The sequence below is a fragment of the Eulemur rufifrons genome, chromosome 23 (assembly GCF_041146395.1).
Source record: "Eulemur rufifrons isolate Redbay chromosome 23, OSU_ERuf_1, whole genome shotgun sequence".
In the NCBI taxonomy this organism is placed as follows: domain Eukaryota; kingdom Metazoa; phylum Chordata; class Mammalia; order Primates; family Lemuridae; genus Eulemur; species Eulemur rufifrons.
In genome coordinates this window covers 26,669,973-26,814,151 of record NC_091005.1, presented here as the reverse complement: position 1 = coordinate 26,814,151, position 144,179 = coordinate 26,669,973, and the positions used below count along the sequence as shown (strand labels likewise).

Sequence of the window (144,179 nt, the reverse complement as noted above, 5' to 3'; positions counted from 1 at the left end):
GAGTAACTTTGTGTGGTCTGGATGATGTCATTTTAAATGGCACTGGGATGCTATTTTAAATAATATTGAATCTCTTAGGAGAAAGTTAATCCTTCTCTCCCCTTCTCAGTATTCAAGAAGACTCAGTTTGGTCCTAATAGACTCTCTAACATCTCTCCAATACTTGCTAATCTCCCTTTTAAAATAAAGACAGAGCAGGACTCAGGCTCAGAACCTCTAGTATTCAACAGTATCAAGACAGAATATGATTAATATTACTTTAAATATTATGTGGGTTGTTTATAGTTTATTTTTTATTTATGTTAGATGACACCAGTTTTCATTATATGACAGTGATATAAATTTTTCTTTTTAATTAACTTTTTCTCAAAGAACAGTGAACCATTTTAAAAACAAATATTTAGCAAATCATTCAAATAATAGAGTGCAGATGGCTCTCAAGAACTCACAAGACAGGGAGGGAAGGCAATTGCCAGGGCAGCACTCGGTCAGCACACATTAAGCCTAATTTCCAACATTGGCTGGGCCTCTGTCTCCGGGCCTTGACCTTCAGAAAGATGACCTGAAGCCTGAGACATTTGCCATCAGTAAAGAAAAATTCCATTATGGTGACTACACAATTTACTAAGATAGGAAAGTGACTCATACATTTCAGAACAATTTCTTATCACAACATTTGAAATCAAAAGGCTTCTGAGTTACCCAGATAATTAAAATGTCAAAAATAGCCCGTTCCTCAAAATTCAGGGTAATTGAATTTGGGTCGGTCTTGGAAAGAAAACTTGGATCTTCTAATTTTTATAAAAGCAATGAGATCATCCAATAAAATATTTGAAAAAAGAAAAATATCACATCATCCATAGTTGCATCCCTTAAAAGGATTGTTGGACTATTAAGATTTTGGTCAATTTCCTTCTAGTCTTTTTTTTCTTCATGTAATTGTGTACAGATACATGTATGGCACAGAATTATATATGTAATTACACAATATATAATATACACAATTCTGTGCCTTACTTTTAGCATGAAAATACAACTTTTTCTTTTATATTTTAATTAGGATTTTATTGTCCAGATGATAGAAGAAGAATAAGTCACTTTATAATAAGGATTTCTATGTTAACCTTTTTAGTATAAAACATGTGCCTCTTAGGTTGTTTTTGGTGGCAAATAACAACAACAAAAAAAGAAACTCAAATTGCTTAAAACAATAAAGATATTCATCTTCTCACGTAACAGAAATCCCAAAGCAGAGTAGACCACAGTACATTGACCAGCTTGACAGTGACAACAAGGACCTAAGGTCTTATATCTTCCTCGTGTGAGCTCCATCTTGAGACTGGCAGTAACAGTATTCAACCGTTCTAGGTATTAAGACCAGCTTCCCATGGAAGAAGAAAAATAGTCTCTATACTTAGACCTCTTAAAAGAAAAGCTTTCTGCAGAAATTCCTCCAACAGACTTCCCTTTACCTCTTAAGAGATGGAGTTGGGTCACGTGACCCGGTCACGGGTCAGGGAAAGAACTTACCCTGATTGGCTCACACTAGTCTCGATGGAAGGAACGTGTGTTGGTGAATCAACTACCTCCCTCTCCAAAAATGGAAAACAGATAGGGAGGTCTCTTTAGTATATTGACATAGCAAATAATGTGGTGCAATGTTTAAAGAAGCTATTTAACATCTCTCAATGGCTAATTGCTTTTACATAGTGCATAAAATCTAACTAGCTTCTAGTTTGACTTCTAGTCCCTCTGTGTCTTGATCCACTCTGCTTCTCTAGCTTTATTTACTCACCATTTCCAAGATAATTTTACATTCTAATTAGTCTCTATTCTGCCGTCTTCCATGAATGCAGCATTTCCCTCCCCGGGGATGTCCTTCTAATCAGGTTTTACCCAACTCCCACTTCATGTCCAACCCCTGATACTTTCTTCTACTTACAGAGCATCTCTTGGGCAAATGGCATTTCCCCTGTACATTTGTTGTTTTACTTCCTACAGTGAACATGTCTTGCATTTGTCCATCCAACATCTACTCTCTCGTATGTCTTGCTAGTGGTACCCCAAATTTCCATGGAGAAACACCCCCCCCTTACTTTCAATCTTCATGACTCTAATCTCTGCTTAACAGAGAATTGCAATGAGACAGCCACAGTGACTACTTAGGGTTGGGCAAGTGAACCCATAAAGTCCATTAGGTTGAATTCCAGGAGTTTTAGAAATGTTGGGAAGAGCAAACTTGATTTTTGTTGGGGTTGCTGATGAGATTTAAATCTGGAAATCCTGGCAGCCATCTTGCCACCAAAGAGACAGCCTGCCTGGGAATGAAGCCAACGTAAGGCAGAGCAGATGTAAACCAAGAGGTAGAGAAGATGAGACCAAACTCTAGGAACACCCCTGAAGACCATAGAGCCAATCATGCCTTAAACAGATCTACTTCTGGATTTTTCAGATGTGAACCAAGGTGTTCCCTTTTTCCCTTAAGCCAGTTTGAATTTGATTCCATCACTTGCATAGAGAACCGTAGCTGATGTGGCTCCTCCTTCATCATTCTAACTCTATTTATCTTTAAAGGTTCAGCTCAAGTGACATCTCCTTCAAGAAGTCTTCCTCATCCACCCATCTTCACTTCTCTCTCTCTCTTTCCTCTGAACAATTTCATCTGTCTATGGCCTGTTTGATTTTTTTTAAATGAGTTTCAACCCCTAAGTACAGTATTGCAGGCAGAGGCCATGTTTCAAGGTTCTTTTGTATTCATCTCAAAACATGGAACAAAGCTTAACACATAGTAGCTACGCCCTAATTCATTGTATGACATTTCTTGAAAAATGAACTAGAGATGCTCATTATGTGTAGGGTACTTGGGAAAGGGCCAAGATGCCATTGAGCTTTTTAAATGTAATATTGTGAGTTTCTGTCACTGGTCTGCTATGACCCAAGAGGACACACCTATTTGAGTCTCTGAGGAAGGACTCCCAAAATAAAGCCCCTCAACTCCAACTGGCTTCTACATACAATGAAGAAATAAAGAAAAAAGATGACAGCCAAGATATCACTCATTGAATAAACAGAGAACAGGGTGGGAGATGAACCATCTGGAAAGATGGTCACATGGGCTTACCAATACTGAATCTCCAAATCTTAAGACTTAAACTACCTAGTCTTGGCAGTGACTAGGAAAGCTTCCCCTTCTCCCTTTTTCTAGGATAGAAAGAGAAGTAGAGAAATTATGCTCCCTATGGATAGCTTACTTCCAAGCTGAATGAGTCAGAAATGAGCCAACTATACCCAGTTATTTCCTTCATATTTACAGTCAAATGTCATTCTACCTCTCCAAGCAAAGGATGGAGAGGGTAAGACCCTAAATGTCACACCTGAAAAGTTTCCTCTTTCTTAAAGGAAACATCAAGGGTAGGGAAGAAACATTTCCACCTCTCAAGACGTACTCCTAGGCACTTACTTCAGTCGTACTTTAGGAGCACGTGACTGATGGTTGCTAATGGTCTCCTACATTCCTAGCAATAGAAAAGAATGCTGAGAGAGATTTTGTGGAAATGATCTAAGAGACAGGGCAATACCATTGAGGAGAAGTAAAATACTGGGTTACTTCATAAGAAAATTTTCTTTTCCCTTCCATTATTTCAGTCCTGGCTTTTTCCCCTGCAAAGTTTTCTTTCTAAATCTTTCTTTTCCATGTTTTTGGAACTGTACTAAAGTGGAATTTTATGCTTCAAGAAGAGAGTTGATGATTCATGGAAAGTGTAATTGACAAAGAATTGGCATGTTTTTCACTCTTCTTTTTTCTGCATCAACTGAATAAGATTAGTGTCTTACATGGATTATTTTTTCAATAATAGGGAAGGCTATGTTGGCAACAAAAATTGCAAAACAGCAACATCATAAGCTTGCCTAACCATCCAGTGGAAGAGAATTTTCAACTTGAAAAACACTTTTGGTCCAGCAAACCAAGGACCTGAGTAACAATTACAACTGAAATCATTAAACATCCACATTTTCTCCTATGGAGAAATTGGATCCTCTAGGGTTCTTAGAGGGGAAAGCAGACACATTAGGGGAAGACCTTACATAATAACCTTTCTGTAAAGCTTGGATGGCACAAATGATTTTGTAAGACATTCAAGTCACATGTCATTAATCAGAAATGACAGTCTTTATTCACATATATTTGACTGAGCTGTATAATTTTAGACTCCAATAGGTCTAGATAAATGACCCTAAGTATTGTACTTTTTCAAATTGACAATGATTGATGATGGAGGAAAAAAACGAATGCTGAAAAGGGACCCTGAAGTAAACACTGAAAATCAGTTGCACTACTTTGAGGAAAAGAAGTTCAAGGGTTTTCTTCTTTAAGACTTTTCCCCTTTCTTAACATCTCTATCTCCTTAATTCTCAATTTGATCAATTGGACAATGCCAAACTCTCCATATTACAGCTGAGATCTCAGTGAAAAACTGAGACTCATTTAGTTGTGCTTCTTCAAATAAGCAAGAAAGGAAGATAATAATGATTAATTAAAATTTTATTCCCTTAGCAAATATTCCCTGAAACTATCATGTTCTGGGCACTAGGGCTTCAGCAGAAACAAAGCTGTATATAGTTTTTGCTCTTTGGGAGCTCACATATTAGTAGAGAGAGGCACCATCCAAGTGAACAAATGAATAAATGAGGTTATTTCAGAGAGTTCCAGATTACATAAAGAAAATAAAATAGAGTGATTTAATAGAAAGTGATGGGAGCTGGGGATTTCATTTGAGAGGATAAGGAAGGCCTTGCTAAGTAGATGGCATTTTAGCTGAATAGGAGCCAGCTTTCAAAGAGCACATTATGCAGAGGGAGCAGTAAATGCAAAGGCCCTGAGGCAGGGACAAGCTTAGCACATGGAAAGAATAGAGAGGAGGCCAACATGGCCCCTTAGGTGAGGAAGAAGGGAGTGGTAGTAAGTCAAGGCTTGATTATATAAGGCCTTTGAGGTCATTATAAAGAATTTGGGCGTTAGGCTATATGAAGTTTTGATAAAGCAGAAGGAAACCTCAATCTCATCAAAATAATACCTCATCAAAATAAAACCCATTGAATTTTTATGAGGAAGGCATTGTGCCCAATGCACTCCATTTCCATTATTATACAACCTCCTTGCAAAGAAAGTTATTGTGTTTTAAAGACAGGAAAACAACAAGCTCTGAGCAAGATTGCAGAGCTGGGAAGTAATGAAGCCAAGGTTCAGATCCAAACTTCAGTCCATCTAGTTCCAAAGTCAAAAAGCAGCCTGCTACGCCTGAGTTCCGTCATCATATTTTCTTACTTTCTCAAAATAGGAAAGGAACAAATACACAATTTACCATATTGTTGGCCTCCATAAAGACATGAGAATGTTTACCAGTGCACAGTGGGGTAATTCCTAAGGTCCGTGTCAAATGTTTATGTGCATTTTTAATGCTTTTTAAAAATTTGCTTAATAATTGTGTGATGCTATTTCTTACTGTCTCTCCCTGGGGAATAGCTTTCCTAGGTGGCCTGAGCGGAAGCCTCTGATGGACGGGTGTTATCAAACAGCTATTCATTCATTTATTCATTCATTCAAAGACTTATTGAGTGACCACTAGATACTAGGGACACAACGGTGATTAAAATAGCAAAAATCGTTCTCCTCATGAGGCTTACATTCTAATGGAGGAAATTACCTATGTGTCGTAGTAAAACCAAAATTACTTCTCCACCAAAGACTTCTGCAGGGCTTGTGGTCCTCCTTTGTAGCATATCTGTGAAAAAAGACATACCTGCTAAACATCCTAGGCCAAAAAAACAAAACAAAAACCACAGCAGTAATACCAAAGATCCTTACCTGATAGAGGCAGAATATTCATAATATATAACAAGACTGACTTATCAAATATCTAATATCGGTGATAAATTAACATTTTAAAGCACATATTATGGTCAAAAGTGCTACAAAAGAAGCTATAAAAATGAATAATACATAATGCCTGCCCTCTCTGAGTTTACAAATCCACCAAAGATTGGAAAGAAAGAACAAAAGCTGAAAAGATCAAGGATAAGGGGAATATGGGAGTTTCCAGTGCCAAGATTTCAAATCAGAACACCAGCATGAGTCCATAGAGGAGCTACGGTTAAATCTCATTTGGATGGCACAATCAATACAGAGCATTACCTCGATCATGTGGCATAAAAGGAAATGAGCTCATAAAAGGGAATAGAAGTCAGGCAAGATAGAGACACGTGGTCTTAAATTATCTCCTACAAGCATCATTGATAGGGATTCTCTTAGCTTTTGTTTAGTCTAAAAATATCTTTATTTACCCTTCATTTTTGAAGGATTTTTTTTTCTTGATATGGAATCCTAGGTTGACAGGGTTTTTTGTTTGTTTGTTTGTTTCCCAGTATTTCAAAGATGTTATTTTTTTGTCTTCTGGCTAGCATTGTTTCTGATGAGAAGTCACCATTCATTCTTAGCTTGGTTCCCCTATTTATAATGTGTACTTTTTCCTCTGGCTACTTTCAAGATTTTCTCTTCACCACTAGTTTTTAGCAATTTGATTTTTAGTGCCTTGGTGTAGTTTTCTTTGTATTTCTCCTACGTACAGTTTGGTGAATTTTTAGAATCTATAAATTTCAAATTTTGATCAAACTTGAAATTTTTTTCAGTATTATTTTTTAAAAATATTTTCTACTGTTCCCTTTCCTTTTCTGGGACTCCAATAACACATATTATCTGTTTTATTAATATTTTATTCCACAGGTCAATAAAGCACTTTTCATTTTAATTTTCAGTCTTTTTTCTCTGTTTCAATTTGATTTGTTTCTATTGCTATGTCTTCAAGTTCTTTGATCTTTTTTCTTCAATGTCTAAGTAATTAAGCCAATGCCTTGAACTTTTTATTTTAAATATTGTATTTTTTCACCTCAAGAAGTTTTATTCTTTTTTGTGTCTTCCATTTCTTTCCACATATTTTCCTCTAAATTTGTAAGCATATGTATTATAGCAGTTTTAAAGTCTCGTCTGCTGTTTTCATCATCACTGTCATATCCAAGTTCATTTCTATTGACTGATTTCTCCTAGTTATGGCTCACATTTTCCTCTTATCATGCCCATTATTTTTTAAATTGTATTCTAGACATTGTAAATGTTACAATGTTGAGTTTCTAGATTTTGGTGGTCTTTAAAGAAGGTTGAATTTTGTCTTAGTAGGCAGCTAAATTTATTACAGATTAGCTTATTCCTTTTGACATTTGTTTTTCATTTTTGTCATGGATGGTATAGAGTAGACTTTATTCTAGGGCTGCTTCCTACTACTAAGATACGACACTTCTGGAGTTTCTACTGAGTGTTTGGATGTTCGATGAATTCTCTCCATCTGGCATGTGAGAAGTTGAATATCTCCCAGTCCTGTGTGAGGTCTAGGAATTGTTCAGCTTACAGATCTTCAGTAGTTTTTCTGTAAGCTCATAAAGTTTCATCCTATGCACATACACCTTAGTATTTAGCCGGTAGAGTTAAGAACTCCTGTGTAATTTTGAGTACTCCCTCCTCTCCTGTACTCTGCTCCACAAATTCCAGCTGCCTAGGCCTCCCCCATCTTTAATCTCTTTCTCCTGAACTCAGTGAGACGGCTTTGTTTTCACTGGGTTTTCCCACACTGTGCTGTAATCAATAAAAGATCTCAAGAAGAAAGTTTTGGTGATCATTGGTCTCACCTCATTTGTCTTCTTTCTTTCAGAGATCACAATCCTGTGCTATTTTTTGCCCAGTGTCTGAAACCGCAGGGAGGAAGCTAGATAGCAATGACTCTTTCATGGTCAAAAGTGCAAATCCAGAACCACTGATATAAGAGAACAGTTTGAAACACAGGACAAATAACACTGACAGAGAAAAAGGTAGGTAAGAGGATCTCCATGGGAAGTAGTATAGAATTCTGGTTAAAAAAACAATCTTTGATACCTGACAGATCTTGGTTCAAATGCTAGATCTGCATTATGATGACCTTAGGGAAATTATCTATTATTGATCTTAACTCCTTAGTGGAGTAAAGTGAGGATTAAATGAGATAATGCATAAGCCCATAGTATAATAGAAGCATAGAGAAAGAACCCAATCAAAATTCGTGAAATATAATAATGAAAATAATAACTGGGTAATATCTGGAGGATGTAGTCTTGTGGAATGCTTCAAATAGTGAGAAAATAAAGAATTTAATGCACACAAAAGAAGAAATTTGTATAGCATATAAATGAGAGATGACATTAAAAAAGTTTTAAACTGGGTCAGTGTTCCCATGCATTGCCTCTAATCTTATTACTCACACTAGTGAAATATTACAAACATCATGTTTCAATGACAAAGGAAGTAGGAAAACAAGCAAAGAAAATAGTTTGGTAAAGAATAAGCAACTGAAGATTGAGAGTCATCTCTGAATCACTTGGCACAGTGTTTTATTTAGAGCAGGAATCCCATAAATAGCATAAAATGTAAGAAGCACACACTAAAAATTGTCATTCCATGAATGCATTCATTCAATGAGTGTTTAATGAGCATCTACTCTAGTTTACACTACAGTTTGCATATCAACAGGAACATCTGATCCCATTTCACCTCTGTCCAGCCCCATGACAGAAGCTACACATACCTGACCCCTAATGTTCCAGGTTTCCTGGCAGCTGGGTGTGCTCATGTGATCCAAAACTGATACAAGAGAAATTAATTTTTTCCTCCTTCCTTTCTTTGGATATTCTCATGGGAGGACTTGATATTTACATTTTGCAAATCTGAGGTGAAAAGCTCCGTATAAAAGCACAAGAAGCTGTAGATTACAGGACGAATGAACAGAAAGAGCTAGGCTGCTACATGCTTTGTTAAACAACTGAGCTAACCGTCACTAAGGTGTTTATTACGTGAAAGAAGTAAATGTCTTGTGTTTTTAGTCCAGTGAGTGGGGTTTTCTCTAAGTTTCAGCTTAAATCATCCAGACATCATTAAAACTACCAAGATGTCAGGTAAGGCAGGCATTTCCATGAAGACCCTGTAACAGGAAGCTGAGGAATGTAGACAAATAGCAATAGAATTTAAATACAGATTTAATAAATGAATCTTAGGTAAGAAATAAAATGTCTAGCCAGGTCAGTCTTAGAAATCTCAGTGCAATAAATAGCATTTCAGCTGAAATTCTTGTTGAACCTCTAACATAATTATTGCAAACTAGAAATAATAAGTGCTATACAGAAGTACAGATAATTCAGTGTAAAGCTGGAAAAGTGAAAACTTGGCACTCTTCAGGGCACTGTGAGACACAGAAAAGGAAAATAAGACATGTTCACTGCCCTCAGGCAACTTAAATTTTTACTGGCAGTTCACCAATGCCAGTACTCTGAAGCAAGAAAGATTAAAACGTGCCCGTTTTGGCTGGGTGCGGTGGTTCACGCCTGTAATCCTAGCACTCTGGGAGGCCAAGGTGGGAGGATCACTCGAGATGAGGAGTTCGAGACCAGCCTGAGCAAGAGCGAGACCCGGTCTCTACTAAAAATAGAAAGAAATTAGCTGGACAACTAAAAATATATGTAGAAAAAATTAGCCGGGCATGGTGGCGTATGCCTGTAGTCCCAGCGACTCAGGAGGCTGAGGCAGGAGGATTGCCTGAGCCCAGGAGTTTTGAGGTTGCTGTGAGCTAGGCCAACGCCACGGCACTCTAGCCCGGGCAACAGAGTGAGACTCTGTCTCAAAAAAAAAAAAAAAAAAAAAAAAAATGCCCGTTTTCAGAGTAAGATTACAAAAGGATTTTTTTCCGTTGGATGTGAGATCTGAGAAGCAAATCAACAGTTCAAAATGGGCAGTTTCCAGGAAAGATTTATTGGCATTTCAGCCAGTGATTTCCTCCCTGCAGGCGTGGCCTGTGGCATCTCTGTGCACCTCTCTGCCATCCACATCTTCTGCAATGGAGTGTGACTCTCATCTTGGGGGAGCCCTCTCCTAAATTTACTTCTTCCTGTATTCTTTCTAGATCTCTTTATGCCTTGTTAACCAGTCCCTGAAACAAGTTAATAGCCATTTTATATTAAACCTTCCCAGTTCAAATTACCGCATGGCTTCTGTCTCTTGACTGGACCCTGCCTGACAGTCATGCCGTTTTATATCCACGTCCCCCGTGTTCTGCCTGGAGTGTCACGTTGTTTCCTAATGTGATAAAGGCTCTAAGAAGCACCAATTTAATTATGTTTAACTAAGAGTTTCCTAGGTTTATTTGACCACAGACCTTTTTGTCGCTTAGCGCCAGTTATTCAAGTACCTTCAAGTGCCCCAGTATTTCATGGATCAGTTTGGAAAATGCAGCTTAGGGGACTCATCACTAATCTAATTATTTTCTAAGAAGGTGAAAAGGGCTGACAGCCTCCAAAGGCACTAATTTCAATTCAATAAGTTATTGACTATCTACAGTGTTCGGGACACAGCACCACCAGAAAGCTTACGATAAATGGAAAGGTGAATGTGAAAAAAGTGCCATAGGGAATTGTAGGATGCCGTGGAAAAAGAGAGGGGTAAGCAATTCGTTTTAAGTATGGAAGTGTCAGAAAAACATTTTTGGAAGCGGAGCCATGTGAACTCAATCTTAGAAGATGAGCAGATTTTGACTGAGATGCGTACCGTGGAGTGGGACAGGGAAAGGAGAGAAGGTGTGTGGGATAGGGTGCAAAGAGGTATGGGTGTCAGTCGGGAGTTCTGTGCAACCGTGACAAAAATCCCACTCAATGGCTTGAGTAGGAAAAGAAACTTATTGGTCTGATTAACTTAGAAGTCTAACTGATGCTGCAGGCCTGACTGGGTCCAGGGACCTAAATCGTGGCGCCAGACTCAAGTTTACTCTTCCATCTGTTGGTTTCGCTTTCCTCTGTTGGACGCCATTTGCATTCATGGAGTGTCTCCCCTAAATGTTGTTATGCTCAGTCTTGAGCAACCTTAGTAGAAAGGAGGGATTGTCCCTTTCCCAAGAAATCTAGGAAAAAACAAACAACCCAGCATCCAGGTCCATAAACTGAGTCATGTGTCCATGTCTAAGCCTATTCCTGCGGCCGGTGCTCTCAGTGGCCAGGCCGGGCTCGTAAGTCTCCTCTGGGGCCAAGAATGGAGTCAGCAACATCTGTACCACATATAGGAGGGAGCACCGGGATTCGGTTACCAACATAAGCATGGCTGCCAGACGAACAAAGAGTAAAACAAAAACTACAGATTACACTTCAGAATGAGTACTGAAAGAGCAGAAGAGGGCATTTTATGAAGCTAAGCTTGATGCTGAGGCTGATGACCCCAAGATTCAGGTTGTTCTTGTTCACAAGTGAAGTCATTGTTTAATACATGAAAAATAGGAAAGTCTTGCTTAACTCTAAGGCACACGTTAACCTTCTCCTATTAGCAACAAAACCGGAAAGAAATCCATAAGCAAAGGTCAAAAGGCAGTTTCCCTACAGCACAGGAGACATCAGGAAAGTCTGAAATTTCCAGAATTCACGGATAACTTCACGCTGGTGTTTTGTATGCCACTTTAATGCTCACAAGGAGGGTAAGCACCAAAAACAGGACAAGAGACAGCATTGCTTCCTGGCAGTGGGTGCATACACTTGGTATTAATTAGATACTAATGTGCAATGCAAAAATAAAGACCCAAACATTACCCCACTTGAATGTTTTTTTTCTCAATTTCTCATTACCTAAGAGACTTGATATTAGATTAACAAACTAAAGCTGCCACGGCGCTGATGGGCTCTGGTGAGGAACTGCTAACAAGATGTGAACACGCTTAATAAAATGACCAACTCTTGCTGATTTATAGCCAACTAATTACCTGGCAAATATCCAGGCTGTGTTCTCCCTGCTGGAATTGATAGTAGGCTGTCAATGTGAGAAGGGACAAAAAGGCAGTTCAGGGTTGAGGAACAAGAAGAAATGTTTGAAATATTATAGTGGACACTGTTACTCTATATCAAATTATCTCTGGCCGCCTCGGGCCACACTGTCAGCCAAGTCCAAAGTGATATTTTTAGGGAAATCTGGAGTAATTTAGAATCTCTTCCACCTACCAAAAATACGGGGAAGGGATGTTGAAAGCAATTTGTAAGGTTTGGCTCTCAGAAACAGAGAAAAGAGAAAACAAACTAGAGCTGTAGAACTTGATCCAAGAAAAAAGAAAATGTCTTTTTGCAGATATTCCTTACTCTGGGACCCTAAATATGTATTCTTCTTACAAAGAATGTCCATTTTGGAAACCTCTGCTTGTGGCATTGTCATTAATTTGGAGAGATCTGTGTTGCAAATCTTCTAATGCTTAGGACTGAAGTTATGCTAGAGATTTCTAGTTAAATAAAAGACTAGACAAGTAACATGACCAGTAGAGTTGGGCTCTTTGGCAAGAATAACCATGTGCATTTAGCAGACTCACCTCACTTAAGTAGGCAGAAGCTACCCACCAGTGTCTGGGAACTAAGAGACTTTGAGTAAAAGCAGAACGCTCACTGACTGTGCTCAAGGAAAAACCATTTGACCTGCTGGCCTTCCTTGACCCAGCTGTCACACAGGGGATGGTGGTGCTTTTCCAATTTAGCCACATGTTTATCTCGTATATCAATGTTACATCCAAAGATGAACACTCATCCTTGCACAAAGGGGATATTGACCAAGAAAGCCTGGGGCATCAGCTACTTTCTGAAAATAAAATGGTAGAAAAAAAATACTGCATCAGACATGGAATAGGTCACACAGATCTGCAAAAACAATAGCTACAGTTTGTTAATTTTCCTAAGGGGGTCAGCATCCCTCATTTATTATGTCATTCTCCTTCTCAGGGCAAATGAATGTAGAACATACGATACTATAAAGCCACGCCAACCAGTCAGTGGCTTTATTTAATTAGGGCATCTATTTCTTGCATATTTCCTATGGCTTGTTTCCTCTTTTGATTTCAACATGTAATACCCCTTAGCTGGTCCCTCAAGAAAATATATATTCTCAAATTAGTATTATTTTGTTTTAAGCAATAGAAACTAACTCTAGTAAATATAAAGTCAAGAGAAAATGTAATAGGCTTGCTCGTAGAATGAAGTGTTGAACCCTCACAAGGGCGTAGAAAGGAAAGACCACGTCTGCTATGCGATCACGTGGTGGAAATCCGTAGACCTTCTCTAACAAGCGTTTTCCAAAACAACCTGATGATAGGAATCACCTAGGAGTGCTTGTCAAAACACTGATCCCTGTGTCTAACCCAGACCTGCTGAACCAGAATGTGGGGAGGAGTAGCTTGGAATTTGTATACTTAATGGAAAAGACCAGGAAGCACTACAGACAGTGCTAACATTAACTCCACTGCTTTGGCCCTCAGGCTCTGCTCCAATTGGCAAATTCCAGGAAGGGATAATCTGATTGGTTCACCCAGGGACAGGTGTCTGCCCAGGAGTCCATCAGCTATGGCCAGAGGGTCATGTTGGGGAGCCCTGTTTAATGTATCAGGAGCCAGTGCCAGAGGAGAAGAAATTACCAAGAGTAGGGAGGAAATCTACCACAGTGTCTGTTGCCGACAAAATAAGCCAAAGCCATGCAGCTTTCATTATCTAGTCTTTGAAACTCATTTAGTGTTCTGAAATCTTATATCAACCATTTTTTAAAATTATGAAACATGACTGTGTTAGAAAATTGGAGGAAGTGTCCCAATGGTAAATCCAACCTAGATCAGGAGTTTGCATGGAGCAAGTGGAAAGAAGCCAAGGCACAGAGCCCTACAGTGAAAAATGCTATGTCTGGAATATCTGGGACACCCCTTACTTTATGGAGGGCCACCCCCTCTTCCCAACCCCCACACCCTCACTCTAAAATGTTCTCAAATTGGAGTGCATCCCACCTATTCTCCACGGAAAACATCCAATCAGTATACAAGCTTGGGAAAGCTCCAGCACCCCACTCTTGGCTGGCTTTGGGGGAGTTACCTTCCATGTCTTCTATTCTTCCCCCCAGGAGGCCCCATGGCTACTGATTTTGCCAAATGATGGCAGCTTAACAGACAGACAGTCTTCTTTGTCCGCAAGGTCTTAGTCACAGTGAAAATTCAATAGATGGTTTTGCTGCAGGCATATTTTCAAATGCCAGGAAAGCATCTGACAGTGTTGGATGTTTGGAGGGCTATTGTTGGGAAGATTAAGTGCTGTCCTACGTTCAATCATTTATTCAACAGCCACACAGGGAGGCCAACGAGAGGAGGCAAGTGCGGTGTGGGTGTGTGGTGGGTTTTGCAGAGGAGAGTTTCTCTCCTTATTTTATGCATAAAATCAAGGACAGGGGATTTGAACAACAAGCAGGTCCTGTGGCCTCACTTTGTAAGGATGGACTACTGGAGCTGACTCTGCCTTTTATGTCCTTACATACAAAGCAGGCCGAGAGTAAAAGAGAACACTTTCCCAAAGCCATAAAACTAATTATTTTGGCACACACCGAAAGCAAGTTTCTCCTTTTCCCAGATTCCTGATTATTGCTTTGTATCAGTTAACTCTCTGAGAAGACTTTTCTTTGCAGAAAGTATGTCACATGCACTGTTAATGCCACCCAGCATCCACTCACTCTTCTTTTGCCAACAGGACTCTGGTTTCCTGTAGGAGAACCACTTCTCCCTGTTCTTAGTTCATTTATTTCTAGTAGAGCTGAACCCATTCTCAGTTCCAGGGTTAAGCAAGGGACTTGCGCCCAACCAATCAGATCAGCACACGTACACGAGCTTATAGTAATCGGTTTATGCCTGGGCACAAGACCCAGTTAGAACCAACTGAATGTAGAGAGATTTTACTGAGATGGTGAAAGAAGAGACCATTCTCTTTCCTGCTGGGAATGCTAGCGATAAGGATATTGTGAGCTGGTCTTCTGGAAATTGTTGAGTAGAACCTGAGAGTGAAGATAATCCAGTAGACGTCAGAGCAAAGACATGGAGAGAAAATGAGTCCCGGTGACTTGTTTGTGCTCTTAGCACCAGCTGTGTCTGAAGCCAGTTCTGTCCCTGGACTTTTCAGTTATACAAGTAAATAAATTCCCTTATTTTCCCTAATCCAATTTGATTTGGGTTTTTATCTCTTGCAATTGAGAGTCCTAATTAAAACAGGAATGAACAGAACAATGCATTTTGTTAATTCTGTTTCTTTAAAAACTATTGACCACCTGCTGTGGGCTTCTAAAGAAGTAGAAGGCATCATCCTTCCAAGTTGCTGAAGGAAGACACAACGTTCATACAAGTACAGGGTATGGAATCACTTCTACTAACAGCAATAAAAAAGGGTTTTGTATATTAAATGAGGTAATGCAGAGAGAAAGGTCAACATGGGAGACAGAGGTAGGGTTTTCCTGGAGGGGAGACAAGCTGAATCAATGTCAAGTTCAGTAATTTTTTCCCTCTTAGCCAGATGGGCCTGGGCCAAAGGGTTTAAACTTGAGACAGCATTAAGAGTCTTGGCCAACATTGGGATCCTCTTGGGTGCCACTGGGAAATCGAACCAATTCAGCTTCCCTTCCTCGTTTGCTTTTTGGTAAGTTGGATTTGGGAAAATATGCGGATTCTCCAGAAGCTAGGTCATATCAGCTATAGTTATCTCGCTATCCCCTACAATAACTGTTGGAAAATGCACTATTCTTGAACTATGTGTCCTTAATTTCACATAAAAATTATCTAGAAATCAGTCAACCAACATCTGTAAGCTTCAATTGTGGACCTACTTGGGTGATGAGGGAAATATAAATGTTCATGCATGAGACGTGGACCCTGTATTCCATGAACTTTAAAATCAGTACTGACCTACATACCAAATTAGATCATCATCAAGTGCCTATTTGTGAATTCATTGAAGTGCAATGGTTGGTGCAAGAAGATGGGGGATCAGAACGTAAGCTCCCTAGAGGCAAAGTTTGCATCTTAAGCAATGTGTTCCCCACTAAGTCCAATACAGAAACTTACAGAAGGCTCACTCAATATATTGCTGTAAATTATACAAGATTTATTGAAGAAGGTGCCTGAGAGCAATATTTAGAATATACAGCCCAGAATGATACGGAATGCTCTGCTTTCAAACTTGTAAGTTTTCTTCATATGGAAAAAATGCCAGAACTGTCATTGGAGACTGTGGTTTGATTGGTTTGGCTGGACTTCTGAAGCCTTCTGTGCATTCAAAAGTGAATTAAATGGCCAGACACGGTGGCTCATGCCTATAATTCTAACACTTTGGGAGACTGAGGTGGGAGGATCACTTGAGGTCGAGAGCTCGAGACCAGCCTGAGCACGTGCAAGAACCCTTCTTGGCAAAAAATAGAAAAATTAGCTGGGCGCAGTGGTGCACGCCGGTAGTCCCAGCTACTCGGGAGGTTGAGGCGGGAGGATTGCTTAAGCCCAGGAGTTTGAGGTTGCTGTGAGCTAGGCTGATGCCACTGCACTCTAGCCCGGGCAACAGAGTGAGACTCTGTCTCCCAAAAAAGAAAGAGAGAGAGAGAGAAAGAAGAAAGATGAAAGAAAGAAAAGAGAGAGAAAGAAAGAAGAGAGAAAGAAAGAAAAGAAAAGAAGGGAAGGAAGCAAGCAAGCGAGTGAAAGATGTCAAGTTTCTCTATGTTGGATTCTGAAAACATTTCTTGTTTCTAACTTTCCTAGTCTTTTTCTGCTCAATAAGAATCAGAAATTAGGGCAAAGATTGGACAAGTAACTGCAATGCTAATTGCTTCAGGTAAAGAAAATAAAAATCAAAAGTGTTAGAGACGCTGGGCGCGGTGGCTCACGCCTGTAATCCTAGCACTCTGGGAGGCCGAGGCAGGTGGATCGCTCGAGGTCAGGAGTTTGAGACCAGCCTGAGCAAGAGCGAGACCCCGTCTCTACTAAAAATAGAAAGAAATTATCTGGCCAACTAAAATACATGTAGAAAAAATTAGCCGGGCATGGTGGCGCATGCCTGTAGTGCCAGCTACCCGGGAGGCTGAGGCAGTAGGATTGCTTAAGCCCAGGAGTTTGAGGTTGCTGTGAGCTAGACTGATGCCACGGCACTCACTCTAGCCCGGGCAACAAAGCGAGACTCTGTCTCAAAAAAAAAAGTCTTAGAGAGCGAGTGACCTCCCCTGCTATGGGAGGTTCCCTGAGTCATCTCACTCTCATATACTATATTCTAGACAAGGCCTGAAATACCATTACCCTTTCATAGTACATCACCCTAGCGTATTTTGGAATGTCCCTCTTTGCCCAGCAGTGGTTGGGGGGAATGACAATATGTGTGTTCAGACTACCTTTCTATGTGCCCGACATTCTCTCTATCACAGCCCTCACCAAACTGTGTTGTAATTACTCTTGTCCATATTTCGCTGGATCTCCCAGCCTCTGCTCTTGCTCACATAGATTATTCTCAACCCAGCAGCCAGAATGATCTGTCTCAAACAAAAGGGAGACTGTGTCAGTCTGTGCTCAGAATTCTCTAGTGACTCCATTTCTCCTTCCAGAGTAAAATCCTAAGTCCTAAGAATGACCTAGAAGACCCTATAGCAGTGCTTATCACATTAACAGGAAATTAAGAAAACCTATAGAGGCTTAAAACAAACAAACAATGTCTATGCTGCACCTAAAACCAATGACATCGATTCCTGGAACTTTTTTTAAAGGTTCCTCAGGGTGATTCTTTCTAATATTAATATTATTATGGAGAATTTTGAGCATACACAAAAGTACACAAAATAGTGCATTGATCTCCAGGTACCCATAACCCAGCCCCCCATACCTCTCAACTCATGGCCAATCCTGTCCCATCCACTTCCCCCATCTTGTATTATTATGGAGCAAATCCTAGACATCATCTCACGATCTAGTTTATCAATATCTATAAATATTTCAGAATTTGGCTCAAAAATTAAGGACTCTTTTATATTTTAATATAACCACGATGTCATTATCACACCTGAGGAATAAAATGAACAGCTCTTTGATCCTTGATCCACTGCAAGGACTGAGAACTACCATCCTACACGACCTGCCCCTGCTTCCCACTGGAACCTCCCCTGCTGCTTTTTCCTTCCTTCCTGCCCCTGGAGCCACACTGGCCGCCTTGCAGCATCTCAAACACACTGAATACCCCGGGAGCCTTTGTACTCACATTCTCCTGCTTGGGATGACCTTCTCCTACCCATTGTCACTTTCTCAGCGAGCCTGTCCTTGACTACCCTATTTAAACTTCTAGTTTATCCCCCTGTGTGGCCCCATGCTCTTCTTATCCCCCTTCCCTGCTTATTTTCATTCGTAGCATTTTATTGGGTACCCAAATACTTATTGAATTAATAAAACTGCATCCCCATCAGAATATAAGTCCATGAGAGAAGGCACCATGTAAATATTTGCTGAATGAATGCATAAGTGAATGGCTCACCTGGGTAATATTATGCCTATGTGTAAGCCAATAAGATGATGGGATAAAGGGTGAGAAGTCAAATAAATAGATTCTCTAGTTCATAAAGCTTGGAGAAAATCTGTAACATTTGTAAACGTGAAAAGGTGAGAACAATTAATAGGTAATCCATTCACAGTGAGCTATGAACGGAAGTTAGAGTGTCTGAAATAAAATCCTAAGCACTGAGGTTGACCTCAGAAAGAATAACTGTTCTCTTTTATTAACAGTCCCTTGGGCTGCTTGTACCATAGAATTAAGCCAGGTTGGTAAAAAGGGGTAGTGTACAGTCATAAAGAAACAGTTGCAATATATAGGTCAAATTTAGCAGTACACAAATACATTTGCATATGTTTCTGTGTCCTACCTAGAAAAAAAAATTAGAGTGAACAGGTTCAGGCCCAGGTAGGCAAAACCCCAAGCATCCTTGGGGTTTCTCAGGAACCCTGACCCTGGACTTCCTTGTATGTGTTGTTGCTTTTACTGAGTCACGAGGCTTCTTGGCCGTCTTCCAGGTATAGGAAACAGCAAGACAGTTGAGAATCTCTGAAAGGTTGAAGCTGCACAGTCAGGGGTAAAGGCACTGCAGCCGTACCTCACTGACTCCCTCCTCCGGGGCCAAGGAGGCCATTTGGAAGCATTCTCTTTGCAAACCATACCTAAGACAGGTTGTTTCAATCCAGGCTTGGAACATTAAGGATTGGCCTCCAATATAATGAGGGAGCTTACTCTCATTCTCCCGGGCTGCTAAGGCACAAGATGTCCTGTTTGCCATTACCTGGCAGATAAATATTCAAGGGCACCATCGTTATGACAACAGGAGATGAGCTTGCATGAATAATGATCTCCAGCCTGGCACGTGCTCCGCTGCAAAGAAATCATGGAAATTGGGCCAGGCACGGTGGCTCACGCCTGTAATCTTAGCACTCTGGGAGGCCGAGGTGGGCGGATCGTTTGAGCTCAGGAGTTCGAGACCAGCCTGAGCAAGAGCGAGACCCCCCCCCCCCCCCCCCCCGCCGTCTCTACTAAAAATAGAAAGAAATTATATGGACAGCTAAAAATATATATATAGAAAAAATTAGCCGGGCATGGTGGCGCATGCCTGTAGTCCCAGCTACTCGGGAGGCTGAGACAGGAGGATCGCTTGAGCCCAGGAGTTTGAGGTTGCTGTGAGCTAGGCTGACGGCACGGCACTCACTCTAGCCCGGGCAACAGAGTGAGACTCTGTCTCAAAAAAAAAAAAAGAAATCATGGAAATTGGATGGGTGTCCAGGCAATAAAGATGCTTCTCACTTCTTGCGGACACAGCACACGTTGGCAATCCCTTGCTGCTACTGTGACAAAGACTCCAGTCATCAAAGTTTAGCAATTACCCTGAAAAGCCACAGGCAGAAGTTCAGCAGTGGATACGCCACCCATGAGTAGCAGCGAAGGAGCTGCATGGATTTCCGTGTCCACCACAGGTGTATTAGAAAACAAGACTACGGCCAAAGTCAATTGTTGAACATAGACCTGTTTTGTAAATGCAATTAAAAGGAAATGAAGTTTCACCTGAAACTCTAATGAATTTTCTTTTTGGTTGTTTTGTAGCTTGGGGGTGTCAGGGATATGGACTCATCTTTTCTTCCAAGACATAGGAGATTATGTATATAATGATTGGATACTATAGATTCACTAATTCCCTCCAGAAATATTAAAATTAGCATTGTGCTAATGTGCCCATTGCCAACAACTTGGCCCCATAGAACTCTCCTTTGCCGGCTTGTAGAAAGCTGGAGAACTGGGTATTTTCCACAAAACAGGCCCTTTCTTCTTTTCTCTTTTGTAACTGCTAAAATGTTGTTATCCACATCCATCCGTTCATTTGGGTGGCCCAGTGCAGTTGGATTCTGAAGTCCTATAGGTGACCAGACAAGGAGCTTACTGCTGAAGGTGAGTGAGGGCAGCTGGTTCCCCCAAGGATTCGAGAAAGAGAACCCGGTCTTTTATAGTTGCAACTTCCCCAAACCTTGTGTAAGTTTGTAAACACCATAAAATATGTTACGATGTTTACAGCATATGTCTCTTATTGTTAAGAACTATTGTGGAAGTATGAGCGGAGTCTACTTCTTAAAATATTTTTTATATAATAGTTATGGCATTCAATTATACAATAGTAATTGTGAATAATTATACCAAACCCCAGTCTGTTTTATGACTACTTCTCACGCTGAGCTCGCATACTCTATATAAACACCATCTGTATCAAACATAAAACTCTTAGTTGTTGTAAGAACACAGGCGTACAAAATGTAGCTTATTAGTTCTGGGGCCAAGCAGTTTCATGGCTATTGCCTGGGTCCCCACAAACCACACGCATCTGATGATCTTCCCAGGCTGTGCTCTGCTTCTTTGACTTCAAGCCTAGTTCCCTATGTAGCTCAATTAAAGAGAAGAGCAACTTTAAAAAGATCTCGGAACACTTTTGGGTTCAAGAATTTAAACCGCCATTGACAACTACCTAAGCTACTCAAAAGAGTCTGACCTTGAGTGAAAAATTGAACAAAGCATACATTTTGTCCTCTACAGATAAATAAGTTGCTTTTCAGCAATAAACAAACTTCAGATATAAACTATGAATAAACAGAAATTTCTTTGCAGGAATTAAATCCAATCTAAGAAATATAATTCGTCCATTCTGAAAAGTCATTCTGCTTTGACTTGTGTCTAGCAATGGATTGAGCCAAATCAGCACATTTCCAGGCTTTTGATGATCTAGGACTAAATATCCTTATCACCTTTCTAGTATATTTAAATCTTGAAATTTTTCAAATTTTCCCTAAAAGAAATCCTGATCTCCTTATTAATCAAGATTTTAGCATTTAACCTGTAAGAAAACTACTACTTCTTCGTCTTGTTTTATTTTCTGGTAAGAAATTTCTACCTCCAAATAGCATAAGCCATGATTTTATTTGTTGCATGCAAAAGGTTACTCCATTTCCCCCATGGCATTAGATTCTGATTTGGAAAGAACTGTGGCTATATCAAAATTCTTTGGCCAAAATATTCTGAACATCATTAAAAAGTTCCAAGCTAGGTATGCCAGCATTTGGACACAATTTATAAAAATGTTATTATGAACAAAATGGTGCCAGTCCTTCCAGGTAGCTGTCCAAACATCCAAGGATGGATGTCTTAATTTGGCATCCAAAAAAACACACAAGAGGTCAGACTGTACGTAGGTAATTTCCTCAGATGCTATTACTTGTCCCCTGGGATTCCACATACTCAATAGCAATTACGGAGGAGAGGATTAAGAATGGACAGGAAGGGTGAGGGCTGGAACAGAAGGCCTGAATGGTTTGGACTAAGATCTTGTATCACATTTGCAAATTACCAATTAGGGCAGGGTTAGAATGTGGCATCATTTTCGCTCATTGTGATAAACTGAAAATTAGGGCTCTCTCTGCATGTCAGGGGAATGACAGTAATGACACATAACAAGGAATGTTATCAAAGCATCTTTCTTGGTAACAATATATCCTCGGATACAAAGCAAACTGACCGGAAAGAAAAAGTAGGCCAGAAATCTGAAAATAAACATAAAACCTGGATCTTAAAATAACCACTACTCTGTTGACTCTGGATAAGTCGCCCAAACAGCTTAGGAATGCAAGCCCCAAATACCAGAATGCTCATGCTTGGTGTTCTGGTTGAAATTGTTTGGAATTGTCATTCACTTCCACTTGATCTTAGCAAGTGACCATTTGCAAGGTAGCTTTTGTGCTCTGTTCATTTAAAATAAAGGCAATGATAAAATCTTGCGGACACAGGATGTATCTCCTTTGACAAATGGCTGCTTATGGTAGAATGCACCCCACTTAACAAGGGGCATGTGGTCTCAGAAATGGAGTGGTAACTCACAAAGCAGTATGCAAGGTCATTTGTGCATAATCCCTAGGGAGAGACCGTCTTTGGTTTCCCATACTCAATATTGGAGTGATCCAGTGGGTGCCTTAAATAATGCATAACAATGCACACCCACCTGATCTTCCCCATCTCAAGCTTCCTTAAAAGTTGTTCTTTTGTAAACGTGGAATGATACGCTGCTTTGACACTTTTATGGCACCTTCAGCCCCTAACACTTGAACACCACAAGTCAAAGCATTTGCCTGAATACAATGTAGTAACAGAAAGAGAGACCTTGTAGGGAAAACAATCAGATTGGAAAGTATTCACACCCACACAGGCGCCACGTGGCATTATGCCCCATTGAGAACATGGGCTGCTAGTGGCACTTGCTCTGGTTTGCTGCCTGCCTAGCCCTGAGAAAACCATGGAGTAATTATTCTGTTTAACATTGTGATGGATTTCTGTCACCTAGCTAGCTACACACACACACATATATATTTGCATAACCTATATACAAATATATGATAGCCATAAATATATGTCAAATATATATCTCATACATATACAAATATTTGAAAGCAAATAGAAAACCAGGAGCCCTAGAGTAAGGACATTTCCATTCCATTCCTGATTGTGCCTCTTTTAAGCAAAGAGATACCGGAACAAGCCACAGCTCTCTCTGTGCCTCAGTTTACTCATTTGTTACATGAGGTTAATTCCTGCTCTATCTAGACAGGGAACCGAATGAAGTAATACACAGAAAATTGCTTTGAAAAGTACAGAGTACTATACAAATGCTGGGAATAATGAGATGTTTTACAAAAGAGCATTTTTCCTTTGCTAAGAGGGGTATATCCACATTCACGTTTTCTATCTGTGAAGCTTCTTCTTTGAAATTAAATTGAGCCCATAACCAACATCCCTCCCAGTGCTGCCTGAGGTTTTACTCAGCAACAAAGCAAGGGCTTCTTTTCATCATTCATCACGTTCGAGTTCAAGCACCAAGAGGTACTTTTTACCAGTGGTGAAAATAGCTTTCTTTTCACAGCAGAAACACAGAAAATGATCTCCCTCTTGATGCTAATGGAAGGATAAGGCTTATTCGACAGTTGCCATCAAGAAAAAAAAAAAAAAAAAAGCAAAGCCATGATTTGGCTCTGTGGATGGTGTGTTCTTGCACCAGGAAGATGGGAGTGGTGTGAGAGAGAGCATGAAGCTACAGCTTTATTGCATGTGAATTGCATGCTTTTATGCATGTGAATAATTAAATATGGAGATATATTTCCAAATGGAGATCTTGTTCCATTTTTCTTTCAGCTTTTAGTGTCAACTGGATACTCCCTTCTAAAAAACTAGATAAAATCCTTTATGCAGTAAGTCAACTCTGATCATACCTTTCTTACTCAGATAACTTCAGTGCTTTTTGAGTTAATTATAAGTCTCTCACAGACCGTCTGCAAATCTGAACCCAAAATCCCTTTCCAGTACTTTTCCTGCTCACCTGCACAAAAGCACTGTGTGTCCAATTTTGCTAGATTCTCTACTGCTGTTTGGAGGTGCCTGTGCTTTCAACCTGAATGGCTTTTCCCGGCTGTCCCCTTGGCTGGAGTTGTTTCCTATTTCTACCATCTTGGCCTTGTGAAATCTTACACAACCTTCAAGGCACATCTTAAATGCCAACAATTTCATACAGCTTTCCCTAATACCCCTAACCAATTGCAATCTTTCCCGTGTCTAAATGAATTTTAATTTCTCAGATTAAAAATACACACATTTTTCATGTCTCTTGTTGGTACATAAATCTTTCTGTTTGGTGAATTTCCTCACCTTAATTAAAAAAAATAAATAAAAGCTCCTAAAGTTAACAATAGCCTTGTTATTTTATTATTTTGTTTTTTAAACTTTTGTTACAGAAAATTTCAAACATATACAAAGTAAACAAAAGGCCCTATTTATTTTTGCATCTCCTTTGGGACCTATCACAGCGTTTTGCATGCAGCAGAAGTAAATTTAAGTAATTGGGGCCTTAGGCAAATGCTGCTGCCTGTCCGCATATCTGACTCCACCGCTCCTGGATGGTTGAGCTTTTCCTCGGTAACACACCCTGACACGAAATCCACACACCTGTAGGATCACAATCTGCGAGGGCTAAACCCGTTCACCAGCTTTAAAATTCAGAGAAAATGTTTATCCTTGAGGTCAGTTCAGATCATCAGCAAAGCTAACGATATCTGAGGGACTGCGGAAGAAAAAAGTTTACATGGTTAAGAATATTTTCTAAGAGAATCAAAGTTTGGCTGTGTATCCATTTGCTTTTCTTAGTAAGGCACATTTCTTCAAAATGCACAATATTGGATAAACAACCTACAAATATGAGGGCTTTCTACTCACATCAGAATTACAGGGTTTTTTGATCTCACACTATTAACATTTTTAAATGTCTTCCCCTTCCCAAAACCTCAGCCTCAGACTCCTTAAGTCTACTATTTTAGACAGAGTTTTTAAAAAACTTGTGCCTACTTAGCCCATTAAGTTTTGCTACTACGGAGCGTGTGTGTGTGTGTGTGTGTGTGTGTGTGTATTTTGGGGAGCAGTGAGATCCTTCAAGTGAACCAGAATTCTCGAGTGATAGATGACATGTCCATGCTGTGTCATTTCCAATTAACTCAAATTGACTGTACGCTGCATTATTCTGTTAGTGCATGGAAGATCAATAAATATGAGGAAAATCCTGCCCAGCTCTCCACTTTCCCATCCGACTCTAGTAGGTCTGAGACGGATCATGCTACTGTGGTGTGTACGCCACAGCTAAGGCAGGCAGGTGGTGCATAGACACCATTCAAACTTGGCCTATTCAATCCCAACTCCTCTAACTCTCCATTCATGCATAGCAAAACACCATCTGGTCCTATTTTGCCTCCAGCAATCACAGCTGACCAAAAAACGATAATAACAGCTGTTGCAAAACAAAAGCCAAACAAAGGGGGTTGGGGAGGGGGGAAGGAAAGGTTAGATTGAAGTCCAGTGCTGAAAAATGCTCCATGAAGTGAGAAATGGGGAGAAACCATTCAGATGTCTAAAGCCCGCTGAATGGACACAGTGGAGGACTCCTACTTAAACTTGAGATATTAATCCATCTGTCTAGAAAGCCTCCAGACCTCCGTCAGGTGGTAATATATTGCAGAAATTATGCTGCACAAAGGCATTTAAGCTTTTGTTCTTTGAGTCGGGAACTAATGACCCTGTGTCAGCTAAAAATGAAAACTGCTTATGTTCTTTCGTCATATGGCAGCACAGGTTAATGCCAAAAAAAGGACATGTTTAGCCAGAGTAATAAAATAATGTCCACACGGCAGGGGGAGAGTCAAGGTGTGTGTGTTGACGGAGGTGGGGGTCGATGGAGGGAGATTCCTTAATGTCTGCAGACCACTTAAGAGGGAAGGCATTTAGGCCATTTAGGCGTGACACTAATCAGATAGCACAGTTCTCGTGCCTGTTTTTCATTACCGGATTTATTTCTGCCCTGTAACAGAAAAAATGTACCATGTACTTACTTAAGTCTCAGGAATAGAAACCAAGTCACAGGTACAAACTGAATATAAGTTGATCCATAATATGCTTTCGTGAATCCTGAGAAAAATAATTTGGTAACAAGGTTGGGGAATTCTTTTCATGATTCAAGCTTTTGGACATTTTAAATATATAGTTTTGCCTGGTGATTACGTTTTTAAACTGCAGTAATTAAACTTTATTTTGCCCCCTGAAATTGACCATCAGTGGCTTAGCAGCATTTAATCAAATGTGATAAAACCTAAGATTTATAAAATCATTTAATAGATGTTACAACACCTGCTTCTAACTGCAAACAGTTGAAAACAGACTTCACTTGCAATTAAGTCTTATCACTAGTGACATTTTTTTTTCCCAAGCAATACTTCATGGGTTTTCAAAATGACAATTACAGAACTAATACACAATTACTGTCACATGTAGTTTACCAATTAATTTTGAAGACATTTGTCTAAAGGTTTCACAACAGAATATGAAATAGTTCTTATTGTTACGTAATGTTAGTTTCAATTCACAGAAAATCTTTTACCATCAGTTCTGCTTCTGATGAGTTTGATGCGCACAGATCATTTCTTTGTAGAATAGTCGCCCCCTGGTAGATGTGATTCGGCATCATCCTAAGACTGTTTGAACACTGATACCTGTCAACTAATACATCTTATGAAAAGCTTCAATTTAGACATAAATTTTTCTACAGCAAGAAATCTATAAATTTATAATTAGAATCTCTTGCTGTTCAATATTTGTACATAATACAGAGCACGAGAGGATTATGAAATATTGAAAGCTGGATTCATTATTCATAACCCACAACATACAGTAAATATTCTCTGAAATACAACAACAACTTTGAGGAATCCATATTCCATTATTTTTGAATGTCTTGCTCACGGTAGCTGTGGACAGCACCACGTACAATCTCATTCTTTCCAGATTAGGATTCTGGTCAGGGTTGACACTTGCTGTTTTTAATTTTCATTTTATCATAAGCAGTTTAAGACTGTTGCCAGTGGTAATTTGCAATTTTTATCAAGACCTCTTCATTATAGCTTCTGACAGGACAGATGCTGTAATTAATCATGCAAGACAACTGGGGACAGTGGTCGCACTGCTCTCAAAGAGGAGCCACCACAGAGCAAGAGAAGGGGGGAAGAAATGGGCACTAAAATCATTATTTCGGCTTAAGAATTAGTATTCACCATCCATTTTAATAGCAATAACAACACAATGCCCAGCTAGTTCTAGCCCCAAATAGAAAATGATTGGTTTTTTTCTCTATACTTACCTTGCACTTGCATCTTAACAAAAACACAATTACAAAAATATTTCCAAGGTTTTTTTTTTTTTTTTTTTTAACGGGCCCTGGTTTTGGGCTGTGCAATCCACATTCTCAGCCATGAATATCATATTTCTAACTGAAAATGGAAGATGAATCTTGGGCTCAGATAAAACTTGGTATGTGGCGTATTTCCCCATTCGATACGTATTCAAGGAACCAAAAGTGAAATTTGACATAACATTTTATTTGAAAAGTGAACAGTTTCCTTGTTGTTGCATCAAAATACAGTCCACAGTTTTTACTGAAATGTGTTTATTCTATAGCAAGATAAAAGCATTTTTGTTTTAGTTAAGCAAAATACAAACAACTTAATTGCTGCTATCATAACTCATAAAAAAGTATAAAACAGCATAAAAACACAATAAGCAATGTAGCAATGAATGGTTTATGTCACCAGTGTTTACGTTAAAGCCTCATTTAGGAAAACTTTACAACACATGATATGAAAACTTACAACTTTGAAAGAAAATATTTACATTGATTATTCAGATGTGATGTGCCTTTTAAATATTCTACTGGTATTACATCATAATAAAAACTCTTGCTTTTTCTTTTTAAATCTTAACTTTTGTAATAACTGTTTTCATTTAAGTGCATTTCCCTTTTAAAAATACAGTGTTTATTTTTCGAAACTTGTCACTCAAAACACGGAATATAATATTCACATTTCTTTTCTTCTAATTGGAATGAATATAATGGGCGTTATAACAGTGGTCATAGATATTGTTACAACATATACTGTGATTTGATTTGGAGAAGTCATGGATAAAAAGTGGAAATGAGTCAATAATTGGATCTAATCACTTGCATTTTTTTTTTTTCTGGAGAGATTTAGGAAAAAAAATAAGAGCTTTGGCAAAAGTCTGTGATTTACATTATTTTTTTTTTCATGACAAAAAAATGCCATCAATTATTCACATCATACAAATGTTTGTATGAAACTGGATCTTCATATTTCAGGTAGTTACAACTGTGCTTTTTCTTTTTAGGGCTTCGGAAGTTCAAATAGCCTGGAAGTGTGGTTTACTCACTTCTGGAGAAATAAGGCCATTTTCTATGACTCAGAGAGGCCAGTTTATAGTCATCAGTATGTCCCAGGATTCATTAAACAGTCTGATTCACATATTGTAGGTATAGCCTGAATAAATAAAAAAGGCATCACATAAAAGAGCACAGGTTTTCTTGTTTAAAAACAAAGTGATTTATAGTCAGCTAAAAGATGTTGCCCAGCTACACTGTGGTTCTTATTGCCTATCTAATAGACACTTGAGAGGACCGTTTGATCTGTCACACATTTCTGCATAACCAACACCAACGTACAAGTTTCCGCCATATATTCTTGACCCTCCTCTGCCACTCGCCTCGGTGTAAGGACATCCATCTGCCACGTGCGTCTTCAGAAAATACTGACCTGCGACAATACTTGAGTCTGTGTCTGAGACTGTATTTGCGACTGGTGCTGCTGGGAGGCTGGCTGGGGGCTCCCGATGGCCGGGATGGGGGACGTTATCTGAGAGGTGACCGGGGAGTGCTGCCGAGGAGAAGGCTGAGACTGGTGCTGCATGTGCTGCAGCTGCTGCAGCTGGAGATGCTGCTGCAGCTGCTGCTGCAGCTGCTGTTGGTTGATTTGCTGCTGGAGGTGCTGCTGCTGCTGCTGCTGCAGGTGCTGCTGCATGTGGTGCTGAAAATGCTGCTGCTGCATCTGCTGCTGGATTTGCTGATGCATTTGGTGCTGCTGCAGTTGCTGCTGCTGCATCTGCTGCATCTGCTGTTGCTGCTGCTGCTGCTGCAACTGCATCTGATGCTGCTGGGTCTGCACCGAAGGGCTCACTTGGGTGGAGGATGCCGAGCCAACCATGGTCGCTCCCATGGAGCTTATCAGTGGAGCCCCAATGTTCGAGGGCATGTTGGCTGCGATGGTGACGGAAGTGACAATCTGGTTCATGGGGAGTCTCATGGTTAAGGGTTTGGGAGCGATCGACCTAGGGAGCGATTGCTGGAGAGTCTGAGGTGAGGCTGACACTGTTCCGTGTTGAGACAGTGGAGTGTTGAGAAGGAGGGAGGACGTGAGATTGGTGGACGCCAGGGTCTGCTGAACAGAACGAATGGTCTGGGCTTCTGCTGACTCAGCGGCAGCCTGCATTTTGGGGGAGAAAATTCCAGCATGTTATGATAATACACAAGTATTTGAAATATGTAAGCATTTTTAGGTGTCACACATGGATTTTTTTTTTGAATAGCCACCACTATTCATGCTGCCCTGTATCCATGCCCTTTGTCATGTGACTTTTTAGCTCCTCCCAGAGGTGGAGTCAAATTCCCTACCCCCTTGAGCCTGGGCTAGTCCTGTGCCTTCGCTTTGGCCAAGGGAATGTGATGACAGTGACACTGTCCCGGTTCCAAGCTGAGGCCTCAAGAGACCCTGCACCCTTCCACTCTCTCTCGGAACCTGCCAGCGCCATGTGCATGATGACAGACGTGTGGCCCACTTACCTCACCCAGGACATAGTTCATTGCCAGCCAATCACCTGTGATGTGTGTGAGTGAGTCCAGTCCCCTCCAACCTGCAGGCTGTCCCCAGACAGAAGAGCAGGACTAGCTGACCCTGCAGAGTCCGGCCTAGATCTGAGCTAACTGGTGCTCCCTGAGATAAATGCTTATCTTTTTAAATCACTGAGCTTTGGGGATGGTTGTTACACAGCATTACTCTGGCAAAAGAGAACTGATACACACATTTAAGAGCAACAATTCTTCCACATTTAAGTCTGTACTGACCTCACCACTGAGCACCACGTTGAAACACAAGAGAGTACAGACTGTTCTAGTTCAAATCCAGTTCTACGACCTAACAACTCTATGACTTTGGGTGAGTTAATTCACCCATCTATCTGGTCCTCAGTTTCCTTATCTATAACATGGGGTTACACGGTATGTACCTCGTGCAGAAGATCTGAGAATTAAATAAACTGTTAAGCATTTACAACAGTGCCTGGCCCACAAGGAAACATTTAGTAAAGGTTAGCTATTTTTATTAACAACTACTATTACCAAAAAAACTACTGCCAGTAGAACACTTCAAAACCCTGTGTTTGCACAATCATTTATAAAAGGGCTCACTCGAATACAAGAAAAATACTATTTGGTTCCTCAGAGATACTAAACTGAAGTACTTCACAGCTTTAGAAATGTTTTAGTTTGCCAACTATTTTGAAGATTTCCAGAATTTATCAAAGGAGCCACAGGTAAGGGGAGAATGTTTAACACTCGTGAGACTGAATAACCTATTTTACGATAAACAGCAGATCTAGGGTTAAACATGAAGAGAAACTCCCTATTACATTTTGTGCTAAAAACACATCATTACCGCCACAAAAATAAATTCTTTTGCTAATGCAACAGTGATTGGAATGACTCTTAAAGACTATTTTTTCCTCTCATTTTTCCCCAAATTAGGGTTTTTTGGGGGGGTGGTGAGGGCATCTTGGAGGCATGAAGCAGCCACCCACCATCTTTATTGATTTGAAATGTTTATATCTAAGTTTTTATGACCCAGATTTCTAAACCCCTACTATTGGAAGGAACCTGAGAAATGACCTCATGTGGAGAGTCACTCAACATAGGAAAAGCCATCTCTGATGGCTTCTGTTCGAACACATGTAACCACTGTAAAGTGTCACCCTCAGTAGACAGCTCTCTGCATTACAAAAGCCCAGTGGGGCTGCATGTTTACAGGAGGGTCACTTCCTAAAGTCTTTAGGGAGAGAAGAGCCTGTAGATAACTCAAAATTATCTTCAAAAAACCATTAAATCACCCATAAAGTAGAACACACACCGTTTTGTACATATAAACATGTACATAATTCTCATATACTCTAGTACTTAAAAATCACCAAGCTAGTCTTAAGAAACCACAAGGAAAGTCTACATGTAGACACCTGGGCAGTTGCACTGTTGTGCCTCTCAGGTGTCACCTTAATGGTAAATGGTGACAGGAAAATGACTGTAAAGACTTCCTCCCGGCCTGCCTCCTCATGCCCTTATAATTTAATAGTAAGCTTCTATTAACTGCTTTGGTTGTTGAGAAGATTAAAAGTGACAGTAAAGTCACCTCTTAAGGGAGGAGGTCCAAGGCTCTGCATGTAGAGGTATGAGTTAAACGTGCGTATGATGAAACTGTATTGTTATTTCTGACATTGCGACTAAAATCTTGCTTCCCACAACCTCACCTGTTGGATAAGTTCTTCTACTAGGTCAGAGAGATCAACTTGGCTTCTCTTATATGACGGCCCTTATATTTGTGGACTAATATCATAATATACCCCCACATCTTCACCTCCCTGATTCTTTCAATTGTCCTAGTAGGATTTGATTTTCAGTCCTCAACATTATGGAGGCAACACTCTGCAGGGCCTTCATTTGGCTGCCATCTGTGTTTAAACTGTGGGGTCCAAAACAGAACCAATTCTTCAGATGTGGTCTAATCATCACCCTATACAGTTAGATGCTGCTTCCTCCGAGATCACTATATTAGCAGCTATTTTACACTTTTGGTTCAAGTTGAAATTATTCTAAACTTGTATCTCAAGGACTATTTTATTAATAGTTACCTCCCAGGTCTCTGAATATAAATTTAGAATCCTCTCAAACTGCATCTACTGAATTAAAAAACAAAAATGAAAAAAAAATGTATTTTGTTCTTCTTACATACTGTGCTATTGGCTTTTTAGTGTCGTTGAATTCCATTTGGAAATATTTCTGAATCCTGACTCTAGTATACAATGTACATACAACTTGTATGTTATCCCTTCTAAGTCAGTCACAGACTTGATGATTAATGATTAATATTTTCTGAATGCCTTTTGAGATACTGGTTCTTGGCTTAAATCCATGTATGGTCAATTATTCATGCTCTAATTCACAAAGACCACCTCTACCTGCTTCTGGATAAATGAATGAATAAATGATCCACTTAAGAAGTACATGCACGCTGTTACTCTATTCACATCACTCCATCTAATTAACTACCACCCATACTTTGATTCGTAACATCTGTCGCCCACACAATCAGTTGTTCTCTGCAATGCGCAAATCTGAGTACAGAATCAGTATATCTTCCAGTGTGTGTCTTCCAGAGTCTCAGAAAAAGGTTTTGCTGTTGACCTGATAAAGGTTTTTTCTTTCTAATGAAGTGGGAAGTGTCCTAAGAGCTGTCAACAAAGACAGAAGGACCTCTGTTGATCTGATTCTGAGCAGCTGCCAATGGTAGATCTTAATAAAGATAACAGAAAGAAGAAACAACTCAGGTGAAGAAGAGAAAAAAGGGAATGAACCCTTTGGCTTTGAGGCTCTGTGTTGTACTTGAGACAACAGTGACAATGAAATGGTATCTCTCTTTGTCAGAAGAAATTTATCAAGAGCAAAAATACATTAGATCAAATTATCCTCCCCCAAAGCTCTCTAACCTAGAGGAAGTCAATAGATATTGTTAATTAAATGTTAAAAAAAGATAATGGAGCAGTGCATACTCTTTTTGGATCAAGGCAATTATAATCCAGAGTGACATTTGTTTGGGATATTGGGGCACTTTATCAGGGCCTCTGGTATATTCTATGTATAATACATATACTTTTTCTTTTAGTACTTGGAGCATAATTTTATTTTAAATAATCATGAAGTTTATTTATTTATATGATATGGAATAGTCTGGTTGAAAACACAACATCCCCTATTATAATAATGTAACCACTGGAAAATTTATGATATGATGTCCAAAAATGCCTGACAAACGAATCTCACAGTTTAAATAGATGACATTAACACAGATCCTATCCCTGACAAAAAGCAGAAGAGGCTATTTAAAATTTATCTATAGAGCTACATACACATATATAGAGATCAGTGAATCTTTTGGAAACAATTTAGATTTAGCCACTTAAATTAACTCATATTTTTCATGTCATCATTCGGGTAACCTCTAATGGAACCCAGTAAGTTTATGAGTTGTTCAAAACGCTTTCTTATCAAGTCTTAGGGGAGATGCGTTTACGGTTTCAACGCTTGAGGCGGCCGCTCCTGCGCAGGTTTACCTTGGAAACGAGGCTGGCCCTGTACGCGGCCAGGGCCTTCAGGTATTCTTTTTTGGCAGCTTCTGTTTTCCTTTTATAAACCTATTAAAAGAGCAAAATTAGCACCACCGTTAGTGTATAAATCCTCGGCTATAACATAACTGCTGCACAAATTAGGGCACATAAACATAACTCACATAAAAATAAGTTAGTCTCCTTGGCTTTGATTTTTAAATGTTAACACACACACACTCACACACAGATGTTAAAACCAAACCAAACCCAACCCCACTACCCTAACTGGGGCACAGCTTTAATATCTACTGTCGCGAAGGAGAAAACGATTTCTGGTTGTAACAGAGATTCCTTGAGAGCAACCGCTGCAAGCCTCGTGCTCAGGCAGGTAACAGGAAGAACAAGGTAACGGGAAGAATAACCTTTGCAACACACGGCTTACGTTATAGACAGTAATGAATTTCTCCATCAATGTCTTCTTTCCCTCACATATATTTACCAAAGCAGAGGATGAAAACAACAACAGCTAGAGTGGGTGAGGACAAAAGAGAAGACATGGAGGACTTTCAACCTTGGTTTTCTTTTGGAGGAAAAGGAAAAAAAATAGGTCAGAAATCATAAAACATGGGAGATTTCCATCTGTGAGACCATTGAGCTACATAACTGAATCCCAATATATTAAATTTAGGTTTCCTTTGCTTAGCTGGCCTGACGCGCTGGGTGTTGGACCAAAGTGCAATGATCTTTCTCTCCGGAGCTTAAAAGTTAGGTGCAGCATTTTGCCAGTCCCTTAGAATTACATTTCTGGGACAGAAAAAATCAGTCTGCTATATTTAACGATAAACTCTCTGCAAACAAACTGGAAAATTCTACAGTTACAGGAGAATGAGTTCATGAAATGAGTTCATGATTTGTAAATAAAAACCAACGGTAAATAATTGTTCTATTTTATCACTCATAGGGGTCTATCTCTTCTTCTGTGCTATGGAAAAGTTAACTCCTATTAATGGTAATTGGAGTTTCATGCAAGGAGCAAAGGGAAGGCCGACCCCCAAGGGACACATTCTTCTCTTCATTTGTGCGGAGGAGTCGCATGGGGAAGGAGAGGAGACTAAGCCCCTAAGGAAGTATCTCCCACCAGCATGGCTAATCTCTGAATGCCTCTCAGACTGCCTAGCTTTAAAATGAACTTGGAATAAAATTTCAAATGCCTAGTGACAATAATGAGACACGCAGAGGCAGCTTCAAAGTTTGGAAACCCACCAGGACAGCACGAGGGTTCAGAAAGATGATCAATGGAAAGGCAAGCAGGATGGACCTAATCCCTTTGTAGTGCCCTTTTTGAACAAAGGGGAAAAATTCTACATTATTTAAAATGAAAAGATTATCATCAAAAGTTTATGCTTGCAGGATACTGCCTGGATTTCTTCCAGCCCTCCTCTGAACGGGTTCTGCACAGGCACCCTTCAGCTGACAGAGAAATCAACACAACTGGACACTTGTTTAGATTTATGCATTCGTGTTTTTTAATTCCATAGCTTCCAAGGGCTTTCATGGGAAGCGGTCATAGTAAGCGAAGGCGTGCACCTGGAAAAAGTATAGGAATACTCTGCTAACTCTGGCACATAAGGCCACGACGCATCTCTGCCTCACCTGCTTTTGTTCTTCTCCAAGGCTGTCCCACATGGACGCTACGATTTTTGAGACCTCTCCAAAGGTTGCATTGGGGTTTTGACCTTTAATTGCAGCCTGTGTGTCTCTGAAAAACAGGGCATATGCCGACACTGGCTTCTGTGGCTCATTCGGATCTTTCTTTTTCTTTTTCTTTGGAGTCTTGGGCTTCTTGCCAGAATCTGGAGCAGCTCTTTTCTCTCCGATGGCCTGCAAAGCAGGGAGAAAATTCACCGCCTGGAATGTACTCGCGGAGAAAGCAGCGAGACTGACTCAGATCCGTAATTGTTCTTTTAAGGTTTTGTTAAGCATCATCAACAGATGAATCACCACCAAAAGCGGGGGAGGGGTAAACGTGCTCAGAGTTAACTGGACAGCAGAGATTAGCATTTAGAACATTGATTAATGAGACCCAGAAGTATCTTCAATACATTCATAACATATGCTCTAAATAGCAATTATGACTAATGAAAACCAGAACACTCTGTACCAGGAGATGCTATTTATATGCTGTGCTACACATGTACACATAAACAAAATATTTTACATTTTTCAGAGGTCTTAGAAGTTAAACCCAAATAATATTCAGGACGTTGATCATATTCAAATATTTTAAATGAGGTCCCTTGCCTAGTCACCTGCCATATGTGTGATCTGTCTGAATTGATTTTTTGAGCTGACTTTTTTTTTTTATTTTATCAGAATGTGACTTTGCTAATGGGTCTCTGGAAACTCAAATGGAAATTAGCTACAATCTCTATACTTGTACAATAAGAAAAAGGTCATCTTTATTTTCTAAAATAACTTTCTAAAGAATAGGGTAACAAGAAATATAAAAATGTCAAAACTACTTAAGAGATAGAAAGGAAATTGATACTCTCCATAAAATTAAAAACCTGTAAAAACAGGGTAAGATACTTAAAATCACTCAGGAGTCTAAAAAGAAGGTATTTATTACATATGGTAAGTAACCCTGCCCACAAGAATACTGCCATAAACACTCACACGTATCCACAACGTGAATTCTGTGAGATCAGAACCAACCATGAAAATGACATGGGTACAGCTCCCCAATTCACACACTGCTAAGTTCCATATGCACCTGCGACCATCACCTAATTTCACTGATCATTTAATATACTTATCCGAGAAGCAGGGGAAATGATTTTTCAGCCTTGTTTTCCTCCCCTAGATTACAGTAGGACTATAATGAAGATGACTTTGTAGTTAACTTCACCAGGAATCCTGAAGTGTTTAACAAAATCTGTTTTAAAAGCCAGCCTTGGGCAAGATCAACAGAGATAGATTCAAGTCACTAACAGATTGGCTTTTAATGGTCTTGAATCCTAATTTAAATTTTCCTAGAGTATTGTTACTTTCCGAAGGAGAGTCATTTGGAACTTAATCCAATTGCTAAAATTATCAGGGAGAAAACTGGTTAAATAACTGTTCTTTGAGAGCTCTGAACCAAGAAACCACTGGCCTACTTTTAGGTAGGCCTATTGTTTGCACTGTTTGAATGATAACGACACCCACACTTTATACAAGTAGTTTATATGCTTCAGACGGTGTTAAAAGTCATATCTCACCTCGCCTCCAAAATGCCATCTTTCATATTAATAACTCACACAATTAATTCAATAACTCTCTAGAGCCCATGGTCTTTTTTCGAAATTTTCAGAATAAGTGAGACTTGTTTAATTCTACTTAATGAATCTGAACTTGCAAAAGAGTCAGATGCCTTTCAGTTAGAGTTTCAGGTGGAGCCAAGTTTTCCTTCAATGAGAAACATTACTTCAGCTACAAGAAAAAAAATATATATATGTATACACGCACACACACACACACACACACACTCTTTTCTAATTGAGTCACACAACTATATTCTTTTCCTGGAAGGAAATTTGACACTGGTCAGCCAACAGTACCCTGACTAAGGGCAAGATGGAAGTAATTTCCACAGCAGCTTTTTCTGGAAATGAGCAGTCCAACTTCTCATCTCAATCTTCTGTAAAACAATATTCAAATGTCGACAACCATTCACACCTTTCTTGGGTAACCATGACTTGCCCTAATTATCACTACTCTTTAAGAATAAACCAGAAAGGAAAAGTCCCACAGTTTAAATAAAAGCTCAGAATTACTTCTCATAAAGAAACTTTTGTGCCGTTGGCTTAAAAGGGTTGGGACAGAAAGCTGGAGAAATAGCTTTACCCAAAAGCGACATAATCAACGATCATTTTAATCTTTCTTTCTCAGCGAAGGTGCCTAAAAGATAACAAACAGAATTCCTTGTCTTTATACAACACTGAGACCCTTGCTCAACAATGGAGCAAGCTGGGAGTCATGCAAAAGGTTCTCTTTAGAGGTGACAATTTTGGTTTGGTACAGAGGTGAATACGAAGAGAAGTGGGCACGTGTGTGGGGGGAAAGGACCCCATGGAGTTGTCCTGGCCAGCTGAAACCCAGCCCCCTCTTATTCACGTCCTTCAAGTTTCCTTAACCGTATTTCTCACTTTTCTGCACTGAAGTCCTGTGAGTGGGAGAGAACGTGTTAGTGCATTTACTGTCTCTGTGCCCAGTGGGTGCTACAGACCAAACCTCCGCCCTGAAATCCCTTTGACTTCGGCAACATTACTCCGACCTCCCTCCTCCTCTTCTCATCACTCTCAATCTTCTCTTGCTCCTCTTCATCCATTTGCTACTTAAAAATAAATGATGCTCAGAGTTCTGTCCTTGACTTGCTCCTTACACTCTCTGAGAAATACCAATCACTTCCATGTCTACACGTCTACACGTGCCGACGGTCCCCCAATCTGCAGTTCCAGCACCAATGAACTCACTTCTAGGCTCAGTGAACTGCCTTCCAGACCACAGATTCAACCAATAACATGCCAAACTCTCATCTTCCCTGTGGGGGGACAAAAAACCACTTCTCTCTTTCTGGTTTGATCCTTTCATTTACTGGTATCCATCTGGCTCTAAAACTAAAACCCAATTTATCTCTTACTTCTTCAAATCCCAGTGGATCACCAGATCTTTGTGATTCGCCCTCCTGAATGTCTCACTAATCTGGTGCCTCCTGCCCATCCCTTCCTCTGATGAAAGGAAACATAATAGAAGGGTCTTCCAATTAACTTCCTTTTCTTTGGTCCCTCTCTTTGTAAGGCATTCTATGTGTAGCCAAAGTTATCTTTCTGAAGCATAAATTACTTATGCCAATGCGCTGTACAAATAATTAATCAGCTCTCAACTACCAACAAGAGAAAGGCCACCACATTTAAGTCATTTCTTTCTTCAACTTCTGTTTATGTCCTCCCCCATATCAAACTTCATGATGCCCCAAAACTGATATTTCTCCTCACCATTACTCCTACCAAAATGCCGGCCTCTCTCTTCTGCCTCACGAACTGTTAGGTATCCTCTCAGACCTAATTCAAATATCCCCTTCTCAATAAAGTCTTCCTCAAATCACTCTCCCAAGCAGCATCGATTATGATCTCAGCACACCAGAGACCTCAGTTATTTCACTAATCACATCTGAAGCTAGTTCCAAACATCGCTATTCGTCCCCAGTGGGGAGTCCCAGGAGTAGAAATTCTCTCATCAATCTTTATACCACGAGAACCAAGTCAAACGCCAAGCACAGAGTAGGTGTACAACACACAGTTAATGAATGCATGATGAGTAACTGTGTAGCTATTATAGGGTTCTTTTCCATTATTTATTCTAAGTGTTCAGAAAAGTTATACCTGGAACTTGGCTTTTATTTCAAACTATGTATATTTTCAAATTATATATTTTTCCATGACAAAACAATGAGAATTTACTCCATGACAAACATGATTGAAGATGCAAAGCTGTGGAACATGGCACCAGGTCGGCCAAAACACTGGATGACGCTTACTCATGTGGACATTAACTTAGAACCAAAACAGTTTAGAATTTCTGGAAAATCTGGAATTTCTGGAAATTTCTAGAAAGGGAGTGCAAGCCCTCCTTTTGTAGATTAGAAAAATTAGGAAATACAAGATAAATGACTGATCCCATGCCTTAGGACCAGTAGGAAAAGCCAGATCTCCCAATTTCCGGTTCAATACACTTTCTACAGAAAATAAATAAATAAATAAAAGAGAGGAGGGAAAAAAAATTAAACCATCATAAATTTAAATGCTATTCCAAATCCATGAAGAAAAAGAAGGCAACACCATGAATGCAATTCAAAGACATGAGCAGGGGTGAGCCCATATTCTCCAGTGGGTAACATACTGAGGCAGTTCTGACTTACTCTGTTGGCTTCATCAGCATCCTCTTCGTTGATGGAGCTGGAAGGCGAGGGGGTGGCCGATTTGCTTGCTGGAGGCGAAGGCGAGGTGTGAGGCATACTGGCACCTCCCAAGTTCAACCCCAGCTGGGCACTGAGCTGAGACTGGTTGATGGTGGTGAGCTGGGCAGGCGGCATGATCCCAGAGCGAGCGGCATCGGTCATGTGAACGATAGACCTCATGATCAGGGAGGGGTCCTGCCGGTACTGTGACACTTGTGTGTGGCTCTGATCCTAAAAAGGCAGAAGTGAAGGGGAGAGGGTTTCAATTTTCCCAACTATAAATAAATTCATGATGTTAATTAATAGCTCCTTAGTTAAGCTTGACCTGTTGCAATTCTGATAGGTTTGACCTAGTGCAGGATGATGGTCTCTATTACATTTATTAAACATAAGGATTCATGCCAAAAAGCTGAATGGTCAGAAACACAAAACCCAAATATACAGCCCATAATATTTCACTATAGAACTGTCATTAATGACAGGATGAAAGGAGGAAGGAAGAAGGACGGAAGGACGCACGCACTAATAGCAAAAGGAAAGACACACTTCCAACTCTTGCTTGTTATTGAGAAAACCGCGGCAGGGAGAAGGTGGAGGCAGAGACCCGACCCTTCCAGCTCACCCACTGGTTTGCCATCCTCCTCACACACAGAGCTCTGGTTCCATTACCCTTTATCCAGCTCCATGAAAGAAGGAAAATCAGTTCTTTCTTTTATCCTTCCAGGAATGCACAGGACACGCAGAGAGGATGGGCCAGAGAAACACAGAGCTTTGGTTTCACAGAACAAACATCTGTTTGCCGTAGGGCACCCTTTCCATCAAATCCCCTGTGGTTAACCAGAGGGTCGTGCCGATTCCGAATTACATTGTCAATGGCATCTGGAAGTCATTCAAAGTCTTTTAGATTGGATATCACTTTTTTCATTTAAACCTACTTTTGTTTTCTTTTGTTCAGTCCACCATGATTTAAGGTACTAATGGATTTTTAGAAATTATGTCTATAAAGAGAAGGTAGACATCATCAGAAATAGCTTTCTCTGACAGTTATCACAGTTACTTCAAAGCAGCCCTCTCTGGTTTTGGTTGTCATACAAGAGAGCTTTGGAGTTGTTAGTGCTGCTTCTTTCTTCCTTTTTTTAATTCCAAAGAACCAAAAAATGAAGACATGCTTTTCAAATGACTTACTTTAAGACGTGTCATTTCGAGTGAGTCTGTGATTTTACTGAAACCAAATTCTCTTGACTCACAGTGACCCAGAATCTAATTTTATACACAAGCCTATGAATTCTTAACTGTCCCTCTTTAGAGTCCTTCTGATAAGGCTTATGTTTGCTCTTTAAAGACACAGAATGAATGGTAAATAACTAAACTGGAGCATTTGGGTTCTTAATATTAAATATATAAATGCCACTAAATAAGAAGCTATTATCAAAGAAAACCAGTTGAATAAATTATGGTCTACCCATACTACAAAGTGTTACGAAGCTTTTAAAAATAATGAATTAGATTTATGTGCATTGACCTAGAACAGGGTTTCTCAATCTCAGCTCTATAGACATTTTGCACCAGATAATTTCTGGGGGGCAGGGCCTTGTCCTGGGCATTGCAGGTGCCTAGCAGCAACCCCAGTTTCTACCCACTAGATGCTGATAGTAACTATTCTTTTTCTATCAGTCACGACAATGAAAAATGTCTCCAGACTTTGCCAAAATTACTCTCAGTTGAGAACCACTGACCAAGAGTGACATCCAATATGCAGTAAATGACAAACAAAATCACAAAATAATTATAGAGTACAGGTTTCTTTGTTTTAAATTAAAAAAAAAAAGTATATCCAAAGTGTTAATGATGGTTACATTATAAGGTGTAGCACTACAGGGTGAGGAGGGGAGAGCCTTAACTTTTTCCATTTACCTGTGTATGCTGTTTTGACAAACTGACAAAAATACAAACCAAAATAAACAAATAAAAACTAAAACACTTCAGTCAGGAAAAACAAACAAAGAAGATAACACAAGTAGTTAAAACAGTCTGTAGCTAATCGCTAGAGTTTAATATTAAATATATAAATGTCTCATTTCTTAAAAATTTCTGAATTATTAAATTACTGTGGAATCCTAGAGAAAAGTGTTACACTTCCTCGTGTCACTGGTAAGGTTCTCTTCTGTTGTTCCTAAAATAGTACAATGTACTGGCAGAGGTCCTTCTGCAGACTTGTGTGACAAAAGTGAATTTTATGTATCAGTTTGTCCTAATTTTTTAATTGGCATTCTACCACATTTCTCTTAGAAAATTAGAGCTGCCTGTCCACTCTTCCATGATCTCTTTAAGTTCAACCAAGGTTCAGATCACTTCTGCCTTCCAACTCCTGGCAATGAAGCTATCCCATCTTATTCTTAACTTTCCTCTCCATACATGTCTTCCATAATGCTTTTTAAAAGTCTTTTCAATCTTACGTAAATCTAGATGTTTTAAAATATCTACAAGCAACTTTCAGGGTAACTGTATAATAATAAATTAGTTAACGGGCATGGCCATGAAATGTGATAATCTGATTTGTACAGCTTTCTCATTAACAGAGAAGTTACTTTGCTCTCTTTGCTCCAATGCCTGTGAAAATCAGCACACATAGATGCTTGACTGACTCACCTCCCAACTATAGCATTTCGGATGGCTCTCAGAGTCAAGTAGAAGGCCAAGAAGTATGTCTTCCTTCTTGGCTTCATCAGCTCTTCCTAAATTCCACCTGCAATTTATACCTTTATTATGGATCTGGTTGCTTGAGAGCATCTGTTGATGGACAGCCGAGGTCCACTGTACTATTAATAAAAAGGAACCTTCACTATGTGTTTACTACATGCCAGAATTTGTGCTAAACTTAATGCACATTTTCTAATTTAATTCCCTAAATTGCTTTCTGAATTGGATACTATTACTATACCCATCCTTAGACAGATAAGAATGATTCTCGAGGCCGCCAAGCTAGCTAGTGATCGCTCCATGGAAAACGTGTGCTGCCTCGGTGCTGGAGGTGGGTGCTGGCAGAGACAAAGATGCATCAGGCGCTGGGTCTTCACCACCATCATCTTCCTTTAATGAAATCAACTCCATTTCCATTTGTTTTATAACTTGAGAACTCCTCATAACATTTCACTATAAAAATAAGGTTCTTCTGCATTGGGGACAATATGAAAACCATTTCTGAAGAATACTGGTGGTGGGCCAAGGCCTTGCCAAAACATAAGTCATCCATACCATCTGTAGATCCAAAAAGATGCTGGCCCCATCTTTCTTATCTCCCACAGGACAAGACACCAAACAAGACACCAAAGACCTTTACAATATTTTTAAGTAACCTCTGACTCATATAATCGATGCATCAAATTGTGCTAGCATTTACCATGGTCCACAGTTATTTGATAATAACTTCCTATGAGTGAATATTATAATATAAGAAGATTAATGGTTAATGTGTTTCTTTAGAAATTCAAACTCTTTTAAGGGCCACCAATTAGGAACAACTGCCTTGGGGAACAGTTCCAATCATTTTCAATAAGAAGGTAACCTTTAAAAGATGTTTCATTTGGTCTTAGGATTCCCACTTAGAAAGGGAAAGATGTCAGCCCAGTTTACAAGTACTAATTGAGCACCTACTATGGTTCAGGCCAGATTAGCCAATGCTCATATCTTTGAAGACTAGAAAATTACCTACCATGTGATTCTTTTAAACATCATTCTAAACAAAACTTAGAATGGACTAACAAATTTACTATAATAAAGTAAGGCCAGAATAATTTAGATACACATCTCCAAAATACCTCACAATTTTTCCCAGTAGTAATGATGCAATAAGTAAATGCATAACCATGAACATAGCTCAAAGAAATTTAATGTGTGTTTGTAAATATTATCGCTCATTTGTTACAATTAAGTCTTGAAAGATTTACCAATGATCACTTAAATGCAAAGCAAGTAGTTGGTTATAAGAGATTGCCACTATCATATACAGCAATAAGAGTTGAATGCTGGTAGCTTTTTTAACTCCTTTCACAATTATACTTTATATGTAGTGTTCACTTGGATCATATTTCCTAAATTGTTCAGCATTTGGGAAAAACTCATCATTCGCCTTGTCTCACTCTGTCCTCTAATTGATAATATTAGACAAGAGTTTCTCAACTTCGGCAGTACTGACATTTGGAGCTGGATAATTCTTTGTTGGGGGAGGGGCATCCTGTGCATTAGAGACTATTTAGCAGCATCTCCAGCCTCTACCCACTAGGTGCCAGTAGCTGCCCCTCCCCCACCAGGTTGTGACAACCAAAATGTCCCCAGACATTGGCAAATGTCAAAATCTCCCTCATTTGAGACTGCTGTATTAGAAAAATAGCATGAAAATCATCTTCTTCGGGGGCAGTGGTGAATGTCCAAGGCTCATGTTCTGTCCATAAAAATAGGAAGCATGGCATAAACCATATCATGAAGAAAATGAATGCATTATAAAGAAGAAAGTTACTAGAGGGAGGATGACCACATGTGACTGGGGCAGGAGGAAGGGCCTCTCAGAGAAGATGACGTTCGAGCCAACATTGAAGGAAGAGGAGGGGAAAGCATGTTCCAGGCAGAGGGGAACAGCATGTGCAAAGTCTGAGTGGGAGAGAGCTTGGCATGGAAAGGAGGCCAGGAAAGCTGGGAGCAGGGTGGGCAATGGGAAGAGTGAAATGCAATGGGAGTGAGGAGATGGGAATGGGCCAGATCGTGCAAGGCAGGGAAATCACGGGAGGCTTCCCTTAGGAGGTGACCCACCAAGCTGGGGTATGAGGGGAAGTAGAAGCTAACCAAGCCACATAAGAGGGCAGAGCATCCAAGGAGAGATGAACATGGGGCAACCCATGAGCAAACACACCATGGATAAGGAAATGAGAGGCCAGGAAAGCAGGGCTGGCCACGAGGCCAGAAAGGCAAGTCATGGCTATAAAGAGGACAAGTTTCATTGTCTGTTTTAGGAGGTCTGGATTATATTCATGGCGTAGCAGGCCGCCACTGAAAGTCTAAAGTGTGGTGTCTGTCTAGTGGGGTTATTCATTCCAGTAAACATTAACTGACCATACCTCATGGGCAACCATCTACATCAGTCGTGGACATTTCTATTTCCATTGAATATAAATGTGCAGCCTAACCCTCTACCTACGATTTGGAGAGTACCCCAGGATTAACTGTTGCAGTCACGAAAGTCATTCCAAACGGGCGGGCCGTGGACCTCACCAAGGGCTCTCGCAGACAGGAAGGGCAGTGCCTCCATCTGTCCCTACGAGCATAATTCTGCACGCGCTCAACGACGCCTGTGGCTCGCCTAGGTCTCCGTGGGGGCGGGGAGGGCTCGGCTGAGGCTTGCCTCTCTCTCCACCTGATGAAAGAGCATCTTTGTCTTTTTTTTTTTTTTTTTCTTTAAACAGGAAACCAATGAATAGGTATTTCTGGTGGCAGTCGCTCATTTTCTTAAATTGCCCGAAACCCAGTCTATTACTGAACATTAATCATTTGCGTGAACTTAAAAATCTGAATACTTTTATATTAAAAAGGAAACTTTAGATCATTAACGTACCTGAAAAGCTAGAATCACTCATGACCAATGGAATGGCAGATAAATACCGAGAAGAGAAAGCGACACCATGAGTCAGTGTAAATACTGGAGCCAGCCCAAGGCTGCTTCTCTTTCTTAACAGGGACAGAGGAGAGGAGTGAAATACTCATTAGCCCCAAACTGAGACTTTCTTCTTGACTTAAGAAGGTAAAAAACTTCCTTGCTGTTTAAATCATTGCTATAGGACCATGTTCACACTTCATATGAAGATATGTCTTGGGAGGGGCTGGGGACAGAATAGATAAAGTTTGCCCTTATTTCCTTAGCCAAGAAAACGCTACCTCCTCCATATATTTAAATCCCCGCTCACTCTTTCAGGCCTGGGACAGTGCAGCATTCACCGTGTGCTACACGGTTAGTCGTACGTTGTTACTCACACTCTAGTCTTGCTTTTTTTGGTTTCTTTTGCAAATGTAAGATAAAAGCTTTCAAATTGACTTTTCATTTTATTTTTGTTTTGGGGGAGAAGAGATGGGGTCTTGCCATGTTGCCCAGGCTGGTCTCGAATTCCTGCTCTCAAACAGTCCTCCACCTTGGCCTCCCAAAGTGCTAGGATTACAGGCGTGAGAGACCATGCCCGGCCCTAACTTTTTATTTTCAATATTACACCTCCTTATTCTATTTTTACTCATTATAATGTGCTTACTTCCGCCTAGGTTGATTTCATCATAAAAGATTTTTTTAAAATCTAATATGTAAATGTGTTTCATGCACCTTTTATCTAGACTTGCAAATAAATATTCTCTGTAATGATTCAATATTAGGTTTTCATAATAGAGGATAATATCCAATTAAGAAGCAAATAACCCAAATATATTAGAGAGTGTGACTAAATATATTTTCCCTGTACCAGCTTTTTTTAATCAATATTTCTTGAGAAATGAAGTGATTAAACAATTATCACTAATGGAAATTACTTTGTATTAATGAGTATCAGACTAACTACAAATATGAAATGCAGGCCCGTAATTTTATGTTCAATTATTGAGTTACATCCTAACATGCTAAAATTTTATTTCCAAATTAACAACAAATAGTTATGCATAGCTACTACATTTCTAACCCCAATAGACCCTGAAACAAAGACAGTTATGCCAAATGCACACCAATAATTACAGGCCTACATACCATCAACTTTACATTCATCAAGGTAACTACACTGAAATAGACAATTTTTATTTAATAACTACTCTCAGAGTTATAGTCAAACATACCTACACATAAAAGTTTTGTGACAAAGTCTTTCCTAAAGTTAATTAATAGTTTCTTAGCAAAACAAAATTTTCAAGAGTTTATTACCAAACACTTAACAGTATTTTGAGTTTATTACCAAACACTTAACAGTATTTTACTCATGGACCCTGTAACGGCTTTTGTTTTACCCAAGAGTCAGCTCCATGATTATTGTATTCGGTCCTAAATTAAAATTTTAAAAGAAAAATTCCACTTTTACAACAGTTGATACTTTAAGGCCCCTCCCCTCCTTCTAAATTTAGCAGTCAAGTTGTGCTGTTAATAACAAATAAATATTCTTTCATTGTCCTTTCATTCATTCATCTATTGAACAAATGAAATATGAACTGAGAGGCCAGTATATGCCAGCCCAGTCACTGTTCCAGGCCCAGGGGTGAGACCTAATGCAACAGGTGCGGCTCTTGCCCTCTGAGAGCTTCTATTCTGGTAGGGAGGGGACAGGTGGTAAACAAGCAAAGGAGACCATTGCAAAGGAAGACAAGTGCCGTGAAAAAAGGAACAGGGGGGTAAAGGTATACAGAGTAATTCTCACCCCTCCAAAAAATATTTGAGCCATCATGCCAGTTTTATTTGGGAATCCAAGTGATGTAAAAAGGTGTCTTTACTGTCTCTGAATCACTGCCAAGTAGTGGCCAATAGTCACCTGTAGATGATACGTGCTAAAAAGAAGATACAGGGAAATAAACCATACCCAGCTTTCCCTTACATGTTATAAATCAAACAGGTAGTCATGTATCACGCTGCACAAGAGCTAACTGGGTTGAGTGGAAGTTTGGAACACAGTCTTACTTTAATAGCTGACCCTAAAGTTAACTCAGCCCTAAAGCCAACACCTATCTGTTCAGTGTCAGTAGTATTTACAGGCCAAAATGAAAGAATATTTATTTTAAACTCTGCACAAGGCTATATGCTCTACAAAGAAAGGCAGCTCATAAAAGTGTCTGTGGCCTGGGCATTGTTTGGCAGACAATTGCTACAGTAGCAGCTAAATTAAAGTTTACTTTTGACACTAACATCTCTGAAGCAGTATTCGGACTCTAAATTTCTGTATTTCTGCATGGAAGAGACACAAATAGTATAATCAGGCTCTGTTATGAAAAACAATATATAGCCCTTAGTAGGTGTTCAGTAAATATTCACTAAAGGTTAATATGGTTTCAATTTTATAATTTAGACCTCATATAGATAGGTCCTATTCCGTTCAAAGTATATTTTTTACTTATGTAAGTTGTGCCTTTTCTATCGTTAACTTACAATAAAAATACTTTTTGACCATAACTTCACCAAAAATAAACATTACTGAAGTAATCATTCAATTTATATGAGAAATTTTTGGTTCCCCCAATGGCTGAATGGTCACCAGCCTGTGGAATTTAGCTCTGCAGCCTCTGTTGACAATGGCAATGAACACGTTCATAACAATAATAACGGCTTGTTTTAATAGAATGTTCCACGCATTAAACACATTAATGACCCATGAAATAACTGTTTTATCTGTAACACATTAAGCAACATTGCTAAAAACAATGTATTAATTGAAAGTCTGCTATTTCTCTTAATGTAAGTTTTTTTAAGTATAAAAATGGCACAAAAATCATTTTTTTAAAAACAAATATAATTCAACTTCCAAATTAGAGCCATGCCAAACAATGGTATAAAAACTTGTAAAATAAACTGTGTAATTTTAGATGCATTATTTTGATAAATTCCCATTTTTCTGATCAGAAATGATATCTGTGTGGATTATGACTTAAGAGTCTTACGAATATTTTAAAAGCTCATAATTTTCTTCTCTGCGTGAGTATCTCCTATAGTACTTTTTCTCTTTCCTTAACAGGTACAGATACTACCATACTCAAACATACCTCCCTTACGTCCATCTTTTTCAATTTTCCAGTACTACCTTGGACATTTTAGAGCACCAGTGTAGCATTTTCTAGAAATATGTGCTGTGACAATTAAATCCCAGGCAATATCAAACAGAAAAATGTCGGTCCTCTAAACACAGAAATACAACGTATGAAGAAAAAGTATATGAATGATCAGTGTGTTTTATAAATTTTCTTTTGGGGGGCATACAAAATATCAGACTAGAGACAATTATTTTACTGTCTGTTTCTTAGATATCAAAGAGAATTTTGAAATTCATCAAAGCTAACCTTCTGTTATGTACAACAGGCTAAGCTGAAAAGAATGTTAACAAGTTCAATTTTCATTCAATCAGCACTACTGCTCTCTGAAATGTTTCATTGCAGGAAAGAAATAAAAATAATCTATATGGTAATTATGAGGATGAATCCCCCAGTAACTTTCAGCTACATGAAAGGTCAGTTCTATTCAAGATATTTTATCAGTCCCCTGCACATACTCCTGTCCTGTCATTTTAAATCTGAACAGCATTTTATTTTCCCATTTACAGCTACCTGCAGAATTAAGTACTTAAGCCAAATAAGAAAAAAAAAAAAAAAAGAAATGTTGAATGCTGGCAAAGGCTATAATAGCATAGAGATAAATCGTTCATCTGCTCTCTCTCAAGCCTCTAGGGCTGCAGATTTTTCTTCTCCTGGTGCACTGTGGGTATTCAAAACTTGTTCAATATGATTTCATTTCATTTCAGGCACTGCCTGAGAAAACTAAATTACAGAATCAATCATACAGAAGGTCAGAGTGAGACTTCATTACAAGTATTGCATGCTTGCATGAATATCTTTCATTTATGACTGACCCAATATGTCACAATAGCTGTCTAGTAAAAATAATCCACTTTCTGAAATTGATGTACTACTGATGTCAATGCTACTCAGCGGGCTGGGCAGATTATAGAGAGGTGTTAAAAAAAAACGCTTTGGAGCACACACATTGTAGATTTTTAGAATTGCAATCTTTTGTAGATTAAAACAATTTCCAGATGATCATCTGAACTGACAATAGTGCTTAGAGGTAACAAATTTTTAACCAAAATATACTGTTGATTTTGACTTGCCAACCACATTTTGACAAGCAGAAATACTTGTTTGAAAATACACGTATTCACGACAAGCAAATCAAGGTTGTTCTTTGAAGTCACAAATGCATCGACATTCAATTTTTCAGCAATTCGCTTTTGAATACTAGGGCATTATTTGCATATTTTGAAATGTGAATGCTAATCATTGGACTCTTTTTAATCCTCCCTTTTTTGTTCCTGCTTTCTGTTTTTAAATATAATGGGCATAAATTTAAGGAAGATAAACATGTTGTGCTTGTTGCCAACAATAATGCAGCTAATCAGTAATGTGACAAACTGTCATTCTTTCTAAAGGAAAACCGATGACACTCTGAAGAAAAGCTGGCTCAATACAACATAAACAAGCTGGCTTTTCTTCTTATAGGACAGTCCTAATTCACCATAGCAATCCTTAACAGGCAGCCATATCCATTTGGATAATAAAACTTCTTACTTGCATAAGGTATGAAATATCCAACGCACACTGGGAAGCTGAATGCATGATGTATGAAGTATTATTTATTATTTTTCTGGTGACCTTCCTAAGGGAAATCTCCGAGGAGGCTTCTGTGGAGTATTATGATGTAGCCAGCCAACTCCGTACCCAGAGGGAGATACAGAAGAACCTTGACATAACCTATTTTTAACCATGCCTCTGGCGATTCTGAATTCAAGTTTATAGGTGAACACGTCAGGTAGTACATAGAACAAAGCCAACGACACATTGTATTCATCATAATTCTGTCCTAGTACATTTTATTTTTTCCAACATTTGTGATTTAAAATCCCATGACATTTCTTCAAGGTGAAATTCTACTAGAATTTTCAACAAGATTAGTTTGTTTCAAGCCAAAATAAATATCACTCAGGTTCAGCAAAACTTCAAGAAGGTACCAATAAATGTGATGAAGTCCATGTAAATACCATGACAACAGTCTGCACTTAGCTAAAGTACCTATACTTTTAAAAATCAATGAAATAATTCAACTGCTTTAGTGATTAGCCATACATTACAAAAGCAGCATTAAAAATTGAGTCCTCTCTCCCAACGCCAGTCTGTGAAAGCATTGTTCTTTAAGTGTATGTGAATATCATAATTATTTTATGATTCCATCTTTAGTTCTTTCCAATATAGTAAATTCAATTGACCATGAAATGAAATTTCATAGTCAAAATGCCTCCTTTACACTTTTTTATAGCAGCAATAACAGTTTTATAGCTTTAAGGCAAGGTAATTCATCAGATGTTTAATTTAAAGGCAGATTCTTATATTATTAATAAATATTTACCAATTTAATAAAGTACACATTTTAGCATACATTATATGGTCTTTTAACTATTTCTGCAGCTTAAATGAGCCTTGCTGAGCACCTATGAAAAACGGTGAACCCTGGCAAACTCCCTTGGTGACTAAATACACCCTTTTTATTTTTATTATTTTCCAGGCACAACACTGCAAGCCTGGCTCTAAGGACAGAGCCCTCCATTCCAGTGTCAAATGGACAAAAATGTAAGAAAGTCCACAGGAAACAATTACTTTTGAAGTTGAGTAACGTTTATGAATACTTAATAACCATTTCCTGACCATTCACTGCATTCTCTTCTGACAAAAAAGTAAAAATAAAAACCCTGATGTTCAGCTCAAACACAAAAGATCACAAGCAAGGAAAATTATGTCGCCGCAATCCTATTTGGGAAAGTAATCTTATATTTCAGAGAGCACACTGATTCTTTGCACCGCTAATCCACTACATATTTTGCAATCATATGTTGTTATCTGGGGAATTAACAATGAAACCAATAAACATCACTGGCATGGTCCTAATGTGTAGAGAAATATGTAAACAAGCAATAGGATTTTTTTTTTTTTTGTTATACCAACACATCTGTTTCATTTTATCAGGGTTTAAAAAAAAAAGCCCTATAAACTATTAATCTTGTTTTAAAATGTCTGCTTAGTACCTCACCTAGATAGACACGAATGCATTATATGCTATGATGGAAAAAAACCAATCCCAGCAGAAGAGTTTAAAATACTTAAGCAGATTTACTCTGGTGATTGCTGACTATAATTGCACACTAAGAAAAAATAGAACCAAAATTATTGCATTAGTAATCTTGGCTCTCTGGAGTGACTTATTCAATGTTTATGATAATAAATAACACAATTAGGTGTATTTCACACAATAACCTGTTCTATATTTTCCTCTGCTGGTTATAAGCAATTATTTTTTTCCCTTTCTCTGTATCTACAGGTTCAAAACTCTATATTCAATCATGTATCAATACAAATAATTAAAGACTAGGAAAGAAAAAGTCTACTATGACCTTTCTCTGTATTACAGTTTGATATTTCATTTGGGGTAGGAGCAAATCATGTATCATAAACATTATGTTATAATCCAACAGATTCAAAAGAAGTAGGCACTTGATAAGGGCTTTCATTTCTAAAATCTCGCCTGGGCAAACTTTCAACTCAAGCATGCCTCTGTGTTAAACCGAAGACAAGGGAAGATTGGCTATTTCCAAACCAATGAATCCGACTTCTTAAAAATCATTTCAAATCAGCAGGATCTTGTTAGGTCATCCTCTTTTAGGTGACTGCCAATCAGCCTGATACCCTCTTATTCAATACCAGGTATTGATCCAGTACCTGCATTTAAAGGGCACTAGGAATAACAAACCACATGTCCACCAGTAGACGGGCAAGAGTAGATTTCAGAACATGGACTCTCAGATCTGTACCATCAGATTAGTATAAATGAAGAAAAATACTTTCAAGCAATAAATGTAGTGCCTACCATATGCAACCCACTGCTATGAAGCACGCCATCTTGTTCCACGAGATTTCTTGAGATTGTAATGGAAGGGAGATCCAGGCTTTGAGGGGGAAACTGGGGTGTGAATTCACTTCCCTGGGAAGGCAATGGATCGCTGAGGGCTTGAAAGGGAAGCAGTACATCCGGCATGCCCAGGGCGGGGTCTGACTCTGGAGGAGGCGTGATTGGTGGGATTTCAAACTCCTCGTCGCCGAGGCTTGGCGTATGGAATGTCTGCTAAAAGGAAACAAAATACAGAAATCTTCATATTCTGTTCCTATATCTTATTCCTCCTCAGAGGGAAAAAGAAAGACTTTGCATGAAAACACTACATCTCTAGGCCAAATATTTATTTCTCAAATTAAAACATCTTAAACACAGATTTCCATATATAAAGTTTTGCTGATCATTCTGATTAAAGATTTAAGTCTCATTATCATATGGTTTTAATGGAGTATCAGTATTAACAGTTTTTTAATGCACACTTAATTAGCAACATCTGTCTTTGTTGTTAGTTGGAGCACATAACAAATTGCTACTTTATTGATATGTTAGTGAAACAGCTCAAACCGCTGACACTATCCACAGGCTTCATAAAATGCTGACAATTTTGTGGTGCACACATACACACACACACACTAATCCAGAAGTGAACATTATACATACTTTCTGCCACAACATATAAAACAAGTAATATTAAATTTGTGGTTTGCTTTTTTAATTTCCATATTGGTATATTCCCAAGTACAATGAATGCTTCTTTGGAAATTGTTACTGTTTGTAATACAACACTTTACATAAGGATTATCATAGCTCATATTAAAAGGTGCCAGTACTTTTATTTAAACTATAAGGGGGATTATTTTCTTTTATATTAACATTTTAATATGTATTTATCAGGACATTTTCTACCACTCTTCACATTTTAAAGACTACCTAGAGAGCACAGAGCTATATTGATATAGATATACTAACTACATTGATACTGCTCATTTACTTAGACAAGTGTTACATTTCAAGACCTAAGTAAATCTTAATGCATTGTTTTTCTCCACTGTTACTGAGATTCTCAATGGCAATGTTTCCAAATAGGGCCTTGTGATGTAAATCAGGGCTGCCTTGGTCAACCACATTAACCATCTTTCTTAAAAGAGAACTTGGATTTTTTTGATGGGAGCAGAGAGGATGTCAAGGTCTAGGATATTTTTTCGGTGGGGTGAAGGGTTGGGGGACCACTCAGATCCTTTTTATTCCTAGCTCAGAGGGTCAAAGTTAGAATTCATTTATTATTAATAGTATTTGAAAGAATGAACTGATGCAAGATAATTTGAGTGCTATTATCAGTTAAGAGAACTAATTAAGAGCTGAAAATCATCATTCTTCAAACTATCAATCATGATATAACATAACAACCACTTAAGAGGAAAGAGAAACAAACTCGAGAGAAAAAAAAAAAACTTCATACATATAGAACCTGTCAAACGTTATTTGTATCTCACCAGAAAAAAAGAGGTCACAAGCTATGGCAGTCCATGGTGGGACAATTGAATATCTTGAAGTTCTTAGCAGATTCGATATACATGAAACATTGTAGTACAATACATTTGAAAGCGAGATGAAATATTGGATTTTCTGACATATGCATTCTAATAATGACCCCAAAAGATGTCAATTTCTAACTGTGGTACCCTGAGTTCTCAAACACAAAGGGATGAATTGGCCACAAACGTGGTTGGCTAATGAACGTAACCCCGTGGCTGCATTTGCCGTTATTTTGGCGCTAATGTGGTCTAGTAACAGATGCAACTGTAATTTGTGACTCATTTGCTACCCCATTACTGCTTAATGAAATCTAACATATCACATTAACAATACGGATAAACACTCATTCTTGATATGTGGCATTTGGCTGTTTTCATTACCACTGTAATTAACACTTGAAATATTATTTCAATAAATATTTAAAGTACTTTAAAAATGGTCAGGGTAATCATGACACAGACAGAAAACATAAAGCAAATGTGTGAATCTCAAACGCAGAGTATGCTAGTCCCTGTAGTGTTATCTACAGGACAATATCTATGTGAAGGGAATTGGTTTCAGGCACAATTTAGACTTTACAACACGCAAACCTTAAGTCTTCCTGAATTAGTTTGCACTCATTAAAATGTTAAAAAAAACAAATAAATTTACTTTCAATGCAGTGATTGGGAAATTAGGCACATGCTATAATGCAGCATTAACGTTTACGTGGGCTTTATTTTTTGTTCAAGAAAAGATGTACGGAGAAATCATGATATAAGATTACCTCTTAAAGTCCAACATAAAGCATGTCTTATGCTAGGCACTCACAGTGAGGAAGGTTTTCATTTTTATTTTTGTTAAGGAATACAGAGAAATGTCTTACACATAGTAAGTCCCTATGGTATGATTTTTTTAAGGACAAATTAATTTTACATTAGAATTTAGTATATTACTATATCCTAACCTAATAAAACAATACAATAACATTATAATATATAACCAAGAAAATGCTAAAATCTTAAACTACTTTAAAGAGAAGTAATATATTAAAGTTAAGCATTCCTTAGAGAAAAGAGGAACCTCAAATACTGGATTTTTGAGATTATAAAAATAACCACATAAAAAAAACCACTGACTTTTGTAACTATGCCATATAACCAATATCAGATTCATCATTTAGAGTTTATGTGATTATTTTTTACAGATATTGACTTCTCAGTGTTTACCTTGAACATGTTAAAGTAGTATGTACATGGTTAAATACCATCTGCACTGAAATGTTCAAAACATTTGTTCCTTTTGATAAAAATGCAAATCTGGAGAACTGTTGTATCAACATATAACAGCCAATGTCTGACACGGTGAATTATCACAGCTGGAATTAAATTGTCTCTGAACAGCTGCTGGCAGTAGAGCTTTCATCAATGTTTGATTCAAATGTAGGGAAAAAAAATCGTACAGAATGAAACATCATGTTGTCCTTACAGATGGGGTTTGTGTTCATTATCACAAACAACACAGCAGCCAGTGCCAAACAATATTCCCTTATCTAAGCTGTCTTCCTGGTTAGACAGATGATGGTCACTATAAAAATGATTAATCTAGGAATACCCTTAATTCTTGATTCCCCATTTATTCTAATAATTTCTCAAAGTTAATTTCTTTCGTATCACTTGCTTCCCTTTACCAAGATCATTTACGAAGCCATTATTATTTTTATTCTCTGGGGTCAAGCTAGTTCAGTTTCCTATATTTGAATGAATCTGGAAAATGAAGACTTTTTATTACATGAACCGCAAGAGAAAATGTTCCATTTGGACCAATTTCACTTCTATTTGATCTTGTTTTAAAATCTTAAGTCTCACACAGTCTACCATTTTGAGGAAACCACCATCTTGATTTAATAAGATCAAGGTTTTTCTGGATGGCAGACCAATGAGACCAGACGACAGTCCTAAGTCAATACCAGGAAACGCAGTAAAAACAGCAACAAGAAGACGATGTTTGTTCCATTTGCACCCATGAACTGAAGGCAAACCCAGAGCCGACATGGTGCTGCATTTAGATTCCATCACCCAGTTTTCACAGCTGCAGCCAAGTCTTGGAGCATGCCCACTCGTGCATTCATTCAATACGTGTTTATTCAGTACCTCCCACTGCCAGGCACTGTACTAGGCTGGGAGGATCTAACGACAAATAAAACAGTCATTTCACATCACCCCACCCAAACCCCAAGAAACTACAACACTGTTCTGTCACATACTTTCCCAAACCATGGCAATTTAATGAAATTATCCTTAAAGATACATGAAGTTAAAATATTGTCTATTAAATGTCACTTCTAGACTGGTTTGCAAAATGACCACTTATCTGCTTAGATACCAATATAGTCTGTGTGTGTGTTAACATACTTTCTTATATATTTATTTTGTTTACATAAATATTTTTTTCATCAAGAGATTTGTGTGACATTACTAACATTAGTAACAGCCCATGGACACGTGATAAAGACTTGTCAGGTTATTTTCTTTTTCAATAGGCTTTCCTCATTTCTCCTCCAAACTTGTTACCTTGTGCCACATGAGAGAGAGATAAATTCAATACTTGGCTTTTCCCTTGCAGCCTATTAAATTATCTAAATAACACACAAAACATGAACAGACACATTAAAACAGACACCTACCTCACTGGCAGCAAAGAAAGCGTTGTTTGCCTCAGCCATATTCATGTAGTTATTATTATTTCCAAACTGAAAGAAAACAGATTGTTTTATGTTAATATGAGGCATCATCAAGAATTCTGGCTGTGACTTGGAAAGAACACTGGTGTTACAAGATAAAGGCGGGGGTTTACTCAGACCAAATGCAAAATAGGACAAAGGTTTCAAAGCACCATGCTAGAGTGTCAGCTAGTTCCTGCAGAAAATAAAGCACAGACTTAAGCTAACTCAATAATTCTAGAAAATAGTTTTGTTTCTCATTGAGACTAATCGTGAAGGGAGAAGAACATTAGGCCCACTGGTCACTAGTGTGTGTTGTTTATTGAGCTGGCATTTGTCAGAGGTTAGAAGGAAAAGAGTTTCCAAGAAAATCACCTTGACACATTTTAAAGCATGTTGGGATTTTATAGCTTACTTTTCAAGAACAGATGTCACAAGTGTGGGTAGGTTAAAATGTGAATTAAAGGGAATGAAATTCAATTCTCAGGACTCAAATTCTATTTTCTAGTGAATGGGGTGTGGCATGAATATAAATAAATAATAAGACTAAAGAATATTTTTAAAATCTCCAAACAGAGCTAAAAGTGATATCTATATCCATCGGAGCTGCTGAAAACAGTGATATTTAATCTCTCAATGTAACATTAAGTGCAAAGAGGTTTAAAAAATAAGCAGGATCCTATGAACACAGCAATTTTTATTTCATTCCCTAACACAATAGCCCATTCATATCATCACAAATAAGACTGTATCAGCATTTCAGACTTAAGCTCTTTACTTCTAGGGACCTGTTATCAAAATGTAAAACTTGGATTTGGGCAGAAATGTATTTTCAGGTTCAAATGGTCTAAACAGGCACATTTTGTTGCTTTAAACATTCTGTTATCAGTCTGGCAATATGGAAAGGCTCTGTGAGCATAATTATCTAGAGCTGTATTATTTTCATGATTTTTAAGTGGTAAAAAAGAATGTCCTTTTTCTAAAATGTATTATTTCCTTCCTTTAATGTATCAAATAAAACATAGGTTTGTTCTCCAAAGGGTAAAATGTATATATCTACGTTCTAACATAAATAAAGCTGGTAATCATTTAAAGTGAAAGGTACATTTTCCCCAAGGAGATGGATGGATGGGTAGATAGAGATAGAGAAATAGGTAGGCACACAGATGCACAGATACATAGATAAGTATAGGGAATAAATGGAATTTATATATAGATACACAGATATGGAAGACTCATATAACCCTGCTCTCAATAAACCAACAAAACACTTATTTCCGGGGGGCTCTCAACCCCTGACTCTGAACCTATAGGACTCAACACACAGAAGTGGGATTGACGTGCTACACTTTATCATGTAAGGGATCCAAGAACTAAGCAGGATTTATACGCAAGACTCTAATGGTTCCAGAGTGCTGGGAGGGTCTACGGAAGCACAATCCTACCCTGGAAAACACACCTAAATAGACACAATGAGCCACCACGAAAGCTCTCATTGAACACTCAGATTCATCTGAGTATCTTTATAAGGATTTCTGAATGATGTATTTGTTAGCACTTAAGAAAGACCTTTATCTGGTTTCTCTGAAGACATGTGATATCAAAAACATGTGCATGGGTGCACACGTGAACACAAACACACACACATTTTCCCCTTTTCTACAATGTTAAATATATACAAGAAAAAGTATAGGTTTATGTCATGAAATTTTTGATAAATTAATGATGCTAGAATTAAAATCTCAGGCCTCCAATCAAATGTTCTTTTTGGATATTTACAAGACCCTGGGCGGACAATGTGAATTCCACGCACCAACCCTGGCCCCTTGAACCGCCTAACAGCCTGTATCACAACTGTAACGTTATTTAAATGTAGGTTTTGTCAGGGAATTAGAAATCCATTTAAAGCAAACAGCTCATTATCAGAGAGTATTTTTTTTTTTAGATTAAACTCACTTATTATCTAATAGCACCTAAAACAACAAAGAAAAATAAAATGGCTATTAAACTAAGGGCCTAAACAATTCAAAAAACAAATTAAGCTTAGAGTGAAATAAGAACTGGGTTAGAAATCCTCTTCTGAACAGTTAGTATGCGAATGTAATTACTGAAGAAACTACAGCTAATCAGCTGTGAATTGTATCCATTAATTAGTATTTGCCCTGGAGAAATGAGAAAAATCAGGAACAACGCTGGCACCGCGGCGCTGCTGAGCACGCGAGGGCCGCGCGGCGTTTAGTCAAGCAGGTGGCTCCAGTGGTCCACGAAATTTGAAAAGCTCTCACCTGAAGTACCAAGCTGGAATTACAAAACCCTCCTTGCATATCTTTTGTATCTATATAGGGCCTTAATTAATGGCTTTTAATTTGGCAACACTTGCCGATCAGGCGGGAGCAGTTATAAATCATTTCAAACAGAAGTAAAGGTTTCTATTCTGTTGGGAGTAAAATATCCCCTCTACAAAGGTGGCTTTACATACTGACTCGTTGCAGGTAATGGTCTTTCTCCTGCGCAGGTGCCTGGAACTCTGGTTCCGGGTGGTGGGGTAGTCAGATAAAATACAGGACACTGAGATTCATTTGACTTCCAAATGAATAGCAACTTATTTATTTATTTATTTATTTTAGTCTAAGTATTCCCCATGCACTATTTGGGACATACGTATGCCTAAGAAGATATTCTTTATTTACCTGAGATTCAAATTTAATTGGCTGCTATATATTCTTATTTGCTGAATCAGGCCACCCCACCGTGACACTTAAACTGATCAGAGTGAGAGGGATGTTGCTTTGCATTTGATTACCTTGTCCAGTAAGGGTAGCGTGATTTTATTATTGTAGTCTACAATGTGACCTATGAGTGCTGCTTTACTTGTTTGGTGTGAGAACAGATCCGATTCTGAGAGAAAAAGTGCTCCTTTGGGGCAGATCTCTAATACAATGACCTCAGAACAATTAACTTTAAGTGAATTGTATACAATTAAATTTACTCTATGCTCTAAGAGACAGTGACATCAGTAAACACATTATATTATAAAAACCCTCTCGGTCCACGGGGAAGGGTCCTTAGCCGAGTTCACGGTCTCCCCCAGAACTAATGACGATGCCTGGCATATTAGACGCTCTCCAGTATTTGTTGAAGGGAGGGAGGGAGAAAAAGGTTGCTCAACTTAAACTTCAGTGCCCCCTAATCACGCATCCTAACTGGAGTAACTTATCACTTACTTTTTTGTGATAATATTGAATGTTTAGACTAGAGAAGCCTTCTACATACATTATTTCATTTCATTTTCCAAAGTGGGACTAAACATATTTTCCCAACAACCAGTAAGATAAATATAATTTTTATCCCTATTTTATAGATCAACAGACTGAGGTTTCCAGGGAGTTAAGCCACTTGCTCAAGATCATAGATTCAAAGATGAAAGTCTGGCATTCTCCTTACCTCACAATCTGTATCGCTTACATTCCAACAGCCACAAAAACTTGAATCTTTCACTCAGTGTTCAATTCAACTTTGTTATCTATTTTACTCAAAGCTAGAATTTCCCAGAGGGCATTTCAAGGTACCTGAATCTAGTAAAAATGCTCTTCAAGAAATGGTTCCACAGTCCAGTCAGTCTGGGAAAGGCTGCCTTCTCTTTGATGAGTCACAATGCCTCCTATGAAGTTAAAGGCTCTGAGAAGTTCCGCAGTTCATCATTTAGCAAATATTTATGTGCCTACTATGTACAAGGCACTAGAGACAAAATGGTGAAAAGATGACAAGGGTCCTACTCACATGAAGTTTACAGTTTTCTTTAAGTGGGAGACATTTAAACAGTTCCCCCTCCCCCCCCAAAAAAAAGCTGTGGATCACTTTTGTTTCTACTATAATACTCATGGGAACATACTTTGGGAAACTTCGTTCTAAGCCCTTTATTGACAATATTCTTCCATTTTTCCCTGACTCTTTCTTACAAAATCTAATATCCTAATTTTACACCACGGTAAAATTTATGCATTTTATGAATTAACTAAGTAAGCATTTCTGAATTATTCAAAGTCATCTTAATTTGGCCTATTTCCAAACTTTCTAGATTGTAACCCTCCACTGATGTTCCTTCAAAGATTCCCTGTTCAACCATATGAGGGGTCTTGTATGCAATTTCAACAGTCAAAACAAAAGATTCCAAATAAATTCAACCAATATCAGGTGAAACGGTTAATTACTCCGAATACAGACATTATGCAAGAAATCAACCAATTCCGACTGTTTTAAAGAGCACATACATGGGGAAATGGTCACTGCAGGGCCAGGGCCTTTGGCAGTTACGAAGTGCACTGGTGGTGAGAGGTCCTTTGCACTCTGATAGGTTCTAAGAGATGTGATCCCCAAAGATACAGTCCCGGAAGATATCATGATAAAGCAGAACTAAATTACTCTGCGTGTCGAACTTCTGTATCTTAATAATTTCATAAAAGAACGTCTTCATTGTACTTGGAGATAGATTTGCTTTTTGCTGCTTGAGGAGTAATTTTATAGCTCGGGCAAACACAATGTATGAAGGACATCAATTAAAAAGGAGCACGGCAGGATTTTTTTTGGAAATGTATTAAAGACCGTCGTGTTCGTGGCCTGTCTGACCATGTGAAGTGCCAAAGTAAATTAATGTGGATTGTTAAGTCTGGCTAGTCCGGCAAAGGGTCTGGGAGAAAGTGGAGCAGCCGGGACAAAAACCCGTCTGTAATCACGGGACGAATACTTCCGCTCGGTGAGTCCACACAACAGCATTTTCCCTGAAATTATTTTGACACCCATGTGAAGAACTGTATAGGCTTCCCATAAAGCAGCATTACTACAGGGTCTCAAACAGCTAAATGGCACAAATTTAATCCTAAAAAAAAAAAAAAAAGATAATCCTTTGAATTCTCTTTTCTTTTTTTCCCTATTAGATTTGCTAGCAGACACCATCCAATTTGATGCCTTGCTATGGACATCTGTCAGGCTGCTGGTGCAACTGCACTGTGCCATTAGGACCGGCTGTGCCTGATGGCGGACCGGGGGCACCGGAAAGTCCACTCACTCTCGAAGGCTCCGGTAACGACTCCCTGGAAAAGAACTTAGGAGAGATCACCGAGTTTCAGCCCCTTTCAGCGGTGGGCATCTGTTTCACGCCCACAGGAGTGAAAACAAGCCCAATAAGGCAAATGGTAAAACACTGATGATCAACCTGGGGGGTCTGGAGCACCCCGTTAGGAAACAGGGAATGGCTTCATGAATAAAGACGGTCTATACCAAAGGGTAGGGGTTCAACAATAGTCTGGAAACAATAAACTGCAAACAATGGACTATGAGATGTATTTACAGGAATATATATAATTATATATACGTATATATACACACACAATTCTAATTATGTATTAATATATACAATTATATAGACAATTACAGACACATACATGGAATTACATGCACGCCTTTCCACATGCTAACAGGTCCTAGACGATGGTTTCCTGAGCACCAGACGCACACCTCCAGCTGTCTACGGCACTTCCTCGTGGATGTCAATAGGCATCGCAAACGTACGTTGAAAACGGAACTCCCCATCTTCTCCCCCAAGCCTGCTCCCGCCATGGTCTTTCCCATCTCACTCGCTTCCAGTGACTAAGGCAAAAAATATTCTTGAACCTGCTTTTTCTCTCTCCCTTCCCCCTATCAAATTGTGAGGATAGTCTGTTGGCTTCTCCTTCCAATCATACCCAAGAAAGACCACTCGGCCCCCCTCTCCTGGACCCCCCCAGGCCCAAGCCATCCAAGCTCTCCCAGACCTCTGCAGCCGCTCCCCAGCAGGTCCCTCTGGCTCTACCGTACTCCCCAGTGGTCTATTCTCAATGCAGAGCCAAAGCAGCCCTTTAAAAATCTATGTCAGACCAACCACGTCACTTCTCTGCTCCAAACCTCCCAGTGGCTTCCCATCCAAGTCCTTACGATGGCCCCAGATTCTCCTTTGACCTCTTAGCCAACGTTCTCCCCCTTGCTCATGCTACTCGAGCCTGCTGGCCTCTGTGCCTTTCCTTCAACACCCCAGACACGTTCCCACCTCAGGGCCTTTGCACTGGCTGTTTCTTCTGCTTGGACTGTTGTCCCTTCAAATGACCTCAGGGTTTGCTCACTCCCGCTCCTTCAGAGTCTCACCTTGTGTCTAACTACCCCATCAAATTTCTCTGCCACCCCCTCCTCCACTTCCAGCACCTCTGTCCCTCTTCCCTACTCTACGTTTTCCATGAACACTTCCACGTCACATAATGTAATTACTGCCTTTCTCCCTGCACTAGATGGTAACAATGTCCCAGTTCCTACTATTTACTACTGGTAAATAGTAGGTGGTCGGTAAAGCTCTGTTGGATGAAAGCGCAGATAAATTCCTGCATGTGAAATGATGGTATTCAGAATTGTTCTCCAGGCCCAGGAAGCAGAGAAGGGAAAAACTCCCCCCTGGCCCTCTGAAGGTATGCTGAAAAATCAACTGACAAAAGACACATTAGTTGGAGAAAAGGCATGCAAACTTATTAGGTCACAGTTTTTACATGACACTGGAGGCTTCAGAATGAAGACTGGGGCCCCGCCCCACCCCCCATGGGGCGCAGAAGCTTAGGTACCATCCCGTGGTTACTGAAAGAGTGGGGCCTTGGATCCTGGTGAAACAGGCTCCGGGAGAGGGGAGAGGAGGAATTCTGTGGAGGGGCAATCAGTGATTACTGGGGAGATTTGGCCTGGGACAAAGTCTGTTGGGCCTGCAGAGCTGACAATGGTTTGCGACAAAAGCCTGTCCAGGTTTGTGGGCAGACTTTAGCCTTCCTTTCTGTGGTTTGGGTTCAGTTCATGAAAACTCAGAGAAGGAACTGGAGGTGATTGTTTTTGTCTTTGGGAGGGCCCGGGCTTTAGGCAGATGAGGGAAATTCGGAGAACAACCTTATCCTGCGTTTTGGGAGAGACGGTGGCGGGGGGGGGGGGGGGGGGGGGGGGGGGGGGGGGGGGGGTCTCAAAGAGACCGTGAAGCCTTTGTTTCCATTCAACTGGTATAACATGCTATGTTTTGGGGTATCGGTTTCTGAGCCCAAACAAGCATCAGGACAGAGTTAAACGCACGTGAAATTCAAGTGTAAACAAGAAGCCCAGCGGCCACCACCATCGGTCCCTCCCCAAAGTACATCTATGGGAAAACAGTGGTAACAGGAAGACTCCATATTCTAATAAAAGTAAATTTTTAAACCCTAGAGATACCTAGTTAGAAAAATACTTTATTTGAGAAAACACACTAATCTTTTTATAGAAAAGATACAGAGGCCTAGGTGGGTGGGTGGGGTGGTTCGGGTTGGGTGCCTTAGGTGGTTGAATACAAACTGCAGATTCTGGCCTGCAGGCAAAAACCCTGGGAGAAGGGACCCAGCAGTCTAATGTCACAGGGGCGAAGATTCAAAGTGTTAAATTTGACAGCTGATTTATTTTCTCATTTAAAATAGCCTCTTTTTAATAAACTACTTTATAGTCTTGGTCAGGGTTTCTCAAAGTGTTGTGCCAGGAACCACAGAATAACCAGATGCCTGCTAAAAATGCAAATTACCTAACCCCCACCCTGATTTACTGTATCAGAAGCTCTGGGCAGCGGGACCCTAACGTCTGGATTTTTAACCAGCTTCTAAGAAACTCTAAAGCACACTAATATTGGAGAACTAATAGCCCAGCTCCTGTTAGACTCATGTGGTGGACATTTCTTTTTTAAAATGAACTTTTTCTACACATCTTATGGAAATGCTGATATAGCACAAGCTGTTTTGTTTATAGCGATAAAGGCTCAGCTCAAGTATTTACAATCTCTTCTCACCTTCCTCGCTTACAGGAAGATGCAAACATACTTGAGGTGACCATCCACCTCCTCTCCTACCCGTGTCACCAGGAGAAAGGACAGGAACATCTGAAGCTGGATCAAGCTGGATCAAGTAGGGAAGACAAGTTCCACTGTTGGATTTTTCAGCAAGTTCTGTGGACCCACACAAGTGACAACAATACCTAAACATATGGACTCGACTCAAACACGGAGGCCTTTGGATTTTCATGATCCGGACACATTTGAGTCTGTGAATCGCATAACCATCTGGACTAGTTAAAAGTGGCAAGAAAAAAAAAAAAACACCCTCTCAAACCCAACTGTACTTGTTTAATATCATAAAAACAAATATAAGTAGAGGAGAAGATACTAAGGTTTCAGAATCAAGTTTTTTTGGGTTTTTTTTTTTTTTTTAGCAAAAATGGAGCCATCTTTGGGATTGGCCAAACAACCAGTCATCACCAGCATTCAGGGAACGGGAAAAGGCCTCCGTTTCTCCCTAAACAGACACCAACAAAAAAAAGCCAATGGTGACACATATGCTGTTATGTGACCACACCTTTTGTGTTAATTCTGGTTTGTCTCTCCATTTTCCTCCCCAAAACCTTACCAACACTTAACTGAGTCCCTATTAAATGCCAATTCATAGGATATATTTGGAGAATATATCTGTAGATGCAAAGAAATAGAAGATCATGATTGTTGATTTTAAGGGACGACAATTCAGTTGGGGTGATGAAACCAAAAACCATATCAACCTAACGGCCAAGTCAGTAGCAAATAGCTTGCAAGTTTAGGAGAAGGAGTCAAAAAGGAATGGCTTCTCAGAGGAACAGGCCTTGCACCAAAAAAGTGGGCAGAGGAGAGGGAGTCCCGGGCAAAGAGAAGGGAGTGAGTGAAACTGCAAACCTAACTGTGCACAAGCAATTTGGCTACAGAAGAGGGAAGTCAGCTGGGACAGATGCTGGGTAGCCAGGCTCTGGTGGGCCTTGAAGGCCGGCCTGAATATTCCAAAACGTATTCAAATAGGAAGGTCCACGAAGGACTTTGTTAGAGGGAGGAGGTAGAGAGAGAGAAGTAAAACCCACACTTGAGCACATCAATAATCTGAGATGCAAAGAGCAGTACTGAGACAGACTAGGGCAAAGAGGCTGGTGAAGGACACGTCCAGGCTGGCAGGAGTTTGCAAGTGTCTTCACTGGGCAGGGGCAATAGTGGCAAGAACGAAATACAAGTGCGCCTCACCTGGAGTCAGACTAACTGGCTGTGAACTCCAATCCCACCACCACACTAGCTGTGGGATGGCAGGAAGCCGCCTCACTTGTCTTAAGGGCAAGTTTAAATCCCAGCTGAGCTACCTGCTAGCTGTGTCACCGCGCACAAGTTATCCAGCCTCCATGTGCTTCATTTTCCAGTTTGTACAACAGGGATAACAACACTTCATTTTCCAGTTTGTACAACAGGGATAACAACAGTATTTGCCTCATCATGGAGGCTTTGAGGATTAAATGGGTTTCGTGCACGAAAAGCCACTTTTTCTAGCTGTACTAATGGCCCAGGTGACATTTCAATGAGTCTCGCAGAAACCAAAAGAAACCAAGCATATCTGTTTTACAAACTGCTGTGGTTTAAATGACAGTGCGAGAGAGTTTTACTACTTAAAGAACTTCAGTGGCTTCCCAAAGATACTTAGAGTAAATTCCAAACTCCTTGCCATGGGCCCCAAGGCCCTATATGATCTGGCTGCTTCCTTCTCTCCAAATTCCCTCCTGAGAGGGCTGCCCCTGCCCACTAAGCACCAGGCACACTGCGCTGGCTGTTCCTCGGTCCCTTCTCTGGGCCACTCATCGCACCTGCAGTTCTGCTTGCCTGGACCACTCTCTCCTCCCTCCTTGCTTTTCGTAGGTTTCTGCCCAGTATCTGCTCCTCAGGGAGTTCTCCCAGCCCAGCTTAGCTCAAAGGACATGCACTCCTCAGTCTCTTCCCATCGCCCTCCTTTATATCTCATCAGATATAAAGTCACTTATCACTAACTGATTTACTGCGCTTATTTGTCTGTTTACTGTCTGTCTCCACACTAGAAGGGACAGTCCATCTGTCTAGTTAAATGCTGCTTTCTCTGGCCTCGGGACAATGTCTGACCCACGGTAGGTGCTCAGTATGTGTCTGCTGAATGCATAAGTAAATCAGTGGGCCCAGAGAGATCCAAGTCCAAATCCCAGCTCTGCCACTCACAAGCCGAATAGCATCACATAAGTTGCTTCCTGTTACCTCTCTGAACTTCTGCTTCCTCATTTCCAAGGAAGAAAGGATAGGGCTTTATGGGACCGGGCTGGGTAAGGAGAAGTAGGACAATACAACAACCCCCAACCCCCCAGCAAAGGGTCTCCTACAGAAGAGGCACTTGATAAATGTCATGAAGTTGGGGATGAGAAGCCTGGGAAAAATAGGAAAAATAAATGGGTCATTGAAACATTTCATGTAGTTATTAAGATCTACTATATAAAAGACATAATAGTAGATATTGGGTTAAAAGTGTGAATAAGACCTAGTTTCTATGTAAGAAGAGCTCTCATGGGAAAAAAAAAAAACAGATAGGAGTCCATATGACAGGTGCTATATGAAGGATATATGCAAAGTACTTCCCTGGAAAGTCAGCAGAAGGTTTCAAATGAGAGGAGCCATTGAGTGGGGCCTTGAAGGATGTGTAGGAGCTTGCCTGTAAAACAAAAGCCCTCTCTGGTAGAGAAAACTACTTGGGCAAAGGCCTAATGTCATGAAAGTGGGGCTGGCAAATGAAGAAATGGGGATGCAGACATTCTAGGCAGAGAAGACAGAGGGAAGGCTGATACAGGAACCTGCAAGAATAGACCGTGGTTTGGGGAAGCTTAGCTTGAACGTGCTTGTGGATAAAAGGAGACTTGGTGGTGGAAAGACTGAACGCAAAGGGGAAGGAAGATCAGCCCACAATAGCAGAAGATAAAGATTCACGGTATAATTTCCAGAAGGTAACAAAGTAATGTCTATTCTGTGTTTCTTCTACTGTATTTAGCAAACTTGTGTGCATCTCTTATAAAATGACAGGAACTTACAAATGAGATATGTTTTGTCTGCTTTGGTTTTTGTAAGAATCACTGAAATGACAGCTGAGACTGGTCATCAGTCCAGATGGAAAAAGTGACTACTTTCTTTGATATCACTAGAAGAAACGGAAAGACCTTTCTATGGCCCAAAAGATATGACATTAACATGCAAATTTCCATTACTAGCAGTACATCCCTTGGGTTTAGAAAGGGCTGTGACTCATGATAAATCCTAATATCACTGGGAGAAATACTGACTTAGCTCTCATCTGTCATGGACACTTTAGTGTGAATTAGTTCATAATAAGTAGTTCCACTGATGCAGGTGGTAGGTATCCCCTTCAAGGATGCTCAAGAAACAACTCCTTGGATAAGCCTTCCCTGGTACCACCTTCCCCGCCTCTGGCCAGACTGGATTCTCCTTCTCCAAGCTCCAAGGCCACCTGTGCATCACTCTACACTGTGCTAAAATGATCTATTTCAGTGTCTGTCTCCTCCTAGACTCCTTGGGGGCAGAGGCTGTGCCTCACTGGACTCTGAGGCACCAGGGCCCAGCACGCCGTCGGTGCTCACCTCAGAACGCAACAGCCTCGGGATCAACCACAGGGGTGCGTGGAAGCTTCGGTGTGGTTAGAGACACGTGCTACTAAGCCATTTATTTTTCTGTGCACGTGGCTCAGTCCACATCAAATTCAGGTGAACCATTGCGATCATGGCTTGCCAAAGTACTGTCAAGCCTTAAAACACAACAGAAATAAAACGTCATATAAGATAAAATCTGAGTTATTTTCCTTGTATTGCCAGACTTTGTAGTTCTTGCTGCAATCAAATGACTAAGGACCTTAGAGACTTTCTGCTGAAAACAAACTTTCAGGTCTCTAATGACATGACATATTTACACTGAACACCCTTAGTAAGTCTCCTGGGCATTAGTTCTTGCACAACCATATGAAATTTCGAAGGTAAAAAAGGAACAACAAATTAAGTAAAACGTTCCTCAGCATTTTTAAATGAAAACCTTTTAACTAATTACAATATTTCTTTAGTTCAAACTCTACTAACCAACAGTAAAAACACACGTTCTCTAATTTTAATCAATCCCTCTAATTATGGGTCAGTATGAATTCCATCAACACATCAGTGACTTCCTATATTGTCTTCCATTCTTTGATCTTCTAAAGTATAAAATTTAATGCTCCTAAACCACAACACATTAGTGCCAAAAACTAATATGCTAATAGTAGATGCAGATAAAGCTACAGATACAGTCATAAATGTACAGGTACATAGAGCAGTGATTCCCTACTGGGGGCAATTTTTTTCCCCTAGGGGACATTTGATAATGTCTGGAGAAGAGTTTTTATGGTCATGACTTCTGGCATCCAGAGGGTAAAGGCCAGGGATGTTGTTAAACATCTGCAATGCACAGGGCAGCCTCCCACAACAAAGAACCGTCCTGTCCAAGACTGGGAAACCCTGACATAGATCAATCCATACAGTAAGCATAAATAAGAGATATTCAAAGTATTTTAAAATAAATAATACAGGATCCTTGCTTCTACACTATCCAAACACAATCCATACTCTTTCCTCAGTGGGCATTATGCTGCCTTGGGCTATATCTACTTATAAGATTATTGACTACAATTAAGGATTATATTAAGTGTGTTTCAAATGTGTATCAACTCATTGGTTGTCCGCTAGGAAGCATTCCACTTATATAAATACCCAGTTGCTTTCTTTTTTCCTGCAGAGAATAAGTCAAGAGAGAGAAATGGTTTAACATGTTCTTTTAAGGTTAACATTTTTAAAAAGATCAATAAACCTATAAATTCTTCCTTAAGGATTGTAAGTGACTCGATGTATTTATTTTCTAGTCTTAGTCATATTTGATAAGCCAAATAACTAAAGCCTACTTAACTCAGAAATCATCAATGATAAGAAGTTCACAAGCATTATAATATATAATCATGTAAGCCAAATGAGATTACGTATGAGGTCTATTAATTCACATCTATCATTGTTTCAGAGCAAGTCTCAGATACCCGGCAAGAAATTATAAGAATCTATGAAACCACTGGTCCCAGCCTGGCTACAGAAACATGTCAGGGCCAGTGTTTTACAGCACAGTGGCAGAGAGCTTTTGCTCACACTGCAAGAATATCTTGATTACATACATTTTTCTGTGATTTTATGATTGCCTGAATTCTGTAGGGACAACTTTTTACCAGATGGGTGATCATATAGCTTTCATTAGTTCTCTGTATTTTATCAGTTATGTTTACCTAAAATCTTTTACTAGGAAAAGGCCCACAGGAGGCCCTAAATCCCACTTCTGGAAAGGTCAAAGGGCAGGAGGGAAGGAAATCACATTCCTCCCAATCAATTATTCCAAAATCTGTATTCAGATTTTATATCTTATATTTATTTTAAAAGGAGGGTTGTTTCTTTTTCCCCTAAATCTGTACTTTAATTAGTTCGAGTACGTGGCTAATGGTTTCTTAAACATAACAATAAAATAAAATCCCTTCCAAGTAGGGACCACTGGCTTTCATCTGGAAGACAAACAGTTGAATTCAGTCACGATGTCAATGTTAATATGGTGCACGGCTCAAATTTATTTTAGCATTTTATATAAAATAGACATGAATTTAAAGATTCCTAAAAATAAGGGAGGCGTTTATTCTTGGGATCCCAGACAGTCATTTCTTATACTAATACATTCAAGATTACCTTAACATTTCCTTACATAAATTTAAAAAGATGTGATTATACAGCAATTTGTAAGCAGCTCTTCTTCAATCATATATTAAATTTTACTCACTTCAGCAAAAACCGAATTCTATTCCAGCAGAGTGACTCAACTGTACTTAGGCAAATTATACCGAGTTGTACATGCAAGTGACCAGAAGGAAGGTGTAACAGATGTGGAGATCTTCAAACAATCACAAAGGGATATCAGCCAGGCTGCATTGTAAGCTGAAGACACTACGAATACGACCTAACAATTTATTAACCCGCTTGACATGCCACAGTTAAAATGCAACATATTTGGGGAGGGAATGCTTGCTTAGAAACTTAAAAAAAAAAAAAGGAAAATAAAAAAAAAGGCAAACTACCTAGCTTTAAAGTAAAATGTTAGCCCCTTATTTACAGTGACTCTTACACAAAGTACACATATTACCATACATACTGACTCCATTTATTCCTAACAAAAAAGAATTATTTTTCTCATTGCTACTGGTGGAAGAATATATATGGCACATAGGAAAAATTACTACACATTCCACAGTGCTGGTTAATAACTGAGGGAAAAAGTAGGATCCATCTATAAAGCCGATCTATAAATTTCTTTGGCCATAATAAAAATAAGTTAGAGGTATTATTTTTTTTTTTTAAGAACTGCAGCTGCCTTCATATCAAGATTAATATTGAAAATAAAGCCCGTATAATAGGGCCCCTGGGGTAAGTGACAGATTCCGTGAGGGATGTCCATCTGGCACTGGCCACAACCTGCTCCCTTCTCTACCATGCTAAACACACCGCACCAAAACTACACCCTCACGGAAAAACCACGCCTCCAAAAGCATTGCATCGTGCCTACACTGTTTCACTTTCATGTTTTAACGACTTTAGTAAGATTATAAAGAGGGGAAGTTGAATATCCTAACGCACAACTGGAAAACAGAAAGGGTGCATATAAAAGGAAAGCTCTCGACATAAAAGATCAGAATTCTCCAAGGGAAAATAAGCCCTCCAGAGATAACAGGAAATATGTTATATTAAGGCAAAGTTCTTGACTCTTGCGAGAGCTGAGAAAACACCAGGTGCTCACCTCATTCCAGCACTGGACAATGACACTCTCCTCACATGCCTTTGGAAAGCAAGAGCCAAAATGAAACGCTCCCATGCCTACCCATCCCACCGTTGGGTAAAAGGTAAAGTTGCTTCCTCTACCAGACAGGGCAGTGTTCAATACAGGAAAAGTAAAGAGAGGCAATTTAATTCCTAGTGGAGAACCTGCAGTTAATGCTTTATGTGGTCTACTGGAACTATATACAGTGTTGCTTTGTGAAAAATACTAACCAAGGACTCCTCGGACTGGCCTTGAGAAATCTGAATGATGGAAAATCCAGATAGTAACACGGAGTTTTATAAAGTAGCAGTAGTTACTGAAGCAGAAAACATGTTTTTGACACTCAACAAAATGTAATATATTTTAAATGGCACCTAAAGTTCATCAAACCTTATGGGCTCCGATCCTGTACAGAAATTTCTTTAACTAAATAAAGCCTTTCCAAGAGTTTTCTTGCATCAAAGATAAACATTCTAGAAAGGTTGGATGCCTCAAATCTGTCGATTTTATTTTAAACAATTCTGTTAGAATGACAAAGGGAAACCCATATCCAGTGTGATAGATTTTTTTTTCTTCTTTTGTTTTTCTATGCTTTCCAACATTAGCACCAACCAGTTCTGCAATCAGAAAAATATATATTTACAACAGAACCGCTCAGGAAGGATTTCCTTAATCTCTATCAGCATAAAGCATGTCAATAAACGTAAATCCTGAGAAAAACAAATAGCAATAATCAAATTTGAACGTTCATTCATTTACTCATTCTTACAACAAATATAGTCCGATTAACACCCATGTGCCAGGAAGTTTGCTAAAGTAGTGAGAACATAACATGACCCAAAAGAAGAGAAAATGTCCCTGCCTGCGTGGAGCATCTAGCCCAGTGCAGGGAAATAAGATCGTAATGAAATAATTATAGCTATAAGTGAATGCATGAAGGGGAGAATGCTAAGCCTTACCTGTGAAGCATGTGAAAGACAATGGTAGCATGAACTCGGTGGCAATGGTGGGAAAGTGCGAAGATGGGGAAGCTGAGAAGTGGCTCCCAGGGTCTTTCTTAGGACTGTTTTCCCTGGACTTAACGATGATGCGTTGAGGGGGCGAGGGGTAAGGGCCTGCCAAGGAAGACGCTGCGGGTTGGGGCTGGCATCACTGGCTGTGTGGCAATGCCCTTCATCAGGGATGCTGAACATCAAGGAAAATATGGTGAGTGCCCACCACGTGATCTTGATTCGTTATGAGGGGGGAATAATAAGATTACGCCCTTAGCATATAAATTACCCCAAAATGTCTGGAAATGAAAATTCCTTAGAACAAATAGATAAAAATGATTTTCTTAGAATAAAGCTGAAGATGCATCTTTTGGGATTAGGGAGAAGGCCTTGTTTGCCGATGCGCTATGACAACAGTCATACGTCCCAGAAACTGCTGGGTTCTGGTGCTGATCTGCACAGCACCAAGCCCAAGCCGACTCCTTGATCCCACATGGCTCCCCATCAGGGGCCACCAGAGCAGCTGAGGCATAGGTGACAAAAAAAAGTGCAAAAGAAAAAGACATCCTCGTCATCATGAATGGTGGCAAAACAGAAAAAAATAAGCTGCCCCGATACCCTTTTGCTACTAGGAAACGTCACACAACAGGAGATAATGCAGATAGATGCTTTCGCCTCGAGACCTACTCATTCTAAAACAGGCATTGTTGAAAATTAAACACACATGAATTGAGCAAGAAACACATTCCCTGCCCCCAGTTTTATACTCCCACATACTTTAAGTATGAGAAATTATCCAATTGTCTATGGCCATACCACCCTGCGAGCACCCGATCTCATCTGATCTCGGAAGCTGAGCAGGGTCGGGCCTGGTTAGTACTTGGATGGGAGAAAGTACCCAATGTGTTCATAAGAAAATGACATCAACTGAAAAAAAAACAAAAATGAAAAACACTAGGATTAAAGGATTGTTTCTGTCTCTGGGACAACAAATTTGTCAGCCTGAAACTGTCCCGTATCTTCTCAATAATGTCTTAAAAACAACAGAATCAGCCTAGGGTTTGCAGTTAAAATTAATGAATGAAATATTACCTGGAAATTTGAGGAAATGTCTAATAAAATTTGAAACCACTCTTCAAAGCAATTTGGTTTTGATAAATGTTGAGGTCAGGGCACTTTTTAAACTAACAATTTTATCTGCGAAGAAATGTGAATACCTTACAAGTCTCCAATTTTTGGAATCAAATATGTAATGACTAATAGGGAAAAGCAAATTTTTCCCTGATTCTGATATGTGGAAAGAATGAAATCCACGCACATTGAATCTTTTCCCCTTTCATCCGAGGTCCCGTCAGTTCTATTAAGCCAAAGGTAAACTTCCAAGTGCCCACACCTGAATATGAGTAACTGTAACGTCCGCATATGGGTATATCTGTAGATGTATCCGGGTATATATTTTGTTTCTTGAAGACATTTCACATGTTCCCAACTTCATTCAGGCCACCTCCTCCAGCTGAAACACTTCCCACCTCCATTCCAAAACACCCCTGCCCCCAGCTAGTGGCCTGCGGTTGAAATTCCAGGCATTCGTGAAGGTCCAGTGCAAACCACCTCTTGTATGGCAGGAACTTAGCTCAGCTCAGGCCACCAGATTTGCTGTCCCCTTCTTCAGTCTCTTCAAAGCTCTTCCTCTGCACCTCTGTGATGACACAGTCGGTGCTGGTTAATAGTTAATTCCTCCTCTGCTCTGTCCCCCCACCTCCATCCCCCAGCACTCTGAAAACTTCTTAAAGGCAAGGATTCTCTTGTCCCCCATGACTCTTTTGCAGGACTAACTACACATGATGCTTTATCCACAGGAGGGATGATAAGTATGTGGATTTAATTTTTCATTCTTGCATAAACTTTTCTTTTAGTGGAAGAGGAAATACTAACTGTAGAGAAGGAAAACAAAGGTCACAAAAGTAAAGCATAAGCAGGGAAAAGGATTCAAATCTTGACATCAAACTACTTGAGTTCTAGGAAGAAGACCAAAGAAAGGTCTGCAAATCTACAAATGTGTGCTGAGCTCTCATCACGGGATACACATATATACACACACACATAATTAGTAAGCCTTGGTGACACAAACACCATAAGCACATCTCTCCCAATCGGCCTGAGCTTTTCATTAGGTTTCTGACCTCAGCAGAGCACCTCCAGGCACGCAGCAATCCCTCATGACTCCCTGTCCCAGCTCCCCACAGCAGCACAGCTGAACCTTCATCCCTCCCAACTCTCTGCCCCAATCCTCACCCACTCCTCCACTGAAGAACCTTGTCCCTCACTGAGAAGACGGAGGCCATCAGGCATGGAGTTCTTCAACAGTCACCCCAAACCAGTACCTTAAATCGTCCCTTTCCTTCTTTGTTCAGGAAAATGCATTCTGCCACCTGTGCTCTGAGTCCCACCCAAGCCCCTTCTAGATTGGGCTTTACCACCTTACCGACTCTTTGGCTTCTCCTGCGATTCTTCAACTTCTCCCACTGCACTGTTCCCTCCTCGACCCATCAGCATGCTCAAGTCCCACTCATCCTTCGGGTGGGGGTGAGCAAACACGCCGAGCCCCTCTCCAGTGAATCTCTCACCTCCTCCCCCCAAACCCACTAACTGTTTCTGGCTCTGCATTTTGATCTTTCTGCTTAACCTACCTACAATCCATCTTCCTCTATTTACTGAGCTGTCATCATTAAGTCTCCTGTCGACTCCCAATTATGAAATCCTATGGACACGTCCTCCGTAGTATCTTGGTCTCAAATGATCACTTTTCCTTCTCCGACACTTTCAACCGTTCCCTTTTTGAAAGAGGATTTTCATTTGGAAATAGTCACTCTTAAGCCCAGTGTTCTTATTCCCCTGAAAGTTTCTCAGCTTCTTCTTAACACAGGCTCTGGTAATTCACAACGACCCAAGGCATCAACCACCACCATCATTCCCCAGTCTAAGCATCTCTCATCATACTAAGTTACAGATTTCCAGCTCTTCCTGAATATCACCATGGATGTCTCACTAACGACTTAATATTCAACAAATCCAATGCAGAGCTTATCTTTACCAACCTCAGACATGCTCCCCCCACGGAAGCCCTCACTCTGTTAAATTTCCTTCCAAAACGACCACCTTTGATCCTGTCATCCTCTGCATGGAGTCATTCAGCTGCACCAGCCACACAAACCAAAACCAAGGGTGCTGCCCACCCTAACCTATCTTCAAGACTCCAGTTTCTCTCCTTCTAATCCACCTCCACCCTGCATTTTAAGTTACCTTTCTTTCCATTTATTTTGTAAATAACATTGTTATTACATTGTAAAAAAAAAATGGAAAATACCGCAAGCGCGTGAGGACCTATATAAAAAGCATTTCTCACTCTACCCGCAAGATGACCACTCGTACTGTGGCATAATACTTCCCCATCTTCTCTCTCTGCAATGTATATAATCTTTAAAACAAAACTGAGATCAAAATGTGTATTTAGTATGCTTTTTAAACTGAAAGATATTCTGCAACCATTTTCCTCACCGGGACCTTCTAAGATGTGATTTCTAACAGCGATGCAGTTCGCTAAGGCAGGGCTACAGCATAATTTGTTTAACCAGTTCTCAGTAGGGGATTTAAGTGTTCCAATATGGAGCTCTGATCATGCATGTCACTGGCAGGCTTATACTCCTTCAACAGTTCCCCACAGCCAACTCATTACAAACTCCTCTCCTCATTGAAGAAAAAGGCCATTCACAAACCGACACCACCTCACTACTTGGCTTCACTCCCACTGTTCCTCCCGCGGCTCTTGCACGTTGTCAACCTCAGCCTCCACTCCCATGAGCCTCCACTCCTTGGTTCTCCCAGTCCCTCTTATAGAAGTGCCCTGCGAGGCCATTTCTTAGCGTGCACAGCGAGCTCTCCTTCCGCTCCCCAGGCCCTGCTGCCATGATGCCAAAGCCTTTTCACAATCCAGTGTGATTGGTCTCTTTGTCTTTCTCCCTAACTAGGCTGTGAGCCACTCCCCGACACACACGATCTCTTATTGCACAGCTAAAGACACACAGAGGCCCCCTCAAATGTGTGTCAAATAAGCAGAAACCATGGTTTTTTCATTTGGATTTGTCACCAGAAAAGGACTTATTGTGTAATATTTATAACAAGCGTTCACATGTACTGAGTGCCAAGTATGCACCAGGATGTAGGATATTGTTTGATCTTGGGAGTTGCTACTTTACATGTATGTGGGTAATTATCTGACTGATTTGCTCGCCTGCCCATTGACTGTAAATGTCCCAAAGGAATTGCGACCCTTTTTGCTCACTCTTTTGTTCTCAGTGGCAGACGTGCTATATGGAACACTGTAGGTGCTAAATAAATATCTCCTGTATAAATGAATAAATGACCCTGTGGTCATTCACATTCAACATTCAGTGCGAGCTCCATCCTGAGAGAGGAAAGTGAAGCATAAGCACTTTGGTTGGGGTTTCACATCAAAGATGAGAAGCCCAGTGTTCATTAGTATGTTTCAATATCTCGTTGTAATTTTTCTGATGGTTTTTTTGCCTCTCATGAAAGAAGGTACCCATGGCCACATACTAAGCCATGCTTGGGGCTACACGCCACATTGCCAGGAGCAGGAGGAAGCATTTAGCTTTTGAAGGACTCCAGTCTGAACAGCTCTGCAAGGCCCCCTTGAAACAACAAAGGCTGACTTTGAAACATTAGTCCCTCGGTTCTGCGTGGATTTATAAATGAAACCTATTTCGCAAAAATGGGTCTGCACAATGAGTTTCAGTATCAAAATTACCTTGTCAATATTTGGGAAACTTTTCAACAGTGCTATGTTGCTAGTCCCTTTTAAAACTACCAAAAAAATTATATTTCTTAATTTTTCCTTTCATATAGAATGTTCATGAGAAACTAAATTTTCATAAACTGTATCTGGGACCTAAGACAGATGGCCAAACAAAATTAAGTCACTCTTTCCCTTCCCAACTGAGTTAGGGCTCCAAATGTGACCAGGTGTTATCAGATAGGACAAGAAAAAAAAAAAAAAGGCCGTATCTTTGCTTCTGATTTGCGGGATGATGAAAAGCATCCTCCTTTTCTTCCTCGGCAGTGGACTCTTTCAACTCCCAATTTTGTTTTCATGAGAGGCACCAGGTAGATCAGACAACCCAACCGCAAAAAAAAATAGTTCACTCCAGCTTTTCGTTCTGAGAACGGTCAGATCAAAAGAATTTTTCTGAAGGCAAAACAGGTGGGTTTTTTCCCCTTTATACTTACAAGTGAAACAAACATGTACTTTGTACTTTCACTGAACACGGAACAAGTGGACAGCACCGAGCCTCCCCGTGCTCAGGCAATACTCATGCCTGCAGAGGACTCCAGTCCTGCAAAGGAAACAGGCGTCTGGAACCAGCGACTCAAAACTGGGGCGGAGGGAACAGGATCTCAACAGCAGTGTTTCAAACGACGTGTGCAGAACAACGTGCAAGCGAGACGGAGACGTAACGCAATATTCAGACATATTTAACCTCAGACACGCATCTCCGTAACACAGACGCGCACTCACATCCTCACACTCACACCTACACAACCACATCGACCCTCTTGCTCTCCGAGACCAGCTCTTTGGAAATGTGAGAGCTACAATTGGTACTCAAGTTCAGCATCTGCATAAACTGGACCATGAAATAAAAGTGGTAGTGGTGAGTTCCCAGGAGAGGTTAAAGACTAAATGTACAAATAAACTACAGGGTGATGAAAAGCAGTAAAGCACATTTTATACCAAATATCATCTGAAGAGAATTACTTACTGGCAAGAATAAAGAGAGACCATCGGTTCTACATATGTGACAAGCCTGAATACTCTCGTTTGTTCTCTCTAGCCCTTCTTTTTCTCACAAGAAAATGTCCTCAACATCTTCTCCTTTTTATTCCAATCCATCTCAGAATCTTCTTAAAAACTGTGCCTTGTTTGGAGAACGTGCCTTGTCATCCAAACAGCCTTTGCCACCACCTCTTGAAAGCCCACCTTTCCTATAAAGTGTTCCCTTTATTTGGAAGAAAGGTGGTGATTACTTCCCCAACTCCCACCCGTGTGAGCACATAATTACCCAGACAGCACTTCAGTCGCTACCACACTCCTTACTTTCAATGTCAGTACTTCAGATGCTTTCTGCTGTTTATAATGCTCCCTGAGGGCACGTGCTCCTTAAACATTTATCTTCACCAATATTGAAAGGCTCGAATTTCATATCTTAGGAGAACAGATATTTTCTGACTGATAATCCAAAACTCCCCCATAGCCCTTTCACCTCCAAGTGTTAAGAATAATTTTATCATCTCTTCTTCCAGCTCCCCAAAGAATCCTCTAATACTGACAAACAAATCTGCTTGTCATTCGTGGCAGCTACGGCTAATTGTTTTCTAAAAGTCATGCTCCTGTTTCCATGGTATGGAATTACTGGCTGTTCCCGCCCCCTTGCATTTTGGTTGGGGAGCTGGGGCAGGCAATCAGCTCTCACTAGTGCAACGTGAGCAGAAAGGATGGGGCTCACTCCGGGGCCAGAGCAGTGGAACAGGTGTGGCTTCCTCACCTTCTATGTCTCCCTCCACCCCAGCTGGATGCTGGCACCTAGGAGAAGATGGCAGAACCTCCACGGGCCTAAGTCCCTCCTCCACCACCAACCAGAACAACCTTGAACTGAACAAGCGAACAAGAAACACACCTCTACTGTGTTTCCCTCATTGTACATTTTGGGTCTATCTGTTACAGCTGTTAGGCTATTCTAACTGAGCCACCTTCTCCTATTTGCTCATTTCTCCTTCCCATCTCTCTTGAGGCCATCGAGATAGCTCTATCTTTCTTAGATCATTCTGTGTCCTCTTCGTCCTTCAAATCTCTAATCCAATCCATCCCTTTAAGAAAAACTTCCACTCAAAACCATCCTCTCAACACTTCCACATTGTTTATATTACATTATCTTGCATCTGGTTACATCACTCAATCGGTACATCCATAAATATTTATTCGGAACTCTTACACCAGTTGCAAAGTTATTTCACCAACCTGATGATACTGGAGGAGAGAGGTTTTTGCAGTTTGCTTCCCTTCTTATGTCGTACATCAGTAGGTATCAGAGTTTATAGGAAATGGCCAGCAGGGTTTAATGAGCTTGTTTACAAGACTGTCCTCCACACCACACAGGTAGGGAACAGCCTCCATGGAGAAGTTACCCTCCTAAAATAGGGATATTGCCTGCCGTGGGTGAAAAGGGCTGGGGTTTGCAGTCCCAGGGACATGGGTCCAAATCCCATCCACTAGCTGGGGTTATATAAGCTTTTTACAAGGTCCTTAAATTTTCTAAGCTCCCGTTTCCTCAGCTATAAACAGGCTAACAGTGATGCCTGTGGGATTTCTGTCCATCAGGTGATGAAGAGATGTGAGGAAACCCCTTTTACCTTTACGACATCAGAATATAACTTTCAAAGGAGTGGGAGCTCAGAAAGTCCTTTTGCAAAGAAAGAAGAGCTTCCTATCTCCTCCAAATGCAATTCCCTAATGCTTTATCTCCTCTTCAAAATTCATTTCTTCAGAGGACATAGGGACAGCCACGTGACTTTCCACTAATGATTATCAAATAATGTGCCAGGGAAAGCAAAGTAAGTGCTGAAGCCACCACCCTGGGCCAGCTTTTCCAGATCTCACTAGTCCTAAAGCTGAAAAAGACAGACCATAATAATAGTAACATTTATTGGTGTTTTAGTACATTACACCTTAATCATAACCCTGTGTGGGAAGTATTATTTTCTCCTCTGGTCACAGGTGCAGAGTCTCAGAGAAGTTTATTATCTTATTCAAAAATCACACAGCACATGCACACGTGGTGCACCTAGAGTCTGAAGCCAGCCTGTGTGATACCCGATGGTATGTTCTTAACTACCACCCCAGTGCGTATTAACATTCCCGTGCCTTTCCAGAGTACGACTAACACACATAGAATCTCCAAATTTTTGCACTGGGCACTTGATCCTGGAATTTCCCCCAAAATTCATCTAGAAATTGTCCAATTTAAGTCATGAGGGGCAGGGCAAAAGATTGTCTATAAATCTCTACTTTAGTAGAGTGAAACTCAGTACATTTTCTTTCATTTATTCTCACTAGAATTTTGGTATGAGCCATTGTGAAAAACACCTCCACCCGTCCGCAGCAATGATGAACTATTACCATCCTGCGCCACGGGGGATGAAAAGAGGTGCTACATCCACTTTCACTAAATGTCGTTCACAAAAAAGAGTATCAAATTCTACCTATCAGTTTCTCTCTTTCTTTTCTAACTAAAAGACTTAAAAGCCAAATAAAATAGTAACTGGGAGCTTAAAAAACATGTAAAATACCATATAATCAAGATTGCTTAAATGTATAAAACTGTCAAGCAGATTATCCTTTATGCAATTCAAATGAGCCTTTGGGAGACAGAATTAACTGAGGGCAAACAAGAGCTTAACTTTAAAAGACAAAGAGTTGGCTTACATCAAGTTGACACTTCCAGATAAGATACTGCATTATACCAGGTTATACTTGCAGTAATAATTTTTGATTGGCATATCATTTGCCACTAACTACTGCTTGGCTTCCACTGAGCACACGAAACATACTATAAACTGTTATGAAAGATGTCTTTGTATTGTTCAATATTTACAGGGTGCGTTATTTTATAAATGCTCCAGTTGGCAGAAGTTTAGAAAAAAAAAAAGCATTAAAACATTTCAGATCAAAATGATCCCCTTTGCCTTACAAAAGAAATACTTTCTAAAGACAGGTGACAATTCTGTTCAGAAATTTTCACACCAAGGCTAAGTAAATGTGCAGCGGTAAAAACAGAATTGCTTTGTTCAGCTGCACAAACAGATTTCTACATCGCCTCTATTTGCGTATTCCTGAATATCCTCTTTCAGATCCCACTTTTATGGGAAGCAAAATCAATTTTCTTTTGGACAAAAAAGTGAGATCTGGTCTAATGATTTTAATCTTTTAAATAAACATGAACTGAACTTGGAGCACAAGCTTTTCCCTTAAGAAAAGATCTTTGTTGCTCAGAAAGATCTCTTTCAACCTATGAACAGTTAATGCCAGTGACAGTCTAACCTGAAAAAAAAATTAGAAAATACGTATTTATACCAATGCTCTTTTAAAAAAAGTAGCAAATGTTTTTTTTTAGAAGACAAAACACACAAACACACACAAAAACCCTGCAATCAAATTATCTTGCCCCAAATGTAGACTGATGTTAAGTTTGATTTTTGAAGCAAATTAGGTCCCCGATTCAATTTTAAACAAATAGAAAATGAGAAACAGAGAACCATAACATAAAACTTTTATTGCTACTTTGCTAAAAAAGCACACTCATGTTTATGAAATAGAGTCTCCCTTAGCCTCAAAAGAGGAATTATTCCAAAAATCGGCAATACTTCAGGATCCTCACAAACACCAGCCCAGGGCAGCCTTTCCAGGCCTGTTTCAGCCCTGCTAATAGTTATTGTTTGTACAACTGTAACTAAGTACATTACCAACCAGTTGTTCAATCTATATAAATTTAAGAAACACACATTGCCAAGGAGTGACTCATATATCAGTCTATTATATGCTACAGGGCTGACTGTATTAAACAAATCATTCTGCCTACAGCTGAAGAATAGGAGCTATATACAGAGCAGAGGTTATTGTCTAATTTAAATCTTGGCTTGCTTCCCAGTGCTGTACAAGATTCCAATTTGTGGAAATGTTGCTCTTTGCTACTGCCAGAAAGGCTGCAGAAAATGGTATTGGGAGCCTTCCAGAAATATGTCTGCGAAATGCCAATCAACAAGTCACTAAAGATTAACAGTATGACTGTACCAAATTAATTTAAATTATAGAAACATATGGCTAGGATGTTTGCTTTGCACTTAAGACAACACCTACCTCACGAAGAACTAAGGTTTGTTCCACAGTATAAAATAATACTCCAACGTTCAGATTACTGCGAAATGTGAACAGCCACTAATAAATCGGGAACTAGATGTCCTTGCAGAGCCAATCTTTTCGAATGTTTAGGGTCTTATCTTTAATATATTCAAAACATATGGGAGAGTATTTTTTTATAACGAGGTATTTTTCTCCCACAAAGATATAAAGAAAAAATCAACATTATTCGGCAACTGAAAACAATTTGCTCTGCAATGTGAAGAAAATTCTAGCTTTATTGAGATTTGCCGTAGAACCCAGAGGATGATGGGATCTATGGCACATTATTCCCCATTCTAAAATATGATATTGGGCTAAGAATTTAATATACGGCCAAGAAAAGTTCACCAATTATATGACCAAATCATGAAAATCAAAAGACAACACAATTTATACCCCACCAGCTGCTCTCAATATACATTATATTCACGCTGCCTCCCCATTATTTTCACGAGAATCTTTAATACGCACAATCACTCCATCAACCAAAGGGGGAAAATCAATGGCACTTCAGGCCGTAGTTAGACATTAGTGTACACTGTATTTCAGCTGAATAGGAAGGGAACTGTTTTATGTTTCTCTCCACCGCTTTTCTATTATTGCCTAGCTAATGGAAATACATCAAACAAATGTTCTACAAGAGCAATAAATATTAAAGTTGACCTATCCATCTGGGAGAAATGAGAACAATACTGCTCACTTTTAGCCCAAATATGACACTGATAAATGAAGCGATGAGATTCCATCACACTTCCAACAACCTGGGCCGGGAGCCCCCGCGTGATCCTGGTACCGGCAATTTTCTTCATTCATCTTCATTAGGCAGTCACTTGCCCTGCCTCCCAACATCCCTACCACATCAGAACCTAGGTGGGGGGCGGGGGGGTTGTATTTTCTAACAACGTAGCCTAAATGTGCTCTTCATGTTTAAAAAAAAAAAGCCAGAAGAAGGCCTCGATGAGCATGAAAGGGGGTGCGAGAAAGTCCTCCGGAAACAAAGAGGCATCCGCCGTCACCGATGATGGAAAGGGAAACCACAGGATAAACCGGTCCACGCAGCATCCTGCTCGCGGGTGCGTCGCCACGGTGGCAGGGAAGGCCTCCGAGGGCGCGAACAAGCACCCCCTGAGCCATCAAAAGACAATTACGTATTCAAATGAAGGATGTACACAGGGCCTTATCACAGATGTAGAAATGCTTTCCATTTCCTCCCTCAATCACAGTTTCAAGTGAGCTGGAACAAGAAAGGAGGACATTCTTACCCTAACACAATGAGCGAGTTTCATCACATTAGCAGTTTTACATTACCGTCCCATTATTTCCTATTTCAACGGCATAATAAGAGAGGTGCTGATTTGATTATTCCGTAATAGTGAAAATGAATACCAATGCAATATAAAATTGCTATTATAACACAAAGCTACTAATATGATTCACAAGACCCCCTGGAAATTAGGTTTTATAACTATGATCACAGGGGAAAAATTAGAAAGCCGGTAAGCAACAGAAGGGAATTAGGTACTCCACACCAGAGTCGTAGCGATGCAGACAGCTGCTCAAATGAAGCCAGGCGGCATTTCCTTCGAAACGACCTGCAAAACCCAGTCCTTGCAAATTACGTGAGACGTATTCCTTTTGTTTTTCTTCATAGCAAGTCTTCCAGATACTCATAATGTTAACTAAAGCCGTGTTCGAGTACAATATTAATGCAAGGTTTTCTGATTAAAAAAAAAAAAGCAACATAAATGAGATGATGCTAGGGAAAGTATGAAACAGCTATCACTTCTAGAATCAGATTTTTAGAAAAAGAGTGATTCCAAAAATCCACAAAAAACAAAATGATAAGTAAAACTGACTGAGAATTTTGGTCAAAAGACCTCTTTATCCCTGTCCCTCACCCCAAATAACAACGATGCTAAAGCTCGTTGTGATTATTTCTAAACTAATGCCCTCCTTAATGGTCTGGAAGGATCTAAGGCCCATCTCACGATACTCTCAGCTGGTAGAATAGTGCACCCCTGGATTCCATGGTTCTACTAAGCTGAAAATATGTCCTCCCTATGGCTTCAAATACGTACCTGCCTGGACAGGCAGAGGGTGAGCAGAGAAGCTGCTAAACAACTCTCCTGCCACCCTCGATACAAGGAAAGGATGCAGGGCCCTTCTCAAAAGCTCTAAGTCAGTTCTCCAGCAGGTTCTGAAAGTGTACAATCTGAGATAAGCACAAAACCATGACCAGCAGCAATCCTTGGCCTGCACACAAGAGTCATTGGCTGCAAAGTGACAACTATGAATTTCTGCTTCTGACTCAATGTGACAAGGGATCCATTTATGTTGGCCAGAAGTTTTCCATCTTTGCAGAGACAGGGCGTTCTAGTACTGGAAATGGGAATGCTTACTGTGGTTTTCTTCTCAAATAAAAGAGATGATGCTACATTTAAGAGATTTCAAAAACTTACTAATGTTTTCTGCCAAGGAAGTCACATCACATCAAATTTTACCTACATCTGTACATTGTGTTTAAACATTTCAGTTATTGGATGAGGCAGCAACTAGGGCTCAAACAAAAACCAAGGAACACATAAATAAAACAGGTACATTCCATACACATCATCTCAGCCATTGGTCTTAACTCCTTGCATAGAATTTTCTTTTTTTTTTTTTTTTTGAGACAGACTCTCACTCTGTCACCCAGGCGAGAGTGTCATGGCCTCAGCCTCACTCAAACTCCTGAGCTCAAGCGATCCTCCTGCCTCAGCCTCCCAAGTAGCTGAGACTACAAGCACGCACCACCACACCTAGCTAATTTTTTCTATTTTTAGTAGAGATGGGGTCTCACTCTTGCTCAGGCTGGTCTCAAACTCCTGAGCTCAAGCGATCCTCTCGCCTTGGCCTCCCACAGTGCTAGAGTTACAGGCGTGACCCACCACACCCAGCCCCTCCTTGCACAGACTTCTAATCAATAATCACCCCACAAATTAAAGAGTATGGGTACCACCTTGTGAGCATTCAATCCTACGGACTGATAATATCCGATGGTGATGTTTCCAGAGATTTCTGGAGAACACTGAAATGCTGCCACGTTTCCCAAGCTGGGCACCACAGGAGTATCTCCAAGAGCTGCGAAGGTGGAAATCCATAATCCACTAGGTATCAAGGGCTGCTCTCCAAAACCCTCCACTGCTGTCACTGCATTTTATTTTCTCGTTTCCCTTTGAGAATAATGCATATGCCATTATATCTTAATGACAGTTAGTATTTATTGAGCACCTTCTGTATGCTGGGCAGCATGCTGATCCTTCCCCATTAGTCATCTCGTTCATCCTTCACAACCTCATGAGGGAGAAACTATCATAGTTCATAAAATCTAAGACACGATTGTAAGATATAATCCAACCACAGACATGTTAAAATGTGAAAAATGTGTGCCTTAGTCAATGAAATATGCAATTATTATTACCATCCCCATTCACAGCTAAGGAAGCAAAGCTCGAGAGGTTAAGCAACTTGTCCGTAGTCACGAACAAGAAAGCCTGGACTCAAGAACTGTTTGATTCTGAAATCTTAAATTCTGAACAAGTAGCCTCCAATTATTTTTTCATTACACACCTCTACTAAAGACGTTCATATAAATAATAATAAACACTTGCATATCATTTACCATGTGCCAGGCACAGTTCAAAGCACTTTCCATATGCTAACTCATTAATTCCTCACAACCACCTATGAATCAGATATAAGCACTATACCCATTCTACATAGGAACAAACTGAAGACCTTGGCCAAGCCCGCATGGTGATGTAGACACGTGGCCCCCCGAAGTCTACACTGTAACCAGCAGTTCCCAACCTTTTGGGCACCAGGAACCGGTTTCATGGAAGACAATTTTTCCGAGGACCTAAGGGGTGGGGGAGGCGGAGCTCAGGCAGTGATGCAAGCAACGGGGAACAGCTGTAGACACAGATGAAGCTTCACTCACTGGCCCACCACTCACCTCCTGCTGTGTGGCCCTGGGTTCCTAAGTTTCATGGAAGACAATTTTTCCACGGACGGGGTGGGGGCAGGGGGACACAGCGGAGCTATGCAGCCCAGTCCCTAACAGGCCACGGACTGACATTGGTCCACAACCCAGGAGTTGGGGACCGCAGCTTTAAACCAATGTAGTGCCTCTAAAAATATGGGCATCCACCTCTAACATAGGCAGACTAATTTATTTATAAACTATATACACAATTACCACCATCCTGATATATTATGCATATTTCAAAACATACCAAAAATTATAATAAAGATGATAGAATACATAGAATTACTAATATTTTCTTCTCCAACCCTAATTAAAACTCACTCTCTGAGCTATGTGCACTATACTGCCCTAAGTCACTAATTTAAGCACATCCCTTTTAACAACCTTCCCTGTCTAGAATGATCTATAAGAGACAACTAGGCCAACAACCAAGGCTCCCTTTGCCTTCCTTCCTGGAGTAGAAAATATGGACCATTATGCAAGTACCTGATGGAAGCAAGCAACAGAAAAGGGAAGAAGGGAATCAGTTTCCTCTAATTTAAATACCCACCCAGTAAAACTTGAGTCATGGCAATAAGGAAGAAAGTGGCCGCATTTTCCTAGGCAGCTTAGCAATACATGGCTTTCTGACATACTGCAACTCCATTTTTTTTCCCCTAAAAATTCTTCTGAGCCTACAATAAGACAAACAGTTCAGCATTTCCTGAGTACCTACTATTTGTCAGGCTGTATGAAGCACCAGGAACACAAAAACATTCAGGAACAAGATTTCAAAGTAGAAAAATAGGAGAAAAAATCTAACATGGATGGAAAAAGCCACACTCTTCCATACTGCAAGTTTAGCTTCCATTTCTAAGATGTCTACCTTTATGTGTTAGCCAGAAAACCAGTTTCCAGCAAGATAGGCAACAATAAGTAGTGTGCAGGTCAAACCTACAAGAATGGGTCTTCAAGGAAAGGAAATAATTTTCAGTCAAAATGCAAAACTCCATTCTCAACAAAAAACACAGATTGAGAAAATATTTCAGTAACAAAGAAGGAAAATGACCATTGATCTATGTTGCCATGTTTAATAAAAAGCAGTTACGGTTTTTAAGAAAATCTTTAGTATTGAAGTTCAACCAAATAAATTAATTACCTTGTCATCTAAATGAAGAATTCCAGAAAGTTCTCCCAAATACATTTACCAAAACTAAGAGAATAGGAAGTATTTTTTCAATATTACCAATTTTTTTCTGAGAGACCAACCTTAGCATTCTGTGATAACCTAAAGAAGAATGAACCTTGGTAACTCAGTTTCTAGAAATTTTAAAACACTGTCAAATAATATTGCTTCTTATATTAAGTATAATACTGGTTTATTGGTATAATCCTAATCCTAATCCTAACAATAACAATGCACATTACTTTAAATGAGGGGCCAGAAAACTTTTTCTAAAAAGACCAGATAGTAAATATTTTAAGGGGCCACAGTTGTCTCTGTGGCAACTACTTAACTGTACCTGACATAGCATGAAAGCCACAAAGAAGACAGACAATGCATAAACAAATGAGTATGACTGTGTTCCGATAAAACTTTATTTACAAAAACAGGCAACCATAATTTGCTGACCCTTGGTTTAAATTATTATTTGCATCTATTTTTTTTAAAAAGATGATGCTTCTTAGGGTCTTTCCACCATAAAAATTATGCTGTTCACTAAAGAAATTGGGAAAGTATTAAAATGAAAAATGAAGAAAGAGCCTTTGACTATGAAGTCAAGGCCTGGTTCCAGGACAGCTGTGTGACTCTGGGCAAGTGACCTACCATCTCTTGGTGTCAGTTTCCTCGCTTGTAAAATCAAGATGATGACAGTCCTGACCTCATAGGGTCACTCAATGTGAGGACCAGACAAGGGAATATGCCCACAGCACTTAGCATAGTTATGTATAACCCTACACCCCCACATCACAAAGATCGCTATCAACTTTCTTCTGGCTTATCATTAATGATTTTATAAGAAACACCCAGCACAATGCCAGCATAAATAGGTGCTCACATCAAGCAAATGAAAGAATGAAAGGAGAGAGGGAGATGGCAACATTTTACCTTAGTTTCCAAATTAAAGTACAACCTGCATCTTCTAATGTTTTACAAAAGAGAAAGGCAACAGGAAGTAATAGTTAATATTTAAACTGTAATGAGAGGTTTTCTAAAGAAAATTCTATATAATTTGCTTTTCTCCAACTCCCAAAAAATAAGAAATAACATTCTTTTTTAAAAAGAGCTGTTATTTTAAAACATTATTTGAACCAAAGGACATGTTTATGGTAACAATACACACATTGTAAATTCACTAGTTTCAATACTATAAAACAATACTCCAAGAACAAATGTGTTATATGATTTATTTTTTTCCTCTGCTCCAATATGATGTGCAGTCACATAATTTAAGTAAGTACAACATGTCAGATAATTTAAATAAATACATTAAATAAATATATCACTCCAAAGTCTGTTTCATTGTTGTTTTTAAAACCAAATAGTCATATTCTGGAATTTGTTCTCCAACAGAACCATCACTTTCATATTCAGTACAGCATGAGATGAGATATTTAATAAATAATAGGTCATGATAATCCAGGGATTAAGTAGTTTCTTTTAGCGAAATTGAACATGAGGGCAGCATATGCCAACCGTTCCTGGTTGTGCAACAATTTTTGTTGGCGTGAGAGGATGAAACAAGCCTAGTAGTGTGTTCCCTTAAGAAGCTCACGCTCTAAAATGAAGAGCAACGAGAAATGTCTATCTGCACACAAGGCCGCAGGGATACACGCTCGTCAGAGAGCACGTCATGTCTATGCTCTCTCCTGCCCACATGACAACATTTCAAAGCAGAGATGAGATCGGAAGAATGGAAGAAATGTGGCTTGTTTCACCGATGGGGTAAACGAGGCTCTTAGAGACGCGCAGGATGGACAAGGAAAGGATCAGTGACAGAAAAGCAAGGCAAGGGACCCGGTCTAGGGCAGTGGAGAGTGGAAATGGAGGGAGTCCCATGGACCCCAGTCCCTGGAGATGTGTTCGAAGCAGCAGCTCTTTCAAAGAAGCAGGATCGGAAGACCAGGAAGGAGAAAACTGCCTGGGAACGAACAGGCCCGGCTAGGATACCCCTAGACCTGCCTGTTTCACTACGCTCTGGTTAGTCATCAATGCAGTTAAGAACCACAGCAATCGAATCGAATCACTGAGTGATTAATGTGTGCCACCAATAGTTCTGATTTTATTAACCTCTCATTCCAATAAAAATAATCATCTGGTTAATCCATTTCTGCTGAGGGATTACTTGTTTGCTTGTTTCTTTAGCTATAATAAACTCTAAATGCCAGTCTCCAAACTAAGCATTAAACAAATTGATTGACAATTTGGAAGCATAGGAATAATTACAGATTATGCTAGACAATATAACTAGATTGGGTTTTCAGGAAGCTGATGACTGGATTTGCCACAGAAATCACTAACTGCTTTGGCTCCCAGAGCATGGCCTCATGGATATGCCCCAAGTTCCAGATACTACAAAACAGTCAAAACCACAGTCAACTAGCTAATCACTTTATATCACAGTAAGAATTAAGAATCTCTAGGAAAGTCCCGATTTCTATCTAAACCTATATGAAAATTTAATGATGAATTTTATTAACTGAGCCCTGAATTGATACTGCTGGTCAAAATTACAATCACTGTGGGAGAAAAGACTCAATGTTAAACTCCAAGCTATTTTATATATATCCGAGAATTTAGGGAGCAGTGCAAGTAAAACTCTTCTCACACTACGAACCATGCACAAGGAGCCTCTTGGTTTCTTTCAAGTTTCACTAGGCTGGTGCCTGAAACAAAGCAAAATGCTCACGCTCCCTTACACTCATGTCCCAAGGTCTAACTGACAAAAAAGACACATAAAAAGGAACATCTTCCTCCAACTGGTGGAAGTAAGTCCAAGGTGAAGAATGAGGACAAACCAAGACGGTAAACAGTCTCTCATGGAAGAGAAGTCAAAACACATAGTCAACCACCACCTTCATCTCAACCCAGCCCACCAAGTAGTGTATCAGACTGGATTGGAGACAGATGGGAGATGTTACGAAACGACTGGTGTGCAGAGCGCGAGGGCCTTATGCAGTCTTGGTCTTTCTTTTCACAAAGGGGAGTTTCTGGACAGTGATACAGCCACAGCGCCATGGCAGCCAGCCTCCTACCGTAAGCTGTTCAGCACCACAAGCATTTTCTGGTCAGGTTCACAAAGTAATCAGGACTCTTTAGAGGATGCAGACAAGATGCAGGTAAGAGGACTCTCGTGCTGGGTGGGTGGCAGGGGATGGGGAATTATTGGGGAGGCCTCCAACAATGAGATACCACCTATAATTACTTTAAAGATGAAAACAAACAATTAAATCACATATTAACATTCTCCTCCTTAGAACTCTGACTCTCCTTAGAATGTCCTTCTAAATCCACTTCATCTAAGAAGCGCTAGCATTTATAATGTAGTATTGTTTGTGTCAAATTCTCAAAAGAGGTTATTGTGAAGGCTAATGGATTTAAGTAAGCTGGAAACCCTGATTAGTCACCCACAGAGATCTGAATTCTGCTCAAACGGTACAAAGCTGCCAACAAAGCGGTCATCGACTCTCAAAGTGATGAGACCCAAAGAGTTCACGTTTAATGTTAAAATGTGTGGCCCTTCTCTTTTCCGACTGGGGCACATGTGCACCTAGGATCTATATTTTAAAAGTTGCCAGAGTCACAAAATGAATTTGATCGTTTCCCAGATTATTGATTTATTCAAAGAATGGGGGGAAGGGAGGGTGCCACCACTCCTGTATCACAGCAAACAATCCTATGTGAAAGAAGTCATCAAAATCTTCACATCAAAAAATAAAACTAGGAGCTTTAAAGAATCGCTGCTGGCCAAGTGACTTCAAAAAGTATCAGTTCTCTGCCTTTTTTGTCATCCGGGTGCTTCTGTGCTAAAGTTTAGAAAGGCAAACCTTGAAAGAGTCACTTAGGTCTTCGTTTCAACACATATGCTCAATCGCTTGCACGTAGTTTAGTAAGCAAAATAAGCCACAAATAAGCAATATTACTTCCAAAAACTTTTTTTAAGGAAAATGATACAAACTCAATTATTTGCATATTATTAGTGGAGCAAAGGAATAGCATGAATAATCCAAGATACCAGGTAGTCCAGAAGTCATACACTGAGAAATGAAATACATTAGATGATTTTTATAGTGCATCTATAATCTTACTTACAATTTGCCACGGCATTTCTAGATTACATTATTTGAAAGTAAATAATAGCTTCAAATCACGGTAGACAGCAGAATTCCCAGAAAGAAATGAAGGTAAATCAGATGGCTGAACTGTATCACAATAAAGCTGTGACATTTGCATAACTACAACAATATTATGAATGGGCTTGAGGCTTGTTACTGAATATGTTTAATATCTGATCAAAAATATTGAGCACTTTCGACTAAACACTATACACAAAGAAATACGCTACCATAGCAAGACTCCTGTAAGTTTCTATTATATAAGAAAATGTTCCCCTTGATTTAATTAGGAAGTTAATTAATCATCCAAATATCTAGAGACATTATTACGAAGGTTGATATGGAGGAAATGTATAACAGATGTATTCTGGGTGGGAGTGTAAATTAGTACAACCACCAAGGAAAATATTATCATCTAGTCAAGCATACACCTGAAAGAAAACCCACGAGTTCCACTTCTCAGTAAAGACATGAGCCTCTTGCACATGTGTAGCCATGTACACGCACAAGGATGTTTGCAGGAACACTGTTCATAATAGCAAAATGCTGGTACCAGAGCAAATATCCAGAAGTAGTATATTCACGCCATAGAATACTATACAGCAGTGAAAACACAGACATGCATCAACTTAGAAGAAAATTACAAAAATAATATTAAAGGGGGAAAAAGCAAGTCAGAAAAGAATATGTATAAAATAATTGTACTTACAAAGAGATCAGAAATATGTAAAACTAAATGATATATTGTTGAAGGACAAATACATTTATACATATAAAACAATATAGAGGTATAAAAATGCAATGAAAGAGTGCATAAGCCCAAATCCCTAGCATACGGACAATCAGAAGATGATTGTTTTTTATAAAGTATTTCAAAAAGGAATGTTAGATTATTTCCAGAAATCCTGGTAATGTTCCTTCAACCCAGGATAATAAAGTTCAGGAAGGTTCTACTTTGGGTATCTTTCTTCTAGCTACAAATATGAATAAATACTTCTTTGGAATTATCTCTATATAACTACGCTGGAAGCTAATGTTGCAAGTAAAACTATTTATATAGCTTCATCACTGGTTTGAATGCTTATCATTGCGGCTTCATTACAAAGAACATCTAAAAGATTTTTTTCCAAGCTAAAAAAAAACAGTACTATAATAAGGTATCTTACATTTGTGGGTAAAAATACTCCTTTTAGAGAACATAATATAATTAGTTTCTATTCCGAGTCTGTCAGTGTGCACTGTTAACCTCTGACAACTATACACGAACCTTTTAATTAGCGTGTTATCTTTGGTGCAATTAATAACTTGTACTTCATGTTATAGGCAAATTAAAGTTTTCCCACTAAAACCAAATTCTTCAGTGTAGTTCTAAAAGCATTTTGCCATTTAAGTGAAATTTTAACATTCAGACCTCTTGCTCCCAAAACACATAAGTAATTTTTTTTTTACAAAGCTAGACAGCTTTTCACTATCAACGCTCTTTCAAATATTTTACCTAAGACAGAGAATCTCATATTAAATTCAATTTCACACTTGCCAATCACACACACCCACTCACAATTCCTCCAGATGACGCAATGTGGCCTAATGTGTCTATGTGTGCACGTACGTGCGCACACACACACACACACACACATGTTTAAATACATACAAACACGTTAATAGCTAGGTATTGGTTAAAAAACAGACTCTCGGCATACCAACTTATTATATATTAAACTTAATGACTGATATTAGCCATTCTACTAATGTAATTGACCTTTAGGTTTGAATTATCAAGTCCAAAGTCTAAGATCCATAGCAATGGCTCTCAAGTTGGTACAATAATGTATAATGACGAGTCATGGTATTTAGGAGATGATTCTAAAAGGGCTTCCAGTACTACCCTCCCAGAAACCAGCTATTTGCTGCTGCTCATGATAAGAAAGGAATTTCTAAGTCTAAGATCAGCTTTATCCAGTTCCTGGAATCCTGCCCCCTCCCCTTGCACCTCAAAAAATGTGTTGCATTTCCAAGGGAAAGAACAAAGATACAAGCCTTGGGGAAAAAAAAAAAAACTGATGCCACTTACAAGATAAAAGGCAAGGTATTTTATTTGTTTTTCCCTTTTCTCTTATGGCAAGCATGGGTAATCTCAAAATATTTGTGGCAACATAGTGATCACAATAAAGTGATGGATGAGACACCAAGATTAAAGAAGAGAAAGGAATAAAAGGGAATAAAAGTAATACTTAGGATCAGGGCCTTAAAAATCTACAGTATGTTGAGCAGAAGTATATATTAAAAATTTATATTAGAACAAAATAAAAATGGATTTTAGTAGTGCTAGATTTAAATTGGAAATGGCTATTTGAACTGATGACCTTAAAAATTTTTTTTGCTTTTTCTGGCTCTCTCCCTAAAATGGCCTAACTGGGGAGTCATTTCTTCCTTCCAGAAACATTTGAATGGAACACCTTGATAGGACTCCTAGCACCTACATTTTAGACCCTAGTCCAATTCTCTATTGAAAGGAATCAGAGCTCCTTGGAGAACTGCTGAGTCCACGTGTTGAGACATGAGAAAATCAAGATCCACTGCAACTTCTTGTGCTTCTCAGAAAACAAAAGTGCTTTCAGGAATGCCTGGGGCTAATGCTGAGAGGACCAAGGAGGAAGTTAAAGGGACTCCCACAGGTCATACTGTGATACGAATGATAACTAATTAGAACAAGTGCATCCTATAAAAGCTGTGAGTCCAGGATACTAAAATAGAAATAGTAAAGCATATTACTAATAAAAACGCATTTTTAACACAAAAGAAGAGAGTATAAGAAGGTATTCTAAAATACTTTGTAATAGGTGGTGAAAGATTCACAGATCTGGATATTGTTTCCCCTGTTAAGTGTGTGTTTCTTAATGAAGTAAGATCTGCATTTTTCCTCATGTGTGTTCGTAGGAAAGAATGAATATGGGGAACTCTAAACTCTAACCCAAATAGTTATAATTTCAAAGAATACCTAAAACAAAGCCATATAGCTAATGCCTAACTGGATAAATCCAGAACTCCCAAGGGAGGCAGCAGAACACAGTGGAGAAGAGAACTTGGAGTCAGATATTCCATGTTCAAGTACCACGTTCCCTATTCCCAATTTTAAACATGATAATCCTTATTCTATCTATCTCCCAGGGTCAATGCGAGGAACAGTCCCTGTGGTGTGTATTTGTTTGACTATATTTACAGATTCATCTTTAAGATGGTTTGACTATGAAAAGAGGAAGATACTTTTATTATCATGTCCCAGAAGTGAGGACACAGTCTGGAAAGACACAGAAATATTGGCTTGTATTGACTTTGTTCCAGCTGAATCAAAGGAGTAAAAATTTGCCCCAGAATTAGCTGCCAAAGTGGCGAGAGGTTTCTAAGGGAAGAAGCTAATGGATTGAGTGTTCAACCCACTCAAAATGGTTCCAAACTGCAAATGCTCTATTACCCAGAACTTTACTCCAGAGATATTCCAACCAACATAGGCCTCTGTTTTCTATTTACCAAGAGCATAGTTACTGTTCAGTACATCCATGCATGCAACAAATGCCATATTTCTTATCCCGTGCCAGGCAAGTTCTATGAGCTTAAGATGCAGACAGCAACAAAAGAGGCCAATGCCCATGCCCTTGATGAGAGGGGAGAGACAAAATTCTTATCTAAATAAGAATTTTAGATGAAGGAAATAAATTAAGATTATGTGACTTAAAATGACTTGTTGGGTAGGAGACTTTGGAAAACATGGAAGGCTTCTTAGAGGAGGCAACATTTTGCACTGAGATATAACTGGTAAGGAGCTGGCCTTACAAAGGGCTGGAAAGCATTCTTTGCAGAAGAAAGAACAAGTGGAAAAGTCCTGAGTTAGCAATGTATCGCGCATGAGAAGAAGAAGAAAGAAGAAAAGAGGAAGAAAGAAGAAAAAAGAAACTATAGCAAAGTGAACACCAAGGAGTGTAGAACCTTTAAAATAATGGGAAGTTCACTACTTAACTTATTTGGTTCATTGAAAATACTTAATGATTGTGAAAATTCTTATAGCTGTAGACTTATGATTTGTGCACTTTATACGTGCCATTCTTCAATAAGAAGTTTAAATAACAATGAGAGGCCTATTTTAAACCATTCACATGCATTTCTCAACAGTAATCAAATGATCGGGATGTTTGGAGTATACTGAAAGTATATGTCTCTATTTCCCAAAAAGCTTGGCTTGGAAAAGTTAACCTAAACTATAAATATGTGCATAGAAAAAAATTATCCTATTCTAAGTTTTGTTCATTAAGAATCATTTACCATTGCAAAAAAAGGAGGGCAGGGAATTTACATAATATTTTTCTAGATGCTTTCCATGCATTAAACCTTACAATGGACTTGAGGTAGGTATTACTATCTCCTTATCTGAGGAAATCACAGTTCAAAGATATTAAATATTAATAATGTAAACAAAGGCACAAAGCTAATAAATGGCAATTGTAGAGTCAAATCTAAGGATATTAGGCTCCAAATTGATGTTTTTCCACTATAAGAGGACTGCCTCCCAAATATACAAATTTAACAAATTCCAAATTATTGGGGCCTAAATATATACCTTTTTAATTAAATACTGTACTTCTTCCTGTGTGTTTGGGGGATCATTTCAACCATGGCTCAGGAGCCAATGCTTACAAAGTTATCTCCACATGCTCATTCTGAGCAAGATCCCAACTGGTACTTAACCACTCAACTATTTATATAGTTCTCCATTCATCATTGGAGAAACCATTTAAGAAATGGGGAAAATAAGTACTGTTTTCTCAATATGGCTGTAAAAGCTGAGATAAGAACAGTTCTAGCAAGTTCAATAGAGCCAGAAATAGACAGAAGGCTTGTGAAGACTGTGGGAGGGTAAGTATATTGGAAGAAGACCAGTGGGTCGAGAATCTAAGAAGAAGGATTTATATGGGAGATAGGAATTACCCTGAAGGAAGAGCCAAGCTCCAGAAGAAAAAGAGCAAACAACAGCTAACTATAAAAGGACCCAAGAGAATACAAATTCCATGAAAGCAGAGCTCAGGTCTGTCTGGTTTTGTCACATTACTTAGTTGATACTCAATAGGTCATTTCTGAATGAATAAATGAAGTAAATAAATAACTTAAAAGCATAGCTATTAATTAAAAGCATAGCTATTAATCTTTAAAAAAAAAAAAATTTAAGTGGGTAGAAGCCCGCCTGTGCCCTTGTCCTTGGTCCTGAATAATCATGTTTGGCCAGATATGACAGTTTCCTAAACTTGGTTCATGGTATCCAAATTCTAGTTTTTCTTTGTTTGAATCTTTTTATGAAATAAAAACGTAAGTTTTTTTTTTTTTTTTTTTTAGCTCCAGAACAAATCATTCCTTGTCCTATGTCCTGAGCTTACATAGCTGATTGCATGTACTTTCAACGATTCTATCACGCTTGAGACTTAGAAATATTTTCTGTACCCGCTTGGGGAAGTTGGGCGTTTTCTGTTTCTCATCCACCCCTGATGTTATACTTTAGTTTAAAAATAACAGTCATTATCACTCAATTATTCAGTGATCAAGTGTAACACCAGGTGCAAACAAAAGTTCTGACAACACTAGAACATGCCCTCCTTACTGCAAACAATTTAAGCACTTTGCATTTATGAAGCTAGTGATCATGTTACTCTCTAAATTTGAAGCAGGTAAAACAGGAAAGCAGCATAAGCTGATTTTTTTCCCTTTTGTTTTCTTGGCTTCTTTTTTCTTTTTAAAGATACCTATAGCAAAATGTATTAGCTTTCTATTTTCTCCACTGTTTGCACTGGTATTAATCAACATCTAAAATGTTTATAAATTATCATTTTAATTGTCTTCATAATCAATCTTCTGAACCAATAACTCTAAAATAGAAATAGCACAATCATTTTGGGTTTTTCTGTTTTTTTCCCACTTGAAATTTGTGTGTGTGTGTGTGTGTGTGTGTGTGAGAGAATCTGTAATATGTGCATCTACATACACAAGTACATAAATCAAATACACACACACAGATGCTTTTTATTACCAAAAAAAAAGTACTCTCAAAGAATCAGTCATATATTTCAGAAATTAAAGGGCATTTGAATTCATCTGGGTCCAAAGTCTTGGTATTGCAGATGATCTCAAATGTAAAATAACTTTCAAATCTCACACAGATACCCAACATGGGAATGGACACAATACCTAAGAAAATCAGCCAAAGATTAACCTTAAGGCATATAGATTTTAAAACCACCTCATTTAAAAATTTTCTATCAATTTTAAAAGTTCAGGAACTAGGTCTATATTGCCCTGTAAATCTAACTGTCACTACAGAAGACAAGTTGCAATGTTTTCCTAAAATACAAATATAAATGAAAACTTTTAATTGCAAGAGAAAGAGAACTGGATTCATCACTTCTATGCATTTAGAAAAATCTGTCTCATTCATCAGCAACAATGAAGGAGAAAAGCTGGAAATAGAGCCAAGTATACTTACATTCTAAGGAACAAATAATTGGAGGCATTTGAAAATCTTTTTCACTGTAATTGATATAAATTTTTTACTCAAACTCCAAATTTCTGACAATTCCACTTTCTGTTCATGACGTGACGTCACCGAAATGTAGTAAAAGATTAAAAATATATATATATGCGAACTCTAAACATTTATATACTTATTGGTTTAACTTAGTCTATATAAACAAAAATGCAAACCACACACATCATGCAGACAGAGAGCGGGTCAGTGGTTAGCAGAGGGGCACAAGGAAACTGTGTGTGGGATGGAAATGTTCTATATTTATCATGTGGTCGTTGTTCACAACTGTACATATTTCTCACAACTTATCAAATTGCACATAATATTGGCAAATTTTATTGTATACAAATTATCTCAGTATATCTTGACACCTCCCAAAAAAATCAAGAATCTGATGTAACATGACACCTAAGAACAACTCCTATAGAGTACCTACTAGAACACCATGAATACCCAAATATTAACCATGTCCCAACAAAATACTACGAAGTGTGCATTAACAGTGAATCTCCTATAAAACTATACACACACACGCACATGTTAAGGAATAGTGAGTACACAAATTAGGTTAGACACCACAACACCCAGAGGAAAACAGATTTCCCACCCCCTGCCATAACTCTCCCCTTACCAATGCTCAATGTAATTTAGGGTAGAATTGGAGGAATTCCTGGAAGTATCTTAACTCACTTCCTTTACATACCACCACTCAAAGATTCCCTTGGTTCCCAGACCCTCCAGCCTGGTCTCCCTTGATGTTCATATGAACTGGACCAGGAAAGAAGGATGGCGGCCTCCACCTGAGCCTCTGCCTCTGTACTAGAAAGGACCAGGCAGAGAAAGAGAACCAAATCCTGAAAGGAGGAGAAGGTATTGACAAGCCAGGATGGTTTGTTGGGGCAAAATACTGTTCTCTTGTCACAATGACAGCTCTCTTCTCCTTGGTGGTGCCCTGGCCCACCCCCAAGGGTGTCTATAAATAGGAGAAGAGAAAAGCACTAATAATGATGATTGTAACATAATTAAATAACTTATGAAGAACCAAATATTAAAGCAATGAGAGTCTGAAAGGACAGACAGACCACATGCACCTTACCTGCAAGTTTAGTATTAAAAATGCTAACTGTCCTTTGCAGTGCCTTCCCAAGAACGATAAATTGAGAATATTTGGTGTGATCAAACACACCAAGACCACTCTGAAAGTATGCAGGAAAACACTAAATTAAGAATAAAACAAGAGAGATGTAAAGGTCATTGGAAATCAAGAAGGGGGGAGGGGGGTGGAGGGGAGGGGTAAAACCTACCTGTCAGGTACAATGAACACTATTCAGTGATGGGCACACTAATAGCTCTGCCTTATGCATTATAAAAGCTACCCATCCAACAAAAACATTTGAACCCCCTTAATATTTTGAAATTTAAAAAAGGTTAAAAAAAAAGAACAAAATAGTATTTTAAAATATTAACTAGTTTAAGAGTATCAAAAATATTTCAGTTTAGTCCATCTGTGATCTCTCTCTCCCAAACCCCCAACCAAAAGAGATATGGATTTCTGCTTCCAAACAAAAATGATTTTTTGCAAACAGGATAATACATGTGCTTTCAATTTTACTTAATAAAAAGTAGGGCAAAGTAAAAAACAGGTGCCTCTACAGATGGAGTATACTCAATACATATAACACTTCTGATAATGTTGAACTACCCCCCTTTTTGGAATTTAAAACATCCCTAAAAACCTGCATTTTCAAATATTGCTAAATATTTAGAGTCTCAAAGGATGAGATTCATTATTTTTCACAGTAACACATCTTCAAATAATATTTCAGGCTAGTTTTGAAGAACTGCAATTGATATCTTTTCCATATATACTTAACCTCCTACAGATTTATTTGATTCTCAATAATTACTATTCTCTGGTAAAAGGCATATGTTATTACAGTACACTGCGCTCCCACAAGCTGTCCATTCAGTGTATTTTAATAAATCTCTGCCAGAGCTGTATAAATTTGATCCTGTTTAAATTTAATAAGGATCAGAATATATCAAAGCACAAATACCCATGGGAGAAATAGATATTTTGCATAGTTATTGAATGGCCTATTCAGGGATACAATATGTAAGACCCAGACCATCAACCTTGAATTAAAAAGAGAGATTAATGTGTTCAAAGCCAGCTACTTGTTAAATAACATATGAAATTAGTATTTAATAAAACATCTCTATATTGCTGCTAATGGTATCAGTCCTAATACAGCTTTAATATCAACATTCTCATACAGAATTCTAATATTTATAAGAATTGCCAGCAACATATTTCTTAAATATCTACATTTCTTTGATGAAAATGCAATACTGTATGGAACACAGATGAAGAGTGTCTCATAGCAATCTGGAACTGAGGGCTTATTGTTCATTTGAATAATACAAATAAAAAGAACAACTACTTTGCTCGATATATTTTTCACAGATTACAAGCATGATGATTGATGAACTAAATGCTTTCCCAAACATTTTCTTCCCTAGCAAGATATGTTTCTCATCTGAACCATATTTCAATGTTCGTTAATATTCTATGGCCGGGCATATCACTTCCATTTTTTTCCTACCAAAATTTATACTTGAGTGTAAACACAAAGGACAATGACTAATGAGCTTGGATTTAGATGCTGGAAGAAGGCACAGAGGGCAAAAGGTCAGATATCAGGAAATCCTTCTTCATAGTGGGGATGACTTATGGGACAACTATTGCCAAGAAGATCAAAGGGAAACAGTATCACTTACGGCATGTAAAACCAACCTTTTCTAGCACTAAATGCCGGAGACAGATGGATGGGCTAACCTGTCTTCCGTTATCTACAAATATTTTGGAGGCCGCAAATTGTTTAAAGCCTGGGAAACCTCCATTAGCTCATGCATGTTAAATCCAAATCTACACGTCGTTGTTCCTAGTCGCTTTCATCTTATGTAAGCTAGAAATGCGAGGGCTAGTTCATTCATCAAACAAACAGATAAAATACCCTATCAGTTAGCCTACCAGAATCCATTACCCAACCCTACTAGAAGATTAGGTCTTACTTTCAGATAGGTGGTTATCAGGTAAGGAAGGCTCTCACCAAGGTGCCTGGCTCCCTCAGCTAGGCTGGTCCTAATCGCCTTTCACTACAACTTCTATGAGCATCCGACTCTTCTCCACCTCCTTCTGTCTCTCCTGTCCTCTGCTGGAAGGGGTTGGGTGAAGGAAGCGAATCCTAGCTGCCCAAAGAAGGATGGGGCGTGATGGTTGGGCAATCAGCAACATTTGTCGTACTGAGAAGATAGGCTTAAAAGCCAGACATCACCTCTTCCAAGAAAGAAGTAGTTGAATGACCTACAAATACAATCACGCCCCACTGGCCAAAGGAAACGGGAATTTGGACGCAGACACTGCATGGCAGATGTGCCCAATTCTTCCAAGTATTGATATATATTAAGAAAATCAAAACATAAAAAGCAAATCCATTAATTAGCACATTTAAAAATTCCTGAAATAGTATCCCTAATTATCTTTAAAAATCAAGCTCTTGGTTGAAATGTCTTCAGTTTTTCCAATAAAATAGTATCATTTTTCTGACAAACTTTAAAAGACTAGGCTTGGCGGCAGGACCAGAACCTTATTTTACACAAAATACAATGCTTTGCGTCTTACCAAGTGCAGATGCCACCACCGCCGGTTGTTTGTAGCAACCAAAAGCTGAGGAACCCTATCAGATGTTACATTTGTCCTGTGCATGTTCGTAGACTCACCTCAAATTACAGCTCTTCCGCCCAAATCAGCATCTGCCAAATTTCAGTTACGTGTATACCACCTTCATGTATTTTGTCATTTAAAACAGGTCCACACTCTTCCTTGTCCAAAATTTGGGGGCCAGATGTGTGTTACAGTTGAGGGTTTTTGAGACTTAGAATAGTACTATGGTGCAGATTCTATTACTGCATAAATACCTCCAGTGGTCTGAGGCAACACCCCATAATCAACCGTGTGGACACTTTTGCAGCAAAATATCTGAATATTCACACAAAAGAAGATAAATACAGGACAAAAACAGTCTCGCATGAGTTCAAGTCAGGTTATGCCATAAATGTGTTGCCATAAACTTTTTCTAAATTTGTTTTCCAAAGCATTTTGCATGTTGGAATTATGGATAAGGTACAGTATTGTAAACCTTTATTTAGATTTAATTCATACATTTGCCTTTAAAAATGTGCCTTTTTATTAACAAAAGGAAACTGTATGCCGTAAGTGAAAAACCAGTATTCCCAACCATAAATAGCACATAACCGCCAAAAGAAATATAATAAATGCAAAATAATCTATTTAATTCTTGCAAACTAATAGCTAGAAGGGTTTGTAACTGAGTACTGCGTGTTCTCTCTCTCCTTCTTTCTCTCTCTTCCCGTCATTTCTCTCAACCTCTCTGTTAAAAAGGGAGATTAGCAAGTATTAATATTAGGTGTTAAAAGACATATTTGCACCAAACTGAGATTTTTTTTCTCCCTAGTTTAATAAGAGAAACTGAAAGAAAAAAGGAATGGAAATGCTTTCATATTTAATATGGCTTAAAAACATATCCTTACAGCTAAAAATCCAACCACATCCTACCAGCGGCAGAAGCCCAGCACCACCTGCCTGGCTGCTTCTATGCACACCAACTAGCTCAGCTCATCCTGGTGTTTGCTCATGTCCCAGGCCGGCCCTGCCTTCTCTGCCAGCTGCTTGGGAACACACAGAGGTCACAGTATTCAGCCGGGGGGAAAAAAAAAAAAAACCACAAACTCAAGTGGGATAAGAAAGTGGGGTCCAGGAAGAGCTTCATTTTATATAAAACCCACTTATTTTATGCCCGTTTTGTGTATGGCTGCCTGTGCCAGTGACACAGTTATCACCAGATATGCAGATACTGACTGCAGAGACCAACTGCATATGTATAGCTCCAGGTATATTCTCTGGAATACTCTCCAAGCATGTTCTCTCTGATGGCACCTGGTCCCTTCAGGAGCCCTAGAAGGGTCTACAGCAGTGATTACTCACACTGTGATCCCAGGACAGCAGCAGTAGGAGCATCTGGGAACTTCTCAGAAATGCAAATTCCTGGGCCCCACCCCAGACCTACTGAATCAGAAACTCTGGGTGTTGGGCTCAGGATCTGGGTTTTCAGAAGCCCTCCCAGGCGATTCTGACGCTCAAGAGAAGTTGCGAAGCACAGGGGTAAGGAGCACAGTCTCTGGAATCAGCCTGCCGGGTCTGAATCCCAGATCAATCACTTCAGCCATACCTCCATGTCCTCATCTGTTAACTGGGACATTAGCAGTACTTACCTTATAGAGTTGTGGAGGATTAAATTTATTAATACATATAAAGTACTTAGAACACTTCCTGGAAATATTCCACAAATATTAACAGTATTCCGTGTAAGCGACATAAAACCTTTACTTCCAGCTAATAATAATTTCTGTTCTCCAAACCATAAAGACAGTTAATCACTGCATTCTTCACTTAGCACTCAAACTTGGGCCTGGTCTCCTAACAAATTGGAAGCCTGGGTTTATTGCAGCAGAGAAAACCAAATGGCAGCACCCAGGCCATGCACAATCCTTGGACAGTTTCCAATTAGTACCAGTATTTAAAAATGTAAAAATATCACAGAAATCAAAATTTCAGGCCCCCTTCGAAAAATCAGGAGCTCAGACAACACTGACCCACAATTCCCAGAGCTGTTCTTGGCCAGGGCAGAGCTGCAACCACCTCCTTCGGGGGGGCCTAGATCCTCCTGCTCACCACGTCGCCCCATCTTACACACATAGGCAGGTCAGCTGCAGTCACGTATCATCTTCCTGGTGCCTGTGACACAAGGGTTTGTGAGTCCTGTCCTCCTGCAAGCCCCAGTGCCTTCGTGCATGCTCTCTGAGCACAGGGGGACCGGCCATCCCAGCCTGAGAGACTGAGGGGTTCCCAGGACACGGGTCTTTCATGCTAACCCTGGGACAATGCCAGGCAACCGGAGACGAGTTGGTCACCCTACCTGTGCAGACAACTCCCAAATCTACAGTGCAGGTTTCTTCCCTGACTATCTGGTGCCCGTTTCCAAACACCATGGGGGACACTCTCCTTGCAAATCCCACTTTTGCCTCCAAACACCTCCCTTTATTCGTGGGTTGTGCAAATACTTCTCAAATGCCTGCCCGGGCACTGGAGAAAAAGCAATGAACAAAAGAGAGGAGACTCTCTGCCTTCGTGAGGTTGTGTTCTACCCTGGGGGAAGGGATAACAAAATAAATGAAACGGAGAGTATGTCTGAGGATGCTGAGTGCTTGGAGGGCAGTGAGGCAGGGAGGAGGGGGGATGGAGAGTGCCAGGGAGAGGGAAGAGGGTCCCATTTTGGACAGAGGAGCCATCAAAGGCCTCCAGGAGAACAGGACAGCCAAGGGAAGACCTGAAGAAGCTGAGGAAGCAAGCCACGCAAATATCTGAAGAACAGTGTTCGGGCCAGAGGGAAGGCTTGAGGTGGGAGTGTGCCAGGCCCAGACAAGGTCAAGGGGGGGATGCCCACCACCGAGTCACGATGGGGCCTTGACTCCGCATGAAACAGGAGCGCTCAGAGCAGAGGAGTCATTAGGGCCCAGCTCACTTACTGTTCTAGAATAGTCATCAACACCTGGTTGTTTTTTCTTCTTATTCAAGGAAGTCAATTCAAAGAAACTAGGTTCCCCTCCTTCTGTCATTTCAGCACCCCCACCCTTCCCATGGAAAACAGGGGCCACATTCAACATCACTGGATCCTTTGGCAACAAAGATGGACACAGAAGCAAAGAGTGAAAAGGAAGACTTACCTCGGTTTACCTACTGAGGCTTAGATACTGCAGGCTAATATTCTATTTCACTGGAATATTTGTGTTTATGAAGACGTTCTGATGAACAAGACTTTTTTTTTTTTAGTTCATGAAATTTTCAACATAAAAGAACCCTGAATTCCTATTTTGAAATCCATTGTGCCATTTTTATTCTGCCTGTATTTTAATATAGCATCAATATTTAACTACTCATTAAATGAAGTGTGACTTTTATAGTGAAAATGTCAGTCTTTGCAGTTCATTAAATTCATTTAAAGTATAGCTGCTTGATATTTTTTTTTTCCTGGAAGAATAAAAGAACTGTGAATTGAAGACATAAACTTTAAATTTAAGAATGTGTTTTCTTCAAAATTAACATTCAGGATCTGTAACATTATTCATGAGATTGAGGGACGGTTTGCATCTTCCTGCATTTACTTAGTGACTGTCGTCTTTTATAGAGTATAGAGCTGTTTATCACAGTTGGATATGACCAGCGGAATGTCACTGTGGACATTAAGATGTCATAAGCTATTATGAATCTCTGGGATTCTGCATGTAGTATTAAAAAAACATTATCTTGAACTATGGCATCGGAAGAAAATAAACCCGGGAAGATGTGAAATTTAATAACTCGCTGAATCCAATAGGGCCTAAAAGTGGTCTATTTCAGTTTTAAAAAATAATTCTGATGAGACATTAGACTGCCTGAAAGAAAAGGATATATTAAAAATGGAATTTGAGAAATGAATTCAAATGAATTTTTTAGATGTTTGCAATTCTTTCTTCCTAAAATCACTATGATTTACATGTATGGAGCAGTAAATGCAAATGATTTCCAATCACCACGGGTACGTGTACACAATTACAAAGTCCCTTAATGAGAATTGAGAAGATTTCGGCATCCACTGAACAAGACATGAAGGAAATGAACTCTTCCGTGCCCTCCCCGTCCCACTGAGGGCTGAAAGGGACTCACTCTTGTTACGGGGACAGGGCCACTCCTCCCTCTCTCCATCTCCCCAGTCCTTCCCAGCCTCCTTCCAAAACAGAAATCCCAGCATGATCTTTGAAGCACACAGAGCTTAAAAGTGCCTGGAAGATAAAGCCTCAACTCTGCAGCACGCCGGGCAAAAACCTTTCAAAATCTGGCCTTGACCCTCCGCTCTGGGGCTCTTCTCTGAGAACCCCCATTTTCTGCCTTTTCAGGACTCCACCCTTTTGCGCAAAATGATGCTTTCTCCCTCCCTGGCACACCCGCCCTGTGTTCTTCTGTCGTGGTAAAATTCCCCAGAAAGTCTCTTGAGCTAGAGTGATAATTATAAAAGAAAAATCTTACTTTGTTCTATTCTGGTTTCAAAAACCCAAAGGCAAGACATTTGAGGGGGAAAAAAAGAGAGAGCTTTGTTTTGTTGGTTTTAAAGAAAAAAAATCAATGTGCAGGACCTGACGATCCCAAGTTTGTGTGTGCTGATCACATCTCACCCCATCGGGTACAGCAAGGAAAGTGCCTTGAGACTCTCTGATGAATGCAAAGGTTGACGATACTTTATGGGCAGAGGGCTCTCCATGCATCTTCAAGTAAAGACCCATTCAATTAAGTTTGTGGGGGCTTTTTTTTTCTTCTTTTTTTTTTTTTTTTTCTTTTTCTTTATCCTTCTTCCCAAAGCTCTCCTACTGGAAAGGAATGGAAAGAAAACTTGTGTGGAGTCTAGAGTGCCTACCTAAATTACTAAGGCAAGATGGCACATACAAAACAAAATCATAACATTCGACTTCAGGCACTTGGATACTTGCTAAGACGCATGCATCCTGCCATCAGTAACTTTAGCATCTACACCCAGAGGGCAACCACTAATTTCAAACCAACAGCTACTGTCAAGCAGTTATGAATTCATCCCATTGCATCTCTGCGATCAGAGACAGTGGGGGCATGGACTGCAAAGGCAATAACAACTCAAAGGTGGGCTCTTCTCACGCTTCTCCTCTCCACCTCCGGGGAGTCCATTTGAGTCCCGTGGGATGCCTGTGCTCAAGTGCAAGCGTGCACACACACACCCCCTTCCAACATTTCCAACATTTGTATATTTTGCACACTCTCTCCCTTCCCTATTATGGGTAACAGCAGGAATACTTTTAATGGAAACCTCCCTAGTGAACCCAAAAGGAAGAAGAATTGGAAAAAATGTACAATACATCCCGTTGAAAGATGCCCACGATTAAATTATTTGTTCCTGCTTTTAAACAGTACAAATATTGGTATACTCATAAATAACTAAAGGATTTGTTTGTTCTAATCTAGATCTTCCACAATTGGCTCTTCAGGAACTGCTCACATTGCCCAAAGTAACTACTTTTTATAAGCATTTCCCACTGCCTTTAAGACATTCTCTAACATTCCCCTTGGCTTAAGTAGTCTCATACTTTTCTACCTAAATTTGTAGTTTCCCAAGTTTAATTACCCCAAAACAATCCGGTCATCAACAACCAACTCAAAGAGGATGGTATTTTTTTTTTTTTCTCTCATAAATCTATTCATCAGGATTCGACCATGCCTGGAATGTCCAGGGAAAGCTTCAATAATCAGGGAGAAATGAGTTGCAGAAACTCAAAGAGAACAGAATAGCCAAGGCAGGAGATTACGAAGCCAGGAGATGAGAGCACACTGAATTAAACATTCTTAAGCAGACTTACATACATAATGAATTGGTCAATTCTGTCCAATGTTTCTGAAAGAGATTACCCTTCCAACAAGCCAAATGAGTGTTCAAGGATGGTAGCTCGGATGAATTCCTGAACAAAATAAGTGTTAATCACTTTATCTCCCCCAATCTTTTTTGTGAAGAAGAGCAACTTTTCGTTTCCATAAAGCCTTGGGGGAAAAAAAAAAAAAAAGAACCAATGGCTGGCAGGGGATGGGGGAGGGGGTGGGCTGGTTAGAGGATGCAGACAATGAAGTCCCTGAAAAGGGGGATTTCCTGACAATAAAACCCTGATCAGAGCCAGAGAGGGGACATTGTTGTCTTCAGCACACCCCTTTCCTTTGGGAATTCCAGGCATAGTAGAGAGAAGAGAGTCACAGTGACAACTGCTTTGGGATGGAGCTACCAGGTAGGCTCTGTGATTTACTGCTTGGGAAGCTCTGGACCACCGCAATACATTTTCTTGGAATTTGTTCTTTTAAACACATTGCTACAGGCTTGCTTAAGACATCCTGTCAATTGTTCCAAAAATGTGTAATCAGCTTCTGAAATCTTTAAGCAAAGAACACTAAATATTAGCATAAAATCTTGCAAGAAGTTACGTACTGAGATTTTCCCACAACCAGGCACAGTACTGGGGACTGAAGATACAGCAGCAGACACATGGAACCTGGTCACTGCGTCCCGGAAATCACCATTCAGAAACCACTCCTTAACTGGCCATGCCCTCCCTGCCATACGCAGTAGCCACTCCACAAATACGTGAGGCATAAATGAACGAAGAAAAGGCTTCTGAGCTTGAGGTTAACATGACTCACTAAAAAAATAGCAGATATAATGGAAACAAGCAAACACACGAAATAATTGAGTGTGTCCCCACAACATTAGAAAAAAACAGGATAAGAAATCAAAGTCCTTGACATCTAGATCCTATTTATTATTTTCATACAATCATTGCACAGAACCAGTCATTGGTGTCATTTGAGCAACTCCTCCTAAACAGCTTTGTGACTTAGTTCCAGCACCCAGAGACATAGGTGGGCCTTAATTGAGCCAATTCCCCAGCTGATGAATACAGACTTTCTCTACTCAATACACTGTATCACACAGCTTTGCGCACCCAAAAGATATTTTTACTAACCCAGAGAGATTCCCAGACAAAAAGAGGGAGAAGGAAAAAGAAAACATTTGGCAGATGCCAAGACAGGTGTAGATTAGTTTACCTGGCCCAGCAGCCTCCTTCCCTGGTAACCATCCTCAGAATGAGCACTGGCCTTCTTAGCTATTCTGGGGAACACACGGAGACGGAGGCTCCTTTTAGCTCCCTCAGGCCCTGGAGAAATAACTGCCCTATATTTAGATGAATGCCCTTTGTAACAAAGGAATAACATCCCAGTTAGCACTTTCTAAATGACAAAATGAGAAAGTTTTCCAAAATATTCCTCTAGCTCAGTAGTTCTCAACCAGGGGGCATTTGGCAGCATCTAATGACAATATTTAGTTGTCATAACTGAAGGTGCTACTGGCATCTATTGGGTAGAGGCCAGAGATGCTGCTAAACATCCTACAATGCACAGCAAAGTCCCCCCAAACAAAGAAATATCTGGTCTAAAACATTAAAAGTGCCGAGGTTAAGAAACTCTGCTCAAGTTATACCTTAAACGAAGAACAGAGGGTCCATCTGTCAGTGCCCAAGGGGCAAAGGCCCCCAAACAGTTCTGATAAAATATCAAGATATTCTGAAGTATGATTTTTGTCCCATAGTCTATGTTCAGTAATTTATCCATATGTTAAAAAAAACTGACCTGATCTTAGGGATAATATATAATATCTCATAACAATAATATTTAACTTTAATAAAGTGCTTCGCATATAGAGAGTTATGCTCAATATTTACAACAATCCTATGCTGTAAATACTATTATTATCCTCTAGAAGATAAGCTTATTTAATACACACAATAACCCTATGACGTAGGTGGGTTTGTAACCCGCTAGGAAGTGAGGGCTACAGGCAGGACTTGGTGTCTGTTCAGCACCCAGCAGAGTAAAATCTCTGTTTTAGAAACAATGACGCTACGAGGCCCAGAAACGCGCTGGAGATCACAGAGCCAATAGATGGTGGAACCCGGTTCCCCAGCCTCCTCTCGCACCCGGCCAGCCTGCCAACGGCTTCATGTTTGGAGTCACTGAAACCCATTAGACTTCTCAAGTCTAACCTCAGATAAGCAGAACCAACAACAACCTAAGAAGGAGTGAGTTGGGCTGCTTTCCAAAGTCACCAAAGTCAAATTTTCCAATTTTCAGGAAGCTGATTAAACAAAACAGTGACCCCGAGACAATGGTAAAGTACATTTGTATTGCCATGAGTCACTTGAAAGCAATCTAAGAGGGTGGCTGGTCTTACAAGAGGTCAACTGATTTTCTCTATTCGAGCAGGGCTCACGCAGCACCAGGCACCAGCCAAGACGGCCGCACTTTCTCAAAGGACAAATGCCCTGGGTGAGGGCAGAACCTCCTTCCAACCAACAGGGAGCCAACACAGGGATCATGGCATGTATGTGGGGACCAGCCAACACCTGACAACTGGTCCAGTGGACCCCCCATGCCAGGTTAATCTTAGCACAGTCTTCAGGCAAAATTAAGAATGATGCTGATTATGTAATGAGGTCAACTTTCAGGAACTAATACTTATTGAGTGATCAGAGAGCACAAACATTAATTTAAAGGCTTGGACAGCACACCAGTTTTCCTACTTCCATCATTTTAATAGATTCTGTAATTTGGGGGGAAATATCCTATGAGAAACAAACTCTAGCAAGTGCTATAAATTGAGAATTTTGTATTCATCTTTACAAAAAGACCAACAGGGGAAGGGCTAAGAATTTGTTTTTTTGTTTTACAATATTGACACAGCAGACTTAACTTTTTCTTACTGTGGAAATTTCCCTTTTAAAAAGATACGAATAGTATCCTGGACACTATACAAACATAATCATTGTACTTATAAAAGTACTTTAAGTATTCATTTATAACACACTTTTCTCCACAAAAGAAATGGGGTGACTCTTAAAAGTACATTTACTTTTTAAAAGAGGAGTAATAATTATAAGAATAAAGGCAAAGAAAAAGTAAAATTAAGAAAATATTAATACTGGAGGTGCTACTGGCATCTATTGGGTAGAGGCCAGAGATGCTGCTAAACATCCTACAGCACACAGCAAAGTCCCCCAAAACAAAGAAATAATTGGTCCAAAACATTAAAAATGCCAAGGTTAAGAAACTCTGCTCAAGTCATATATTAAACAAAGAACAGAGGGTCCATCGGTCAGTGTCCAAGGTGTAAAGTCCCCCAAACAATTCTGCTAAAATATAAAATATTCTGAAGTGAGATTTTTCTCCCGTAGTCTGTGTTCTGTAGATGACCAGCACCCAGGAACGCACATCCTACAGTCCTGGACAGCTAGTAACTGGGTTTCACGTTTGACTCCAGGCTTCTTGGCAGCCAGTGCAAAGAAAGAACAAGAATGACAAGATGAATGATACTCTTAAGATAAAACTAAGTGGATTTTTTTCAGCTCTTCCTGATACAGTAACCTAAGAAAATTCTCTGGTAAATCATCATAAAAATGGACACCATGAGATGTAATGGGCTACACTCCAACAAAACAAAACAAAAAAGGGTGTCCACGAAACCATTGCTCATAATTCCCCTTAATGCAACGTGAGGCACTAATCAGCGTGCAGTTCAGCAGAGGGCAGGAACAGCGACTGTGGGGTGGGGTGCAGGGCAGCATGTCGTCGGGAGCAGTCAGCTCTCACGAGGCTGGCAGAAGCCTCCCCCAAGATCAGGGGGCCTGAAGAACGGATGCCTGCATCTTCTGCAGGCCATTCTCCAGAAATACGTTATTTCTTACAACAGATTTTTTTAAATACGGACTAGGCAGCAAAGACTTCAAGACCACAGTTTCTGATAAGAAACTGAGGGATAAAAATCTTGTCCAAACAATTACATGTGATGGCAAAATTTATCATCAGAAAAAAAGTCCCAGGAAGTTGAATTCTAATGTATGGGTTGTGTTCCAACGGGAAATTTTAGTTAGCAGCCGTTATCAAGCAATGAGGTGCTGTCTGTCATCAGATGTAGGTGTTAACTTAGGGTTGAAGTGGTGTCATTTTTTTAAACATACCCTTCCTCTTTTTCCTCTCTACAACTGGATGCTGTTATTGGCTTTCTCCCTTATGTAAGAATCCTCTAGATCACTCTCATCCGTTGTACTCTTCTTATCTTCTGCTATCACTCTTCTTCCTCTATTAGCCTTTAACTTGACTTGGTTTTCCTTTACTTGGTTTCTGCCTTGAACTTCCACAAATTCACCCTAACAAGCATGCAGGTGAGAAACCAGGAAGAAGGGACGTGCTCACTGCAGACCACCATCTTTGCACCTGCTGGAAGCTCCACCGTTCTCAACGTGCCTACACTAAGAACAGAAGCTCAGATGACCAAAGCTGTATAGTCATAACTATAGTGTCTTCTAGAAATCTAGCATTGAGACAAGCCATGAAAAAGGGGGACACCTAATATATTTTACCCCATTGGCAATTAGAAACCTATCAAACCAAAGCCAGGATCAGAAAGGACATTTGAAAAATTATGAATGCAGACAAACTAATGCTAATATGCCACCAAAAAGTTATTTATTATAAACAGTTGGGCTTTGAGTCAAAAAAAAAAAAAACTAATATATCTAAGCAAAGGGCAAAAACATAATGGCAGCAATCCCAGTGTGTGATGCTGATCTATAACCACCGCCATGACTGTCAACAATGACCCTGAGCAGAACTCAAACACTTAAGAAAATTCATCAGCTGTTTTCCAAAAAATTTTGTTCTTCTTAATATGGTCAGTTTGATACTAGGGATAGAGGGTCTTGTGTAAAGTTGAGGATACAGCAATTTACCCTGTAGGCCAGTGTTCCCAGTATCTATTGTACATATCGGATTGGCTCAAGTAGTACCTAAATAAACTTTTTACAATTTTAATAGTTATGCAAACCAATTCCAGTGGTAGGCAGATACAGCAAAAAGGAGGGTGGCAGGTCTAATAAGGTATTGCTATAAACAAAGACGAGCATTGCAAGTGTTTTTAGAAGGAGAGTGATAGCTTAGACTGATACCCAGAAGTAGAGCCTAGATTCAATTGACAGTGATCAGAATTAAGAGCACAGACAGGCAGTGGGGAACCCACGGCTACAGGAGAGGCCTGGAGCAGGACACCAATAACAGAAAGAAAGAAAAGAACACAATCATTAGAAGGAAAAATGAAGAAGACGTGAAGACGTACTTCACTAAGAAGATGAAAGAGGCCAAGTAATCAAAATTAATTTTGAAGTTTTACATCTGGAAATGATCATGGCACTGAGAAGTAAGGAAAACTCAAAGGGGAGTTTGGGGCAGGGGCACACAGGCCGTCACATGGCTCGTGCTGGATTTGAACTGCTGGCAGACAGGAAGCAGGGATGACCTAAACAGAGCCACTATGTGGGAGCTGAGAAATGTAGACCAAGCGAGAGATGAAGATTTCAGGTCTTGGGGTAGATTGCAAAAATGGCCAGAATTCTTCAAACCTCCTAGTATCCATGCCCTTTTTAATGTAATTTGGCTGCTCCCCCCACCAAAAAATAAAATCGACTTCCTCGTCCCTTGAATCTGGGCTGGCCTGGTGACTTGCTCTGGCCAGCAGAATGTGGAAGAAGGAACAGTGTGACATTTATGGGCCTGGACTCTGGGGCTCTTGTGTACTTCCACACTCTCCCAGAATGCTGCCACCACGAGAACAAGCCCGGACTCGCATGCTGGAGGTGACAGACCACATGCCAGGGAAATGGGGGGCCCAGCTGACCGCCAGCCAACTCCAGAAGCAAAGCCTCGGAGCCAACCCGCAGCTGACTGCAAACACGTAAGGAAACCAAGAGAGAATCACTGCACTTCTGAGCCCCGTCTGAACCTGCAGAATCTCAAGCAAAATAGATGGTTTTTGTTTTAAGTCACAACGTTTAGAGGTGGTTTATTACACAGCCATAGATAACTGATGCAAACGCAGCTAAAGAGGGAACAGCTAAAGGCACAAAACAGGATCTGCACAAAGAGTGAAAAAACTACAGAGGCAAGAGAGTAAGAGGCCGAGCTTTAGGAGGATATTCCCAGTCTCTGGGAAGAGCAGGCTGAGCAGAAGACAAGAGGACAGGGCAAAGCAATGAGCAGCATTCAGATAACAGCATCGGGGAATGGGGGCGTGGGGGCAGAGGAGAGGGAAGAGGGCATCTCAAGGGGTGATCAGAAAAGTATAACCCTAGGACTTAGCGCAGTTTTTACCCTGAAGTAGGCACTCCATATTTTTGCATGAATGAATGAAGTCTGACCGCCAAGGCAGAGCTCACTGGAGGAGTGAGAAGACAGTGTCAGTGAGGCAAGGAGGAACAGAAGTGGTCTACAGGGTGGTAAAGAGGGCCCGGTGGGAAAGACATGGGACCCTAAGTAAAGACTACTTGTCTGAACATTCAGAGATGTTAAAGAGGATGTCAACAAGGTCAGGCAAATGGTCCTTTCTCTAGGACTCCACAACGACAGTCCCAGCAGCGACAGTCCCAGCAGCATCAGCATGGCCTGGGAACTCAGCAATGCTTAGGATCAGGCCCACCCCAGACCTACTATCTGCATTTTATCCACATCCCAAGATGACCTGGGAGAACATTCTCAAGTTTGAGAAGCACTGCTCTAGGAGGGACAGAGACAAAGAACTGAAGAGCATTTAATTACATCTTGAGAAAGTCATTCTGTTTTGAATTCCCTTTCAAACCCCCAGATAAAATCAAAGACCAAGTCTCAGGTTGGTGCTAACATGCCTTCAACACCTCCCTAACGCTTGCAAATCTCCCTTTTCAACAAACACAGAGCAGAGCCTTAGGCAAGCAAGGTCTCCAGTGAGATTTCAATAACACTGTTTACTCCCCTTGTGTTTATTTTTAAGATTTTCTTCTATGTGTAGAAAGCATCGGATTTTCCATTTGTGGTCATCTTAATTTCATATTAATTTATTTAAGGGGAAAAAAGTAAATAAACAAAAACATGAAGCATATTGTAATGTGGATGCAATGAGGAGACAGCGGAAGTTGGGGTAGGAGACTGGAGAGGTGGCACTCAGCAAAGACTGGAAAATCTGCAGTGGGGGCCAGACGACATCCGGGCACATCTGCAGGTAGAAAGGAAGGATACAGGAAAGACGGGAGTTGTCTGCAGAGCCAAGAATGTTCAACAGGTAGGAAGAAATAAACAACACTTGGAAAGACTTATCCCAAGGATTAGAAGCAGCTCTCTCTCCCCTGGCCTGGAACAAAGAGAGAACTGGTCTCTAGATAAGTGAAGATGACAAATGAGAGGTCACTGGCAGATAGTATCAAATTCCTCATAAATTGGAAGATCAGAGTTCCCATCTAAGAATGAGGGTGGGCTGGTTTGACTGGGCCTGGAGAGCAGCGGGGAGGATTCGGGCTGTGCATTGCAGAGAGTGCCCGAGAGAATGCACAGATGCACGAAGGACGGTGTAGCAAGGGTCCAGGTATGGTCAGATGACATTAATTTTTAGTAAAAATGGGCCCAGTTTTCGGTTACCCCAAGGTTGAGAAATGAGACTCTGAAGCTGACACAAAACACACGGCGAAGGAAAGGGGACTGCGGAGGCTGAACAGTGGTGAGAACCGCTGGCACGTCCTCCTGGTCAAGGCTGCACGAAGAGTCAAAGGTTAACGACAAGGGCCAGTGGATCGAATGAGGCGAGAAGTCAGAGGTAAAATGGGTTTCATCAAAATGGACAAGCATCAATTTTTTTAAAAAAATCTAGTTTAAAAAATGCTAACCAACTAGTGCTCAAAACTTTGTTACCAACGGTTGCTAGGACTTGAGAAACAGCATTACAAAAATCCAAGAAAAATTTTGAAAGAAGAGAAATTTGGACCTAAAATATAGGTAATCAATTAAAATTAGGACATAATGACTTGCAGTTCCTGCAAAGAAGAGCATGAATCACTGGGTATTTTAAGCATGCCCAAAATAAAACCCCAAAACTAAAGAAAAGGATGGAAAAGATATGAATCTTATCATAGTGTATCTCTCTCACCAAAAGAGGACCCTCCAAGAAGTTTAGAAAACAGAGAACACTATAGTCTGAGGATAAAATCTCAGACTTGGAGATACCCAAGAAGGGTTTCTTGGACCTCACCTGTCACTCACACACACCTGCTGAACCACTCGTCCCTGACTATCCACTCGCTCCTTGCACAGTAGCTGACTGTTCAGCTGGGCACAGGGCCAGCCACAATACAGACTGCACGTCCTGGGCACCTGTAGTCACAGGTGTGGCCGTGTGACTCAGTCTAGCCAGTGAGTTATAAGCAAAGTGACATGTGGCAGCTTCTGGAAACCTGCATTTACCCTTGACCACCTTCCTCCTTCTTGCTGGTTGGTCCACGGATATTGACTAGAGCTCAACCTTGAACCATGAGGACAAGGGTCATCGGAAAGCTAGAGGCAGCGCAGCTCCGAGCTCTCTAGGAAGCCTCCCAGACCAGGCCCGGACTACTTCCCTCTAGACTTGGTCAGGGAAAAGCAAATGAACATCTATTTCATTTAAGCCATCGCTAGTCAAGTTATTTATTTTTTCTCTTACATGTAAGTTGAACCCAAACCAAGACACTCCTCTTTGCTGGCATCGTGGCCTCCTCTTCCTTGACCTTCCCCGCCTTTGTTCTCCAGCCTCGATTCTTGGATTCAGATCAGTCACTTCAGTGTCTCCTACACTCGCTTCTCTCAACCCCTGTTCTTCTTCCATTCCTGGCAAGATCCACCACCCGTCATTTTCACATCCACTGCTCCTGTCCTGCCACCGACGCTTGAAATACTAATAAAGAAAATTCTAAATGAAATTGAAACCGAAAAACAACTCATAGAGATCATTACACCTGCAGGCCAGTTCCTTGAAAACACAAGTGACTTTTTGCCACTGTGCTCCCAGTTCCTAGAAGTGTCCAAAGTTTACCCAAAGATTAAACTACCACCAGATCTTCTGCTCAACAGTATTTTTATTCATTTCCAGTTCACTCCTTTTTTTTATTTTATGTGCCAAGCCCTTGTCTAGATCTACAGTGCCCATCAAAGCAGACACTCCCCTTCCCTCGGGGAGTTTACATTCCAGTGGAAAGAGATAAACAAGGAACATAAGAATAAATGAATAAGTAAACAATTCAAATGGGGATACACGCTATGAATAAAATTATGAGAGTAGGGAGATAGCAATTGGAGGGATGGGGAAAAGGATATTTTAGATATTAAGATATTTTTAAATGGTCAGGCCATACCTGAAGGTGACACTTGGGCTCAGACTTGAATGCTAAGAAGAGGCCAGCCAAGCGAAGATCTTTGGGGAGAGGGTTCCAGACAGAGGGAACAGCGAGTGCAAACAGATGGGATGAAGGCTGGTGCAGTTAAGACACATGAAGCCAGGGCGGAGGGGAGTAGTGGTAAGAAATAAGGTAGGAAAAATAGGCAGGGATAGATCTTGGGCTTGTCAGTCAATTCCCACACCCATTCATATCCTCATATCTCTCTCTCTCTCTCTCTCTCTTTTCCCTTCCCTTCCTTCCCTACCATCTTGTCTACTAAAATAAATATATATATATACTATATATGTAAATCTTAGGCCATCTTCTTTCTTCCCTATTATTTCAAAGAAAACAGTTACCAAGCCTTTGCTGAAGGGCCATCTCCCCTTTATCCACAGTCTCCATCCAACCCCACTGCCTGCCCCATCACCCAACCTTCAGGAGCTCGCTGTCTCTCATGCCTCTCTAATCTCTCCCTCAAACCTTCTCAGACACTGTCTTGAAAATATCCTCTCATTAGCGTCCTCTTCAAAATATCATCCTGTACCTACACACACACACACACACACACACACGTAAACAAATATACACACATACACGCCAATGTACCAACACACACATGCGTACACATAAACTTTAATGGTACCCACTAAATAAAACCTCAGATCTTTCACCAGACATTCTAGTACCTCCACAATGTGTTCTCAACCAACCACATCTCCCATCACAGGAAGATAAAACTTATCTCCATAGATTGCCCCATGGGACCATCCTACGCAGGCCTCGAATGGGACCTTCGCTCCAGAGCCATGCTCACAGAGCAAATCCTGGCTGGAATTCCCTCTCACTCTCTCCTCGCCTCTAAAAGCCCATTTTTCCTACTTGTCCATTCTGAGCCTGAGAGCGCCCATGAGCTCTTTTTTCTCACCATATCATCCCTCCCCAACCGCCTTCCTCATCCGATCTACCTGCGGAACACATTTTCCTACACCATCACTGTTTTCAGTCTATATACACATATTGATACACACACACATATCTCATGAACACATTTATACACACCTGCTCCCCAGCCAATCTATAGGTTTCTTTGAAGGCAGACCACATGTAATCCTAGCCCCAGACAAGACATACATTCCTAATACAAACAATAATTGTAATACCTGCATTAAATAAGCACAGGCTAACTCTGGTTTCCACAAAGAATAATAATAACATACATAATGGAAATACATAATGGAAATCCTTAGAAATCTTCAAAATCATCAAGCTTTACTTCAGTTAGCAGTTTAAATGGACATTTTTCCTATGCCACGCCTACCGCTCCCATTCCTTACGGTGACATCAGCAATTTGCTTTTCCTCAGAGGAACCACCGCTCCCTATTCTTAGCCCATGTGGCTTCCAGGGGGATGGCAGTATCCAGCTTCCACTCCTGAGATGGCTATGTGACTCTGGGCCTGGGCCCAGGACCCAAGTCTACCCAATGAGCTTGATCCAGAGAAGCTGCTGAAACAAGCAAAAAAGCATCTCTCCCTCTTGGGGAGGCTGAGCTATGAAGATGTGACCTGGAGTTGCTGTTGGACATCTTCCCACCACTGAGCATAGCCTGGCTGATAAAGAAGCCAAACAGATGAAAGCAGACCTAATATAAGGAGGAGTTAATAACATCCCTTGAGACTCTGGATCCAGCCATGCCTGAAACAAAACTTATTATACAATCCCTTTTCTATTTAACTCAGTTTGACTGACGTCTTTTTCTTACTTGCAGCCAAAAGCATTTTTACTAATATAGTTTTAACCACTTCCCCATTAAACGTTTTTATTAGCATTTTTTAAATAAGCCAAATAATAAAGGTTGAATTTCTCATTAAAGAAGTAGACACCAAGGAGCAGCAAAACAGATCTGAGTATGATTTTTAACTATCCAATATTTTTAGATTTTATTCATCCCTTTTTTAAGAAGATCAACTTCCAACCAATCATACATATTTCATATAAGTTTTCTAGTCAGGTCAGCGTTTTAAACTTCTACTTCCTATACCTAGGAGATTTTTAAAAGAAACTGTAGAATTTTTATTATTCTACAGTAAATCCCTTGCTCTTAACAAATTAGCTGTAGAAACTGCTGGAAAAAAATCTCACAATAAGTACAGTTACTTATACTACATCAATTTAAAGTAAATTAAATTTAAAAATTCACTCATCATCATCTTTAAGATAATTCTCCTGCATAAACAATTTAGTCAGTATAAGTAAGGCTACATGAAACTTGCCACATTTGGAACAGAAAAGCCCAGCTTAAAATCTAGCTTCTCCCAAAGAAAGAATGAATCTGTATCATTCAAATATGTATTTAGCGTAAAATCTAAATGTGTCTTGATATTGGCCAATTTGTTTAACTTATGGATTATCAAGACATTTAGATTATTCTTTTATAAACAAAGCAAAATTAAATTAAGATTAAAGCTAGAATGTTAATCACAGAAGAAGGGCCATTTTCCAGTGGCTGATGTGTTTTATGGAACATATTTAAGAGAACATGGCCTCCCTGAGGAAGAGATTAAGGATACAAACCTAGGAAACAAAGAAAATAAAATGATCTACCTCAAAGGGAGAAGATAAAACCTGTCAGAAGCTCATGCAGGCCTTGAATAAAAGCCTCTACTCCTTATATTTTCAACAGGGTTTTCTTTTTGAGCACTAAATCCACTTTAAAAATATATTTGAATTTATAAGCATACTTAGCAAAAATCCTGTCCTTCCTTATTAGCCACACTCAAAACAGATTCTCTGAGAGACTTATGACATCATTAACGTCTCACAAAATGCAATCTGAAATTGGACCTCTTACAAAAAGAAAAAAAACACATTTTCATTCACAAATGGCTGATACGGTTTTAAATTATGTTATTGCAAATTTTGCATAATTCCCACTTAATAACAACCATTTAAGAATGTTTCTTTCCAAACAACTATCAAGATAGAAAGGATGTAGCATGCAAACACATACATAAACATATACTCTTTTTTATTTCACTTGTTTAATGGTGCAGTAGGATTTCCAAATTCTCTTGAGTTCCACAGGACTTCCTCAATTACCGCTTCACTAACTGGGAAATTGAATTAGCAACACCAACCAACCCTCAGGACCCAGGATGTGCCCTGCATCTCCTGTCTCCTCACTCTTGAAGGACTCAAACCCATTTCCATCTCTGCACCACCAACAAGAAGATCAACTTGGGTTTATCAGCCCTGAACTACCTCGAGTCCCAGCCCATGTCTCTGTGGGAATATTCCACCAAAATATCCTAAATCAGCTTTATCTTTCCTTCAAAACCAGCTTCTCCTCTGACCTCTCTGCTTCCACTCAAGTTCTCACCATTCATCCTGTCCAAGCTCCAAATTCAAACACCCCGAGTCATTTCTGCCTCCTCTACTTCCCTTCCCAAGTTGAGATGCTCTGCTGAGTGCCTTCCTCTCTTTTGCACCCAAATTCACATCTCCTTGGTTCAAATCCTTCTCCTACCTTACCTCGATGGGGTGATGGCATCCTACCTGGTCTCCCCACCTCCAGTTGGGCCCTGTACCAACTAGTCAAAAGGTCAGATCCATCTTCACAAAGTACAATTCCAATCAGACCACTGGCCCACTCAAACTTCTTAAACACACCCAGTAGCAGACACTGTTGGTGGTCTTTCCAATAGCCATCTTCCTCGCTAACAAAGCATAACACTAATTATGCTTATGTGGCAATGCCCAGCCCCAGGGGATGACATGGGATGGGTCTATGCAGATCACAGTAACCTCCTTCCTCTTAACCAATGAATGGCCTATGGTGAGCACACAACCCATTTCTGATTAATAAGATGAAAGCAAGAGTCCAGGGGAAGAGCTTTTCCTCCTGGATAAGAGATGTACAGGAGGAGAAAGTGCTCTTTTGCTACCATCCCCACCAACACCACTACCTTGTTTCCTTTTTTCCCTGATATCATATGAGGATGTGATGCCCAGGGCTACCGCAGCCAACTTGTGACCATGAGGAGACTGCTAAAACTCCAAGGATGGCAGAATAAAAAGAACATCAAAGAAGGGTCCCTGCACATATGACTGAACCATCTAAAACAGCTTGAGACTGCCTACTTAAACACATCTTTGTAAGTAAGCAAATGTCTTTATGGTTTATACCACTGTTGAGTTTTCTATTGTGTCTGCAGCCCAAAGCACTCTAACAGATAAACTCAGAAAGAGCAGAATCTTTACCTTACCAAAGAAGGCCCTGTGCACCAGGCTGCTCTGTCTGTGTGTGGTCTGCAGATCCACAACCTCGCATCTGGGAGCCCCACCCCAGACCTATAATCAGAATCTCTAGGGCTAAAGTCCAAAAGCCTATGTTATAACAAGCTCTTCAGGTGATTCTTGTCATGGTAAAGTTTGAAAAACACTGCTCAACAAAATGATCACGAATTACTTTTTTCCACCTCAACTACTACTCTACATACCACGAGGTGCACTTGGTCTATAATTTCTCCAGTGACAGTAACCTCGTATCGCTAGGTTTGAGCATCATTTCTTGCTCGTTTAACTTCATCTCTTCTTAATCAAAGTTTTCAAACTTGAAGCCTCCCAGCACCTGAGAGCAGCAGGAAGGGCAAGGAAGAGAACAGGGGATGGGGTGACCATGATGTATTATGGGGCACACGCCCGTCTGAAAGGGCACCTGGCAGATGCTGCCACACAGGGACACAGATTCAGTGTCACCAAACGGATGATTACTTCTAAAGAAAAGCTCCAATCCAGATTTATATGCAAAGATTTTTAGATACAGACAACCAGTTGGGGTTTTTATTAAATGCTACGCTAATTAAGCAAAACAAGTCCTCAAGCGGATTCAGCACCCAGCTGAGTTGGTGACCTGAAGTAGACAGTTCTTGGCCTATTGACATATACCTTGAACACTGAGACCACGTCCGTTAGTTGACTCATCTAAAATGACTAACATTAATTTTCTTGGGCTAGCTCGATGCTAGTCTCTACTGAGCACAGGATCTTCATCCACATTCCATTGTCTGGAGTGGCCAAATGGGGAGTTTGTGGACCTCTAGTCAGTGGCAGCAGGACTGTTTCATCCACAGACCAGACATCTAGAACTGCAAGCTTCTCGAGGGCCTACAAAAATGTTTAAAATGTGAGAAGAAAAAATGAATTGGCCACACAATATCGAATAACTACAAGATTATAACTAACACATGCTAAACTAAATGTCTACAAAACGTAAACATAATTCAATGGATCCACATCAACTCGGATATGGTATCATACCATATCATATTAAATGCGGGATGCAGATGCATTTTAATGTTTGATAGGATGCAAAGAGGAGCCCAGATCAATAGTGCGCAGGGCCTGCCAAGGCTCTGAGAAGGCCCCGAGTACCAACCTGCAACCAACCATCCTGCCCTAAGTCCAGTCTTCTTTATGCTGTCACAGTATTGCTACCTACTTCTGCTCTACTCTGTTTAACTGTCCACACAGTTGGATATTGGAGTAGAACTGTCCACATAGTTTAAAATAAACCCTAAGTGACTTATTAAAAAATTATTTTTGAATCCTCACCTACATGTGAATTTGTTGAAGACAAAAATTAGGAAGCAGCAGCACACAAGCATGTTTTGAGGGTTCCACGTAACAATTTTAATTATTTGTTAATCTGTTGCCAACACTAAAAATTTATATTTTACCTAAAAGTCCAGATTGTCATTCTCTTGAAAAAATAACTGCAAAATGTGGAGGTAATTGGGCCCAAATGTCGACATGCCAATAACCTACTAATGTTGAACAAGGCTACCCCTTTAAATGGGGTATGTTCTCCACTTGGCTACAAACCCTATTTTCATGTAGGTTAACTAGCTGACCCTATCTATACACATTTGAGTTTATGACCCCAGTTCTTAGAAAAACCTTATTGCTTTTTCACAGTTCAACCTCACTCAATATCTTGCTTGAAGACCTATCAAGAAAGGTTATGGAAATCTCTCAATTAGCTCTCAAAATTCAACACTCCCACATGCCTACCCCAGAAATTAGTTTTCATGCTAGTGCAAAGTATCATCAACCCAAGAAGAATTTTAATCAAATTACCCTCTTAATGTGTTCTCAATTTGAACCACGGTCCCCTAGAAGATAGACAAATGACAAATTACCTTTCAGTTTCTCTTACCCTTCAAGCTAGCCGAGAGAGAGACCCAATGAGGTTGAGTCAAAGCACTAACATGGAATGTCTTAATTAAGCAGAATGATCAATAAGTAACACACATAATAATTAGAAAGCCAAGTTTGGGACTGATAGAATAAAAACAACATAGAACTAGTCTAGTAAGGATAAGAGGTCAATTGCCATATTTTGAAAGGAAAAGAAAAACCCTAAAAATATGCAGAAAAAACTAGTAACTAGAGTTTAATTCAAGTTCATTATTAACCCACTGTATGATTTTACCTCACTTATGCCCACGTTAAATACAGTATCTCATTTTGGGGTGGCAGACTTCTGACAACTACAGATTGAGTAACCCTTATCTGAAATGCTTGGGACCAGAAGTGTTCCAGATTTCGGGTTTTTTGGACTTTGGAATATTTGCATTATACTTACCAGCTCAGCATCCCTAATCCAAGAATCCCAAATCCGAAATGCTCCAATGAGCATTTCCTTTGAGGGTCACGTCAGCACTCAAAAAGTTTTGGATTTTGGAGCATTTTAGATTTTGGATTAGAAATACTTAACATATATATGCTAATTGATATTCTGCATATTACTTTCTTACTAGTGAAAAGACAAACTGAACCCAGGAAAAGAAAAATTCCAGAAATATTGTCAAAGGAGTCACCAATTCACTTGAGTAACATAAGGACTTTTTTATTTTTTTAATATATAGGTTTTAGTTTAATTTGTTAGCCACATCAGAAAAAGAAACGTTCAAACAGATTTTCCACTTGAAATTAAAATGGAAATTAGCCCTTAGAAAATGGAGATAACTTTAAGTTCATACATCAGTGGCTGGTTCATGAATTATTAACTGATTTTAATGATCCTGGCTATATTTTATTTGAAGTTATTCTCCTACTTGCAATGACTTTTGAACCCTCAAAACTCTTTCATCCATTCTCCATAGACACAGTACACTTTCATGAGCGCTGACATTTGAAAAGGTCCATATACTCACGGAATGTAAAGATAATACACATGCATATAATTTATACAAAGGACTCTGGTCATTTGTTAAAGAGAGAAATGAATGAAACCCTATTATTCACGGTTTGTAAATAAATTTAAAGATAAGCGCTAACTTTTCACTTGTTAAGCCTGGAGCCAAGAGTTCTTGTGTCTTCTAAAGTTTCCCAGATGGTCATTAAAACAAGAAAGGGCAGAAACATACTTTCTTTGAAATCCATCATTTCCCATCCAGAAAGATAATATATTATCATCAAAAGTTATGTCGTAAGAGATTAATAATTTAGGTACCTTCAAATAAAATAAAGGCATGTCTTTGTATGCTAGTTTTTACATTTTCAATATAAACCTATACTGAACAGCAACCACCTCAGACACACAAGTTAGCTGTGAAACAAAATGCTATAAACCTTTAATTAGCACTTGCTGTTTTATACCCATAAAATTAATTCTTCCTCCTCTACTACATTCTCTTTATAAATAAAAATTACAGGAAATAAAATTGGGCTTTTCACTCCGGAATTAGTAAGAGTAGGAAAACAGTACTGTGGCTCAGTTTAAAGACTGTTATATTTTCACCTGCAGGGAAATAAATGCAAACATCCCTTAGAATAAGTACAATTTGATTCCTACCAATATGAAGCGCTGTATCTAACTTTCATAAGTTGGGTACACACAGCACTTATGATCAGATCGCTAAATTACTAAGAAAGCAAGTTATATCAGGCAAATAGTTGCATCAAGAAAATATGACAGCAAACCAAGTTGCATTCAACACTCCTGCAGTTGAACAAGCATCTCAATAAATAATATCTCTTTTCAAGCTTTATATACCGTCCCTGAAATAAGTGTTCTGAGTTTACATTGACTCAAAATAGCCTTTCTCAGAAAATAAAGAGACATACACAAAACACCCACAATTTCCTCTGGTCCCTTTAAGTACCCTTGGGATCTCAGTGAACAGAGATTTGCCACGCATTGCAGTGACTGAATTCCTACAATAGGGTTCTATTTTGGTGTCATTCGAGTGTTGCTGATCTTAAATCAGAGAAAGAAGTAGTTACATTAGGCAAGGTAATAGCTTCCAAAAATAAGAGCATGCCCAGTTTACACAAGGCTTGCATACATGGGCTAAGTTGTAAGGAGATAAATAATACCCCACTGGAACAATTAGGTGGCTTCTCAGAAACACTACATACTTAATTAGGCTGCCTAAGTCCCTGACTGAGCATACGTGGGGGACTTTTTAAAGCATTTAATAACCTGAGTGAATCCAGAATCACAGCACACCAACTGTTCCTTAACTCTGGCTACAGCGATCGGCCTTTCCTTGCTTCTCTTTAAATGCTTAAGGTATCACTCTTGGAATTCTGAGAGCATGAACGCTCCCCACTACCAAAGGGTTAAAACACGCTGAATAAAGTCCCTTCCTTCTATACTTGCTGAGAGGCCCCTCTGTGCCAGACGCGAAGCTGGGTGATGATGGCACAGAAGGAAGAGAGACCCTAATGGTCTTTTACAAACTTCAGCACTGGAGTTGGGAGCGCAGTATAAACAAATAGAAAGGAACACGAGCCTCCAGCAGCCACGGGGCTCAGCAAACTGTTCCCCACTCTCGATACAATTCCTCCTCTTCCTGTTATGTATTCATTAGTTTTATATAGCACCTTTCTTTCAGCAGGCTCCTTATTTCCTCCTGTTATCCAAGCAATCATAAACAAACTACGAATTGAAAGAGAAGGGTGGGGGAGGAGGGAGGAGCAGGGGGAAGGGGAAAGAAAACCACATTCAAAAGGCAGAGGCCATCCAAAGCGGGGCTTTCTCTGCATATCGTCCTCCGGGTGACGTTTTCGCCCTATTAGGCCCTGGGGGCTCCGGGAAGGACAGGGAACCGGAGTCCGGGCGCCCCGGCACCCGGCTGCGGCCCCGCACTCGCTCGCTGTCCGAGCCTCGCCGGCTGCCCTTCCGAGATCCACCTTCGGCCACCTGAAACGCTCGGCCTCGAAGTTTGCACAGGGGGAGGTGGGGAAGGCTGGGTGACCCCAGGGTGTGGTGTGGAGGTCTCCAACCCCGATCTCCCCGAAATGCAAAACTTACCCCCCCTCAAAAAAAAAAAAAAAAAACAATGAAAGATGAGAAGCTACCTGCACTAAACCGGGAGGGTCGGGCACCTTGGTTCCGTGGTCCAAAGCGCCCTAGAGAGACGGCAGCAAGGGCCACCTGCGGGGGTCCCAACACTTCGCGGGTCCCCCCCCCAACCCCCGTCCAAGGCATGCTCAAAAGTTTGTGCCTTTCCTTCCCCAAGTGGCCTCGAGGACAGCCCTCTGAGTGGGTGGAGGAGATAATGGACTTGGGGGGAGGGGGCGAGATCATCGGACCAAGAGATCAGGGACCCCTACTTCCCCCCCAATTAGGGGGGTCCTGCGATTGTGTTTACTAATAACAGCAACAAAGAATCACGCGAGCCCCTTCTTTCAGTCCTCGGACTGCTCTCGGCTTCTTTGGGGCAGCAAAGGAGAGTCTGGCGGGGAGGTGGGAGTAGAGGCGGAGGGACAGAGGAGAGCGCCGGTAAAGGGACAAAAAGGGGAGTGGGATGGGAGCAGAAAGAGAAGACGGGCAGAGTTGGACAGAGGCGAAAGCGCAAAGGGAAAGGAGTGGATTGGGAGGAAAGAAGCGAAAGAAAAGTGCAGCGGGAGGTGAGCTGTAGCGCGGGGCGCGCCCGGGATGGGAAGGTGGCCCCCGGCCCGCCGCCCCCTCCCCCCCCCGCCCGGGCCCGGCCCGGTCACCTTGCTGTAGCCGTAGTAGCCCAGGCACTGCGCGAAGTCCAGGCCGGCGGGGTCCCCGGCCGCCGCGGGGTAGAACCTCACATCCATGCCGGAGCCGGGCCCGGGGCCGGGGGCCGGGACTGGGGTTCGCCGGGGCCGGGGCCCGCCTCTTCGAAGCCGCTAGATCCACCGTCGGGGGCGCCCAGCTGGGGGCGCCCGGGGGCGGCGCGCGGGACTCGCGGCTGGAGGGGCGTCGCGATCGGAGCCCAAGAGCCCGGGAGCCGCGGCCGCCGCACACAAAGGCGCGGCCACGCGAGCCGCGGGAGAGCGGGAGGCGGCCCGGGGGACGCGCCCCGCCGGGGCACCGAGGCAGCGCTGCGCGCGGGCCGGGCGCCGGGGGCGCGGGGCGCGGCGCGGGGGCCCGGGGCGGCGCGGCGAGTTCAGGTGCGCTGGGCGAGGCTGGGACGGCGTCGGCGGCGGCGGCTGGCCCCGCTCCTCCTCCTCCTCCCCGGGCGGACTGAGGAGAGGAGCCGCGGAGACAAGGGGCCCGGCCCCTCCCCTCCTTCTCCCCCTCCTGCCTCCGCCGCGGGTCCCCTCCCCGCGCCGCCGCCGCTCCGCCCCTCCCACCGCGGGCAGCTGGCGCGCCGCCCGCCCCGCCGGTGCGCTCCTCGGCCCGGACCGCCTCCGGGCGCGCCGGCCCCGCCCCGGCCCGGCCCCTGCCCCGCGCGGGCCCTCTGGCTCACGCCGCGCCTCGCCCGGGCCTCGCCGTCCCCATCACCCGCGCCTCGGCCGCCCCCTCGCCGGGCCCCTCTGCTGCCCACCTCGCCCCCCTTCCCTCTCCGGTCCTCTTTGTCCCCGCCGCCTCGGAGAGCTCCTCGCTCCCCTCTTTTCCTCGGCCGAAGCAGCCCTGTGCCCCGTGGGTCCCACCCGCCTCCTTCCCGACCGCCGCCTCCCTCGGCCGGGCATCCCCGCGCCGCGCGCTCCCTCCGCGCCCCTGTCCGGTCCCTCACTCTCCCCGTCCCCGCCCCTCCCTCGTGGGTGCCTGTCCCCGAGCCCCGCTCCCCTCCCCGCCTTGCCCCTCGAATGTTCCCTGCGTGGACACACCTAACCCAGCAGCCAACCTGCCCGAGTGTTTCCCCGTAGCCGGGAGCCGGGGCCCCCTGTACACCTGTGCTATTTTCCAGAAGGGGTGTTGGGGCCTGACCTTTCACAGGTAGGCGGACTCGAAGCTTCCCAGGTTAAGCCTCGTGTCGGTTCTCTTCATATTTTCTTTGCTCTTGTTTACATTCGAAAGGCGTTTGAGTAACTGGATCTAGGCGGATCGTTCGCTGCTCTCGCAGAGAAAATGTCCCTATTTTCCTAAAAGGTTCTGGGTGATTAACTTCCTCACTCTGCACTCGCCCACCCCCTCTTTTATTTCTTTCTCTTTCTTTAAGCTACATTTTTTATTTATTTTTTCTCATCGGCTTTATTGCCTTGAGTTAATTTGAGAGTTTGGCCTTCAGCCTTGGCGAAGGGAAGGGGCTTTATACTGGATGCAAACGTTATGGAGAGGCGGTGAGACCTGCCTCCTCCCCCGTTTAGTGATCTGCGAGCTACTTCAACAGGCAGGCAGAAATTTTGAAATATTTCATAGGACAATCGCTAACAGTATCGTCCCCTGGACACACGTGGCTGGCCCCGGGGCCTGAACTTTTTCAGAGAAGTATTACATGAGTTTCTTCTCATTTCTTCTGTTCTCCAAAGTAGACACTCAGGCTTGTGACACCTGTGTGTCTACCTTCCCTCATTATTATCTTTCTGGAAGCAAGCAGGAAAAAAAATAAATAAACTTCAATTAGGTGAGAGTTTGTGTATTTGCTCTTCTCCTAGCAAAAACTCGTGTCAGGAGCCTGCATGAGAGAGCGGTGTGTTTTCAGGAAGGGAACAACTGCTCACATTGTCCCTGGATTGACTCCGATCCCCCCTCCCGAAAAAGCTTTGGTCTCCTCTCCCTCGTCTCCATTTAACATTGACAACCCAGCGGCGCTCCCTAATGGCCCAGCGGGTTGCACAAATTGGCAGTGAGCTGAGATATTATCAGGACAACACCCCATTGAGTAAGTTCTTGAAACGCAGAAGTGGAGGCCCTTTCTCGGGGCCACTGGGCGCCTGTGGCCTTTCCACCAATCAGAGCTGGAGGTTGCAGTGGCCACCTGTTGTCTCGCAAGAGAACATCTTTTAAGTTTCACTATTAGTATTTAACAATGGCTTATGGTGCAGGATCTGGCCACGGGAGAGGAGCAGCCTGCTGATCTGGGGTACCAAAAGAGAATTTTTTTTTTTCTTTCCAGATAGCTCTTACAAGGAACCAAACGGCTGGGAAGCCGAGTTTTTCGTTGCACGCTCACACTCCTCACCTTCTGCTCGTTCCGTCGTGCATCTGGAGCAATCTGAGCTTGATTACAGAGGATGAAGAAAAGTATAATCAAAGTTAGAGACTAAACCTGAAGTTGTAATCAGACCTCGAGGATCAGGAATACAAATACGCTTCCCAGTGGAAACTCCGCTAGCTGCGAGGGTGGGATTGCACGTGGGCTGATGCGTTCCATCAAGCCCTGGGCTGCGGAGCCTGAAACTCAAGTAAGGACCTTCCCCCTCCCCCCTCCCCCAGGCTCTCAAGAGTTAGGAATGCCCAGTCACATTCCACACCACCTCTTAGCGGTTGTTTTGGAAAAGTCTTTCGCTTAAAGTTCCCTTCCCTGTTAGCATGCAAATGCCTTTGAGTGGGGAACCATATTCATCAGTCTGCATTTTATTACTTTGTTTTAGGATGTAAGCTAAGCAAACGTTATGAGTTTAGATTTTAAGGGGGGAGGGGAGGAGTTAGAAGAAACCTGATGTTGAGACTGAAGATGGGTATGTTGAGACATTTAGAATGAGAAAATCACTGGGACAGAAACAGGTCATTTGGGAAGGCTGCAGACTTGATTTTTCCCTGTCTGCATGCATTCAGCAGTTATTTTTTGAGCACCTACTATGTGCCAGACACTATTTTAGACACTGTGAATGAGAAAGAGGATCCCACCATGACACATGGAAGTCCCCAGAGAGGACTGTGAATTGGACTCTTCACACACACACACACACACACACATGTGCAGTCTCATGCACAAATGTACACATGCCCTGAACCATTCAGTCACCTGGAGATCCCGTTATGCCACAGCCACTGCTGCTTTTGAGAGAAGCAATCTGAAAAACAAATTCACATACAGTGTGAGGACGCCAGGCTCCATGCCTCCATGGCATTTGTAGAAGGCGGCTCAGAGGAGGGGGTAGTGCACACTGCCAGATCACTGCTGTGTCCCAAGGACCTCGGACCATGCCTGGTACATAGTTTGTTTGCAATAAATAAATATTCATTTAAGGAAGGAAGTTTAGAAAGAACATGGGAAGGAAGAAAGGAAAGAAGAGAGGGAGGGGGAAGGGGAAGAAGACAATGTTTGAATAGTGGGATATTATTTGCAGAGAACCTGGTTAGGGTAGGATTTCAGAAGAGTGTATCCAAGACCTCTGATGTGGAGAACAATCTACCTTGGGGGAAGGAAGGAGGGGGCGAGCCTTTTGCACTGCTGTTTTAGGCCCTTTGTATACATTAAAACCAGGATTGTGTGTTGTTTCATTTATTAATACAATGGATCTGATTAAACTCTCCATTGCATTCCAAATACCATCTAATTTTAAGAGTTCCAGTGGATTTGAAGCCCATCCATTTAAAACTTTAGAAAGATGCTTTTAAAAAGTTAACGCAATTTTAACTGTCATGCTATTTGTTATCTTAGGGCTGTCACCTTTTTCAGTCTGTCTGCAGTCTTGTTTCTGAAATGCCGTAGACAAAGGTTTTCCTTATACTACATTAGCCTTGAATTTGAAGAAACTTCTCCAAGAACATATCTTAAATATGCTTTGAATTTATGCGGAACAGAGCTAACTGTTATCGATTTCGAAGGGCAGCACAGGAATCAGTTGTGCTGCCAAAATACAACTTCTGAGAATAAGAAAACTGCTTTAAAGTTTTTAGGTGATTTGGGTCAAAACTGTCTTATTACCTTGATATTTCTAATTGAATAGTTGGTGTCATCCAAGAATCTCTAAACAATGGGGGGGGGGGGGAAATACACAAACTTTACATTGTGGAAAAACTATATCTTGATGGAACTCTGAAAACTTTCTCTACTTTATCTGGTTCCAAATTATGCAAGAAAGTCTCCTTGAGGACGGCATTAAACCTGCTGAGTTTTATAACCAAAAATCTTACTGTAACCCCTACTTTTAGGAATCTGTAAGAGTAATTTAACCCCTCTATGTTCTGCTTGCCCAGATGAGATGACGATACTGTTAAACAATATATACGGTTTAATTCTCTTGGGTTTAGGTGATGAAAACTCCTATCCAAATATTATGATCCTTGTTTGCAATTTGTAATGTAGACAAATTAACAGTAGCTCCAAATGGAAATTAACAAGGCCAGAGCTACTCAGGTTTCTTCTCATCTATTCCCATAGTAACAGCTAATGTATTATATTGGTAAAACATATCTGAATTTGGCTTCATGTCATAAAGCATAGCATTCCTCTCCAGCCTGGATTCTTAATATGTATTTAACCATCTTCATGAAATTTAAAAGAGTTCCGTGTCAGAGAATCAACACTTCCCATACAAAACCTACCAAGGTTCTCACAAAAATGACCCTACGCATGATATAGAGGAAAAATTGTGACCATGGGGCCCTCATCACCTGTCTCCAGGGCAGGATCTAAAACCAATCACCAGGAGAGAGTTCCACACAGGAATTCCAGTGTGAAAAAATTCCCCAAGTATAGTCATTGTTAGTTTCAGTTTTCAATAAATCCAAACATTTCTGGTCTGAAAATGTGAGCTATTTTGATATTTTTACTTTTGTCAAAAAATACAGAAACATGGGCAAATGGGGAGAAAAATAAGCAAATTTTTCCTCCATAATAATAAATACACATTCAGTTATGTACAACAGGTTGCTTCTCATATTACTACAACCAATTTTGGTCATATTGGTCTCTGTACTACCAGACACAAGAAGAGCTCTTCAAAACTAACCATTTTCCCAGTTGACTATTACTTTTACTAAGAGTAGATACACCCACAGCTTCTGACAGATATATATAGTAATTATGGAACGGTAACCCCCAAAACCCTAGTAGCAAAAAAGTACTAAGCTGAGAATTCATTCCCAGAAATATGAAATGCAGCCAGTATTTGCTTGTGACCTAAGTAACTCTTCAATAAAGCTATTTTAGAAACCAATACACTCAACGCAATCAGGAGGTATGCAATTTTCAGTGTATTTACACCCTGCCTTAAAAAAAAAAAATGTCTTGTATTCACAGAAATCTTAAACTGTTGTCCTGCCTGTTTTCTGAAATATATTCTATTTCTTTTAAAGTGAAAGAATGACCTCTTTTGCAGGAACAATTTTCAGAGACAGTGTGTTTATCAAATGGTTTCTCTGCTTTCATAAAAACAATTTATTTTCACTGAACTCTTCAAGATAAGCATCAAAGCCAGGAAGAATGTACAATGAAGTTTATAATTACACTCCAGAAACAAATACTGGGTAGTTTTTATTTTGCTCAAGTGAAAAAAGATTTTTTTTTTTCCCCAAAGAGACAAAGGTAGTGATGGGGGAGGGGGTTTATACAGGAGTGAAAATCAGGAAGCCCAGGCAGTTTACAGCAGGAGGGGCCCCACCGTGTGGCCCACAAAGCCCACTGGCTGAACAATGAAAGCTGAAGACCCAGTGCTTTCTTAGCAAATGGGTGGGGGTCAGTCCATATTTTATTCTTCACCGAGGGACGGCTATAGGGGCAGTAAGGAGAAAAAAAATCACTAGGCAGATATTAATTAAACTCTTCCATGACAGATCCGTATACCATTGCACATAAATATCTCTCATAGTTGGAGCCTCTCATGACATCCTTTCTTTGCTAAACATCCGTGTTTCTAGGCTTAATTTATATGGCATGTTATTTTTAATAACCATAGAACAATAAAATTGTAAAAATAACTGAGAAAAGAACTGAGTCTAATAAAGATTCTGTTTCTTAAGAAATGGGAAACAATTGCATTTGATCACAGAACAGCCAAGGACTAGCAGCAAAATAATCTCCCCTCATTTACATAGATCTGTGTGTGCCAAACAGATGAGTGTTTGCTTTTCAAGTAATAGTGCAGGTGCATATCCTGCAGTGACTAAATCTCTAACTCATCAAACTGTTTCACCAGAGTGGGACATGCCCTCTTTTTCTGGAAGAGTTTCAAGTTTTCTCCCCAGCATTCCAGCCACCTGTTTATGGAGTTCATCCTCGGGAGAAGATGCATGCAATTAGAAACAAGAAAATGAAAATAAATGACCTTGTTTGTTATTTATAACAAAGAAACTCAGCAAAATTAATGCTGTGGAGCTTGACCTCCTGACCCCAGAGAAAGAGCCACCTCATGGCTTTGTGGCCAATGCACAATAGTCCAGCAGCTCCCATTATCCAGCCGCCGTGACTTCTGGATGGTCATTAAAGCTGCATGTCCAAAATATTAAATGTTTTACAAGTTAGATTAGAGGATTTGCACTTTTTTAAAGGCATGGTTAAAAATGTGAGGCTAGTTGGCACAAGAGATTTTCTTTTTTTAAGAGGAGCAGGTAAAAGTATTTAGCTTTCTCTACTCCGTCTGTCCTTGAACATGTGGAAGAAAAGGGAAATATTTTAAAATTTTGAACTAGTGCTCTGATAATTGAAGAATGGTTAAATATATAATAGAAATCAATCAGAAAGGTGATCTTTGTAAGGAGTTCCGGGAAAACATCGTGTTTCCTCCCCATCAAGGCTACTGGTGAGAAAGGAGGACACAACTTTCTTCTGTTACATAAACGTAGTGTGCATGGTGCCCCCTAGAATTGTGCAATGAAATAGCACCACTGTTTTCCCTTCTGTTGCTTAACACATCCCAGAAGCCCAGGCCAGGCAGGAAATGAAGATCACAACGGAGTTCTGAAGACTCTAAAACTAGTGCATGGTTGGAACATCTTGAGGCAGAATGGCTGTTACAAATGACGCTCCCATAACTTGAATGGCTGATTCTGAGACTGGCCTCTGCCACTACCTATTGCCTCTTTCTCCCCTGTGGGTCTCCTCCCTCATTCACCCACAACAAATGTCATGAGTGTCCTGGATTCTTCTAGACCTTCAGTTAAAATCCGCATTTGGTACTTTTCATCCAAGTTCTTGTTTATTGGCCCGTCTGCCCAGTGCTACCATATCTTTAACTGTCTTATTTTTCCTCAAGAGGAAATAACTTTTTATGAAGGAGGACTCTCTATTCTTCTTCAAAATATCTTCTTCGCTGTAAAATAAAGTAAGAATTTCTTAAGGCACTGACGATTGTCATACAAACACCACCCCGGACATTATAGACCATCCCTCCTCACCTTGCCTTTTATTTCTGATCCCAAAGGGGTATTTCACCACGTGCCTCTCCCCATCCTTCATCAGGGACACTGCAGTCATAAATCTGGACAGATCACTAGAAGCCCTGGTTGGTACCTCACATACCTACAGCAACAATAACAACAATAAAATTGTAGCCATTGAAGAGCCACCTTTCTGGTTAACCTTTGTGGAACTGGTCAATTCTCAGACCCAGAAGAAGGAGCTTATGGAAGTTCTTGCATTTCATTGGTCTAAAGAAACCCATTCTGCAGTCCAAAGCCACATGTCCGCTATTGTTTTACTGAAAGACTGAGCTCTCTTAATCTGGAGCCATCACCACTTGAATTCCCACTGTGTGCTTTAAGTACCAGTTATATGGCTGCACTCAGTGCCAAAGAGAGAGAGAGAGAGAAAGGGTAGAGAGTAACTGCTCTATCTTACCCAGAGCCGAAAGCTATGTCATTTATTTTTCAACAAATGTTTTTTGTTGTTGTTTTTTGTTTTTTTTGTTTTTTTTTTCTTTGAGACAGAGTCTCGCTTTGTTGCCCGGGCTAGAGTAAGTGCCGTGGCATCAGCCTAGCTCACAACAACCTCAAACTCCTGGGCTCAAGCGATCCTACTGCCTCAGCCTTCCAGGCAGCCGGGACTACAGACATGTGCCACCATGCCCGGCTAATTTTTTTTTTATATATATATATTTTAGTTGGCCAGATAATTTCTTTCTATTTTTAGTAGAGATGGGGTCTCACTATTGGTCAGGCTGGTCTCCAACTCCTGACCTTGAGCAATCCACCCGCCTCGGCCTCCCAGAGTGCTAGGATTACAGGCGTGAGCCACCACGCCTGGCCTTATTTTTCAACGAATGTTTATAGTGCCTAAGTGTATGGTACTAAGTTTCCAGAGATGGAAAAAGCATGATCCCTGTCCACATTAAATATTATAAGGCATAGGGGAAGTATTATAATAATGAAATATTATAATCAGTGCCATAGGAGAAGCATTCCTTTGCTAATGTAGTCAACAAACATTTATTTACAGATATCTCTACAGATAATGTGATGGGGTGTTGCTTAGTGAAGGGAGATCATTTACGATCAGGATAATCAGAGGAAGCTTCTTAGAGAAGGCATTTGAAAGTAGATACCATTTGGGGAAGGCAAGAAGGTTGAAAAAACCTGCTAGGGAAGGGAGGTTTTGAACACAGTGACTTAAAGAGAAGAGGGTGCATGTGTGGTAGGGATTTGGGGTTGTCGCAGCCAATCTCTTGGATAGATGATGCTTCAGTAATGAATAACCTCTAATATCTTAGTGGGTTATCAGCGCAGAAGACTATTTCTCAGCCTCATTCCTGTCCTCCACCAATAAGCCGCTGCTCTTTTGCACATCTTCATTCAGGACCAAAGTTGAAAGGGAGGGTTCTATTTGGAGCATGCTGGTCTCGTGCAGAGCAAAAAGAGAGATGGTGGAAACATGTCATGGCTCTCAAAGCTTCTGCTCACATCATTTCCATTCACTTTTTACTGGTCAAAGAAAACCAGATGGCCAAGCCTGATGCCGACGGGGGACTGGAGGGACTGGCCTGATAGCGAGGGGCCCCCAATGTTTAACACCATCAGTGACATGGGAAGAGTTTTTCAGAGACCTATCAAAATTTTCAGACAGCAAGTAAAATTGTTTAGCAGGAGCAGTGAGTGAGTGTTGAAGGGAAGAGCTTGGGGAGATACGATGTGGGGAAGTTGTAGGGGGAGGAAACAGGATAAGAAGTGAAACATAATGGAGTTTTGAAAACCGGGTAGCTGAGTTAGATTTGATGCAAGCACCTGCATGAAAGGTGGCATAAGAAACACGCCTGGGAGTTCTGATCTACAATTTGTTTTGACCCATAGACAGCAGACTCATTTAACATTTAATTAGCTTATACTGTGTGCCAGTTGTGGTGCCACATAGACATGTGCATATATATTTTTAACTTTTAATCCTTATGACATCTCTCTGGGGTAGATAAGTATTATTCTTTTTTTTTAACTTGAAGAAGGAGACTCACAGAGGTTAAATGACTTGCTTAAGGACACAAGAGTAGCACATAGGAGAACTGTGATGCAAATTGAGGTCTTTTCTTTCTACTGCATCACTGCAGGGCAAAGAAATTAAAATGTCACCTTTCTTTAGTATTGACTTGTTATTCTTTACCTTCTCCTTATACACACAGTCTGAAAGCTTTTTCTCCTCAAGCAGAAGTTGTCAGTAAAGTGATATTTATATAACCACTCCTTACACATATAACTTTGTAAGTGAATAAAGAAGAAACAGATCTTTATCTCAGATATTTATTATAAAACCTAGTGGCAGAGACAGTTACCGCTTACCAAATATTCACGCGCTCCCTGCCATGTATTCCCCGACCTTCTTTGCTGTTAGATGAGGGGTCACATGACCAGTTTGGGCCAGTGCACTGTAAGCAGAAATAACACTTGTCACTTCCAGGCTGAGACAAGTAAGAATTGAAATGCATCCTCCATATCTCTCTCGACCTACTGTGGTGTCCTTGGAGGCCGAGTGTTCTAGAAGGCATAGGCACAAGATGGAAGATAACCATTCATGTCTCAGAATTCACATTGGACAAAAATATGTCTCAATGATCTCGAGCTACACGATATCAGTGTTTATTTGTTATAGCAGCATAGCCCAGCCTATCCTGATTAATACAGATCCTTCTGGCTTTGCTTGATATAAGGAAAGTGGCCATATCTGTCTTGCTCGCTACCTTATCCCTACTGCTAAACACAGGACCCCTACCTACTATATGCTCTATAAATTTTGGTTGAAGGAACCTGAGTGATTCTTAAATTGAGTTTGGCCTCTGTGTGCCATTTTGCTAAACCACTTATGAACTGCTTTTAGAAACCACTGGTTGAATCTTCTGGGGATACTTCCTTAGATCACTCTTCAGATTAAGATGTTACTATATATTTAATCAATTTTAAACTCCTTCCTCTGATATTCAAGGTCCTTATAATCTTACCTAGATTCCTATTATTTTACCACTTTATCTCTCTAACCTACTCTAATCTATCACCACTTACTGCCATATGCCCCCTAGTCACTTTTTCACAGTTCTAGGAGCAAACATTGTATGTTCTTGTGCAAATCATTTCAAGTCTCTGAGGCTCAGTTTCTCATTCTGTAAAATTGTTATTGCAGCAAATGACAGAAAGCACACAAAAGGTTTAAATTATGCAGAGTTATGAAAATATGAAAATCCAAACTTATTTTGTGTGTGCTTTTGTCGATGTATATTAACTAAACTGATATATCAGAAGAGGGGTATTAAAGGAAAGGTGTCACTATTTCAGTAATACATTTGCCAAAATCTCCCATGATAATCTTGTACATAAAATTGCTGTCTAGAGAGCACTGGTGAAAGGAACTGGGAGACACTGTTGGTTACCTACTCCAGATTCATTCCCCCTTCTTTGTTCTTAACCCTACCTCCATTTTATTTGGATCCTGCCCTTGCCCTTGAAACCCTACACACCCAGGGTGGATTTCCATGATGGCCTTATTTTCATTGCCAGTGATTAGTGTAGTTGTTGGCGATGATGCATTTCTGGTCAATAAGACGAATGCAAAAGAGTACAGGAGGGCTTCTAAGAAGGATTGTCTTGCTTTCAAAAAGAAGCACTAAAGAAAATATAATAATTTCTTATATTGTATTATTCAGGCCAATGTCATGTCCTGAAATGTTGCAGCCGGCCTGCCAACATAAAGGGATCTATCCTGAGGTCAAAGCTGACGTGCTACGATGAGAATGGTAAAGCAGAAGCATGGGAAGAACACAGATCCTCGACGATGTCATGAGTCACTGATTAACCAACCCGGAGCTCTTTCTGTCCTGGCTTCTAGCTACATGAAATAATATATATTCTTATATTTGATCCAATTGATTCCAAGTTTTCTACCACGTGTGAGCGACAGCAGTAAAACCCACTTGAACTTGCTGTATTAGGCTTCTGGGCAGCCACAACGAAATACCATGGACGGGCAATTCATTTTCTCACAGCTCTGGAGGCTGGAAGACCCAGATTAGGGTGTTGGCAGGTCTGGTTTCCCCTTTGGCCTCTCTTCCTGGCTTGCAGAAGCCGCTGTCTTGCTGCGTCTTCACATGGTCATCCCTCTGTGCACAGGTGTCTCTGGCGTCCCTCTGTGTGTCCTAGTTTTCTCTTCTTACGAGGACACCAGTCGGATTGGATTAGGGCCCACCCTAAGAGCTTCATTTTAACTTAATCACCTCTTTAAAGCCCCTATCTCCAAATACGGTCACATTCTGAGATAGTGGGGTTTAGGCCTTCAACATAGGAATTTCGAGGGGACACAGTTCAGCCCAAAACACTTGCTCAGGCCAAAAGAGGAGTTTATTTTAAAACTACAGGAAAACCTCACAGAATCAAAGTGTAGGTTGTAACATCAGATCTCTCAAATTTCTATTAATATTTCTCGCAGCACATATGCCTTGGTTTTTTTTCTTTCTCCTTACAAATCAGTCCCCATAAACCAGTCCCCACTCTTCTGCTTGTAAAAGACCACCATGAGTGCCCCACGATGGTGGCCTCAGCCCCTCAGTCCCATGACCCTTACGTTTTGCTCCCTACAGCTAACAGACTCACGCTATGTGCCTCTTTGACAAATTCCAGAGATAGAGACTCTGATTGGTCCACTTTGCATTCAAGTGTTCACCCTTGGGCCAATCTACTATGGCCAGGGAACAGGCGGGAGGTCCACAACAGCTGGCTCTTATGGTCTATGGCTAAGTTATTTCACCAAGAAGATTTGAATGTGAATAACATATGTGGCGGCTCTAGTGGAATAGGGAAATGTGGATAAGATTATACCGCAGTGGATGTGAAGTGGATTGACTAATCATGCACAAAGGTGTTAATTGATTATTGACAACCTGGAGAGAAGTCTTTAGTAAAGTCTCACTTTATTCTGCACTTGATTTATATTTTTTAAAATTTTCCCAATATTTTCATAAATATCTTAGAACAGGACATAGAAGACATACCTACTGAATTCTTAGTCGACAAAATGACCAAAGCATTAGTTAAGATAGTTGAAGACAAAATTCAGACTCAAAATCATCTTAAATGGCTAGAAACCATTCTAAAAGGTGGAATCAACAATATGAAAATTAGTTCAGGTAAGTATTAACTTCCAAATTTGGACTTCAGTATTCACTTGGAAAATGATGGAATGGAGTTTTCAAATTGAGCCCTTTATATAAATTATAGCACTCTATGGATATGTGTCTCTCTTTTCAAGAAGAAAGTCCTTTTTAATTAGTTGCATGCTAAAGTTAGTTTGGCTAAGTAAATGTTTTCCTAGGGTTGAGAGATGTGTATAATTTTAGTTTCTCTTTTATTTGCAGATCAAATAGATTAAAAGATCCAATAAGTAGTTTTGAATCCTTACAGGTAATTCACCAACCTGGAAAATCCCTGAACCAAGAGGCCCCTTCCTACTGTAGCTTAGCAAGGGGAAGCTACTGTAATAAACAGCATGAGTCTAATCCTATATAGCTGGATCGTCTATAAGCTTGGCTTTCCCAAATTAAGAAACGGCTGAAGACAATCTTACTTTCCAACTATTTTGTTATGCCATTTTTGTTTCTTTAATTTCTTGGAAATAACCTTATTATTTTCCTCTTACATATAAAATGTATCCTTATTGAAAACTGAAGTCTAAACATTACAAAAAAATATGCAATGTGGAAAATGTAATATTGCATAATGGGTAACCAATGTACATGGCTAGGTGACTCTTCTTTCAGGTTATGTTTCTGTGCATATTCTAACAAATTATCAATATTTTTATTTTAATGAATCTAGGATCATGCTATGCATATTCTTTTGTAACTTGCTTTTCCCATGTAACAATATGACCTGCCAGCTATAATGATAGACTTGTTTGTTGCAGATCAATCCATCGCTCAAGGACAATTAGAAAAGCCAGACAAAATATTTGGTTGATTTGGTTTGAAGGCATCAGAAAGCTACCAAGACAGCAAGGACTTGAGGGACTGAGCTCCTTGAGAAAAGGCATGTGCAAAGAGGTGAGCTTGACATTCAGTCCCTTTTCTCCTTCAAGGCCTGTATCTGATTCATAAGCTGTGGCCCACAGCAGAGAAGCTGAGCATGACTTCTGGCAGTCTTATCACACTGAGGGTGAAAGTGGGAATTCAGAACCCAATAAGGAAAAGGGTCCGTGGTAAGCATCCCAGGTTTTTAGCTGACATTCACAAAGGGCTGTACCCTAGAAGTAGGGTGAACCAGAAATAGACCGACTCTCGCAAGGAATGAAGTCCAGCTTTGAATAAACTGAATCCCTCATTGGATTAGGTGATCTGCCTTTACCTTAATGATTTACTAAGAATAAAAGCAAATATTTGTTAGAAGATAAAATTACCCAAAATCTCAAATTATCTTAATTTGTGATACATATCTGGCATCTAATTTCAAACCACCAGTCATTTCAGGAGACAAGAACACATGATGGAAGAAATAGATGGTGGAGCATACCTAAAGGATGCCCAGATATTGGAGTTGTTACTATAAAAAAACCATGATTACATAGCCTTCTCCACTTGCATTATTCAAGAGATACTTAGTACATGGGCTTAACATACACGCTTTGTACATAATAGTCTCTCAACAAATATTTAGTGATATGAGCTGATAAATTAATCTAAAATAATGGTACTAGTATGTTTGCAATTTAGCCCTAAATAGTGTATGGGCAATATAATTGGGATTTCTGAAGACTCTATCTTAACCCAAGGTACCTGAAATGATTTAATGGAATCCACAGCCCCTGAATTACATAGAGAAAGTCATTCTCTTTTCTATTCCCTTTCAGTCCTTCAGATTATGTCATAGAGGTCGTCTCAGCTTGGTGCTAACAAAGAAAGAACAGGCCTCAAGCTTGGACCATTGGCAGACAGTTTCCTGGTATCTCTCTTGCAGGATTCTTAAGGAAGATGCTATGAGCTCCTTTGGAAGTCTGGTGAAGTGTGGACCCTGCATCAAAATAATGTTTGTAAATACATAAAATAAAATGCCTAGTATTACAAAGGAAGACATACATTGAAATAAAGTTCCATCCTCTGTCCCCTTGGCCCTAAAGTTTGTGATCATTGTATTTATTTTCATGGTTACTTTCTATTTATGGAAAGTGACATTGCTTTCCATTTATAGTCATGAGATACAATTTGCATTTTAAATAAATTTATTTAAGCGAAAGAGGAGAGATGAATTAAGGAACTATATTAAGTGAGTAAGAGTAGGAGCTATAACGAAAACTAAAAGTGGTGTGCCATGGTTGAGTGAAGAATTCTGACTTAACCCAAAGAAGTGACTTTAGTGGTGGGAATTTCAGGCACCCCTTCAGGTTGGCAACTGCACTATACCAGGTTTGGAGCAAAATTCACTTGTCCATCAGTCAATGTCCATTTATTGAGTGGCCCCACCAAGTACCAGACACGCTTCTTCCAGGTGCAGGGAGAAGATCTCGAACAAGACAATTTAGCCTCAAGGCGTTTATATTCTAGGGGAAGAATACAGATAACTAGCAGGCAAAAACATTCAGTAATAAGATAACTTCAGATACTGATTCTTGTCCTGAAGGATGACTAGAGAGGGGCGACTCAGGGTCAGAGTGGGAGAGTGAGAGTGGGGGTCATGGTTGGTCCCAGGCTGGGTTAGGAAAAGATCAGGCTCCCGCTCTGGCAGTGCCCGGAAAAATGCAGAGAGACAAGCCGGGATTTCTGGATCATTACCGTGAGGAAGGGAATAAATGTGTGTTCTCTCTCAGTTGCTCCTCTTGACACCTGGGTAAATGGCTGTTTGCACAGGCAGATCACCCAGCCACTCCCTCCAAGGTAAACAGCTGCTTCCTGCCTTTCCTGCTAGCACAGATTGGGGCCCGAAACAGAGTGCACCCAGGTGAAAGAGGAGGGACCCTGCATTCAGGTTTCATTCATCCATTCGAGCAAGATTCATCGAATGCCTCCTCAATGCAGGTGCCGAGGTAGGCAGTGGGCTTATAGCAGGGGACAAGAAACAGGTCACTCCTCCCCTGACCTCTCTCTCCACTTCGGGGATGTCCAAACTAGAAGTGCCTCAGAGTCCCCAGGCCACCCCTCTCAGGGTACAGATGGGAATATCAAACCCGGAAGAGGCAAAGTGACTTGCCCAAGATCTGGAGCAAGGTCACTGTAGATTTAAAGCAAGTCAGGTCTCAAAACTCCTTTGTCAACTGCTTTCGTTGCCTATAGCTTCTGAAGTCACCATTCTTGGGCAGTATCTGGATTGACTTCTTAGAGGGTTTTCCATGACCAAACTATTACGGCTTAGGGAAGGAGAAACCAGAGTTTCTTCCTATCAGTACACTGAAATGTGATCCAATTCTAAGTTACTACGGGGACTACTTGGACTGACCGAATTTATCTTATGTTTATTGATCTTATTCTGCAGGGGACACTCCCCAATTTCAGTTTCCCAAGTTGAAAAATAACTCTAAAGCCTATAGTTAGGACAAACATACATTACATTTGACCCTACCTTCCACTTTTTATAAGGCCCCGTATTTGTAATTGTTTCATTCACTGTTAAGAGAGCAAGCGTTCACGAGTACTCACTGTGTGCCGGGCCCTGGGGGAGGTCCTGGGATTTAATGTAAACCAAAAACAAACGTATCCCTAATCTGGTCTTTGCTCTTCATTGTCTAGTCTGGGAGGTAAGCAATCGTCAAATAATTGCACATATATGACTGTGGATATGTATGTAAAACTAAATGTTTTATGAGATTTTTTATGAAAAAAAATTTTGAAAGGTTTGCATTGAGAAATTAGAGCAAGGAATAGAAACTAGTCAGTTAAAAAAAAATAATCACACATATAAATATAAATTTACCAACATAATAGATACTTGTGTTGGTTTGGGTCTTCCAACAAGCCTGTCAAGAGAGACTAAACATGCAAGAGATTTCCTGGGAAAATGCCTGTGAGTGAGATGGGGGTGGGGGTGGCTGGAGAAGGCCAGGAGAGTCGTCAGATGGGGAGGCAGGTCTGTGAAGGCGAGAGGGAAGGAAGGACAGGCGGGTAGTCTTAGATCCTGGTGTCTTTCTCAGGAAATTCTGCCAAGGCCAAAGTTGCCCATCAGAAGAGTCTGACTTTCTCAAGGATGGCCCTGTCTCACTAGTCCTGCTGTGCTCAGCCATGGGCCGGGGAAGCCCCTGGGAAGTGTGGCCTCAGCAGAGATGTGGCGTTGGACTCAGAGTACAGCCAGGGCTGACCGTCCATGACAAACTCCTCAGTAAGAGATCTGAGAAGGACATGTTCATGGCCATCACAATGCCACCAAGGAGCGAAACACAGTAATTGCAGAGCCTAAATTAGATGGATGGATCTTGTCTAGAAGAATGGAGATTCTCTGAGAAAATAACCTCTGGGTTATGTTAATAAGGGGAAAGTTCCATGTTCCAGGAAGAGGGAACAGCATGTACAAAGGCCCTGTGGCAGAAGCCAGCATGGGACATTGAAGAAACTAAATCATGTCCTGCTCAGCTTAGTGGAGAGAGTGTAGGAGAGAGAGGAATGCAG

The 144,179-nt window shown here is 40.4% G+C and overlaps 1 protein-coding gene across 1 annotated transcript; it reads right to left on the bottom strand.

Annotated features, from left to right (window-relative positions):
• Nucleotides 1-25,846: 25,846 nt before the first annotated feature.
• Nucleotides 25,847-127,562, bottom strand: TOX3 (TOX high mobility group box family member 3). Its single transcript, XM_069456552.1, has 7 exons — nucleotides 127,044-127,562; nucleotides 56,248-56,313; nucleotides 52,023-52,277; nucleotides 39,299-39,568; nucleotides 34,993-35,220; nucleotides 33,346-33,426; nucleotides 25,847-29,396 (listed from the first exon to the last, which is right to left on the bottom strand). Exons 1-7 carry the CDS (start codon nucleotides 127,128-127,130, stop codon nucleotides 28,656-28,658), a joined length of 1,728 nt encoding a protein of 575 aa, XP_069312653.1. The 5' UTR covers nucleotides 127,131-127,562; the 3' UTR covers nucleotides 25,847-28,655.
• Between the last annotated feature and the right edge of the window lie 16,617 nt (nucleotides 127,563-144,179).

Coding starts and splice junctions, on each gene's coding strand:
- TOX3 (XM_069456552.1), bottom strand. CDS start 127,130: ATGGATGTGAGGTTCTACCCCGCGGCGGCCGGGGACCCCGCCGGCCTG. Junction 56,314..127,043: donor GCTACTACGGCTACAGCAAG/GTGACCGGGCCG, acceptor GTTTTCTTTCAG/TTTGGAAATAATAATAACTA. Junction 29,397..33,345: donor GGGCCAGCCTCGTTTCCAAG/GTAAACCTGCGC, acceptor CCCAAAATGCAG/GCTGCCGCTGAGTCAGCAGA.